Source organism: Culex pipiens, chromosome 3 (genome assembly GCF_016801865.2).
Source record: "Culex pipiens pallens isolate TS chromosome 3, TS_CPP_V2, whole genome shotgun sequence".
Taxonomy (NCBI): domain Eukaryota; kingdom Metazoa; phylum Arthropoda; class Insecta; order Diptera; family Culicidae; genus Culex; species Culex pipiens.
The window spans coordinates 115555588-115694042 of record NC_068939.1 but is presented as its reverse complement, the minus strand read 5'-3'; the positions used below and the strand labels follow the sequence as shown (position 1 = coordinate 115694042).

At 42.5% G+C, this 138455-nt stretch overlaps 15 protein-coding genes and 1 pseudogene across 24 annotated transcripts in view; 7 read left to right on the top strand and 9 right to left on the bottom strand.

Moving 5' to 3' along the window:
* Positions 1–17511, top strand: part of LOC120419324 (ATP-dependent DNA helicase Q5-like) — a 20083-nt gene extending 2572 nt beyond the window's left edge. The window contains exons 3-5 of the mRNA XM_039581996.2: positions 1–376; positions 8713–10564; positions 16803–17511. The exon at positions 1–376 is cut by the window's left edge and continues 704 nt beyond it. Of these exons, the coding sequence (XP_039437930.1) occupies positions 1–376; positions 8713–10564; positions 16803–16885 (2311 nt within the window). The 3' untranslated portion in view covers positions 16886–17511. The remainder of the gene's footprint in view (positions 377–8712; positions 10565–16802) is intronic.
* Positions 17405–41376, bottom strand: LOC120419325 (bifunctional 3'-phosphoadenosine 5'-phosphosulfate synthase). 2 transcript variants are annotated; one of them, XM_039581998.2, is made up of 4 exons: positions 41141–41376; positions 24897–26379; positions 17936–18087; positions 17405–17877 (listed from the first exon to the last, which is right to left on the bottom strand). In XM_039581998.2, exons 1-4 carry the CDS (start codon positions 41177–41179, stop codon positions 17662–17664), a joined length of 1890 nt encoding a protein of 629 aa, XP_039437932.1. In that variant the 5' UTR covers positions 41180–41376; the 3' UTR covers positions 17405–17661. The 2 variants fall into 2 exon arrangements, with proteins under 2 accessions (XP_039437932.1, XP_039437931.1); XM_039581997.2 differs by lacking the exon at positions 41141–41376 and adding an exon at positions 33843–34431.
* A 12159-nt stretch (positions 41377–53535) lies between these two features.
* Positions 53536–70378, bottom strand: LOC120419331 (UTP--glucose-1-phosphate uridylyltransferase). Of its 3 annotated transcripts, none has more exons than XM_039582001.2 (3): positions 70081–70378; positions 54789–55414; positions 53536–54721 (listed from the first exon to the last, which is right to left on the bottom strand). In XM_039582001.2, exons 1-3 carry the CDS (start codon positions 70114–70116, stop codon positions 53836–53838), a joined length of 1548 nt encoding a protein of 515 aa, XP_039437935.1. In that variant the 5' UTR covers positions 70117–70378; the 3' UTR covers positions 53536–53835. The 3 variants fall into 3 exon arrangements, with proteins under 3 accessions (XP_039437935.1, XP_039437936.1, XP_039437934.1); XM_039582002.2 differs by lacking the exon at positions 70081–70378 and adding an exon at positions 61031–61326; XM_039582000.1 differs by lacking the exon at positions 70081–70378 and adding an exon at positions 56214–56345.
* A 2434-nt stretch (positions 70379–72812) lies between these two features.
* Positions 72813–75922, bottom strand: LOC120419333 (uncharacterized). The gene is made up of 3 exons (XM_039582004.2): positions 75734–75922; positions 73271–73441; positions 72813–73208 (listed from the first exon to the last, which is right to left on the bottom strand). The coding sequence occupies exons 1-3, from the start codon at positions 75791–75793 to the stop codon at positions 73194–73196; spliced, it is 246 nt and encodes an 81-aa protein (XP_039437938.1). The 5' UTR covers positions 75794–75922; the 3' UTR covers positions 72813–73193.
* Positions 75923–75982: 60 nt separating this feature from the next.
* On the top strand, positions 75983–77359 carry LOC120419332 (ATP synthase subunit b, mitochondrial). The gene is made up of 3 exons (XM_039582003.1): positions 75983–76144; positions 76445–76764; positions 76835–77359. The coding sequence occupies exons 1-3, from the start codon at positions 76117–76119 to the stop codon at positions 77201–77203; spliced, it is 717 nt and encodes a 238-aa protein (XP_039437937.1). The 5' UTR covers positions 75983–76116; the 3' UTR covers positions 77204–77359.
* A 2237-nt stretch (positions 77360–79596) lies between these two features.
* Positions 79597–83238, top strand: LOC120419363 (DNA ligase 1). The gene is made up of 5 exons (XM_052709948.1): positions 79597–80117; positions 81149–81306; positions 81356–81572; positions 81644–81712; positions 81777–83238. The coding sequence occupies exons 1-5, from the start codon at positions 79727–79729 to the stop codon at positions 83168–83170; spliced, it is 2229 nt and encodes a 742-aa protein (XP_052565908.1). The 5' UTR covers positions 79597–79726; the 3' UTR covers positions 83171–83238.
* Positions 83239–85705: 2467 nt separating this feature from the next.
* LOC120419354 (HEAT repeat-containing protein 5B) lies at positions 85706–94737 on the bottom strand. 4 transcript variants are annotated; one of them, XM_052711012.1, is made up of 8 exons: positions 94578–94737; positions 91393–93363; positions 91058–91331; positions 90938–90970; positions 87554–90662; positions 86887–87489; positions 86436–86450; positions 85706–86360 (listed from the first exon to the last, which is right to left on the bottom strand). In XM_052711012.1, exons 2-8 carry the CDS (start codon positions 93351–93353, stop codon positions 86020–86022), a joined length of 6336 nt encoding a protein of 2111 aa, XP_052566972.1. In that variant the 5' UTR covers positions 93354–93363; positions 94578–94737; the 3' UTR covers positions 85706–86019. The 4 variants fall into 4 exon arrangements, with proteins under 4 accessions (XP_052566972.1, XP_052566974.1, XP_052566973.1 ...); XM_052711014.1 differs by lacking the exon at positions 90938–90970; XM_052711013.1 differs by lacking the exon at positions 86436–86450 and having other exon boundaries at positions 94578–94736.
* A 137-nt stretch (positions 94738–94874) lies between these two features.
* Positions 94875–95739, top strand: LOC120419355 (putative glutathione-specific gamma-glutamylcyclotransferase 2). Its single transcript, XM_039582025.2, has 2 exons — positions 94875–95173; positions 95230–95739. The coding sequence occupies exons 1-2, from the start codon at positions 94913–94915 to the stop codon at positions 95683–95685; spliced, it is 717 nt and encodes a 238-aa protein (XP_039437959.1). The 5' UTR covers positions 94875–94912; the 3' UTR covers positions 95686–95739.
* A 1765-nt stretch (positions 95740–97504) lies between these two features.
* On the bottom strand, positions 97505–103679 carry LOC128093596 (uncharacterized). Of its 2 annotated transcripts, none has more exons than XM_052711016.1 (5): positions 101733–103679; positions 101586–101637; positions 99502–99552; positions 98204–99420; positions 97505–98081 (listed from the first exon to the last, which is right to left on the bottom strand). In XM_052711016.1, exons 1-4 carry the CDS (start codon positions 103461–103463, stop codon positions 98225–98227), a joined length of 3030 nt encoding a protein of 1009 aa, XP_052566976.1. In that variant the 5' UTR covers positions 103464–103679; the 3' UTR covers positions 97505–98081; positions 98204–98224. The 2 variants fall into 2 exon arrangements, with proteins under 2 accessions (XP_052566976.1, XP_052566975.1); XM_052711015.1 differs by having other exon boundaries at positions 98214–99420.
* Positions 103680–103772: 93 nt separating this feature from the next.
* On the top strand, positions 103773–104789 carry LOC120419337 (39S ribosomal protein L47, mitochondrial). Its single transcript, XM_039582008.2, has 2 exons — positions 103773–103969; positions 104044–104789. The coding sequence occupies exons 1-2, from the start codon at positions 103875–103877 to the stop codon at positions 104744–104746; spliced, it is 798 nt and encodes a 265-aa protein (XP_039437942.2). The 5' UTR covers positions 103773–103874; the 3' UTR covers positions 104747–104789.
* A 21-nt stretch (positions 104790–104810) lies between these two features.
* Positions 104811–111738, bottom strand: LOC120419334 (pyruvate dehydrogenase phosphatase regulatory subunit, mitochondrial-like). 2 transcript variants are annotated; one of them, XM_039582006.2, is made up of 4 exons: positions 110278–111738; positions 105474–106252; positions 105234–105409; positions 104811–105173 (listed from the first exon to the last, which is right to left on the bottom strand). In XM_039582006.2, exons 1-4 carry the CDS (start codon positions 111701–111703, stop codon positions 104918–104920), a joined length of 2637 nt encoding a protein of 878 aa, XP_039437940.1. In that variant the 5' UTR covers positions 111704–111738; the 3' UTR covers positions 104811–104917. The 2 variants fall into 2 exon arrangements, with proteins under 2 accessions (XP_039437940.1, XP_039437939.1); XM_039582005.2 differs by having other exon boundaries at positions 105234–105424; positions 105486–106252.
* Positions 111739–112126: 388 nt separating this feature from the next.
* On the bottom strand, positions 112127–113531 carry LOC120419336 (lanC-like protein 3 homolog). Its single transcript, XM_039582007.2, has 2 exons — positions 113269–113531; positions 112127–113209 (listed from the first exon to the last, which is right to left on the bottom strand). Exons 1-2 carry the CDS (start codon positions 113456–113458, stop codon positions 112134–112136), a joined length of 1266 nt encoding a protein of 421 aa, XP_039437941.1. The 5' UTR covers positions 113459–113531; the 3' UTR covers positions 112127–112133.
* A 179-nt stretch (positions 113532–113710) lies between these two features.
* Positions 113711–114835, top strand: LOC120419338 (mediator of RNA polymerase II transcription subunit 6). The gene is made up of 3 exons (XM_039582010.2): positions 113711–114015; positions 114081–114361; positions 114423–114835. The coding sequence occupies exons 1-3, from the start codon at positions 113822–113824 to the stop codon at positions 114782–114784; spliced, it is 837 nt and encodes a 278-aa protein (XP_039437944.1). The 5' UTR covers positions 113711–113821; the 3' UTR covers positions 114785–114835.
* A 3731-nt stretch (positions 114836–118566) lies between these two features.
* Positions 118567–120056, top strand: LOC120419358 (DNA polymerase subunit gamma-2, mitochondrial). The gene is given in 4 exon segments (XM_039582028.2): positions 118567–118595; positions 118813–118938; positions 119147–119715; positions 119773–120056. Coding segments are annotated over 4 exon segments (1008 nt in total).
* Positions 120057–120089: 33 nt separating this feature from the next.
* On the bottom strand, positions 120090–122181 carry LOC120419359 (origin recognition complex subunit 5-like; annotated as a pseudogene).
* A 6589-nt stretch (positions 122182–128770) lies between these two features.
* LOC120419357 (mucin-5AC) lies at positions 128771–131426 on the bottom strand. 2 transcript variants are annotated; one of them, XM_052710480.1, is made up of 4 exons: positions 130840–131425; positions 129718–130431; positions 129475–129650; positions 128771–129413 (listed from the first exon to the last, which is right to left on the bottom strand). In XM_052710480.1, exons 1-4 carry the CDS (start codon positions 131135–131137, stop codon positions 129288–129290), a joined length of 1314 nt encoding a protein of 437 aa, XP_052566440.1. In that variant the 5' UTR covers positions 131138–131425; the 3' UTR covers positions 128771–129287. The 2 variants fall into 2 exon arrangements, with proteins under 2 accessions (XP_052566440.1, XP_039437961.1); XM_039582027.2 differs by having other exon boundaries at positions 129718–131426.
* Between the last annotated feature and the right edge of the window lie 7029 nt (positions 131427–138455).

Here is a 138455-nt window from a genome sequence, read left to right as displayed (position 1 = left end):
CAACGAAGACGACGGCGATGCGCGAGAAAAGCGAGCCAAACGCGAAACCGAACTTCTCATCCAGAAGCAGTTTGCCCTGCGGAAGGCTTCCGCGGCCAAAGAGCTGGACATGCACAAAACCGCCTCCATCAGCAGGGTAAAGTTTGCGATGCAGACGACGGTGAAGGTTAACGGGTTGACGATTTCGTCGCGCGAAGCCAACCTCACGATGCTGGCGGATTTGCTCAAAAAGAATGTCGATGCATGCAAGGACACGGAACGGCCCGAGAACGAGCTCGTGTACAAGGACTTTGAGGACATTGGCGTGCAGATGGAGTACGAAGCGTTCACCACCAGCACCGTGGCCAGTTTGTACCGGAGGTCGATCGCCAAACATGTAAGACCTTTTTTTCATAAGTATTAATCTAAATACGTTCTATTATTTATTCTTATCCGAGGTGAATTTTTTATGGGGTTTGTTTAAAATTTTAGCGAAATTTGAGAAATAATGATTTTTGGGTCTTATTTAAATAAAATTCCAATTTCTGCTACCAATCCGGATAGTCCGGACTCAATCCAAATGTCATTCAAAAAAATTGTATCGAAAAAAATTGCCGATCGTACTATTTGGAAGATCGTTTTCGTTTTATTAAAAAAAAAAAATGAATCTGCCCAAAAAAAATTATAAAAACCAGTCCGAGGAAGAGATGCTTAATGTTGGAGAGAGTTTAAATTCTTCAGAGTTGATGAATCTCTTCGGACCCTTCGGCAAAATTGTTCCCTGAAACACGAACTGAAGGCTCATAAAGCTAAAAAAAAAAGGCTCATTGAAAAAGCAGCATTTAGTTTAAACCATTTGCATAATCAAAAATCATGAATGAAATTACAACCTATCTTGTTTCTACTCCGAGATTCTCATTAAAAAAAAAAAAAAAAAAAAAAAAAAAAAAAAAAAAAAAAAAAAAAAACAAATAATATAATATAATATAATATCCTTCAATCCTCAAACTCAAATGTCCTTATATTCTTAAATTCTAAATTTTTAAATTCCTGAATTGCTTAAATCTAAAATTTCAACTCTAAATTCTTATGTTCTAAAATTCTTTCATTCTTTTCTCGGATTAGTTTTCAAAAAGACGTAAGAGCCAATGGTAAACAAAGCCATTTTTGCATTGGTATTCGACCTACTTACAAAAAACTAATTTCAAAAATGCTTAAGATTGTTTATCTACACGTCTCTCAAGTGTCCCAAACTAAAAATAGATTAAATTTTGTTACAATTTGGAGTAAAACAAATATTAGTCCCTGGGCCTTGTAAAGTCAAGGGGCATGATTTGATCCTAGTGCATTTGTTAAATTTGGATATACATTATTTTTATAAGCACTATGGACACCACTTCATGCTACGTGTTTGGGTTGAACCCACGCAGAGTGTAAACTTTTGATTAAATCCCCTTAAGCGTATACAGTCCACTTCCCAACACAACATCACACACACACTGACACAGAAAAAGGCCCAGTAAACGTCACTTCCCCCAAAAACTTCCGTTAGGAGCGATCATTCTCGAACGAGCAGAATAAAGAGAAACACGTTTTTAGAGTTCGTCGCGACTTTTCTTTAATTTCGTTTCGACCGCAAACATTTATGGTCCTTCGCGAACCGAATAGTAGAACCGTGCGATTTCCCGATGGAATCGATTACCGCGAAACGGAATTCTCTTTTTGCGAAAGTGAAACGCGAACTCGAAACCGCGGAACGAGTGAAGACGCAAAACCCCTCACTCTCTGAGGTCCGTGAGCGTCTGGTGCGCCTCGAGGCGCTGGGGAGCAGTTTCTTCGACGTCCAGGACCAGTTCGAGGACGGAACCTCAGCGACCACCTTGGAAAACCTAGTCTCGGTCTTCGACTACCGGAAGGAGTTTGAAGATCGGTACTATGCAGCGAAGGCGATCTACGCTGCCCTCGACGAAGGTTCCGGCGCCAGCGATCGATCGTTCGCTGAGCCGGCGAACAACCTAAAAACTGCGGTTGCGGCGCTGTTGGAAACACAACGAGCGCTCATGTCCAACCAAGCGGCCCACGCAGCCCAGTTGAACCAGATTCAGCAGGGAAACCCACCTCCAGCAGGACAACCAGCTCAAGCACAACCGGATTCCTTCATCAACGTCCGGCTTCCTCCAATCAACATCCCGAAGTACGCGGGAGTCCGGAAAGAATGGCTTTCGTTCAAGGACCTGTTCGTCAGCACCATCCACAGCAAGGAGTCGCTGCGGCCGTCGCAGAAGCTGCAGTACTTGAAGTCGCTGCTGGAGGGCGACGCAGCATCCCAAATCAGCTCATTCGGCATCTCGGATGACAACTACCCGCTGGCGTGGGACAAGCTGCTGAGGAAGTACGACCAGAAGAAGTACACCGTGTTCGCACTGGTGAAGGAGTTCCTGGACCAACCTGTCGTGTCAGACGCAACCGCTGGCAACCTCCAGAAGCTGGTCACGACCTCGGACGAGGTAGTTCGGCAGCTCGACGTCTTGGGCGAGCAGTACCAGTCGCGGGACCCCTGGCTGATCCAGCTGCTCCTGGAGAAGATCGACGAGGAGACGCAGGCGCTTTGGGCGCAAAAACTCGTCACTTTGGAGAACCCGAGCCTCACGGACTTCCTGAAGTTCCTTGAGGACCGGTGCGACGCCATCGAAACCTGCTCATCATTCACACGAAAGTGCACTTTGAGTGGAGCGGGGGCGAAGAAGGAGATACGAAAGCAGCCGGCCAAGCCAGCTGAGAAGAAGGTGCAGAGCTACGTCGCAACACCGCAGCCCTGCCCAAAGTGTTCCAAAGAGCACTTGCTGTTCCTGTGCGAAGCGTTCAAGGCGTCCAGCGTCGCCGACCGTCGGGAGTTGGTGCGGAAGTCCAGACTTTGCTTCAACTGCCTGAGGACGTCGCACACGGCAAAAACCTGTTTCTCGAAGCACACCTGCAAGACTGATGGATGCAACCAGCGTCATCATACGCTCCTCTGTCAACACGGCGGCAGACAGGCAGCTACCGCAGGGCTTCTAGGTCAACAGATAGCAGCGATGCCGGTCCAGCAACCGGCCATGGAAGCTCAACCCACGGTTCCGAGTTTCAAGGCGGAGGTCACCAGTGATCCAGCCGTCAAGATCACCGTTCTACCCACTGCGCTCGTCAAGCTGCGCGGTAAGAATGGTGTCTTCCACACTGCTAGGGCGATGATTGACTCGTGCTCTGGCGCGTCGCTCGTAAGAGAGGCCTGCATGACGCGACTCGGGATCAGCCGGAGCAACGCGCGGTTCCCAGTAACCGGAGTTGCCGGGACACAAGCAGGAACCACCCGGGGAATGGCGCTGCTGGAGATTGCACCCCGTTTCAGCGACGAAGTGGTGATGAAGACGCAGGCGTACGTGCTTGAAGTGTTGGCTCCCCCCACACCGTGCCAAAGCTTCAAGCCCAAGCAATTGGAACTACTCCGAGGGCTCCAGCTAGCCGATCCGGAGTACTACAAAGCGGGACCGGTAGACGTCATCCTAGGCGCCGAGCTGTTCCTGCCGATTCTACAAGCGGGCCAGGTTACAGACGAGGACGGTCTACCCGTGGCCCAGAAGTCATCGCTCGGCTGGCTCGTCGCCGGCAAGTTCGGTGGTGAAACAATGCTGCAAACAAATCTGGTGTCCTTCACGGTGCAGCTGGATGTCAACATCGACCAGACGCTGCGCAAGTTTTGGGAAACCGAAGAAGTGCCTGCGGCCAAGGTACTCACTGCCGACGAGAAGCGCGCTGTTGACATCTTCAACACAACCACCAGGCGCAACGACGAGGGCCGATTCGTGGTTCGGCTCCCCTTCGACGACTCCAAGCCGGCATTGGGCGACTCGCCCGGTGCGGCACTCAGAAGGCTGCATGCGATGGAGCGGAAGTTCCTCTCGAATCCGCCGTTTAAGCAAGCCTACCGCAACTTCATGTCCGAGTACCAGCAACTTGGACACATGGAGCTCATCCCGCAATCCGAAGTCGACAAGCACCCCAGCGAGTGCTTCTATTTGCCTCACCACGCAGTCCAGAAGGAGGACAGTTCAACAACGAAGTTGCGTGTCGTCTTCGATGGCTCGTGCAGAACCAGTTCTGGCGTGTCGTTGAACGACCGGTTGCTGATTGGTCCAAACAACAACGAAGACCTGTACGACGTCTACTGCCGCTTCCGCACCTACCCCGTGGTCTTCGTGAGCGACATCGAGAAGATGTACAGGCAAGTACGGGTGGACAAGCAGGACACGGACTTCCAGCGAATCGTCTGGCGCGATGATCCCGACCAACCGGTGCAGCACTACCGTCTGACGACGGTGACGTACGGCACTTCAAGCGCAGCCTACTTAGCGACCGAGTCTCTCCGACAAGCGGCCCGAGACAACGCTGAGAAGCACCCCGTAGCAGCTGACAGGATCCTCAAAGGGTTCTACGTGGACGACCTGATGTCCGGCGCCGACACGGTCGAAGAAGCTCAAGAGCTAGCTGGCCAGATCACAACCATCCTGGGCGAAGCTGGATTCGTCCTCCGAAAGTGGTCCTCCAACGCACCCGAGCTGCTGGAGAACATCGCAGACAGCCGACAGGGACCAGTCCCTGTTGAGTTCACGAACGTGACAGCGTCGGTCAAGGCACTTGGGATTCACTGGTCTCCAACTAGTGACTGGTTCGAGTTCAAGGTCAACCTGGACATCAACAGCCCGAACACAAAGCGTCAACTCCTCTCCGACGCATCCAGGCTATTCGACCCGTTCGGATGGCTCGCTCCAGTGATCGTCAAGATCAAAATCATCTTCCAACTGCTGTGGCTGTACGACTTGCTGTGGGACGACCCGCTGCCACCCCTTCCCGAAGCAGATTGGAACACCATCAAGCAAACGCTTCACCTGCTGGAGCGGATTCGAGTGCCCCGCCGAATTCCAGCCTTCAACGGCAAGTTGCAGCTGCTCGGATTCTCGGACGCCTCGGAGTCGGCGTACTCTGCGGTTGTTTACGGTCGGTCTGCAGACCGCAACGGGAAAATCCACATCGTGCTGATTTGCGCTAAAACCAAGGTTGCGCCAATTCAGCAGATCTGCGTCCCAAAGCTCGAACTCAACGGTTCCTGGCTGCTGGCCGCCCTGATGAAGCGAGTCTCCCTCGCTTTGTGCCACCTCGAGCTGCAACACTTTGCCTTCACGGACTCGGCAATCGTACTGGAATGGTTGTCGGCGCACCCCCGCAAGTGGAAGACTTTCGTCGCCAATCGAACGTCAGCGATCCTGGACTTCCTGCCCAGGAGCATGTGGCACCATGTGTCATCGAAGGACAACCCGGCCGACTGTGCGTCGCGAGGGATCTCGCCGCTCGAGCTGCTCAACCATCCGCTGTGGTGGGACTCCCCCTACTGGGCCCACAGCGAGCAGTCGTTCTTGGAGCACTGCGCAGCACCAGCACCGAAGGCACCACCCCTCGAAGAACGACAGATTCGCACATTCTGTCTGGAGATTTGCTCCCCGCGTAGCAACTTCACACTGGAGCGCTACCTTCTCGATCGATTCTCCTCGCTACGCCGCTGCACTCGGACGCTGGCGACGATCCGAAGGTTCCTGTTCAACCTGGCGCGACCGAAGGTGGAGCGCTTAACCGGACCGCTGACACCGGCGGAACTCAAGGTAGCTGGTCTACAACTCGTACGACTAGCACAACACGAAGCATTTGCGAAGGAGATTACCTGCCTGCGCAAATCGACCGAAGTTTCCAACAAGAGCAAGCTGCGCCCGCTCTTTCCGTTCATCGACCGGGACGGAACACTGCGTGTCGGTGGAAGGCTGCAGAACGCCGACATCCCCTACGACATGAGACACCCGCCCATTCTGCCGCAGCAGCACCGACTGACAACACTTGTCATTCAAGACCTTCACCTTGACAACCTACACGCAGGGCCTACCTTGGTGATCTCAACCCTCAACCAGCGCTTTTGGGTGATGGGATGCCAGACGGTCGTGCGACAGCAACTGCAAAAGTGCGTCCGCTGCTGCCGAATGAAAGCCAGAACCGCTCAGCAGCTGATGGGAAGTCTTCCGGCGGTGCGAACAACGCCGGCCAGAGCATTCGTCCACGTCGGAGTCGACTACGCAGGACCAATCCTCGTCAAGAGCGGCAACCCAAGGAAACCACACGTGACAAAGGGCTACATCGCAGTGTTTGTATGTCTCTGTACGAAAGCTGTGCACTTGGAAGTCGCCGGCGACCTGTCCACGAAGGCCTTCTTCGGTGCACTCAAACGGTTCATCGCCAGGAGAGGACTGTGCACCGAGATATGGTCCGACAACGGGACGAACTTCGTCGGAGCCGATCGGCAGATGCAGGAGTTTTTCGAAACCGACGAGTTCAAGCAACAAGCCGCCCACTTCGCTGCCAACATTGGGATCAAGTGGACCTTCATTCCGCCTTCCGCACCCCACATGGGAGGATTGTGGGAAGCTGCGGTCAAGAGTGCGAAGACCCACCTGCGCAAGGTCCTGGGAAACGAGTCGGCCACCTACGAAGAGCTCTACACCATCCTGACGCAAATCGAGGCCTGCCTCAACTCGCGTCCACTTTGCGCCATCTCCAACTCTCCCGATAGCTGCGAGGCCCTCACCCCCGGACACTTCATCATCCAGCAGCCGATGAACCTCCTGCCGGAACCCAGCGTTTCGGACGTACCGCGCAACCGACTGGACAACTGGCAGCTCGTCCAGCAGAAGGTGGAAGAAATCTGGACTCGTTGGCGCAACGAGTACGTGACGTCGCTGCAACCGCGCAGCAAGTGGCAATCGGAAATCGACAACCTGCAGGTCAACCGCTTGGTGCTGGTCAAGAACGAGAACACCCCGCCGGCTCAGTGGGAGTTGGCCAGAGTAGTTGCGACACACCCGGATCGCAATGGCATCGTGCGGACCGTCACGCTCCGCAGAGGAACAACAGAGTACCAGAGACCTATCCAGAAGTTGGTTCCACTACCGACTGATTGAGGCTACTGCCTCAAGGTGGGGAGGATGTTTGGGTTGAACCCACGCAGAGTGTAAACTTTTGATTAAATCCCCTTAAGCGTATACAGTCCACTTCCCAACACAACATCACACACACACTGACACAGAAAAAGGCCCAGTAAACGTCACTTCCCCCAAAAACTTCCGTTAGGAGCGATCATTCTCGAACGAGCAGAATAAAGAGAAACACGTTTTTAGAGTTCGTCGCGACTTTTCTTTAATTTCGTTTCGACCGCAAACACTACGAGAACTCGCTTTGTCGCAGCCCCAGGGCTTAAGCGTTGACCGATAAGCTGTCTTCGTGAACTAGGTAGTTCTCCGATAGTGAAAATATCACAATTGCACAAGACACCGCTGCTTCTGTGACTTTTTCACTATCACAATGTGGGTTTTGGGTTGAGACTTCAGGATAGTACAATTGAGTTGTTGCTTAGCATTAGCATTTAAAATAAATCTGAATCCTTTCCAAATCTATTTGAAGTTAAAGTTAGTTGCAATTGTTAAGTTAGAGTAATGCTGTCAATAAACCTTTATGTCAAAATTTCCATAGAGTCTCGATCAATCAATAATGTAATGATATCGGACAAAATTCGTTGAGCTGTTGAACTAACGGTTTTCGGATTATGTTTGTATCGACCATTGTTGCGAATCGAGGAACTACGGATCTTTTGACGTAAATGGTCATTTCTTTTTCGAATCGCGATTTCTATCCAATTTGTATATCAGTTACTGTTCATAAATTTGTATTGTTTTTGATAAAAATAGTACTACAACAGTTGAAGGATATTTAGCTTTTACATTAAGTTTAGAGGATTTTAAATTAAAGTTAAGATTTCAATTCAAGTTAGTTAGCAAAAGAATATTTGGACTAAAATGAATAATTGACTATAATTGAATAATTCGGACTTATGAATAACACACAACTGTGCATTTATTCTAGAGTCAGATCCATACAGCGTCAGTGTTTATTTGGTCGAAGTGTACTAATTCATTGGCAGATCTGATTCTAGTTGTAATGTACGACAAGACTACTGACGGACGTGACAGGACGAGGGCCCAGTTTAGAGGTTTCAACATCAACGATGTGCGGCTGGACCACCCTCCCAAAAAAAAAATATTAATTTAAAAAAAAAAACTTTTTGAAGAATAGGCATCTAAGGGTTAAAAATCTTATTCCCGTGCCGCTGGAATAAAACAAAAATGACGTTTTTTTTTATTGCGGCTGTCAGTGCAAAAGGCCAGCTGTTTTTAAACCTTGTTGATAAGCTTTATCAACAGCAAAATTTTGGAGTATTTTAAAATTATACAAACTCAGTTAACTTTTAACAATTGGTTGCATAATTGCTATTGGCTTTTCTTTGAAACATTTTGTAATTGAACTTGAAAAGACATTGAAATTTGAGTTGTTTACTAAAATTAACTGTCTAGCTTATTTTGGGAAAATAAAAGTGAAAAAAGAATAAAGCTAACGAAACTTATACGGTTTTTTAAGCGTGAGTTGAGTATTTATTACTTAATGTTAGTTTAAATGTCTCATTTTATGAATATTTTGTAGAAAAATGTATTTAAAACATTTCATATTTGGAGCATCATACTGAATCATAACCTCTGTAATGCATTGGAAACGAACCTTTAGTGCTAACAATAACAGCAACACCCTTGTCCTCTCCTCCCCCAGATATCCGCCATCAAAGCGGCCACGTCCTCGGGAATGCTGTACCCGGACCTGAAGCACCACGTGCCGCACGCCCGCAACTCGCACGGCGGCGAGTTCAAAACCATCGAAGCCGATCTGAAGCGCAAGTATGGCAACGACATTGTGGACGAGCTGCGCCAGGACGACGAGCGACGTCGCGGCGGATCACCGGTGCAACGTGGCGGCGGAACCAACGGCAGACCGCGCGGCGGTGGTCGGTTTAACCACTCGCGGGACGGCATGAACCAAACGTCGATCAATTCGTTCTTTGGCAAGCAGCAGCAAGGAGGAGGTGGACGAGGAAGGGGTGGCATGGCAAGTCTGGCCACCTTGGACGATGGGGACATGTGGGATGATGGAGAGGATGGTGGAGGGACGGCGGCGGCGGCTCAGCCAGGGCTTGATGCTGAGTCGAAGCAGGTCGGAGAGAAGGGGGAGATTGGAGGACGGAGGTCACCCTCGGTGGAGCTCGTTTCGAGTGACTCGTTTTCGCATCCCACGAAGGACGACTGGGGAGAGCGGGAAGAGCGCAAGCACAAGAAAAGAAAGTCGAAAACGCGATCGAGGGATGCTTCTAGGGACCGATCGCCGGTGAGGCGCGAACGTTCGAGGGAAAAGTCCCGTGGAAAGTCCAGGTCGAAGAGTGGGCACAGATCGCGTGACAGGTCAAGATCGCACGAGAAACCAGCGTCGTATCGCTCAGGAAGATCGCAATCGAGGGAGATCGAAGAAGGTCGACGGAAACATAGGAAATCCTGGAACAGACACGGCGACGAGGACGATCACTACGATAGTCGGCCGCGGAAAAGATACGCCGGCGAGTACGAATCGCAACCCGCGGCCAAGCGCCCACCATCTCCGCAAGAAGATTACAACTACTCCAAGCAAAAGTCACGCGTCTCCCACTACGATCGAGCGCCACCCGGCCCGTCTGAGTACAAGTCCTCGTACGGCGGAGGCGGCGGCAGAAACTATGGTGCTATCAGCTACGATCGCTCGTCTTCTTCAATGGGTGCTGCCAACGCTTCGCTTCTCTCAACCGACGATATGTGGGACGAACCCGTGACGGCTGCCGCAAGCTCATCGAAAAAGGTCGATTCGGAAGATGCCTCCTCGAAATATACTCCTCCACCGCCCACGGTCAAATCGCCTCCCCCACCACCCATCACAGTTCCCGAATCGAGCTACTCAACCGGCTACTCGATCTACAACCAACAAACGCTCCAGTCAGTCGTCTATCCACCGGAACTCCCTCCCCCACCCCCACAGATTTCCCCCTCCAGGAAAAAGTCCTCCTCAAAGAAAAACTACGACTACCTGTTCGACGCCCCATCCTCGGACCACAACAAAAAGTCCTCCAGTACGCCCTCCTCCGCCTCCTCGTCCGCCACGTCAGTACCGGTCAATTCCCTGACCGCAGCCCAGTTCACCACGGCGGCAAAGATTCACGCCACCATACAGAAATTGAACGCCGCCGTCAGCAGCGCCGCACGCAACGGCAACTCGTCCTCCTCCTCGTCCGCTTCATCGCTCTCCACGGCTACGGCAGCCAACTCGTCCGCACCCGCATCGAAAAAATCTTCCAGCACCGCAGCCTCGACGGTGGCCGCCATCCCGGAGCCGGCAGCAGCAGCAGCAGTCGAGAAGCCAACGCAAGCAGCAGCTGCTGGTGGTGCCGTGGGTGAGCAGGAAAAGATTTCCAAAAAGAACCTGGCCGACGTCGTGATTCGCTTCCTGATGCCGTACTACCGCCAGCAAAAGATCAAATCGAAGGAGCTGTTCAAGGGACTGGCACGGGCCATTTCGCACAAGTTCTACGACGTGGAGGTTGTAGGTGAGTACTTTGCGGGGTTTTTTGTGTCGGGAAATTCGGGAAAAGACTTCCTAACATTTGGGTGACTTCTGTTCAACATGGTGTCGACTTCTGGGAAAATTTTCGTTTGGATATTTGCCCTTGGATAGTATCAGAAATAGTCTCTTTCCCTCATATACTTTTTAAACATTTTGATAATTTTGTATTTTTTAAACTTGGGGGCAAATCAAGTCAGTCCACGTCCGCTTGTGTAGTGTAGAGTAAAGAAAATGAATGTGATCCGGTGAAGTGCCACGGCTGGGCTGCAAATCAAATTTTTGCTTGTCTTATGAATACCAAAATCCAATTTGCCACCTAAAAACCCAAAACAAGCCCATCGCGGAGGAGCAAAATTGTTTGCAAAATTGCTCTTGTTAACTTCAAAATCAATAATTATGTGTTGATTCGTGCCTAGAAATGTTAAAAGTTTAGGAAACATTTATTTATGATTGCAAATTAAAAAAAAACATTTTTCAAAAATGTCAGCAAGTATGTACCAACTTTGATCTCAAGCACATCTGTAGAATGAAAAAATAAAACATACTTATTTTCTGATACCCGACAAGTACCGCCAAGCCGAGAGCAAAGTTTTAACCCTCACTAACCATTTTTGTTTAATTTTTTTTCCGTGTTTAGGAGGTAATTTTGGGCATCTTTTATTCTACGAGAAACTTCTCTTGTTTTTTGTGTTTCTTGTTACATTGTTAGCATTTTTATTTGCTTCTACCATGTTTAGTTTATGTTTGTTTTTAATAGTATTTGGATTATTCTAAAAGTTCCTATGATTACACAGGTCAACAAAATTTCTGCGCAGGCTCAACTCGAGAGGAACCATGAAGTTTGGGGTCCCCAGAAACACGTAGGGGCAGGGGGGCAGAATGGGCCACCCTTGGTTTTGGGCTTTAGAATTGAGTTAGACCAACTGTAAGGCAACGGTCTTATAAAGAACGTCAAATAAGATCACCATACCGAAAATGACGTTTTAATTCATTGTGAGCAAAACTGTAAATTTATTGAAAAAAAACCACGCAAATGTTGTTTATTTCGAGGTTCTTAAATAACATCCCAAAGCATAAGCCTACTACACTGAATTCATAAATTTGTATGTTTTTCTATGAGCCATTCTCTACGAAATCGGTCTTTTTTCTTTATTTTAATTTTTTTTTTTTATAAGCCGACTGAAACTTTGATTTTACTTTGATTTTACATCAAAAAATGAAGTTGAAAAATTTTTGCGACCAATTTTTCGATTTAAAAAAAAAATAGTATTGATTCAAAAAATCATAACTCGGTCAAAGATTTTTTGCACAATCTGGAAATTTCTGAATAGTTGGCATTTGATGTCCTCTAAAACATATCAAAAAATAAAAAAATTAAAATAGTGTTTTTTTGCAAATCAAGTTTTAGTGACAAAAAGTTAAATAAAAAATCACCAAAATTTTTTTTACCGTGTATCATTTTTTCCAGTGTAGTCCGTATCCATACCTACAACTTTGCCGAAGACACCAAATCGATCAAAAAATTCCTTCAAAAGATTCAGATTTTTGAATTTTCATACTTCCATATGGCCAGCTGCCAAATTTGTATGGAAAATTATATGGACAAAATAATGATGCAAAATGGCTTCTTTGGGCATACCGAAGGCACCAAAAAAGTTTCAGTCGGATTAAAAAATAAAAAAAAAACGAATGACCGAAATCTGGGAGAACTGCTCCTATGGTTTTGGCGCATTTTTCTTAGGCGGTCCATTTTGACGGGCTTCGAATTAAAAAATCGCCAAAAATCTATTTTTCAACCAATTTTTGATCTTTAAAAAGCATTGAAAACAAGAACTCTTAAATTTTTTAGAAAAATATGGGTTGGAAGTTTTACTTGTTTTATGTGACTTTGCCAAAGTTTTTTAAAAATGTCATTTTTGTAGAGGTCAGTTTGGCAGTGTTTTTTACTAACATTTCTTATATTTTAAGTAAAAAGAAGTATGCAGTAATTTTTCTAGTCCCCAGACCATGCATCTACGCATTTATTTACAATTTAAATGATAATGGTGCCATTTTATAGCAGAAAATGTGAAAAACATGCAAAAAAATTTAAAAAGTTGCTGTAAAAACATGAAAAAATTAGATAGGCAAAATGTAATGATAGGAGGTAGTAGAGTAGGCCAAATAATACCAAAAACAAACATAAACTAAACAAGATAAAAGCAAATTAAAATACTTAAAATGAAACAACAAAAACATAAAATAAGAGAAGTAAAGTTTTTCGTAGAACAAAAGTTGCTCAAAATGACTACCTGAACAAGGGAAAAATAAAAAAAACGAAAAAAAATTTGGGCAGTAGAGGGTTAAACATCAAAAATTGGTTGAATATTGATTTTTAGGGAATATTTATTTTGAAGCCCGCGTAGATGCGGGGTTGGGTTGTAGAGCGTTAATTGCGTGTTTTGTAATTTTTTTTGATTGTCTTGTTAATTCAAACATTCGAAATGTAGATCAATAAATTTGATAAATTAAGCATTCTAAGATAAATATTACAAAATCCTTTCAATAAATTTTATTATTTCATACTTACATACTTAGCAGGCCAAGGGTGAAATGATACCTTTTCGGTTGACACCCGGTGAGGAACATCCTGGAAGGAGCGGAACTACATCCGTAGTGCTGTAAGTTGATCTTGGTCAAAACAGCTGCTCTGGTTCCTTGCAAGTTACCCATTTTCTTACCTCCACGTTGGCTTGGTTTCGTCATCATGATGACAACACGTGACCTTGCTGGTGGCCTGTGGAAACGAACTCGTAAACCTTTGACCAGCGAGGGTCAGAGTAGAGACGGCCAAAAGAAAGGGATGCGCAATGTGGGAAGGGAAGATTGTAGACGGTATTTTTTTGATTCACAGCATGTTGAGTTAACTGTTGTGGATGTACCTGATACATCGCAATACGGGGTTTCTCTTCTTTCCACTTTCAGCTACTATCTTTCTTCTATTTCTTTATTATGTATAACTGATTTTCTAATTCTGCTTCTGTTTACTATCCACCACTTTATTTTGATTGCATGATCTTTCGTTTCTCTTATTTTCTTATACTAATGCATCTTTTTGTTTTGTTTTGTTTTTGTTTGTTTCCATTTTCATGTCGTGTCTGGGCCTGCGGTTGGAGAACGATTGCACCACGACAACCACTTTGGAGTGATATTATCACACTGGAGACAACAGCAACAACATTAGAAACCCTGATGTCACTCAGGTTCACGAAAGTAACTGTATCGATATTTTATAGTGTTTATATTTTACTAACATCCCTTTCTTTGCAGAGCATGGACTACATCATAAAGCGGCAATGTGGGAAAGGGAAGTAATTTGTGATTGTAGAAGGTATTGTTTTGATCCACAGCATGTTGAACGAACTGTTGTGGATGTACCTAGAACATCGCAACTCGGAGTATCTCTTCTTCTTATCTCCAACTACTTTAGTCCTGTTTCACTTATCTGTCAAGTCTCCTCTACTTTATTTGCCAGTTTTAACTGCTATGTGTTTTCCCTAACATCCCCAATCGACTCCTGAAGTTGTCATTAATGCTATCTAAGCTTATATGATATTATTTATCCTTTATCACATAGCTTTTTTCATAAATTATTGCCTATATTTTTAATCTACTTCATACAGCTTTTACTCTTCTTTCCTTCAACATACACTTATTCTTTCAGTATCGAACTTTATGTAGTTTGCTTTCCTTTATTGTCTATTGTTTTAATCTACGCCCTTTTCTTCAAACAAGTAAGGTTTGAGTCCTTACTCAATATATTGAATGATCAAAGTCACACACATAACATTGTTGTACTTTTGGTAAACTTTTGAAATAACATGCTTAGGTTCAAAACATTGTAACAAAACACCGCGACAGAATAAATAGCAACAGATTAACACGACACAACATTAGGCAAGATTTCAGGAGAAAACAATACACAGTAAATAACAATTAGTTTTTGAATTCCAACTAAACATTAAACAGTTTTTTTGCTTTAATGAAAATTGATAGGCACACTATAAATGATTAGGCGCTTATACTTACATCAAACCCTACGTAATGTACCACCCCCGGCCGAGTTAAAATGCGTAACCGGAAAAGAAGGTGTGCATGCCTGGCACGAACACTCAAAGCGTGTTCTAGCGTGCTGCTCGTACTGACTCAGAGCAAGGGTGAGATGTAGGTGTAAGGGCAGTGCGTGTTCGTCGGGAACCTGGTGCATAAGATCGGTCAAGGCCCGTTCTTACACTGAAAATTGCGAATTGCGAATTGCGAATAAATTTTATTATTTCATACTTAGTTTTTTTATGTTGATTATGTTTGCTGAAGTTTTTTTTAAACGATTTGGAACTTTGTGATTTACAAAAAATCTTTTTTAAGTTCCTGATTTTTTTAAAATTTTGTTCATAATTAATTTTTAATGTATATATTTATGTGTCCGTTTTGTATGTTATAATCGTTTTTTTAATTTCTTTTATTTTATTAAATTGAATTATATTTTTTTGGATTTTTTAATGATTTTTATATTTTTTTAATGCCGTTGCAAACTTGGGCCGAAAAATCAGGGGGGGAAATTTTTTTTCAAAGTTGAAGTGTTTTGGATACACAGTAAAACAATATAAATTTGGAAGGTTGAATATTACTTCTTTTATGATGTAATTTTACCTGAATTTAGACTGAAAAAGTCACATTACACCAAAAAAGTTGTAAATTACACATTTTCAGAGGTAAAATTACACATTTTTTCTGACATAAAAGATTTACTCCTTCCCAGATGTAATATTACTATGATTTTTTTTACTGTGTAGAAAAAGCACCCAAATCAACTGAAAATAATTTAAAATGCATTTTTTTGCGTTAAATATCATAGACGTGACGTTACATCGTGCTGCCATCTGGTTTTTTTAAGTGCAAGAGTGCAAAAGTGCTGCCTATCTCGCCCAGCAAAATGAAGTCAATAAAGTAGTCGGTTTCGATGGAGAAAAAGTGGAAAACGTGGTCTGAAAATAGCGACGTCCCTATGGCCTAATAAAAAAACATTGTTTATTTTTTTCAGTTTTTTTTTTTTGGTTTTTTAAATACATTTTCAATGTTTTTTTTTTATGCGCATTTAAGGATCATACATTTAAGTATGATTCGGCTACATAAAGGGCATAAATATGACTTAAGTGGTCATAAGTTGAGACAGGGTTGCCAGATCTTCAATGTTTTAGATTCGTTGGAAAGGGTTTTCGATTACCTAACCAAAGATGGGTTGGAGTTGGTTCCGGATATCGTTTACATACATTTAAGTAAGATCCAACTACAAAAAGGGCATAAATATCACTTAATATATCCAAAGTGAATTATTTCCAGGGCCTTTGGATAATCGAGTCTGGACGTTATTTGTTTAAAGTTTGTTAATACGTTTAATTATTTTTGTTACCGGGACCGGTGGTGTAGGGGTAAGCGTGGTTGCATTTCATCCAGTCGGCCTGGGTTCGATCCCAGAAGGTCCCGGTGGCATTTTTCTAGACGAGATTTGTCTGATCATGCATCCGTCGGACGGGGAAGTAAATGTTGGCCCCGGTCTTACCTTGAGGAGTCGTCTCCCTGGGTCCTGTCTCGGTAGAGTCGTTGGTTAGCAGTTGGCCCCACAATCCAAAGGTCGTCAGTTCGAATCCCGGGGTGGCTGGAAGCTTAGGTGTAAAATGAGGTTTGTAGGAATCTCGCAATCGAGAACGCCAAGACAATCCTGTAGAGCGAACATATTTTTTTCGTGCCTCATTTGACGAGGTAACAAACCGGATAACAAAGTGAAATCTCGATGAACTGGGAGAAAATTTGCTACCGCGACAAGTACCGCGGTGAGCTTGCCATCGGGTGCAAATTAGATTTGTTTCGACTTTTGCCCCATCAGTGGAGACGGCCTTACAAACGCCGAGTAAAATTCACCCAGAAATAGACTTCCTGGAACTTATTTCAGTTCTATTGAGTTATTTGAAATGAGCGCGGTCTAAACAAATTCTAACTCATATCTTCAAACACACACACACACACACACAGAGTTATGTTCAATTTTTGATTTTGAGTCGATTGGTTTACATGAAGGTGAGGAAGGCAGAAGAATCAATTTTGAAACCAAGACGAACAGATTTAGCAATCAAATTTCTTCTTTTCTAAATCAACCAACCTTATTAACTTTCCTTTCTTTGCAGTTGACCGAAAGGTGAAAAAATATATCGACGACCTGATGACGCACAAGGGTGTGATAAAGAGCGAGGCAGATTTCCCCCACTAGCCGCGCAACCCTGGCGGCGGCGGCAGCGGCGAGGACGTCGTCGGCCAATGTAAATATTAAATCGTCTTGCAAGGAGAAGATGCCCGCAGCAGTAGTTTTACGAAGCAAACCAGTTGTCTGTAGTAGGATCCTAGTGCTTAAAAATGGCAGAACAAACAGTTGAATTTTACGAACACACACTCACTCACAGCTTGCAGGAGACAGGTCTTGTTGAACAAGAAAAAGTGTAGCGTAGCGCACGAACAAGACGGAAAGAAGGGAGAGATTACTTACCAAGCTCACTCACGTAGGCCGTAGGAACCCAGATATTTATTGTTGATGAGTTTATTACTTTCTTGGAATTACACGATAAAACCTTTGAATAGTGTCACTAGAAGGGGAAAGCAACGAGAATGGTGATTTAGTTTCGGCAAATATCGCGATAAGATAGTGTTGTGGCAGTTGTGACTACTACCTGCATTTTTCCGAGTAGTAACAAATAAAAATTGAGGAATATATAAGTCAAAAAACAAAGCTCTGTACGGTTAGTATCCCCTTAAGGTTATATTTTTGTTTAATTCCGTTTATTCGTCCGAATAAACTTTGTTCTCGTACCACGATTAAATAATATAACAATATAAATCTGATCATCATTTTTTAAATTCTGAACACTACACAATAAATCAAACAAAGCTAAAACTAAAACACAAACGAAAGACACGCGCTCCAAGCCCGATATCACACGCCATTGCTAAAAAAAAGAAAACTTTTGTGCGCCCCCCACACTATCTCTCGCGTCAATTCGTCGAGCCGCTCTTCAGCGATTGGTAGTATTCGGCGAGGATTTTCCACGCCTTCGGTTCCATGAAGCCGAGCGGCGGATCCTGCCCGGTGCGGGCCAGCGTGCGCATCCGGGTGCCGGAGATGAAATCAAAGTCGCCCTTCCGGGCCGGATCGAAGAAGGCCATCTGCGAGACGGACTTGTCGTACGCGGCCACGCGGAATGGTAAGATCTGGAAGGGGGTAGACGTGGTCAAATTCAATCAACGGTAAGTTTGATAAAATATTTACCTCAATACTGTCCAGTCCGGGGGCCATCTTGAGTACGCGAGCACCGTGCGCTCCGTCGTACAGATTGCCGTCCGGGTACATATTCTTGTCCGGGTGGGGCATCCCAGCGGGGTCGCGGCCAACGATGTAAAAGTTGGCACCGGCGTTCATTCCTAGTGGAGGGAGTAGAATTTTTGTTATAGCAATTTTAGTTTTTTAAATCATCGTATTTTTATACAGTAGTTTAGTGGATTTTTTTTATTAAAAAAGGTATTTTTTGCAATTCCGTCGTGAAACTACTTACTTTTCCTGTCATTCTTGAACGACGAAATAGCCTTATTTTCTGTACCGAGAATAACAGAATCGAATAGCAACACTTTTCAAAATAAATTGGTGCGGGAAAGTTAAACGTTTCAGCACTTGTTTCGAAAAGTAACACTTTAAAAAAAAATATGATTTAATCAATTTATTGACAAAATACATGAAAATTTGACTTAAAATTTCACTCAATAGGTGTTTTTCGGAATTGCAAAAAATGTTGTTTGGAACTCGTTGCAAAACTTGATTTTTTCAGCACTCGTCGTATTTATCTAACTCGGTGAACCTCGATAAATGTAAAACTCGTGCTGAAAAATCTTTTTGTAACTTGTTGCATAAACTACTATTACCGTCAGTGGGGGTGACATTGGGTCTGGGGGGTGAGATTGGGTCAAAGTGATTTTTTACGGATTTTACCATTTTGCAGGTTATTCTCAATGAAACTGAATTCTTTCAAAGGGGTTGTGTAGGGGACATCTTAAGATGACTTCGCTGAAAAAATCTCGTTCCTAGAACTAATCCTGTTATTTTGGCAGCTGTCTAAAGTTGAGGTACGTTTTTGGCCAAAAATGACCTCTCGAAAAATCATTTTTCTCAAAATTTTTGTTAGAATTGCTCGAAAACTACCCAAATGTTTGAAAATCTCCACTTCAAACATTGTAGCGTGTCAATACGATTCCCTCGAACAAGAAACGCTGTTGGATGACTTGTTTTTACCATATCGTTGTATTTGAGCATCATTTTAGTTTCATTTGACCCAATGTCACCCCCTCTAAGGGGTGAGATTGGGTCAATTTTCAAACAATTGGCATTTAAGGTAGTGTTCATCAAAATCCACCATATTTTGGGAAAATGTTAGTAAACTATCTAAGAACAAATCTACGTTGAAAGATTTTCGATGTTATTTAAATTGTTTTTGTTATTAAGAAATTTCGAGAGGTGTATCGTTTTTTGACCCATAGTCACCCCCACTGACGGTATCAATTCAGTTTATTTTATTAACCGAAAAAAAAATGCAAAACGGGCCTGGAATGGCGGAATCGCATTCCAAACCAATGTACAAAGATAGAACTTTTTAACATTTGGCCTTTTAACCCCTTCCCGCCCAGAGCAAAATCGAGATTTTTTTATTTTTTTTTGTCAGACTATTAAAAATTGCAAATTAGTTTGTTAGTTTGTCATATTGTAATACCTTCTTAAACCTCTACCGTCATTTTGAACAACTTTTGTTCTACGAAAAAAATAACTTCCCTTGTTTTATGTTTTTCTTGTTTTATTTTCATTATTTTAATTTGCATTTATCTTGTTTAGTTTATCTTTGTTTTTGGTATTATTTGGTCTATTCTACCACCTCCTATCATTACATTTAGCCTTTCTAATTTTTTCATATTTTTACAGTCACTTTTTCCATTTTTTGCTTGTTTTTCACATTTTCTGCTCTAGGATGGAACAATTAATTTTTTTAGATCGAAGCCCGTCTAGAGGCGGGGTTGGGTTGTAGAGGGTCAACAGGCAATAAACCACGCAAATTTTACTAAAGTGGAGTCGCAGAACTCGAATTTGATCTTATATGCAAGAATTTTTTTTTTTTTTTTTTGACTGACAGCCGAAACTTTGGATAATTGTGTCTGAACCGTGTTTCACTGACATTTTCCAAAACAATAATTCTCTAGAATTTAGTACAGGCATCCCTCATATTCGGAACGGTTTACCGATCGGCCAATTCGCAATTCGCAATTTTCAGTGTAAGAGCGGGCCTTGACCGATCTTATGCACCAGGTTCCCGACGAACACGCACTGCCCTTACACCTACATCTCACCCTTGCTCTGAGTTAGTACGAGCAACACGCTAGAACACGCTTTGAGTGTTCGTGCCAGGCATGCACACCTTCTTTTCCGGTTACGCATTTTAACTCGGCCGAGGGTGGTACATTACGTAGGGTTTGATGTAAGTATAAGCGCCTAACCATTCAAAGTGTGCCTATCAACTTTCATTAAAGCAAAAACTGTTTTATTTTTAGTTTGAATTCAAAAACTAGTTGCTGCCAAATTAAGGGAAAGCAGACAGTTTGTTACAGCAGCATCAACTGGTAAAAAAGAGTGGAAAAGCGTTGAGAAATAAGAGAATCAAATAAGTAAAATCGAAATCAAATTGAGGATAGTAAACAGAAGCCGTTTTAGAAAATCAGTGAAACAAAATAAACAGAAGATAGCTGTTAGCTGAAATGGAAAGAAGAGAAACCCCGTTCTGCGATGCTCAGGTACATCCACAGCAGTTGACAAAACAATACCGTCTACAATCACAAATTACTTCCCTTTCCCACATTGACGCGCCCCTTTCTTTTGGCCGTCTCTACTCTAACCCTCGCTGGTCAAAGGTTTACGAGTCGTTTCCACAGGCCACCAGCTAGGTTACACCTTGTCATCATGATGACTAAACCAAGCCAACGTGGAGGTAAGAAAATAGGACACTTGCAAGGAACCAAAGCCATGCTGTTTTGTCCAAACAGCACTACGGATGTAGTTGGGCTCTTTCCGGGATGTTCCTCGCCTAGGTGTGTCAACCGACGAGTATCATCAGTATCATGCACCCTTGGCCTGCTGCCAGCAGAAACATTTTCAAATGAAATTTGAGGTACCTGCCCAATTTCAGGAATATTGGTAGAGGATTTAAAATTCGTGGATGAACCCGAACTCGAAACGACGTTGGCATAAGAAATACCATTAGTGTTACCTAACTTTTCCACGGTAGGGGTATTTCTAGCATTGTTCGAGTGAGACAGCACGAACGTTTGATTTAAAGATGCAGGTACAACCTGACTTTGAGAAAATTTCGGTTTGGATTTCGGCTGATGCTTAGCACGAGAAACCAAAACCTTTTTTCTGATGGGGCAATCCCAGAAATTTGATTTGTGATTTCCACCACAATTTGCACATTTAAATTGGGTGACTTCTTTCACGGGACAATTGTCCTTGTCGTGAGAAGAATCCCCGCAAACCATGCATTTTGGAACCATGGCGCAATGATCAGTACCGTGACCGAATGCCTGGCAACGCCGGCACTGGGTCAGATTCTGGCCATTACCGCCATGTTTCTTAAAATGCTCCCACTTTACCCGTACATGGAACAAAAACTGAACTTTGTCCAAAAGTTTCAAATTGTTGATTTCATTTCTGTTGAAATGAATCAGATAAAATTGTGAAGTCAAACCAAAGCGAGAAATATTCCCGTTTGATTGTTTCTTCATTGGTATTACTTGGGATGGGACAAAGCCAAGCAACACCTTAAGTTCGTTTTTGATCTCATCCACCGACAAGTCGTTGGAGAGACCTTTCAGGACCGCCTTGAATGGACGAGCATTCTTGGTCTCATACGTGTAGAAATTGTGTTTGTGGTTTTTCAAATAACCAACAAAAGTTTGGTGATCTTGTAAAGATATCGTCAACAAGCGACATTCTCCTCTTCGACCAAGCTGGAACGAAACCTTCAAATTACAAGTTTCCTTGCAATTCTTCAGTTGCGTTCGAAAGCTGGCCAAATCGGAGACGGAAGTCACTACAATTGGCGGAGCCTTTACTCGTTTCTCGACGGCAGTAGGCTCAGTACGAGGAGAAGGATCCTTGTCAACAGTTTCGGATAAAACACCGAAACCGTTTGCCAATGGAATTGGAGGATTGACCTCACTTTCAGAATCAGAATCAGACCTCAGAAGAGGCTGTTTTCTTTTTCTGTTTCCGTTAGCCGATTTAGCGTTCAAACGCTTCACCGACGTAACGACCAAATCTTCAGAAGATTTGCGTATACCTTTGTTTTGACGCATTTTGCAATCAAAGTTCTCTTAAAAAGATGGCTTCGTTTGTAAAATACAACAAAATTTCAGGTGGGGTTAGTCTTGAAAAGACTGTTTAGAATTTTGGAAAATAACTCAGGTAGTCTTTAAAAAGACTTTGAATTTTGTTTGACAGGGCTGCGGAGTCGGGTCATGATTCAAACGACTCCGACTCCGACTCCGACTCCAGCTTTCTGAGATAAGCCGACTCCGACTCCGACTCCGGCTCCGGCCTACAAACTCTAGCCGACTCCGACTCCGACTCCAACTCCGGCCTACAAACTCTAGCCGACTCCGACTCCGACTCCAGCTTTCAACAAATGGTTAGCTCCGACTCCGACTCCGACTCCACATATTTTCAAATGTTTCAAAAGTCAGTTGACTATTATTTTGAAAACATTGTTAAATAGGATTATTCAAATACTCTCTAATTCTCATGTTTTTTTTCAAACAAAATAAGTTCGAATCACAACTTCCAGGTAACAAGTATTCAACGTAATTGAAACAGAAATATAAAAATATCTCCAGGCATTTTCAGAAGAACAATTCAGAAGTATGGACCAAAATTTTGCCGACGAATTATGGTTTTTAAAAAAATAGTGATTTTTGTAAAAAAAAAATCACGTGCCTTTTTTCGACCTTATTTTTATGTAAAATCTAATTTGTAATCGAAAAGTACTTAACACATTTTTTTTTTAAATTTTGTCCGAAAAATTCCGTTTTTTGATTTTTGAAAATAGTGTCCATGATTGTTCATTCCTGAAAATATTTTTATCGAAAAGTTCAGAAAATTTCCTACTATTACGTCTAAGAAGATTTGACCACTTGTTGCTGAGATACAGCGAATAAAAGAAACAGGAAAATTGATTTTTTTAAGTCTAACCCAAACAACTCTTTATTTTCTAATGTCTATATATCAGCAGTCCTATTTTCAATATTGAAAAATGAAACATTCGTGAAATTTTCCGATCTTTTCGGAAAAACATATTTTTTTAATTTTTTTTAATGAATGCTAACATTTCAATAGGGCCAAACTTTCAATATTTTTAGAAATGGACAATCGTGGACACTATTTTAAAAAGTAAAAAAACCGGATTTTTTCGGCAAAATTTTACTTTCAGTGGATATACTTTTAAAACGTTGTACTTAATCAAAAGATGTGTAAAATATTTTTCGATGGCTAATCCGATTTTACATCAAAAATTAGGTCAGAAAATGTTAAGTACAAGTTTTCAATTTTTACATAAAACACTATTTAAAAAAAAAAACATGCATCGTCGGCAAAGTTTTGGCCCATACTTGAGTATGGCTTGATGCAGGGTTTTGTCCCCTAAAAAAAACAAAAAAAACTCAAAAATTTAAAAATTTGATTTTTTGTAATTAAAAAATCACCAAATGTTTTGTCCGATTACCTGTTTTTAATAGTTCTCATCAATATCTACAACCTTGCCGAAGACACCAACACAAATATAAAAAATTCTTGAAAAGTTAAAGATTTTCGAATATTTACGTACCATTTTTATATGAACTTCTGCCAAAATTGTATGGAGATTACTGTGAGTGAATCAATGACACAAAATGGCATCTTGTGAGAAGGCCCCCATAAAGTTTGAGTCAAACAACAAAAAAATAAAATAAAAAAGATTGAAATCGGCCGATTTCGTAGAGAATTGCTCATCTGGTAAATCTATTAACTACTAAATCTATTGCGACTTTAAAAAAATTATTAAAATATAAGAAGTTTTATGAATTAACCTGCATTATAACAAATACTTAACAATAAAAAAAGATATTTTTTGTTCAATTTTAGATAACTCCGACTCCGACTCCGACTCCGGGTTATCTGAAATTTTCGGCTCCGACTCCGACTCCGACTCCAGCTCGTAAAATTTAGCCGACTCCGACTCCGGCTCCGACTCCAGCTGTTCGAGTTTTGACGACTCCGACTCCGACTCCGACTCCAGGTCCCCAAAAAGACCCGACTCCACCGACTCCGGCTCCGACTCCGACTCCGACTCCACAGCCCTGGAAATAACTCTGAGCTTAGGTAGTAAAAAATACCGCAGCTCTAGTGTCCGTTCACCTCGAAGGTTCGCAAGACACTGATTCACTGGTCATCTGAGAACCGATTCCATCAAAGAAACCATGAAAAAATGAACCATTGTAATTTTGACGATCAAAAATGTGAAAATTGAGCCGAAAAGGTTGGGCAGGCCTGAGATAGAGCTTTGTGACATTCAGCAAAGTTGCTCGGAATAGTGTTCCCTACAAACGAAGTTGACTTTATAGCTGTCGGCCACCATTGCTAGTACCAACCACTAGTGTCTTCCTTTTTATCTACAAGGACTTCGCCGCCCTGGGCTCCTAAGTGTATGAAAGTATGGCACGGAGCGACGGCGCCGAATACCCATATTTACACAAAGAATTTTAGAGCGCCCGCCGCGGGATTCGAACCGGCGACCTCTGGATTGGAGTCCAGTGCGCGGTCCGATTGATCCACACGGGCGGGACAACTGTTCCCTACAACTTTTCTGAAAACACCGAAGTGCTATCTCGTCATCCCGCTACAATAAAAATTCTGAACCACCCTAAATTTGGAACACCCTAATGTCCACTATACCAAAAGACACCCCTATTATTTATCCCGAAGACACCAAAGCTCTAATTCATAAAGTGTGGCCGCTAATAATTTTGTCACACTAGATTTCGGTTTCAGACCACTGTGCAATGATGTAAAATTGCTGGTTCAGATATCCAAATGATACAATAAATTTTAAAACTATCCCCACATGTTTCTCAAATGCACACGTTTTTCAATCACATACAATACTCACTTGCTTTCGCATGCCACTGCACCTCGGTCGGGCCAGCGTACATCATCGGAGACGGGAAAATGGCCAAAATTGTGTGCTCCCGCTTCAGCACTCCCGAATCTAGCACGGCCTGGTGTTGAGCCATTCGCACCGGCAGCGGCACGTCGTCGTCCTTGGTCCAACCGCCGAGTGGATGCAGCAGCAGAACCGGATTCTTGAAGCCGCGCTCCACCAGCTGACGGCGGCAGTCGCTCATCAGCAGTGCGTGTCCATTGTGGATGGGATTGCGCAGCTGGAAGGCAAATATGGCGTCCGCTTTGATGTCCTGGAACTTTTTCCGCAGCTCGTTCGGCGTCAAACGATAGCTGTCCAGCCCGTCGTTCCAAACGATACGATCGAGCACTTCAACCTCGCCACCGACAAGAAATTGGCCAGATTCCATGATCATCTTGATGTACGGATGGTCGCCGTTTGCGGTTCCGAATTGCCGCGCGCATCGTTCCTCCTTTCGCTGAGCGTAAAACTCGGGCTTCCTCAGAATTGCCACCAACCGACCCTCGTACGATAACGACAGGGCACTGACTCCGTCTAGTTTGTTCTTATCACTTTCACTAACCGATAATACTATTGGAATGGACTGGTTTTCACGCATCGTTTCATCCTCGCTTAATACACAGTTGAAATGCAACGCCTGCAGATATTCCTTCTCGCGCATGAAACCCTTCAACGGGTGGGCCCAACCTTCGGCCAGCACTTGGAGCCACTGCAACTCAACGGTGCTGATTGGGATTGATGGCAGTGTTTTTGCTTCCGCCTCGACCTCAACTCTCAAGTGGTCCGCCACAAACAACTCCGGAATGGGTTCGTCTTCCTTGATGAACTTTGGTATAATGTTCTCGTCTTCAAGTAGCTTTATCAGCTTGTACGTCGACTGTCGTACCGTAACACCCTCCGTCGAAACGGCCAAGTCCGGGCTCTCGGGAGCTTCGTACGCTTGCGTAACTCCCGTAAACCCTTGGATCGAACCCTGGCGAGCCTTCTTGTACAGCCCCTTAACATCTCGAGATTCGCACACCTCCAGCGGAGTATTGACGTGGATTTCAAAAAACTTCAAGTCCGCATCTTTGTGAATCTTCCGCGCCATCTCCCGATCCTCGGCGAACGGCGACACAAAGCTGCAGATCGACACGACTCCACTGTCGGCAAACAGTTTCGCCACTTCGGCCACACGACGAATGTTTTCCTCTCGATCGACCTGCGAGAAGCCCAGGTTCTTGTTCAAACCCGTTCGGATGTTGTCCCCGTCGAGGCCGTACGCAGGGATGCCCTTGGACACGAGGTAGGCTTCCAGCTCGAACGCGATCGACGTTTTGCCCGCTCCGCTGAGTCCCGTCAGCCAGAGCGTGCAGCCGCGGAAGCCCCGGCAGAGACCGAGATTCTGGCCACGCACCTCCCGGGTCACGTTGTGTTTCTGCTCGGTGACATTGGTGGCAACTTGCAGGCACTGCAAAAGATGAGGAGAAGAGACATTACTTTAGTATGCTACATTCAAAAAACCTTTCCAATTCAGGCGATCTTTGCTTAAATCTGAAAGACGCTCAACATACTGGGACAATTAAGCATCAAAGCCTTAGATGTTCCTTCAACCTTGAAGAATCGTTAGAAGGGCTTCAACAAGCATGTGCATTACAAACACCACATGTGCTTTAAATGCTGGACTTTTTTTTTATTTTATGTTTCATCATCCGTAGCTATATTGTTGTTTCAAATTTATACACCGGCATCAAGAGTTACATTGCGTCTGGCTGGGGCTGAAATTTTGTCATGACATTGATTAATTTTTTTTTTAAATCACGGCTTACATTTCAATAGTGCCAATTAATGTAAGCCCTTTAACTTTTTAACATTTAAAGTCTGATCAATGATTTCCAAGATACTATCGATTGAACATTGGGTAGAATTTAAAAAAACACATTTTTGCAATTCCGTCGTGAAACTACTTACTTTTCCAGTCATTCTTGAACGACGAAATAGCCTACTTTTCTGTACCAAAAATAACAGAATCGAATAGCAACACTTTTCAAAATAAATGCTGAAAAGTTCTACTTTTCAGCACTGAAACGGGTGCTGAAAAGTTGAACTTTTCAGCACTTGTTTCGAAAAGTAACACTTTTCAAATTTTTTTTTTGATTTAAACGATTTATTGACAAAAAAATGAAAATTTGACTTAAAATTTCACTCAATGGGTGTTTTTCGGAATTGCAAAAAATGTTGTATGGAACTCGTTGCAAAACTTGATTTTTTTCAGCACTCTTCATATTTATCCAACTCGGTGAACCTCGTTGGATAAATGTACGACTCGTGCTGAAAAAATCCTCTTTTTGCAACTTGTTACTATTATTAAAATACTACTACTACTATTAAAATGCTTCTTAAAAATCGAAAATTGGCCGAAAGCAACCAGGGTTACGACTGACGCAAGTTTGCGTTTACGGCATTTTTTTTGGTCAAGGCACGAATTCAAAAAAGGTGCTCATTTTTCGTGTCTAGAAGCAAAACGTGTGACGAACTGTCACTTTTTACACGGCGGTCACGCACACTATCAACATAAACGTTTGGTAGTTTGTGTGAACTCCGTGTAAAAGGGGTGTTAAACTAAAAAGTGATCCCGTTCGTTTGACAACAGTTGGTGTCAAACCGTCGGGGTTAGAGTGTAATAATTTTTTGATCGATCAAGACTAAATCGACCTCTTCTGAATTCAAATTTGCCTTGTGATTTTCCTGAGTCTCAAAGGGAAGCGAGATATTCAAGATGGCGTCTTATATGACGGCTAAATGAAAATACCACCATCAAAGGATTTTTAAGTTCAATCAACTAGTCAAATTTAACTAATTTGGGCCTCGTGGCGCGGTGGTTAGCGGCTTCGGCTGCCGATTCCTAAGTTGCTATGGGGCGCGGGTTCGATTCCCGCCTTATCCTCCTGGCCTTCTATCGGATGGGGAAGTAAAACGTAGGTCCATTTGCGTAAAAGAGGTTTTGAGTGACTCACCACACATAACCTTCGGACACCTAGAAATGAGCAGAAACTTGCAACAGAGACCACAAAAGACCCGGGGGTCGTTAAAGTGGATTGCTTTGCTTTTTTTTTTGGATCGCTGAAGTCTGATATGACCCCTAGAATACTCCAAAGTATTCAGGGAATGTGCAATCCAAGATGGTGGCCATCTTGGCGAAGCAAGGTTATTGAATTTTATCTAATCTAATCTAATCTAATCTAATCTAATCAGACCCTAGCGCAGCCAATCTTTCGAAGGGATCCTGGAGAGTGCCTTAGGTTAGATGACGCCTAGCACTCTTCTTGTCATTTATTAACATTTGTAGTGCGCCATTGCATCGGAATGCATTGAAACATCACAAGCGTTAAACCGGCCAGGCCTACTGCGTAAAGCCGTATCGCAGAGATGACTCGTAATTGGGTTGAGTTTGAGCACAGAGTGTTCGAACAACAACACAATTCTGAATCGACAGGGAAGGAAGAAGCGTGGGGACACACCACCATACGCTCCGTGATTTGGTTGTATTCGTTGGGAGCACCATGCTAAGAAGGTTTGGTACTCCGGGGCCCTCTGGGATGGGACATTGTATTTCCACGAATGCCCTGGACACTATTTTGCCGTGGTTATAGCGCCACAACTCGCTCTCTGTAACAGTATTCCTAATTCCAGTCCACGCTCACCAAGTCGCCATGGCCTAGTGGTTAGCATTTTTGCTTACCAATCCAAAGGACGGAGGATCGAACCCCGCTTCGAGCGACTTTGATTTTTCGTTCATATTCATCATTTCAAAATTATGTGTTCTTAACTTTCTCGTTGGGAGCAGATGGGAATCGAACCCAGAACCATTCGCTTACAAAGCGAACACCGTAACCAGTCAGCCACGGCCGCTCCTAAGCAAGGTTATTGAATTTTATATATTCAAAAATGAAACAGGCAGCCAACAGGTCAAATTTAATTAATTTTAGGTTGTTGAACTCGAATATAAGCCTTAGAAAACTCCAAAGTACTTAGGGAATGTGCAATCCAAGATAGTTTTAAAATACCTGAGTACTAGGGCTCAGTCAGCTACCCCATAATTTTAATATTTTAATATTGACCGCCATCTTATATTGCACATTTCCCTAGTGCTTTGGAGTATTCTATGACTCAAATTCGAGCTCAGCGACCCCAAATTAGTTAAAGTTGACTATAGTTGATTCAACTTATAAATCCTTTGTTGGTGGTTTTCCATTCAGGCGCCATATTGGACGCCATCTTGAAACTTTGAGTTCCCTTTGAGAATTGAGAAAATCAACAGGCATATCCGAATTCAGGATTTAGTCTAAGGTCCATTTAAAACTGGCCCGTTACGGGATATGCTTCTTGCATCGCTATTTTCGGGTTATGTGTCTTGATTATTGAAAACAACAACGAAATTAACTAAAAAAAAACGTTACTAAATCCATCATATCTTCCTCACAATAACATAATTTTGGCTTTGGTAAAATTTGAAAATTTCGAAATTAAATAAATCCTTATTGAACATTCTTATAATAATTACATTTCGTTTACATTCTAAGTGGTATGGCTAAATGCTTTTCATCTTTGTTGTACTTTTCGTTTTGTTATTAACTGTTCACATTCATTTATTTACTTCAAATTGTTTTATATTTTTGTCGTTGCAGTTTGCATTTTGCCGTTTAGGCTCGTTTGAAAGGTCTTTCAATTATCTAACTAACGACGGGTCCCATAATGGACTCGGACACTATTTTCATCGGAATATCTGAGATATGACCTTCAAAAAGTGTATAAATAACACATAAATGCTAAGAAATTTTGATCGGGTTATCAGATCTTCAATGTTTGGGCTCGTTGTAAAGGTTGGTATTTACCTTTCTAAAAATGTATAACATGAAGGGTTTTCTAACAAAAACCACCCATTTTACGATCTTCCGGACTTTCTTCAAAATTGTTTTTTTAGCATAACTTTAGAAGTACTTTACTAAACATCATAATTTTCAATAGGGACTTATGGGACCCCAAGTCAAATCGAATGAGACCAAAACGATTAAAATCGGTTCAGCCAGTGCTGCGATAATTGAGTGAGAATTTTTCGGTGCACACATCCGCATCCAAACACACACACAGACATTTGTTCAGTTTTTGATTCTGAGTCGATATGTATAGGGGGAGAGGGGGTAATATGCACCTCCGGGGCAAAATGCACCCCCTGCTTTTCTCGGTATTTGGAAGAATTTTCCGGAGAAAAAATCATAGAAATTGGAAGCTTAACATTGCTAAACCATGCTGGAAAAAATTGAGCATCGCAGTATAGAAACAGCTCAAGTTATTTGCAAAACTTTAAAATCTTGACTTTTTTTTGATAAGGTCCTATAAACAAATGTAAACATTGAGTGTATCCCTTTCACACCTTATGTCAAAGTCCATCGGAGTAAGCGGGATACACTCAATGTTTACATTTGTTTATAGGACCTTATCAAAAAAAAGTCAAGAAATGTTGTGTTTTCATCTAATTTTCATTGAACCTTCATTATGATTTTTGGACAATACAAAAAGCATTTCTTGATATTGTAAGTGTTGAGGTATTATATATAGTTTTGGCCATAATCTTCATTATTCTGTAGATAGATGAGTCCAAAAACATCAAAAAATGCATTTTTAATTAAATTTTCTGCAAAAGGCGTGGTCGGGGCAAAATGCACCGCTGTGAAGCTCCTTTGTAAAAACAGCGGTGTCATCTAATGGTGACTAGTAAAAACTGCTTTTACCCGGTGCATTTTGCCCCGTTGTTGTAGTGCATTTTGCCCCAATGTTGCGGTGCATATTGCCCCGCATGGTTGTTTGAAATGAATCAAACATGTTTTTAGAAATTTGATATTTTCGAACAATTTTGAGGTTTTTTAAGACATTTTTCATACGGATGACGAAGAATAATAGTTGTTTTAGAACATCGAACAAAATTCTTCCAAAGTAATGTTGTAATGGTTGAGAAATCACAGTTTTCCCTTAGGGGGTGCATGTTACTCCCTCTCCCCCTACGTGAAGGTGAGTCTAGGAGGTCGAATTAAGAAGTTTATTTTTCGAGTGATTTATAGCCTTTCCTCAGTAAGGTGAGAAAGGCAAAAAGACTGCCTCTAACCTTAGGTAACAGTCTTAAAGAGCCTTTTTTATAATGTTTATAAGAATTTGAATAAAAACTACACAGCAAATAAAGTAGTAATCCAGCTGCGTGTAAAAGGCCTGGGTGTAAAATAAATTTTGCATTATTTTATGAAATTCTGTGTAATATTATACCCTGAAATATGTAGCCCATCAGTATGGGAAACCTACTTGACCGAAATGGCAAGCTCACATATACGTTTATCCTTTCCATTTTTCATCAGTCTGATAGCCGAGCGGGCTAAGGCGCCAGTCCTAACTGTTGGTGCTGGGTTTGAGTCCTGTCGGTTGCAACTTTTTTTTTGTGTTTACAAAAAAATGTACATGCAGCGTTTAATATTAAGTGTCTTTTTTGACGAAGGTGATGTGTAGGCTTAGTGATTTTTCACGCTCGAAAATGGCAAATTTCACGGGGACCTCAATTTCAAAACAAAAAATTTCACGCAAATTTCGCGGAACTTGAAAGATGTTAAAATAACTCTGAAATTCCTATGTTTAAATCACAGAAACTACTTTTTATGCTTCATTATATATTATTCTTCAATAAACTAAAAAAATCATCACTAAATTTGAATGCGAAACAAAAAAAAATTCTCCCAATTTTCAAAATAATATTCCTCTTGGTTTATGGATGGGCTCTATATATATATATATATATTTTGAAACAAAATGAAGGGCACGCGTATTCTCATTTACTGAACTGCTCTTTTAATATTCGACTAAAAAAGCTAAAATGTTTTGGCTAATATGCTCCTGTTATATCATTTTGCATTTTATTGCATTTCATATCAAAGCAAGATTCACATCTAAAAAAGTAGTAATCCAGCTGCGTGTAAAAGGCCTGTACATGCTGTGTGTAATATTAAGTGTTTATTTTGACGAAGGTGATGTGCATGCTTTTGCATGCGATTTTACCATCGGATTTTTTGCTGTGTTTACAAACTTGTCCAGTCAAAATGAGTACATTAAATTGAATTTAAACATATTTTTCAACGGTTTAAGCTTACTTTTCAAAAACTTAATTTAAAATCAATTAGCAAAATTAATTTAATTTTTAACGAAATTCAAAATATTCTAAATGAGAAAAGAAAACTAAAAAGTAGTATTTTTTTTAACTTTCACTGGAATCATCAACCCAAATAAACAAATATCGTTAAAATTAAACAGGCCCAAAAAAATACTCTTCATTTTATTTTGAATAAAACAAAGCTTGATTCTTTTAATTTCTTTTAAAACTATATCTATCAAATAAAACAGCAGTAATCACAGCGAATGAAAATATTACTAAATTTAGTTAGTTTCTAATAAAAATCTAAAATCTGTACATATCTTCAAATGGTTTATATCAACTTGATCCGAACACTTTCGAAAAAAATGACCCACCCTAATAAATATATATTAAAGCTTTTTAATTGAAAACTAATAAAACTTGATTGAAAAGTCTTTTTGGATGACATATTTATTAAAGTTGTTATTTAAAAAAAATGATTTGAGTAAATTGATAAATTTCACGAATCTCACGCCGTCCACGAAATCGTCAAAAATAACAAACCGTATATGAGTAATTAAACCAGTGAATTCACTCGCTCAATTCTGCAGTTATTCATAAGATGATTTTTATTCCTTTTTGAGTTTGATAAATTATTTTGAGAAAAATCGTTACATTTTCACACAAACATAAAATTTCACGGGATTTCGCGGAAAAAGCCAAATTTCGCGGATTTCACGCTGTCCGCGAAATCGTGAAATTTCACTAACCCTAGTGATGTGCATGCTTTTGCATGTGATTTTACCATCGGATTTTTTGCTGTGTAGCATTCAAAATCATAAATTAGAGTTGAATTTTGTTTAAAAAACCTAATTTTAAGGAGATTCGACAATTGCTTCATTTTGTGACGGGACAACGCGAGCAAAACCTTCTTTAGAGCACATTAAAGCTTTAAATTTAGAAATGAATGTACACATTTTGGTGCTCTGCATAGTTATTAAGCTGTAATATTGCTATGGCTCGGTCCTATTCAATATTCAAGTAAAACTTGTATCAAATTTCATGTGATTTTTTCTAAATGCCACCTTGACCCTAGGATAGTTTAATGGTTAGCATTTTTGCTTAGGTATCAATATCCAAAGGACAAAAGTTTGGACCCATTCTAGAGCGTATTTGTTTTTTTTTAATTCATGTTAAGTTTTCCAAATATTTCTTGGAAATATATAGGTCTCGATCGCAAAACCATGGCTGCACGTTCCCCACAGGTTTCAAATACAGACTTAGTCCTCTGTTAGAACGAAGCTAATAGCCTCTTTGGCATTGTTCGTTCAATTTTGATTTTTTTTGTTATCTAGTTTTAAACTACAAACAGGTGCCCCGTAACATTTCCAAACCGAGGCAAAGGTGCACAACTAAAAATCCATCAGCCGTCGTCAGAATCAATTGTACGGCGAACGTTCGAGCCGTGTTGTACCGGCACGTGGACTTGACGCAACAGTCACGCTCTTGGAGGTGCGTAAACACGTTGACTTACGTTGCGTATAACAATATTGTACACGTTGCCCATCCCTAAAGCCCTGTTCGTATACACAAGTGATTGCTTATGTGTGGTCACTAGGAAAATTTCTAAATTTCAATTTAAAATTTGAATGCTGTTGATTAACTAAATTGCAACTCAAAGATAGATTCTGATACCAAACTGTATTTTTTTTAACAGTGCCCTCGTCCAAAAATGCAAAATAAGTTCAAATATCGCACATTACCTCACTTGTGCCGCCGTTGCAGTCTTTATGCTTGGTGCAGCGCAATTTTGCCACCTGCTGCTTCTGCTTCTCGTAGTTGGAGTTGTTCAAAATTTCGTTGTTGTTGGAGTTGGGGAACTTCCTTCGCTTGACAAACATTATTGCTTCCTTTCTCTCCCTCTTCAAGTTGGTCTCAACTGAGCGCGCGCACAAAACACTTCTGAGGCTGCCGGAGCTGGAGCGCGATAAAGCACGAAAAACTCTCACTTTTATCAGGTCGCGGAGATCACACAGGCTTGCTTGCGGTCAGGCGCACACTTCCGGGAGGGTTTGGAAGGGAGTTCAACCAAGGGAGTTGAGCAGGGTTGCTGTCCCTTACGTAAGGTGCCCAATTATGGCAAAGGTGAAGATGCTGAGCTTACGCGAATCCCCCCAACAAAAAGACCGTTGAACACTTTGCTATACTTCTGTTGTTGGCTATTCCTGATCACGAGCAAAACCAACAGTAAAACACTGAACCGATTCGCCCCAAGTCCGACGCTAGACTATTTGTGTGTACGACGAGACTCCAAAAACCCGCACAAGAAGCAGCTCTCGAACAGTCGAACGCGTGGAAGCAAGAAGAGCGGCGCGCGTGTACTTTCCAAATGAGGCCTTACCGACGACTAAGCCAAGTCGGGCCGCGCGAGAGATGCTTATAATCAGGCGCTCAGACTCAGACGCTTAAGCGCAACGACCGATGGGGTGACGATCGAGACGACACCTCCGTCGACCAGCGTCTTATGCATATTATTTTGTTCGAGTGGATCTAGCCAACAAACGTTGATGGACAGTTTAAAGAGGGCGGCATACGGCAAGTACTCGAACTTTAATTCACGTGAAAAAGATTAAATTTTGGCCCCGGAACTTGGTGAAAATATTGTGTTACGTAAGGACGTAGATAAGGATTTACTGCATCATACAGGTGTAACTTTTATTTATTGAATTAAATATTAAAAATCAAATTTAAAGTCAACTGATTAAAGGTGCAATAAGTTCAACTACGTGAAAAAATGCATTGCAGACAAATTTTTTTTGCAGATCAATGAATTCGACGACAACAATTTAAAGGTTGTTTCTGCTTTAAATTTCTAAACAAAAATTATTGTTTTATTTGAACCATTACTTTTCAATTTGTAGTGACAAAACTGTAAAAATAAGGTGCAATTTGCACAATTCAGAAGAAGACTACAAAGACAATTATTGCTCTTGATTAGATAGCGACTGATTGTCAATAACGGTATCGTTTGTTCGACGTCGCGGAGACTATTTTATACCGATTACATTATTCAAAATTATATTCCTCGACAAAGACTAATCCTGTCTCCAATTCTTATTAAAGTACAGTCATCGCATTCGGAACGCTCACATTTTGTTGCCCTTAGTATTTTTAAGGAGCTTGTTTACGTCTTTTCCATGATCTATATTTCTCCAGTAACTACTTCAGCAAAATAATGTGTGTGTGCTCATTAGGGTGTAATATCAAAATCGATTTTCCAGCACAGAAATTTGTCAGTATAGAGCTTTATGACGTTTCGCGTACGCACACTAGCGCACCATTTGATTTTGCTGGCCGGACAAAATTTAACCTCACTTTTTTTCGTGTACGTACACGCAATACATGCGCATGTAAAAAACTCTACATACGCTATACTAAAACTTGATTCATATTCGGATGCTCTAGAAGGTGCACTACAACTTTCCCCAAGAGAGTATGGTGCTAGCTTGCCCCTTAAAAAAAATACAGCGTCCTTAAAACTGGTCAGAAACGTGTTTTTTGCTCTAAAATAATGGTTTTAATTAGAGGTGGGCAAAAAAAGAGCGAGCCGCTCAAAGAGCCGGTTCACTGAAAAGAGCGAACGAACCGTGGCTCAGAAAAAAAGAACCGCGGTTCTTATTTAAACTTCGGTCTTTTGAAAGAACCGTTTCAAGATGGCATGATTTATGTTACAAACATAATTTGTTGAATTTCCAAACAAAATTTGTTTTTGAGAATTGAAAATGCAATTTCAAATATTTCAATGCTTATAAAAATTAATCCCAAAAGAAAATGACTTTCTGAACAAAATGAAAAAACTGATTGTACATTAAAGTATTACCGGAATACGAATTTGAGCTTTAAATTGCATAATTTGTAAAATATTACCAAAAATCGAGTCTATAGACTTTATCGATCAAATCAGAATGTAGAAAAGATTTCACAGAATATTTTCTCCAAATAATACATCAGCATTAGTTCAATTCTTGCAGAAAAAAACGCAATTTTAAAATTAAAAACAATTTTTCCAGCATCCTAGATTTAAGTTTGGATGCCATTCAATTACTCAAATGTTTAGGTTCGAGTAGAAATCTTGACAAAGAGACCATAAAGACCTATGGTTTTTAAGGGCATCTTCTCGTTTTCAGTTTTAATTTGTTTTATCAAGTAATTTATAAAAGTCCAATGAAAAATAACTTATGAAATCACACGATTTAAAAAAAAATCACAAACTTTGAAAAAGAGCGAAAGAGCCGTTCAAAAGAGCGGCTCTTTTTAATGAGCGAACGAAAATGAGCGGCTCTTAAAAAAGAGCGGTTTTGCCCACCTCTAGTTTTAATACAGCGTGAAAAGTGAATTTAATAAATTACAAAATCCAAAAAAAAAAGGTTTTCCTATAAAAATTCCCAACGAAAGTTTAATTGTTTGGCACAAAGTGAGGACTAAACCAATCTTTCATAAACTTTGGGGAGTTGATTAGGACCCCAAAAGAAACTAAAAATTTGCTGCACACCACATTTTTTGCTGAAATTCAGTAAAGTTTTACTGAATTTTCAGCTACTGAAAATCCAGTAAACGATTCAGTAATTTAGATTTTACTGAATTCTCAGTTAACTGATATTTGTCACTTTGACAGATGAATTACTGAAATTTCAGTAAAATGGTTGCCAAAAACTACTGAAATTTCAACAAAAGAAACGTCAAATTATTTTGCAGAAAATTCAGTAATTTTCTTGCGGCAGTTTGACAGATAATTTGCTGAAGATTCAGCAAAAAAAATATAATTTTTCTTGTCATAAAATACTGTTATTTATTCATCTATTCCATCAATCGTCCAAACCTAGAAAAACAGGTGGTTAGCACGCTATTAACATTTTTCTTACCTTTGTTTCTAAAGATCACAATACAAAAAAAAACATTTGAGAGAGGATTTTCTCTCGGCAGCATCCAAACAATAAGTAATAAGTGACGTTTCAGTTTGACAGATAGCCAGTTACTGATTTTTCAGTAATGTTTTTGTTTATTACCGAATTTCAGTAAACGTGATGATTACTGAATCACATTCAGCTATTTATTTTACTGAAATTGAACCCAAAATTTGCTGTGTGTGCTCACTAAATTTTGACAACATATTTTTTTCCATGCAACCATATTACACCCTCCCAGTCACGAAATATTCTAGCAGAACTGGTTCTGCCAGAATCCTGCTAGAATAGTGAAACATCTCTGCTAGAATTCTATAAGAATATCCAGTTCTGTGAGAACTCTGCTAGAATCCTGCTAGAACGCCGTGACTGGGCTAGTGCTCATACAAGATGCCTGCTTCATAGTTGTAGTTGCAATAACATCCCACAAATTCAATTTTTTTTTTTTTTTTGCAAACTTCATGGCCGGTTGAAGTTACATTTCCAACTTTTTGAACCCTTGAAAAAAACGTAACTTAATCCACCTTTAGGTGGTTGGTGCCTTCCTCTCATTTATAGAGTGATTACAATCCCCTAAAGTGTCCACATGGTTTATGGATCTCCCCTAACGTGATCGCAGCACCTAAGAGGTCCTAATAAAAATAAGTGACGAGTAAAAAAAAACAGACTTCCTACAGACTTTTTGTCAAGATTATACAGACATCGCCTTTTAGGAAAATGGCATCCCTCTACAAGGCTTTTTTCGTGGCGATCAGACGGGACCATTTGAGGTTATGTAAATTCAGACCATTTTTAAACTGCTTGTAATTTTAGATAGGTAAGTCAAGTCTTGAAAATTCTTAATCCACAAGAAAGGTCTTCTCATATGCTTTCTAAAAATATATAACATGTGAGGGTTTCATGAAAAAACCACCCTTTTTACCATAATTTTAATTTAATATGAAACAGTTTTTTTAACATAACTTTTTAAATACATGATCAAACTGCATGAATTTAAATAGCAACTTAGGGGACGTTAAGACGGATCGATTAAAACCATTCCGGCCAAAATCGGTTGAGCCTGTAACAAGATATTCCAGTGACATTGATTTGGTACACATGTCTACATACAGCCAAACACACAGACATTTGCTCAGCTGGTGATTCTGAGTCGATAAGTACAAATGACGGTAGGTCTAGGAGGTCTAACTAAAAAGTTCGTTTTTCGAGTGATTTTATAGCCTTTCCTCAGTAAAGTGAGGAAGGCAAAAAGTTGGAAATAACTTTCCCTCTGTAACTTAAGGTAATTTCATCTATTTTGGATCCACCCTGGATATGATTCTTGACATCCTTTTGGATCAAATGGAACAAGAATCATCCAAATCGGTTCAGTTTTCGCTGTTGAAGTTGCATTTCCAACTTGTTTGACCCCATTGGGGCTACATGTGTTAAACACTTTTTCCAAGATTACTTTTTCCAAAATTAATTCTGCTTACAAATGTTTGTACTGCTTACTACACCATATTTTAACGTCTACACTGCCGTTCTACGCATAATTGTCCCATGTCATTTTTGTACGATTCTGACTTTTTATCATTTTTAAGTTTAGTTTTTGGTATACTTTCAGAAAAACACATAAAATCTAGTACTTTGTTCTAAAAATCATTAAAAACAACACCAAGTCTGTTTGTCCCATCGTTGCACTTCTACGCATAATTGTCCCACCAAGTATTTTCTATCACGAAATCATGAGTTTTACGAAGCATCTTATCTAGTTTACATGTTTAACTGCAAGAGGATTACAAATAAGGGTGATACAATTTTAACCGGGGTGATTAGGGACATATACGGTGAATGGGACCCACGGGACAATTATGCGTAGAAACAAAGAAATCGATCGAAAAATTTCATTCGCGTTTTTCTCAGTTGCCCTTTTTTGAACATGGGACAATTATGCGTAGAACGGCAGTACATATGTCAAAAATTGGTTTGTTTGCATCAGATCTGCTTTCTCGATCCAGCAAAAGTTTTTTTTTTCTCATACGACTTGTAGCTGGTTTTTAATGGCTTTTTGAGTTAAATGAAATACTTTTGAGTTAAATTAAATATTTTTCACTAGGCCTACAAACCCTTATTGGTTACAGCGTTTAGAAGTATTATTTTAGGTTTGGGTGCTCTCCCATTAAAGCCTTTGGGCTCCTTGCACACCATTTTTTTGCTGAAATTCAGTAAACGATGCAGTAATTTAGATTCATCTGAATTCTCAGTTAACTGATATTTGTCGTTTTCTTTTATTTATTTTTTTCAGTAATTTTTAATTGCGTTTTTCTTAGTTGCTATTTTTTAACATGGGACAATTATGCGAATTTTTCAAAATTCAAATCTAATTGTTTGCTCTACAGAATTAACTTGTCGTTCTATTCAAAAATTCTATATAATTTTATTTCTGTATCTGATATTGTCGATCCGACCTTTGGTAACTTAGATATCTCCTTTCAAAGAATGAAAATTAAAATTGAAAAAAATAATATTTTTAAGTGCTACTCACTTACCCCTCATGTTTTAATCGACGATATAACTAAAACTGTTGATTCAATTTTCAATTTTAACTTTATGAAATTGAATCATCTGATCTAAAAAAAAAAAATAATTCAAAATTAAGAATTTTTATCCAAAACAGGCACAGAATGACAAAAAATAGCACCCACGCAATTCTTGTTTGCAAAAAATATATATGTATATATCTCAAATACTTAAAACTTTAAAATTCGATATCTCTGGAACGAAACATATTCCTTTCTGTCGATAAGTGATTCTTATGTAAAATTGGCCGGGGAATACGATGGTGAGGTCAAATTAAAAATAAATAATTAGGGCTGTTTTGAAATACGGCCATTTAAAGTTTTCAATTGCGCAATACAGGTAAAAAACATCTGTTAATCTGAATTTTGATCACGGAAATCGATTCTACGTCCTTCAAAATTGATTCTAAGACCAACCCTAAAAGATTAGTGGTTCCTGAGTTATCGTCGTTTAAAGATAGGGGTTTCGCTCAAAAATCGCAAAAAGTCGATTTTTTGGAAGGGTACAAAAATTGAGGGGGATTTGGATTTTGGATGATATTCGGAATTTTTGCATATTTCGATGGTCTCAACACAGTCTCAACAGCTCTGAAAAATTTGAGCAGAATCGGAGATGGTAATTTTCAAATTTGCATTTTTTCTTGCACACTTCAGGTGGAATGACCCATATGTTTATTGTTTTAGGGCGTCAGAGCTTAAAAATTCCTTGATATATCACTAATGTAGTAAAAAGTGGCATAACTAAAGAATAAGCTCAGACTGTCTGTGGAATAAGATACTTTTTACGTAAATCCTATTCAAATTAAAAACTTTAAGGACATAATTATTTAATCACGACGATTAAATCATCAAAGAAAACATCTCTCCGAGCTTTTCATCCAAACAAATGAAATCAAAAAAAAGCAAACCAACCGTAGACGCTACTCCATCCTTATCACTAGAATTCTTCAAATAGGACGGCTTTATCATTTTTTAAAAGTAGAGCAAACGCATCAGGGTGAACGATACCAACAATAAAATGTGAAGTTGCTCCCAACAAGACTAGTTTCATTGAAACAGAAGATTGCCAAATTTCAGCGAATCATGCAGATTATCATTTCAAAAAGATGTATGATCCATAAATAATGCATGTTGAAATGTGTTAGAAAAATAGTTTTCTCTCCTAACATCGACGTAGATTTAATATAAATATTTAAAGGAGGATGAAACAAGACATATGAAGGTCTAATTCCATTTCTCGATTCTTGTCCAGCCTGATTTACTACCAAGTCTCATTTTATGTTATTATCACCTATCCGATCTGTTCCGAACAAAACATCAAAACATACTAAAAAATCGCTCATGAGACAACATTGTACAAACGTGGATTGAGTTAAATTATCTCTTCACGGTGGAAGCATGTGCTCCCATATGGTGTTACGTTGGATCAAGATTATCTGTTTAGTACATAAATGAGAATTGAGTACGAACAATTCATGCTCATTCTATAATTTAAATAGTTTATGCTAAAATTTTGTTTCATAAAAAGTAACTCACCGTTTTCTGCTTTTTGGTATCACTTCCGCTCGCAATCATAATTCTTGCTCAAGTTGATATGCTCCACTTGCTAAAGTCACTAGTCACAATTCTTGGAAACACTCTAGAAGCGTTGAATTAAAACCGTATAAAATAATAATTTCGATGTTCCACGTCTTCGCACCGTGGACAATCGCTCCTCTTCACTCTAAATGGGGCCACTTTTTTCTCTTTTTCACTGCTGAAACCGGGAGGGACTCGCGTGCGAATTACACGTCGACGGCGAATACTGAGAGCATCTCCACCGGTGCGCACATAAATGAGTGACTATTTTGTTCACCCACAGCGCTACTATTTTAGTTAAGTCACCCTTCCCACACCGGTCGTTGATAAAACGGGTTGATAATATAGTCACTGCCAACCCCACCGGGGGTGAGTATCAGCTTATTTTGACGTTTAAAAATAAAATATGTTTTAATTTATTGGCATGACCGATTTGCCAAAATCTTCAAAGCCAGAAGTAATTATTTCCAACAAAAAACTAGATTGGCCGCAACCTGGATTGGTCCGGGTTCCCCGGGGAATGTTCCGTTGGAGCGACATTGGCAGCATCGTATGAATATGGGCAATATTGGTGTCAAACTTCGCGATTTTCAAAATCACATATGAAAATTACGAAAACTGACATTTTAAACGGACTGGCCGGAACCCGGATGGTTCCGGGGTTCCCGGGGGATGTTCCGTTGGAGAGTTATTGGCGGCTCCGATGAATATTGGCAATATTGGCGTCAAACTTCACGATTTTCAAAATCACACATGAAAATTACGAAAACTGACATTTTAAACGGACTGGCCGTTACCTGGATGGTTCCGGGTTTCCCGGGGGATGTTCCGTTGGAGGGGCATTGGCGGCTCCGATGAATATGGGCAATATTGGTGTTAAATTTCATGATTTTCAATATCACATATGAAAATTATGAAAATGGACATTTATAGTGGAGTTCAAGGGTTCCCCGAGGAATGTTCCGGGTTCCCCCAGGGATGTTCCGTTGGAAGGACATTGGCCGCACCGTATTAATATGGGCAATATTGGTGTCAAACTTCACAATTTTCAAAATCACATATGAAAATTACGAAAACTGACATTTTAAACGGACTGGCCAGAACCCGGATGGTTCCGGGTTCCCCGGAAGATGTTCCGTTGGAGGGACATATGAAATATATATATGGAACATATGGAAATCACGAAAATGGACATTGTGAGTGGACTGGCCTCGGGGATGTTCCGTTGAGCGGACATTGGCGGCACCGTACGAATATGGGCAATATTGGTGTCAAAATTCACGATTTTCAATATAACATATGAAAATTACGAAAATGGAAATTTTAAACGGACTGGCCACAACCCGAATCGGATGTTCCATTGAGGGGACATTTGCGGCACCGTATAATATGGGCAATATTGGTGTCAAACCTCACGATTTTCAAAATCACATGTGAAAATTACGAAAATGGACATGTTTAACGAACTGGCCATAATGGTTCCGGGTTCCCCGAGGAATGTTCCGTTGGAAAGACATTGGCCGCACCGTATGAATATGGGCAATATTGGTATCAATCTTCACAATTTTAAAAATCACATGTGAAAATTACGAAAATGGACTTTTTGAGTGATCTGGCCACACCCCAGGTAGTTCCGGGTTCCCCGGGGGAAGTTATATGTATATGTTGGTGTCAAACTTCACGGTTTTCAAAATCACCTATCGAAATTACGGAAATGAACATATAAAGTTCAAACATCCACAGTCATCCACAATCCACAATTTAAATACATTCAAAAAATAAATTCCTTCAATGTACCTTCAACGGAACATCGCCAGGGGAACCCGGACCAATTCGGATTGTGGCCAGTCCACTCACAATGTCCATTTTCGTAATTTCCATATGTGATTTTGAATATCGTGAAATTTAACACCAATATTGCCCATATTCATACGGTGCCGCCAATATCCGCTTAACGGAACATCCCCGGGGAACCCAGATCAATTCGGATTGTGGCCAGTCCACTCACAATATCCATTTTCGTAATTTCCATATGTGATTTTGAAAATCGTAAAGTTTGACACCAATATTGCCAATATTCATACTGTGCCGCCAATATCCGCTCAACGGAACATCCTCGGGGGAACCCGGACCAATTCGGATTGTGGCCAGTCTACTCACAATGTCTATTTTCGTAATTTCCATATGTGATTTTGAAAATCGTAAAGTTTGACACCAATATTGCCCATAGTCATACGGTGCCGCCAATATCCGCTCAACGGAACATCCCCGGGGGAACCCGGATCAATTCGGATTGTGGCCAGTCCACTCACAATGTCTTTTTTCATAATTTCCATATTTGATTTTGAAAATCGTAAAGTTTGACACCAATATTGCCCATATTCATACTGTGCCGCCAATATCCGCTCAACGGAACATCCTCGGGGGAACCCGGACCAATTCGGATTGTGGCCAGTCTACTCACAATGTCTATTTTCGTAATTTCCATATGTGATTTTGAAAATCGTAAAGTTTGACACCAATATTGCCCATAGTCATACGGTGCCGCCAATATCCGCTCAACGGAACATCCCCGGGGGAACCCGGATCAATTCGGATTGTGGCCAGTCCACTCACAATGTCTTTTTTCATAATTTCCATATTTGATTTTGAAAATCGTAAAGTTTGACACCAATATTGCCCATATTCATACGGTGCCGCCAATATCCGCTCAACGGAACATCCCCGGGGGAACCCGGACCAATTCGGATTGTGGCCAGTCCACTCACAATGTCCATTTTCGTGATTTCCATATGTGATTTTGCAAATCGTGAAATTTAACACCAATATTGCCCATATTCATCGTTGCCGCCAATATCCTTTCAACGGAACATCCCCCGGGGAACCTGGGCCAATCCGGGTTGTGGCCAATACAATGAAAATGTCCATCATCAATGTCCAGTTCCGTGGAAAAGTCAATTTAAAAAAAATCTTGATTTTCCTTTCACTTCAAGCAGACGTCAAATATTTGTGTGCGCTACTAGCGGGCGACTAAATTTGGTCACCCGCTGTTCACCGAGGGTCGAGCTGCTATTTTATGAGCGCATTTGTGAGCGACCGGTGTGGGGATGAGTGATGGTGGAGCGCTTCCAAATCCTTACTGCGCGCGCCCGGTGGAGATGGTCTGACAGCGACGATGGTGGTAATTAGCTTTCATTTACTGCCTCTGGGTTGATATTCCCCACAGGATGATGGAACTATTCCGTCCGCGCCGTTGTCTCCCCACGCAGGTTCTTCCCCCAGGCCATCCACCAGATACAGTTCCACACCAGTTGAGAGCCAGCACACACGAGACGAGACGAGCCAAAACTGCGATAATGTAAACAAATCTCGGTCAAAAAGTGAAAATTTTTGACGTTTCTCTTATTCCATGGTGTTCAGTGAGACGTGAGATGTGCAACTTGGTGAGCTTTTAATAGGGTTGTTCAACGGGCTTGAGAAAAAAATCTAAATCTGGAGTTTTTTTTTGAAAAGGTCCAATAAACCAAATTTTCAGTTTTTGCTTTTTTGGGTTTTTTTTTATTACCCCTGACTCAAGGCAGTTTCAAAAACCCCCAAAAAGCAAAAAACTGGAAATTCGGTTTATTGGACCTTTTCAAAAAAAAAAAAACTCCAGAAATAAAAAAACAATTTTTGCCTTTTGGTTTTTTTTTAAATTGCCTTGAATTTATGAAATTATGCTTAATATACTTATCAAACCAGCAAAATAAATTTTAAATTGTTTTCAGTGGATTAGATTTCTATTTACGCATGCATAAAATTTTTGAAGTTTTTCAAAAAAATATGTTTGCCCGATTTTGCCTGTTTTCTGAACTGCTGAGTATAAGAGACTTACTGTCAAGAAAGCCGCACGCAGAAAAATGTTTTGTAGAATCAGCCTGTACGAGGTTTGAATCAACAAAATTTTTGTTGAATATAATCAACGCCGATTTTGCGTTGAAACAAACCTTGATTTTTCTCAATTCCACAAAAGTCTTTTGTTGTTTCGAAAAAGCTGCTTTGACGTTTAGCGTTGATTCAACAAAAATAATGATTTTCAAATCAACAAAACCTTCAAATATGCCTTATTTTTCTGCGTGCGGGAAGTAAATTTTGTATAGGCAAGAGGTAGGCCATCACATTTTGTTTTTCAAAATTGATTTAAAAATTTAATGTAGGGGAAAGTGGGGCAAGTGTAACAAGCTAAGGAAATGCTCGTTAAAACCCATTAAAAACATTGAAAAATCTGTCGGATTTTTTTATATTCATCATATTCCAGATCTTAACTAAGACTTTGATAGAACAAGTTTTAAAAAATCCTGTTTTTTAATGCGAAAAATTTATATTTTTTTTTTTTATTTTCCGTGCGTTCTACTAAACGAATGGGGCAAGACGAACAACCCGTTGGGGCAAGAGGAACAATGCATGAAATAACATGTTAATTTGATAACAATTGAACTGTTATCAATTAGACACATCAGATTAGAATGTATTTGAAACGTTTCTTAATTTTTAGATTAATTAATGATATTTTACAAAAAATGGTTGTTTGTACGAAAAAAACTCATCACTTTTAGATGATAAATAGTCAATTTTCTTAATACCACTATATTTTGTATGGACAATTTTTCAAACAATTGTTGATCAGTTTTTATGTACGTTTATGTATTTTTTCCCAATAAAATATGTTGTTGCAGCAATTAATATTTTTTCCATACTAAAAATCCATATGGTACACTAGTCCCACCTGAACAAGATTTTTCAAAAGCTCTCAACAAAAATAACCAAAAGTTAAATCATACTTTATAATAGGTGCAAGCCATTGGTAGGGACACTAATGATCTAGGAAAATAGCATTTTGATAAAATGAGCCTTAAAGCGAACCCTAAGCCTTATTTTGTACTTTCCAAATATTATAAGAAAACAAAGGTTTCGAAAAAAAAACTTCATTAAATCTTATGCCCCGTGGCGTTACCGTAAACTGGGGTGACTTTGATAGTCCGGGGTGACATTGATAGAAATTTGATTTAGCCACTAATTTTGATACATCCAATGTAACAGTCACATTTTTGCATATATGTTCGATAATAAGCTATCCCTTAATGCTTACATACTCCAAATTCTCAAAAATGTTTAAATATTAATTTGGCGGTCATTTGAAAAACCTATCAAAGTCACCCCGGGCTATCAAAGTCACCCCAGTTTACGGTACGTCGTTTTGGCGGTTATGTGGTTGAAGAATTAACCAATTACATTGATAGCAACAATTCCTCTTACTGGAAATAATCAAAATTGTAAAAATTACGGCCGTACGAGCGATTGTTCAACTTGCCCCATATGGTCGTCTTGCCCCACCTTCCCCTAAACTCTTTGTGGTCTCACAAAGGGTCATTGTACCCATTGTACACTCAAACCCCGATGGTTTGACACCAACTGTTGTGAAACGAACGGGGTCACTTTTTAGTTTGACACCCCTTTTACACGTAGTTCACAACACACACTACCAAACGTGACCAAACGTTTGTTTTGATAGTGTGCATGAGCGCCGTGTAAAAAGTGACAGTTCGTAACTTTTTAGTTAGACTTTGACCAACCAACCGGGTACAAACTAAATAAGTGTCAAACGAAAAAGTGACCAACCACCGGGGGTTGAGTGTACTCAGAAAAATAAGCTTTATCTTTGTTTACAATAATATCTGGACCTTCTATTTTATTGGGTCCTATAAACAAATGTAAATATTCTAGATTAATTTTTCAAAACAATCAATGCGCCATGGGTTTCCTACGCCATAGGACCTTTTGAAAAAGTAAGCGAACATTGAGCATATTCCCTCACACCCGAGCTCACACCTTATATGTGAATGTCCATCGTCGTCGGTCCATCGGTGTATGCTCAGCTAGGGTGCCCAGAAAAAATGACCCCCTGCTCCATAAGCGGAAAACGGTTTTTTGGGTTATTTTAAGCATCTGTGTAAATTTTGAGCGAAATTGGATGAGATTAACCCATTGATACCCGAGCCTAAAGTTGGCGAAAAAAATGTTTTTCATACAAAAATGACTTTTTTAAATCGCTAATAACTTTTCAGGATCGAGTTTTACAGTTTTGGTATGTTCTACAAAGTTGTAGAGCATTAAATTTTCAATAAGAATCTCACTTTTTGGAATATTTGGATGCAAGTAGCGCACCGTGCAGACCAGACCGTAAGAAACTTGGGTTTTCCATACATTTTTTCGGTTTTTCCCATACAAACTTCACCTCCGAGTATCAATGGGTAAATGATGACCGATTTTGCTCATATTTGGCCCAGAGTCCTAAAATAGGTCAAGGAACAATATTCAGCTTGTGGAGCGAGGTTTTGAAAAAAAGTCCCATATTCTGGGCACCCTAATGCTCACTGTTCACATTTGTTTATAGGCCCTAACAAAAATAAAGTCTAGATATCAGAAATTTAAGCATAATTTAGCTCTACAACCTTCGATCTAAAAATTCGCCAAAAAACATTTTTGATCTTAGAAATCATTGGAAAGAGGAACTCTTGAAATTTAAGAAAATTGACTGTTTGATAGTATGACTTGTTTCAAAAAATTAAAAGAATTAAAAATAAAAAACAAAAAAATGCATTTAATGCATTTTACACTAGTTCTGTAGTTTCGCATTTGCATTGCATTTTACACTAGTTCTGTAGTTTTTGCGGTAATGTACACCAAAAAATTTAAAAAACATCATAAGTTTAAAAAAAATCCCCCTGATTTTTCTTGCCGTCATCTGGGACAAATTGGGACAGCTGTTTAAGCCATGTTATTGCAAAATATTCGGATATTTTTTATTGGTTTCCGATATGAAAGACACAGAACATCACAAATCGTGCATCGTTTTCCAAAGGTCAAGCTTTGAAGTGCTCTAAAAACTTCTGTACCTATTCAGGCTTTAGTCCCGATTCGCCCCAGATAACGGTGCCGATTTTGAAGAGGAGGTTGACAAAAACTTCTAAAAATATTTCTAGAGTTTTTTTTGAATAGGTCCTATAAACATATGAAAGACAATAGGTTATTGGACCTTTTCAAAAAAAACTCAAGATTTGTACCAGCCAAAAAAAGTTTGTGAGCGTACTTAACCTTCCTACGGTATTGGGGTCCTTTTCGGCCTTTTTGAAAATTAAATTTGCCATAACTTTTGCTATATACATGCTAGAGCCTTGAAATTTTCTGACATTAAATTTATAGTATAAATACACATTTCACAAAACAAATAAACCTTGGACGACCCCTAGGGGAGCGTCCATAACAAAAGTTACTTTAAAGGTATTGGGGTCCTTTTCGACCCCAAACTTTAAAAAATCGCCAAAAATCCAGTTTTTGAACGATTCCGGTTCTTTTGGTCACAAATAAAAGCTTAGAACGTCCCCTTTCCGAAACCGACCTGGAAAACCGGATTTGGTCACTGTGGCCACCGGGAATCGACTACAACCGAAAAAAGGCCTTTTTGAGACCCCAACTTTGACGACCTGTATCTCCGGCAAATTTTAACCAATCAGGATGCTCCAGGTTGCATTCGACAGGTATTTACCTGTACTTTGACCACAAATATTAATATCAGAGCCAGGTGACCTACCGGTTCCGGAAATCCGGAATATACGAAAAGTTCATATTTTACTGTTTTTCACGAGTCATCCTGACCAATCTGATACCAATACTGTCATGATAGTTGAAATTGATCCATAAAACTTACTAAAAACACAATACACGATTGCCAGAACCACTCAGGAGTGTTAGTGGCCACTTCCGGGTAACCTGGAACCGGTTCCCGGGTACCCGATGAACGGCCAATTTGATTTTTTTGTTGAAAACCCATCATGTTGCATATCAAACTTCATGAAATTGAAAGATATGTCCATCTTTGATAATGCCGTTAATCTCTGAGTCATCCTGACCAATCTGGAACCGGTTACCGGTGGCGCCTTGGGGACACTTCCGGAATATGAGATAAACCCTATCATCCGACATATCAAACTTCATGAAATTGAAAGATATGTCAATTTACGGTCATTCCATTGTTCGCTGACCCTTTCTGGCCAATCTGGAACCGGTTACCGGTGGCGCCTTGAGGACACTTCCGGAATATGAGATAAACCCTATCATCCGACGTATCAAACTTCATGAAATTGAAAGATATGTCTATTTACGGTCATGCCATTGTTCGCTGACCCATTGTGGCCAATCTGGAACCGGTTACCGGTAGCCCCTTGGGGACACTCCCAGAATATGAGAAAAATCCTATCATCCGACATATCAAACTCCATGAAATTGAAATTTATGTCAATCTACAGTCATGCCAATGTTCGCTGACCCATCCTGGTCAATCTGGAACCAGTTACCGATGGCCCCTTGGGGACACTTCCGGAATATGAGAGAAACCCTATCATCCGACATATCAAACTTCATGAAATTGAAAGATATGTCAATCTACGGTCATGCCGTTGTTCGTTGACCCATCCTGGCCAATTTGGAACCGGTTACCGGTGGCCCCTTGGGGACACTTCCGGAATATGAGATAAACCCTATCATCCGACATATCAAACTTCATGAAATTGAAAGATATGTCTATTTACGGTCATGCCATTGTTCGCTGACCCATTGTGGCCAATCTGGAACCGGTTACCGGTAGCCCCTTGGGGACACTCCCAGAATATGAGAAAAATCCTATCATCCGACATATCAAACTCCATGAAATTGAAATTTATGTCAATCTACAGTCATGCCAATGTTCGCTGACCCATCCTGGTCAATCTGGAACCAGTTACCGATGGCCCCTTGGGGACACTTCCGGAATATGAGAGAAACCCTATCATCCGACATATCAAACTTCATGAAATTGAAAGATATGTCAATCTACGGTCATGCCGTTGTTCGTTGACCCATCCTGGCCAATTTGGAACCGGTTACCGGTGGCCCCTTGGGGACACTTCCGGAATATGAGATAAACCCTATCATCCGACATATCAAACTTCATGAAATTGAAAGATATGTCAATTTACGGTCATTCCATTGTTCGCTGACCCTTTCTGGCCAATCTGGAACCGGTTACCGGTGGCGCCTTGAGGACACTTCCGGAATATGAGATAAACCCTATCATCCGACGTATCAAACTTCATGAAATTGAAAGATATGTCTATTTACGGTCATGCCATTGTTCGCTGACCCATTGTGGCCAATCTGGAACCGGTTACCGGCAGCCCCTTGGGGACACTCCCAGAATATGAGAAAAATCCTATCATCCGACATATCAAACTCCATGAAATTGAAATTTATGTCAATCTACAGTCATGCCAATGTTCGCTGACCCATCCTGGTCAATCTGGAACCAGTTACCGATGGCCCCTTGGGGACACTTCCGGAATATGAGAGAAACCCTATCATCCGACATATCAAACTTCATGAAATTGAAAGATATGTCAATCTACGGTCATGCCGTTGTTCGTTGACCCATCCTGGCCAATTTGGAACCGGTTACCGGTGGCCCCTTGGGGACACTTCCGGAATATGAGATAAACCCTATCATCCGACGTATCAAACTTCATGAAATTGAAAGATATGTCTATTTACGGTCATGCCATTGTTCGCTGACCCATTGTGGCCAATCTGGAACCGGTTACCGGTAGCCCCTTGGGGACACTCCCAGAATATGAGAAAAATCCTATCATCCGACATATCAAACTCCATGAAATTGAAATTTATGTCAATCTACAGTCATGCCAATGTTCGCTGACCCATCCTGGTCAATCTGGAACCAGATACCGATGGCCCCTTGGGGACACTTCCGGAATATGAGAGAAACTCTATCATCCGACATATCAAACTTCATGAAATTGAAAGATATGTCAATCTACGGTCATGCCGTTGTTCGTTGACCCATCCTGGCCAAGTTGGAACCGGTTACCGGCGGCCCCTTGGGGACACTTCCGGAATATGAGATAAACCCTATAATCCGACATATCAAACTTCATGAAATTGAAAGATATGTCAATCTACGGTCATGCCAATGTTCGCTGACCCATCATGGCCAATCTGGAACCGGTTACCGGTAGCCCCTTGGGGACACTCCCGGAATATGAGAAAAATCCTATCATCCGACATATCAAACTTCATGAAATTGAAATTTATGTCAATCTACAGTCATGCCAATGTTCGCTGACCCATCCTGGTCAATCTGGAACCGGTTACCGGTGGCGCCTTGAGGACACTTCCGGAATATGAGATAAACCCTATCATCCGCCATATCAAACTTCATGAAATTGAAAGATATGTTTATTTACGGTCATGCCGTTGTTCGCTGAAACATTGTGGCCAATCTGAAACAGGTTACCGGTGGCGCCTTGAGGACACTCCCGGAATATGATAGAAACCCTATCATCTTACATATCAAACTTCATGAAATTGAAAGATATGTCAATCTACGGTCATGCCGTTGTTCGCTGATCCATTCTGGAACTGGTTCCCTGTGGCCCTTTGGGGACACTCCCGGAATATGAGAGAAACCCTATTATCCGACATATCACACTTCATGAAATGGAAATATATTTCAATCTACGGTCATGCCGTTGTTCGCTGACCGTTGGTTGACATATCTATCAATTTCATGAAGTTTGATGCGTCGGATGATAAAGTTTCTCTCATATTTCTGGAATGTCCCCAAGGGGCCACCGGGAACCAGTGCCAGAATTGCCAGAAAGGATCAGCGAACAACGGCATGACCGTAGATTTACATATCTTTCAATTTCATGAAGTTTGATTTGTCGGATGATAAGGTTTCTCTCATATTCCGGAAGTGTCCCCAAGGGGCCACCCGTAACCGGTTCCAGGTTGGCCAGGATGGGTCAGCGAACAACGGCATGACCGTGGATTGACATATCTTTTAATTTCATGAAGTTTGATATGTCGGATGATAGGATTTATCTCATATTCCGCGAATGTCCACAAGGGGCCACCGGTAACTGGTTTCAGATTGGCCAGGATGAATCAACGAACAACGGCATGACCGTAGATTGACATATCTTTCAATTTCATGAAGTTTGATATGTCGGATGATAGGGTTTATTTCATATTCCGGGAGTGTCCCCAAAGGGCCACAGGGAACCAGTTCCAGAATGGATCAGCGAACAACGGCATGACTTTAGATTGACATATCTTTCAATTTCATGAAGTTTGATATGTAAGATGATAGGGTTTCTCTCATATTCCGGAAGTGTCCTCAAGGCGCCACCGGTAACCGGTTCCAGATTGGCCAGAAAGGGTCAGCGAACAATGGCATGACCGTAAATTGACATATCTTTCAATTTCATGAAGTTTGATATGTCGGGTGATAGGGTTTCTCTCATATTCCGGAAGTGTCCTCAAGGCGCCACCGGTAACCGGTTCCAGATTGGCCAGGATGGGTCAACGAACAACGGCATGACCGTAGATTGACATTTCTTTCAATTTCATGAAGTTTGATATGTCGGATGATAGGGTTTCTCTCATATTCCGGAAGTGTCCTCAAGGCGCCACCGGTAACCGGTTCCAGATTGGTCAGGATGACTCAGAGATTAACGGCATTATCAAAGATGGACATATCTTTCAATTTCATGAAGTTTGATATGCAACATGATGGGTTTTCAACAAAAAAATCAAATTGGCCGTTCATCGGGTACCCGGGAACCGGTTCCAGGTTACCCGGAAGTGGCCACTAACACTCCTGAGTGGTTCTGGCAATCGTGTATTGTGTTTTTAGTAAGTTTTATGGATCAATTTCAACTATCATGACAGTATTGGTATCAGATTGGTCAGGATGACTCGTGAAAAACAGTAAAATATGAACTTTTCGGATATTCCGGATTTCCGGAACCGGTAGGTCACCTGGCTCTGATATTAATATTTGTGGTCAAAGTACAGGTAAATACCTGTCGAATGCAACCTGGAGCATCCTGATTGGTTAAAATTTGCCGGAGATACAGGTCGTCAAAGTTGGGGTCTCAAAAAGGCCTTTTTTCGGTTGTAGTCGATTCCCGGTGGCCACAGTGACCAAATCCGGTTTTCCAGGTCGGTTTCGGAAAGGGGACGTTCTAAGCTTTCATTTGTGACCAAAAGAACCGGAATCGGTCAAAAACTGGATTTTTGGCGATTTTTTAAAGTTTGGGGTCGAAAAGGACCCCAATACCTTATGTGTGATTTTTTTTTAATACCAAGGGAAGGTTAAGAGCAAAGCTTTTCCTTGACAGCTTATTCAAGGGGAGTTCGGACATTATCTTAAAAAAATTTGAGAAAAATATCAGGAGTTTCGGATGTAAAAAATCGGCAAGTTTTCACTACTATTATAGCAATCTTATTAACAATCAACAATTTCTATAAAATATGCCTTTAGACATGCAAGCAAAACACAAAATATCAAATGTTGGTTTGTTTAAAACTTAAACCTAGTTAAACCCAATAATAATCTTTGATTTGTGGAGATGACACACCGTTTTGAACAGTTATTAAATAAATTCGCAAATTCCATTCGGGAAACTCACACACACAAAATATTGCCAGGGACAGGTTCATCTACTTGCCCTACGAACGCCTCTAATCTACCGTGCATATTACAGCGCATGGCGATCCACTTAGTGATCCAGAATGCGCATATTACCGGATACGATCTTGTTCTCCAGAATGGCTCCCGCTGGAATATCGATCCGATCACCATGGTTGGCAATGATGATGACCGTTCCACGCAACGACACTCCACGGCCGAACGTGACATCTCCCGAAACGGTCAAATGGTCCAGCTCGATCAGGTCGGGAATATTCGCGAAGCGTCCCAGGAACTCCTTGACCTTGCTGAAGTGATTGTCTCCCAGCTTGACCAGGGGCGTCGTGGGGAACATGCGCTGCGGTGACATAACGAGCGAGCCGTACTTGAGGCTGTACAGGTTGGACATGACCAGCAGCAGATCGGACGTTTTCTTGACCGGCAAGAAGCGTGACCGCGGAACGTTGATTCCGATTCCATCGTCGAAGCACTTCATCGCCGCACCGACGGCCGTCTCCAGCTGAATCACGCGCATACCATTGTCCAGCGTTTTGTTGTTGACGATGATCTCCATGTTCATTGTGCGCGCATTCAGAACACGTTCGATCGACTCCAAGCGGGCCCAAATATTGTTGGTGTTGAAGAACTTGAACGTCTTCACCGACTTGAAGTCATCGACGTGCTCTTTCGGGACCTGAGCGATTTCCAGCAGTCGCAGCTTGTGCTCGTACTGGATCAAGGTACCACCCTTAACGTCAGCCCGGGTCTTGTCGGTCACCTCCATCACGAACTCGATCGGTTTGTCACCCTGGCGGTCGCTGCCGAGCAATCGGTTCAAAATGTTGATGTCGACCGTCGCGCCCAAGTTATCAATGTTGGACAGGAAGCAATAGTCGCGGCCTTCATCGATGAACTTCTTCAGCAGACCCGAGTTCTGGAACGACTGGTAGAAATCACCGTGACCGGGAGGGTACCATCTGAAAAATAGACCAACCATTGTATTACCAAATCTTCCCAGAAGACACTCTCCAACAAACAACTCACGCCTCAATGTCAGCTTCGATGTTGAAATCCTTCGCCACCGGCAGCAGCGAGTCTCGGCTGATGCGCGGGTAGCAGCTCTGGTTAAAGGTATAAATCTGGACCTGGAATCCCTTGTACTTGCGGATGACCTTCTCGGTGTCCTCGTCGGTGTTGAACGAGTTCATCAGCACGAGCGGCACGTTGGCGCTGTACTTTTTGTTCAGGTGCTCAATCTGCTGCACGGTCAAATCCAGAAATGTAAGGTCGTTACGCACCGGAATGACGGACTTTGGCCCGTGGCAACCCATCGACGTTCCGAGACCACCGTTCAGCTTGACCACGACCAGTTTGTCCAGCATGGCACGAATCTCCGACTCCTGGGGCGTCTTCAGGCTGGAGTAATCCTTGACGGCATCCTGGGGCAACTTCTCGATCTTGTCCCACTCGACCGACGGGCCGTCCTCCTGCAGGAAGCGGTGGAACAGGGCCTCGAAGCCGCACATTTCCTTCTGGACGGTCGCCTTCTTGTCATCGTCCGCCGAGTGCAGCAGATTGTCCAAATCTTTGCGCAAACGGATCAACGCATCGCGCTTGGTGGCCTCGTGGAACTCCTTCGTGTCGGACGGGACACGCTGGTGGCCGCGAACCTGAGTGGGTGAAACAGGCAAAAAAGAAAATAAGTTGAGTGCATCTTGTAGTCACTTCGCCACTAAGACAAAAGTCGAGATTTTCTACGATTTTGGCATAACGTGAAAAGAATCAAGATTTTCTTTAAAAAAGTATATTAACACCTAAACTCCAAATATATCTAGTAGTTGAAAGTTAGGTTTAGTTTTGGGTAACTCTTTAATTTTTTTTAAATATTTTAATCATTAGACTTAATTTGAAAATTAAAAAGGTTTATTATCATATAAACTGATTAATTCGATAATACGTCACATTTTTAGTACATTCTATCACTTGTTTCAATGATCAATAATTTATATTTTTCCATCGATTCTCAACCTTTATCTAGGCTGTTATCCAAGCAGGCCGGTACTTCCGTTGTGCATCGCTACTTTATTCTAAAATTTCCTTGGGAACGCCATTCAGTCGGACCTTTTTAAACGTGATCTTGTGTTCATCTCATCCCCAGCGAGAGCGATATGCTTTCAATGACAAAAACTTAACAAATTATTTTAATTATGACCCAATCACGTGTGCCTACTTATCAATGCGCACTTTATTCAATGCATCGCTCCATGTGACCTTTGCTCAAATCAACCCCGACTGACTATCATTGCATGAATATATTTTATTTTATTTTTCCTTCGCTCAGATTGCAATCTCTCACTGATCTCTAAACTATAAGCGGACACTACTGTGTGTTTGTCAACACTCTTATAATACTTTGAAAATAACAATATTATTAGGCTTTGTTGGTCGCAAAACATAAAAAATACTAACGTGGACATCACCGTTGCCAAAGTGATTAAACGTCTTAAAGTGCCTCTCATTAACGTCCGTTAATCTGCAGCTCGCCTTCGATTCCAGAACGACACACGAGTTCTGGAAGCCAAACATGGTCGCGGGATCACTTCTTCGATTGCTTCATTCACTTTCCTTACTTATAGAGCGCCACCCAAAACAAAAAGAAGCACGAAATCACTCAACTGCAGTTATTATTGCTTTTGCAGATTGCTTAATTGCTTAATTATTTAAATTATACTTCCAGGCCCAGCCTGAACGGAGAGGCCACATAAACGTGGTCCATTAAAGCAATGAAAGCAGATTCACGAGAGCGCGCGCGCGACCTTATGGAAGTGCGCAAAAAATAATAAGTCGTTAGCAGCAGCAAAAACAACAACAGCAAAAGCAAGAAGCCCACGCGTATGATAACAGCAGCAACAACGAAAAAAAACGAACCACGCGCTTATTTGAACTCGACGAAATCACGAATCGTACTGATGTAATGCTCTCGACGGTGCATATGTTTTATAGAAACTCTTCAATGCTGTGTTTGAAGTTTGAAGCGAGAAAAAAAAACGAGTGGATATTTCTAGAGCTGGAGTGCAGCTGGAGTGAACTCATCTTCGCTCTCTTGTGAAGATTTGCTAATTATTGTTCTAACGAAAATTGAAGTTTTATTTTTGTTCTTCAAAAAAAGGAGAGTGAAAGAAGAATTAAATTACTCCATCTGCTTAGCACAGTAGAACAACGACAAATATTTATAAATCCCTTTAAGGCTTTGAAAGGCATCATTCCCGATCGGCCATTTGGCGGCCATGTTTGTTTTAGAAAAACATTCAAATCTTGATTCAGAGTGTTTCAATCAAAAAATGGTTTTCTTTGTGTTGTTTGTAGAAGCATTTTACATGTAGTGATTATTTTTTCATTTCAATTTACTATTTCTGGACCCTGAATTCAGAACCATCATCGATAGTCATTGCCCCAAAAGTGAAAGACCACCTTAAGGCAATAATTCATTTTCATTCTAATTATTTATTGTTTGTTCAACATGTTGTGATATTTAAGCTAGTTTTTGGAAATTCTTTTACGTGAATTCGATTGACATCAGGACAAGTTAAATGAAATCGTTCTGAATTTTCAAACATCAAGAAATCTATTGAGCTCGCCAAAATTAAAAAAAAAAGTTATCTTATAATGTCACAATCTGAGCATTTATCAAGCCATTAAAAAACGCAGCGCGGTAAAAACAAAAAAAACAGATAAAAAAATATAAATAAATAAATAAAAATTTAAATTTTATTTACCGATCTACTGAACGCCATTTTGTGCAGCTCACAATGCCATTTTTTGTCTGTCACAATGCCAGAATTTTGAATTACTGAAATAGCCTTTTCATTATCAAATAGTTTAAACTGGGGGGTGAAAAGAGAAACGCGTAACGTGATTTTCGAATGATCCCACTTTGTTTACATCGAGAAAGTAGGAGAGTGGTTCAAGCACAAGCGTGACTTTTTTTCTTGCACTTAAATAATTTGTTTTGAAACCTGTTGTGCATATTTTTTTCAAGTATTTGATACAGTAGGAAGTGCTTCGCCCGAGGTTTCGCCAGTTTCTGCACATTACACAAATTGCGGTCGGGTAAGAGAGACTTCTTTTCGGGAGAAAAAGAAATACGCAGGGTTGCGAATGAGCGAGCACTCACGGAAAGCGTGCTCGCTCCAGCTGGAGCGTGAGTTGTTATCAGGTAGCTCGTGCTCGCTCACGCTTACCGGAGCGTTTTGCGCTCACGTGAGCTGGTGAGCCAAAGTAGGTAGTTGTTTTTCCCTGTTGAAGCATCTATCTGCCTGTTTGAAACGAAGTTTCTAGAACAATCTCAGCACAGGCAGCAAAAACAAACAAGAAAAGTAAGCAATAAAATGGATTTAGTCGGCGAACCGAAATATACGTTCTATTTAAATTCAGAATTAGCCAAGGGGCAGAATGATTCACTCTTGAGTGTGCTAACAAAGAGTAAACTCATTCTTAATGTAAAAAATCATTGACGTGAAGAGATGCACTGATGTTTATTTTAAGTTTTTAGAATCCGGAGTTTTGACTCAAGGCGGTTTTAAAAACACCAAAAAAATAAAATTTGTTTTATTGGACATTAAAAAAAAACAGCAGTAAGATTTATAAAAGTTATAATCATCCCTCATATTCGGAACATTTAAGAGAATGTCCATATTCAAAAAATCATTTATTGAATCTGTAATTGAATATTTTCAGAGGCTTGGTAGCGGAAGTGTTAGATATAATTTACTTGACGGAAGAGGAGCCACCCTTTATGTGCTAAAACATAACAATGACAATTTATATTATTTCATTCAAATAAGTTATTTCAAACACTAGCAATTTGGAGGTTTTTTTGTAAAAAGAGAACTGTTTCAACAACTTTAACCTATTTTCAAGAATGAGAAAGAGAAAGATTAACTTTATAAAAATGATCAGCCGTTTCCAAGCACTGAACGATTTATTAAATGGAATGACTTTTGTTTAATGGTTGCTCATTCTGATCCGCACGTTGGAATGGTAGCCGACAAACTGATTAGGTACATAAAACAGTTTAATTTTATATTTTAATCAACCAAGCATATAACATTGAATTGAACTTACCCCAGCATAAATCTTCTTGAATTATTTCATTGTTTTGTAAGTTTTTCTAAGGTTTACAGTCCTTTTTGTTCACGCGCTCATACCCTTCCCTTGTTTCCACTGACATGCTGCGCCTTAAGTACAAAATCTAACCAGGATTGAAAAACAAAAACCTGTCTCAAAAAGTTAAACGATTCGCGATACTTCCAAAGTGAGCGCTCCGTGAGCGAAAAATGAGCGCGAGCGCGAGCGTGGGGCAAACGCGAGCTGAAAAAATCGGAGCAAACGTGAGCGCGGGCAAACGTGAGCTAGCTCACGCAGCACTCCTCCTCACGAATGAGCGAGAAGTGAGCGCTCACGAGCGCGTGAGGAACGCAACACTATCATACGTAAAAAGTGGGTGGAGTTTTGCGAAGACGGTTCGAACCAAAATATAAGCGAGAGCCTTTCGGATGTTCCGAGCACATTTCAAGAAAAAATCAAATGTCTGGAAAAATAACGTTTTGTACAACAAACCATAGCCAGCCAGAGTATGATTTTTGCATCCATTAAACCCCTCGGTCATTTTGGTTTGTTTTGGTTTTTTGACGTTTGTCTACTTTTTAACTGGGCTACGGCCCAGTTATCGAGCGTCCAATTAAAAAGCAGCCCAGTTAAACAACGCCCAGTTACCGAACAACTACTGTAAAAGCACTAGTCATTAAATGTAAAAAAGATATATACCTATCGTAAGATTTAAAAGAAGATTTTTTTACGTTGAAACTAGATTTTGTCTCTTAAACAAATTGATTTTTTTTTGTCTTCAGTAAAGAGCATTTAAAGGACGTGCAGATGAACCATTTGAATCATTTTTGAAATTGATAATTCGTAAAAAGAACGAGAATCAATCGAAAAACGGCTTCGATTGCTAATGGCGCTTAGGACCTATTGAAAACTAACCCCAGAAATTGTGCTTGTTTTTTAATGTGTTTCTATTTTATATGGGGATATCGTTTCAGTTAGCCCAGAGCCCAAAGTCATCCGAATTTCATCACATTTTTGGAAAATGGAACACTCCAGAGCAAAAATACTTCAGATGACTTTTGAATTATTAGGCCATTACAAATTTTATTTCAAGTCCCTGGGGCAAAAAAATACTGCCAAATGTTAAAATTTTCGTACAAATTACAATTTAAAATTAATCAAACCGGGCACGTTAGGACATTTTGAAGTTTTTTATGTTTTGGAGCACAGGTTGGAAAAACACATAACTTTTAGAAAAAAAAGGTTTCTGTTTAAAAAAAAAATGGATATTGTGCAAATTTTTGACAGTAGACTAAAGGAGGTATTAGACTATGACAAACAAACTCGCATTTTTTCGTGTTTGACAATTATTTACTGTTATAATGTACAAATCTTTTTTCATGCTTTTTGCATTAAATGTTAGAAGAAAAAAAACGAAGTTGACTTCGTAGCTGTCGGCTACCGTTGCTAGTAACAACCACTAGTTTCATCCTTTTTATCTACAAGGACTTCGCCGCCCTGGGCTCCTAAGTGTATGAAAGTATGGCACGGAGCGACGGCACCGAATACCCATATTTACACTAAGAATTTTAGAAAAAATGTTAAAAATGTTAAAATGTTAGAAGTTGTGCTTTTTATTATAACATTATGTTTACTGCCCTTTTGAGGAAGTTGGGCTTGAAATATGCAATTAGTTTTTTTTTAGATTTTTTTTTTGCAACTTGAAGGCAGAAATGATGATATTTGTATTTTTCTATTGTTTCAAAATATGCCTTATTTCTGGAGTGAACATGCTGCAGTAAAACAAATTACAATGGTTCCAATTTAGTTTTTAAATTAAGATGTTCCAATGAAATATTTCTAAAAATGGGCTTTGAAGCGAAACCCCACCTGATCAAATGCTTACTTTTGTAATTTAGTTTGACTTACACACGAAAGGGGTTATAACACTTTAGAGATTTACATTAAACTCTTCTACTTCCCTATTTACAACCGGTGCTCATCGACTGACACTCTGCGGCTGTTTGGACATTCTTATCTATTCTACCACTAATTCCGTGTCATCAAAACACTCTGCACTAATCTGCCGTGTGACTTTGGTTTAACCTTTCCGCCTTGGATGGCTTTTGCACATAAGTTTGAAATTTTTACTTTAACAAGTTAATTTCACCAGAACTTACTTTCAACAGTATGTCGATCGCCCCCGTCATCTTATCGGAATCAGTGTATTTTTTGGCTTTTCAACGTTCTGTTCCTTCCAACACACAGATGTTATCTCAGAACACGCGTTCGGCTAGTTTCGGGCTGCCGGTTATAGGTAACTCGGAAAATGTAAACACTCTTGTCACACGTTGTTGCACCTGAGCCAACCTTACTGGCAAAATCGCGCGCGCGTCCGAGAGAAAGAGAGATAATTCGCGGTGACGATCCGAACCCGAACACGATGGCCGTTGCGCCTCAGTCCAAGGCAAAAACTGGAATGAAGCTAATGATGAGCGCCGGGGTGCCCCGTTGGAACCGCCGTGTATTGATAATGGGCTGGCCGGGATGGGGCAAAAAGTAAACAATTTCGGTTCGGTTTTGTGTGTGCCTGTGTAGTGTGCAGCATGTAATCATTGTTCTGTGTCAAATCTTGCTTATTGGTAATGACACGACACTAGTGTACTAGCAGCTGTACTAGGCTAGCTGAGTACGTGTGTATTGCACTGTACGGACGGACTTAAGTTCTAAGTACGAGCGAGCATCCAAACCGAAACAACTGATAAGTGGGCTAGGCGCTTATCAATACTAGAGCAAGTATTTTTGGTTCTTTTCTCAGTTTTTTTCCAACTCAGAATGAGTTGGATGATGCTTGTTAACTTTACTTTAACTTGTGTAAAGTCATGTCCATAAATAATTTTTAAAGGAAAAAATCTCACAAGAGGAAAATTTATTATCTATATTTTAAATATTTGAAAATTCAAGCATAAAAAAGATAAGGCACATGTCTTATTTCTGGGACTGAAATAAGCAATACAGATTATACTGTCCACCATGGAAAAAACGGCTAATATCCCATTCTAATGGAAAATTGCCTTGTTCGGTGACGAACACTAAAACATACAATTAGCAGATTTGAGCAATTCTCCACCAAAACCGGAAATGGATTTTATTTGTATTTTTTTATTTGGCTCAAACGCTCAAACTTTGTGGGGACCAAAGAAGCCTTTTTATGTCATTGGATCACGCATACAAGTCTCCATACAATTTTGGCTGCTGTCCATACAAAAATGGTACGTAAATGTTCAGACAGCTGTAACTTTTGAGTGAATTTTCTGATCAATTTGATGTCTTGGGCAAAGTTGTAGGTATTGTTGAGGACTATTAAGAAACAAATAGGTACACGGAAAAAAGTTGCTGATTTTTTAATCAACTTTTTTTTCACAAAAACTCAATTTCCCAAAATACATATTTTTAGATTTTCGAGATTTTTTTATATGTTTTAGGGTACAAAAACCCGCAACTTTTGAGCCATAGAGAAACATGGTCAAAAAATCTGCCGCCGAGTTATAATTTTTTGAAAAAATTGTGATTTGTGGAAAAAATCAAAATTTCATGCAAAAACAAATTTTACGTATTTTTTTTAATGTAAAATTGAATTTCCAATCGAAATTGATTTGATTTAGGGCTCTGTTTTCAAGATATAGCTACCGAAAGTTTGATTTTAGCGAAATATTTGCAGTTTCTCGATTTTAAAAAATAGTGACCATGAGTGACAACTCCTAAAAATATTTTTTTTAAAGGTTCAGAAAATTTGCTATAAAATTGTCTAAGAGACATTGAAGATTGGACCTCTGGATGCTGAGATACAGAGGCTTAAAGAAATAGAAACAGGAAAGTTTTCTAAGTCTCACCCAAACAGCCCATATTGTTCTAATGTCGATATCTCAGCAAATAATGGTCAGATTTTCTAATCTAATCTAATCTAATCAGACCCTATAGCGCAGCCAATCTTTCGAAGGGATCCTGGAGAGTGCCTTAGGTTAGATGACGCCTAGCACTCTTCTTGTCATTTATTAACATTTATAGTGCGCCATTGCATAGAAATGCATTGAAACATCACAAGCGTTAAAGCGGCCAGGCCTACTGCGTAAAGCCGTATCGCAGAGACATGATTCGTTTGAAGTGGGTTGAGTTTGAGCACAGATTGTTCGAACAACAACACAATTCTGAATCAACAGGGGAGGAAGAAGCGTGGGGACACACCACCATACGCTCCGAGATTTGGTTGTATTCGTTGGGAGCACCATGCTAAGAAGGTTTGGTACCGTCAGTGGGGGTGACATTGGGTCTGGGGGGTGAGATTGGGTCAAAGTATTTTTTTACGGATTTTAAAATTTCTCAGGTACTTCTCAATGAAACTAAATTCTGTTAAAAGGGTTGTGCAAGGGACATCTTAAGATGACTTTTCTGAAAAAGTCTCGTTCCTAGAACAAATCCAGTCATTTTAGCAGCTGTCTAAAGTTATGGTACGTTTTTGGCCAAAAATAACCTCTCGAAAAATCAACTTTTTAAATTTTTTGTTGGAATTGATCAAAAAGTACCCAAATGTTTGAAAATCTCTACTTCAAATATTTTAAGCATGTCAATACGATTCCCTCGAACAAGAAACACTGTTGGATTACTTGTTTTTACTATATCTTTGTATTTGAGCATCATTTTAGTTTCATTTGACCCAATGTCACCCCCTCAAAGGGGTGAGATTGGGTCAATTTTCAAACGATTGCCATTTAAGGTAGAGTCCATCAAATTACACCATATTTTGGGAAAATGTTAGTAAACTATCTAAGAACAAATCTACGTTGAAAGATTTTCGATGTTATTTAAATTGTTTTTGTTATTAAGAAATTACGAGAGGTGTATCGTTTTTTGACCCATAGTCACCCCCACTGACGGTACTCCGGGACCCTCTGGGATGGGACATTGTATTTCCACGAATGCCCTGGACACTATTTGCCGTGGTTATAGCGCCACAACTCGCTCTCTGTAACAGTATTCCTAATTCCAGTTCACTCTCACCAAGTCGTCATGGCCCAGTGGTTAGCATTTTTGCCTACTAATCCAAAGGACGGAGGATCGAACCCCGCCTCGAGCGACTTTGATTTTTCGTTCATATTCATCATTTCAAATTTTATGTGTTCTTAACTTTCTCGTTGGTAGCAGATGGGAATCGAACCCAGAACCATTCGCTTACAAAGCGAACACCGTAACCAGTCAGCCACGGCTGCTCCCATCAGCAACTAATGGTCAGATTTTCTATAATAAAACATGAAACACTCGTGAAATTTTGCGATCCTTTAGAAAAAAATATTTTGATCAAGATCAAAAATTTTTAAATCAAGACTAGCATTTTAAAAGGACCAAACATTGAATATTACGCCCATTTAAAATGCTAGTCTTGATTTATTTATTTTTCAAAATATTTTTTTCGAAAAGGTCGGAAAATTTCACGAATGTTTCATGTTTTAAAATTGAAAATTGGACCATTAGTTGCTGAGATATCGACATTAGAAAATGGTGGGCTGTTTGGGTGAGACTTAGAAAACTTAAAATTTCTTGTTTCTATTTCTTTAAGCCTCTGTATCTCAGCATCCAGAGGTCCAATCTTCAATGTCTCTTAGACAATTTTATAGCAAATTTTCTGAACTCTTCAAAAAAAAAATATTTTTAGAAATGGTTACTCATGGTCACTATTTTTAAAAATCGAAAAACTGCAAATATTTCGCTAAAATCGAACTTTTGGTGGCTATATCTTGAAAACAGAGCATTTTATCATAAAATCTGTAAAGTTCTTTTCGATTGGAAATTCATTTTATAAGAACCCACGGGACAATTATGCGTTTTTCTCAGTTGCACTTTTTTGATCATGGGACAATTATGCGTAGAACGGCAGTAAATAGCTAAATAGAAAGTGAGCTAGCAAGTTTCTATTAAAAGTTTTACAACATAAGTTGTTTAAATAGTAAAAATCAGCAAATTGGATGGAGTTAGGAGCGAGTGCTTAACCTGCTAAACATATGAGAATTTCCACTTTTTTTAAATAAAAAGTCGTAACAGTCGTAATTTAGTTATCCACTCACCCTAAAAAAAGAGTTCAGGCATTGGCGAAATTTTGGGCAATTTTTACAGTCTATAGTTTAGCATAAAGATAACGTTTTTTTTTTTAAAAACAGAGCATCTTTCAGAACCGGTGTCGGTGCCTTAATGACAAAGGAAACGCGCTGTAGGAGAGGTGAGGATAAGACGGCCAAGCTCTTGTTTTACTACTCAACTTGATAAAAGTTACCCAAATAGCGATTGTCCACGCTCCATTTTTTTTTCTGTTTGAGTATTAAGCCACTTAATCCTGATTACGAGAACTATTGTAGCGTGTTACCCATTTTTACTGTTATTAAGCATTTCCAGATCTATAACACAGTCCCTATTGAAAAGGAAAGTGCTGTTCCATCCAGATGCGATTAGAGGACGCCACATGGCAATCAGCCACCACGTGGCCGGAAAATAACTTCAAATGCGGCTTCAAAATTACATTTAGAGTTTTTAAGGTGTTTTTGACCAAATATCTGGCTGAATAAAGTGTTCTAGGAATAACAAAACTACTTTAAAAGCAAAAATTGATGATATCCTCCTGCCACGAGGTGGCTGATTGCCATGTGGCGTCCTCTAATCGAGGCAGCCTTCTTAGTGTGCTTTTATTTTTCCCTATACATTTTGCTGGGACCATGAGAATTTCTGCGACGCCTGAATGAATCCGGTTCAAGGCAAGACCAGGAGCCTCGGATCGTCTTGCACCCTTAGGAAAAATTGTTCCCCAGACCATCCCCTAGGACCCCATGGTATGTAAAAGTCGTCATTTGTTAACGGCTGACTTGTACAGAGCAATTTACCTAAATGCTCCAGTTTTACGGGTTAATTCCCATTTAAACTTGTTCCTGCTCAAGGCAAGCCAGTTTTCAACCAAATGGGCTGAAATTATGGCCTGAGCCTCGGTTTTGAGTACTCTTTCGGGCAATCTTATATAATTTTTGATTTGAGCAACTTTAATTTTTTTGACCCGGGCTAGTGGACATACCGTACCAAACGCTCCGAATCAGTTGTGGTTGGATGTGTAAGTGTAAATTTGGCAAATAATGGGGTTCGTGGAAATGGAGAAATGGGGATTGGGAAAATGGAAGATGGAAAAGGGATAGGAATGATATTTCATTTAATCCATAGAATATAATTTATATTGGTATGGTATGGAAAAAAAAACTTTGCAAAAATCATGGAAAGATCTCACCAAAACCTGGATATCTTCAATAAGCAGCTTCAATCTTCATTTTCCTGCAACCGGAATTGGACACAGCCTGACGTCACCTCCTCTGAGAAGAACCCATGACATTCCGCTTATGAGGCGAAACCCGTAACCATTCGGTCACAGAAGGTTGGCTCCATACAAAAAAAAAGTTTTTTATTTTACATGAACAATTCTAGAGTTTTTTTAAAGGTCCTTTAAGCTATTGTGTTTCATATGTTTATAGGACCTAATCAAAAAAAATTCTAGAATCGTCCACGAAGGGGGGTTGTGTCTTCCCAAAAGTGTCCACGTGGTTTGTGGACGGTCCCTAAAAGTATCTGATACGAATATTAAGTTTCTATGATTTTTTTTATATTTAATAGTTCTCTAAATTGCAGAACATATTGGCCATCAGGTTGACTGCCAATGAGATGCTTCTCCGTTATTGAAAGATCAGCTGAAGTTAAACAATAAATCAAAAATGACAAGTGGGAGCCAACAATCGTCCACTATTTAACATCTGAAGATCCCGACATCGTTAGTCAATACCGGCGCCCTCCCAAGAAGCCTGCAGTTCAACAAAAGGGAGAAATTTTGGTCCGATAAATGAAGTTGCAGACTCATCAAGCGCATAGTTTTCGCTATATACCTGTTGACACCACTTGAGACCGTTGAATCCACAGCATCTCCTTCAAGCATTACGGGATTTTTTTTTTGTTTGGGTGATAAGGTATTGGCTTTTCGATGCCTCCCGAGCTAAGATGCTATGGAAAGGACTTTGATAACAGACCCGTCAGCGAGCCTTCCGAGCAACGATGCTAAATCACACAAAATCACTCCCACACATCTATTTCAATATCTAATAATCTAATAAGTATTTCGATCAAATTACTTTTCACCGTGAAAATTTAACACCTTATTGTGGCAAATGGGCAGTATTCATGATTGCTGAGAGTCGCAGGACTCTCGCCCTTTGCTATTAGTAAGTATCCAGCAAAGCAAAGTGTATAGCATGCATTTGATACTGTCAACTCCCATTCGGCTGTGTTCTCGTCGCTGTCATGTTGTAAACTGGAGCCGAGGGAGGTCCTGTTGTGAATTCTAGTTGGAGGTGATCCGAAGATCATTGAAGAAGGTAGAATTCGCCATCACCCAAGACACGAAGGCACGAAGGATAGACCATGTCTTGGGGGGTGAAAGGATGATAGGATTTAGTGATAATACCACAATTTAATATTGGTCTTTCTCTCTTATTTCAGACAAAATGTCTGGTCCGAATCCAAGCTGTTGCAGAAATCTTCCACTATACAAAATGGGGTCTTCCTTCTATCATTTCCTGTATTTTGAAAAAGGTGATGCGCCGAATGTGGACATATAGTTTATCACACTTACTCCATATGGTGTGAACGTGAAATGCTGTATGTTTGCAATTGGTGCATTGGCTATTTTCAAAACAAGCTAGATTTTTCCTATTATTTTAAGATAAAATTTAGTAAAATCTACCTATCTATTTTTTGTTATTGCTATAACTTGTCCCTTACTTCACAAACTTTAAGTACTCTTTTCTTCAATCTTGGAATCGCAATACATTATTGTAGAAATGTAACTACTGAAAAAATTGGTAAGAAATTTGGGCATAACTGTTATTAATATGATTAAAGGTACGTTCAATATGTTTTATTATATATGTTAACTATTCAAGTTGTTTGTCTTGTCCCATATGTCACAACTTCAGTTGTTTTCTCGAAAACTTCTCGTTACAAGTTAGTAGTTCTGTCTAGTTGCAAAATAAGGTTTCTTTATTCTTTCTTTCTGTGTTAGTATGTTATTCAATGTTCGATTTTATTTTACATTGTACTTATCCCATTTTTTCTCTTTTTCTCTTTCATGTACCTTGCGAGCATACGATGACCGAAAAAGTCATTGTATAAGCCAACACACGTGTATTTTTCACAAAGCCGCGAAACAGAACAAGTATTTTTATAAGTGCGTGAATAACAATCGGTCGTTGAAGCTCAAAAAATGTGAGAACAATATCGCGTCGTGGTTAAGTGATAATAAGGCGAAGAAAGTAGACGACGATTCCGCATGAAGAATATAGCGGAAATTAGGTGTTAATTGCACAATGGATGAAGGTTTGAAGTTGACACTGTCAAAAGGGAATGGTAAGATGCAATAGTAATATTGCTAGGTTTGATAGTGTCAAAAGGTAAGATCAAGGAACAAGGATTATATGAACCTATATTGTCATAATTATTGTATTCACTGGAAATTCTATCCACTTTCTACCCCCAATGTGTCCTGCACTGGGGGTGCCTGGGGTAACTTCGAGTTGACCTGGGCCGCCCGAGGAATTATGTCGTAGGTGGTTCGTGTACTTCTCACTCACCTCTCCTCGCGGCAAGGTTTTCCGTAGGTCTACACTCGTACATGCAACATGGGACAGCATGAATCTTCAGCTGAAGCCGGACGAATGTATTCCGAAATTACAGAATTACAGAATTACAGAAAATTTAACACCTTATTCGAAAAATGTATGCACAATTTACACGACGCCGTACATTCCGATCAATGATAATATAGGAAGGACTTTTAAAATAAAATAAAAAACAATTAATTAAGATTGCAAAAGCACAAAAAACCTTAATTAGGTACTCAACAAAAATTACGCTCAAGACACGAATAATTCTGTAAGGCAAGCGCGTGGCCTCACCGCCCGCAATCGACTGAAGCAGGAAACACTCTGTTATTTTGGAACACAACGAAAAAACTCAACCGGCGGCGTGCCTTCCGATCAACGATGATAAAGTAAGGACTAATGTTATCATAGCTAGCCAGACAAAAGAGGCAAGAAACACAATCGATCCTGTCAAGCAACCGCGTTGCGCCACCGCCCGCCATCGACACACACACAAATTACGACAAAAAAGTGACACAATAGGCACACACAAAAAAATCACGACATCGCGCACCCGTTGCCAATTATGCACTCAAAATACCAAGTTTTATTATTTTTATGAAGAAGTAGTCCAACTGTGATCTGTACAAGGTTGGAGGGGAAAATAGCGATGTATTTTGATTTTAGGTCAGTTTTATCTTAGGCTGTCCGTCTTACCCCAAATCAAAAGTCAACAAAAGACGACGACTAAAATTTTTTAATGCGTAGAACATTTTTAGTAGAGATTAAGTACAGAGCGTGAAATTCATCATGAGATGGCAAATTCATGTCATAGTGACGGCAGCATAATGAGTTAAAATTTTATTTTGCCTACATCACACAACGCTATCATAATAACTTTTATCAACGTCGTTCGATAGAGATAAGTATCATGAAGTTGCAATTTTTGCATTCAGTTGAGATTACAAACGTGTTGCAGTCGAACTATAAAACGTCGTTTTTGATCGGATTTGTTGCATTGTAAACGATTTCTAAAAGCATCTGGCTTTAAAAAAATGTTTTATTTTAAATGGTCTATTGATGATCTCAATTCTACAGCGTTTGCTACGAGTATTCTTCAATTAATCATTATATAATTCGATCTATTCAAACGCAATAAAATTACCCCTTTGCATGCCGCAGTCAATTTTGTGCTTCCATACAAATTAGGCAGCAAAGGCGCCACTAACAAACCGGCAATGACCTTCACTCGGGCTTCAGAACACAAAACAACATCCCATCCACTCGAAAGAGTTCTCTCTCGCGTTCGGCGCAAACGAGATCAACACATTTCAAGGGCGGTAAAGGTCATCCCGCAATAATGTCTCCTGCTCTGTACTAAGGCCACGCGATTTGTCTTTCTTTTTTCCTCCTGCCGAGCGTCATTTAGTTCCGTGTATAAATCTCTTTATTACTATTACTTTCTTATCAGCTAGAGAACGGGCTTATCACTTTAAAGCTAAAGCCACACCACTTACCTTCTTTTCACTGGTCTCGTTCGGAACGCCCAACATTTTGCTTTCTTCTCTGGTCGTCTGCGGCAGCACTTCCTGGCGGCGTGTCGGCACGAAGCTCACTGAGCCAACTGTCGAATTTCGGGTGACGACGAGACCTGCACGGTTCGGTCGGGCCAAGCGGCGGGAGATATCAAATTACCTACTCTCGCGACTCAGACTTTGATTGGGGATAGATTTACTGCTGCCCTAAGAGCTACTGTTTTTGTTATACTTTCTCACTTGAATACAACGTTAAACTTATACAATACTGATCAGTTACTAGTTTTATTGTTTGTACAACGCGCGATATTACTATTTTATTCGCAAATCTATTCTAATTTCACTATTTTGCACGCACAAAAACCACGACCTTTTTTACCTTTTTGCTCTCGCGATTCGCGATGCCGCAACGTAAACACCACACGTCAAAACAACTCAAACACATGTTTTATCGTTTTGCTCGTTTTGATGTCTTGTGTTGTGCGTGCGTGTATCATGTGACCATGTGACATCACCCTTTCAGTCCCAATCTGCAGATGGGCCTTGAAATGTTGCGCAAAATACAGAGCGGATTATTTAATTCGAATGGAACTGCATTCGAATTAGCGAATCCGAAGTTTGCTAGAGATCGGGTTTAGATATTTCTGATGTTTAGTCGTAAAAAAAATATAATGATAATGACACAACAATTTATTTTGGGATTGCCTCAAAAGGCCGAAACTCAAAAGGCAGAATCTCAGAAGGCCGAAATTCAAAAGGCCGAATTTTGTCTTTTGCTCAGAAGGCAAAACGTCTCAAAAGGCCGAATGTCTCGAAATGCAGAATGATTATGGAATTCAGAATTTTGTTCATATTTTCACGATTTTCATTGATCATGATGTTCAAAGATACAGTAAACTAATGAACTGGGTTCTTTTTTTTTTAATTTAAGCGAAATAAGTACATAATGAGTACATTCTGTTTATCTTTACCGATCATATTGTTACAATGCATACAAATGAGTAGATTAGAATGAATTAAAGCATTTCAAAAGTGTTTCTATCTTGTTGTTGATTGAATTATGGTGACGATAACCGAAATTTGATCATTGTCACCAAGTACATAAATGAATTCAAATAAATACAATTTTTTTTGCGGCAAATAAATAGAATGTTTGAATATTTAGTTAGCAGCAATGCTAGAAAGTTATGCCTTTTTTTTCGAAACCAATGTTTATTAAAGGCCTGCCCAACGTCCGGCCCGCGGGCCGGATCCGGCCCGTGAAGCCATTTCATCCGGCCCGCGACGGCTTTTTAAAATATTTCTATGACCGGCCCTTAAGGCTGTTCATAAAGTATTAAATAAATAAAAATTTTGTCTGAATTAAAAAAATAAGCTTGAGATCAAATTTTGACATACTATAAGAACATTCTTCATGTTTGAATTTAATTCTTATAATTTTTATATTGATATTTTTTAACTGAAAAATTGTGCAGGAAAACAAAATTATCCATTTCGTAAAATTGTGAAATTTATGAAAAAACTTGGATTGTTGTCTTAAAATTTACAAAAAGAGAATAAATGTTATTTCTTTCAGTTTTGACTGTGTAAATTTCAATTTGTAGTTTTTTTTCTAATTTCTTTTTTTTTATAAATAAGTAAGCAAAACTAATGTATTTTTCCAGAACAACTTTTTAGTGAAAATAAGCTTAAAAATCAAATTATTCATATTGAAAATAGATCGCTGGAAATATTTTTAAATATTGAAAAATGTAACAAAAACTTAAAAAAGTTGCAACGATCATTGAAATATGAATGTTTTTTTTTATAAAAAAAATATCAAGGTATTTAATTGCAATCGTCAAAAACAATATCCATCCAGGTTTTTAAGCGAAGATGGCGTTCGAATGGTGAACATTCGAAATGTCAAAATCACGCAGTGGTACCAATATTCCGAAAAAAGTGTTCCATGGCATGACAGCCACATTTGTTTTCTAATGTTGGTGCTACTGCGCGTTTTGACAATTCGGATGTTCACCATTCGAACGCCATCTTCGCTTAAAAACCTGGATACAATTTTAAACAAGCAAAAATTTAAATAAGTCAAATAAGCACATTTTTGAATAATATATTTGTTTTTCATTTTTAAAATCAAGGTATCATATTTGCAACACTAGTTCTTTTATGTATTTGCTTTAAAAGACCCCAATCATAAGAAAATTGAAAAATGTGTTTACTTTTTCAACTTTTATCAAATATTAATTCCGGCCCGCCACTGCTTCAGAAAAATCAGATCTGGCCCGCAGGGCCAAAAGGTTGGGCACCCCTGGTTTATTACATAAAACTATGGTTTAAAAAAAATTATAAAAGCAAACCGCGCCCAAAAAGGCGGAAACGCATTACAAACGAAGTTTGGAATGCGTTTCCGCCTTTTTGGGCGCGGTTTGCCTTATGAGATTCGGCCTTTTGAGCATTCGGCCTTTTGGGATTCGGCCTTATGAGAATTCTGCCTTTCGAGTAATTTGGCCTTTTGAATTTCGGCCTTACGGGATTCGGCCTTTTGAGATTCTGCCTTTCGTAGGAGACCCACAATTTTGGTAATAAGCTTTTATTTTACAAGAACCTGATTTATTGAAAGTTAAAATACCAAATCAAATGTGGGCTTACAATGCACAACATTCGAGTTTTTCAATGTGTTTTTTTGGTGAAAAAAATCATTACAAATTAAAACACAATTTTATTGGACTATCAAAAGATTCAGTATATTTTTCCAATACATAGAAAACAATGCCTTCATTTGACAAAAACAATGTGTTCAACACTAGTGAACCATCTCCATACAAAATAAATAAGCTGATATTGGATAGATTTAAAGGTGCTGAAAATGCGTTGCAAAACATTTGGTGGAAAAAATGTTCTCATACTACTATCAACAAAACCTTCCATAAATATGCGATGAAAACTAAATAACAAACAATTGAGGAAAACAAAATGCGAAGAAAAAAAAAACAAACATAGCCGGTAAATCAGAAACAATCCAAGCAATTCTATCACTTCAATCGAATCGTTCATTGGTCGAGTGTTAACTGAGACGTCGCTGCGAATGTAAATTGATCTTAATCTTGCGACCACTGAAAATACAAAACAATTAAGTTAAAATCAAATGCCCCATAACTCTTGATGAAGAACTTACCTTCAACACGGGCTGACCGCCACCCATCCGCGCCGCCTCCTGTTCGCGACGTTCCGTCTCCTGGGCTCGCTGCTGCATCCGGCGTACCTTTTCCGGATCTTTTATGCCACGGTTTTCGCTCTGCTGCTGACGCCGCTCGGCGGCCTCCAGCTGCTGCTGCCGGCGCATTTCCTGTTGAGTAATATAATAAGATTGTGTCAAATTTAGGGCTAGTACGCAGCTATAAGGCTAGTATGCAGATCGGAAGGAAAGGGGTCAAGAAACAGCTTTACGAACAGCAGAACAAAGGAGAGGGAGCGATTTCTTGGGGCTTTTCTTCACCCTCTCTGACTTGCTTGCGCTGCCGCTGCTGCCCCTTTGATTTTTTTCTTGACCGGGTCCTTCTGAAGTGCGTATACCGCTATAGCGAACTTACGAACAGCTATAGCGGTAGCGGTATACGCACTTCGGAAGGAACCGGTCAAGAATAAAATCACCTGTATTTTGTTCTGCTGTTCGTAAAGTTGTATCTTGACCGCTTGTCTGTATAAGGCTAGTATGCAGATCGGAAGGAAAGGGGTCAAGAAACAGCTTTACGAACAGCAGAACAAAGGAGAGGGAGCGATTTCTTGGGGCTTTTCTTCACCCTCTCTGACTTGCTTGCGCTGCCGCTGCTGCCCCTTTGATTTTTTTCTTGACCGGGTCCTTCTGAAGTGCGTATACCGCTATAGCGAACTTACGAACAGCTATAGCGGTAGCGGTATACGCACTTCGGAAGGAACCGGTCAAGAATAAAATCAAAGGGGCAGCAGCGGCAGCGCAAGCAAGTCAGAGAGGGTGAAGAAAAGCCCCAAGAAATCGCTCCCTCTCCTTTGTTCTGCTGTTCGTAAAGCTGTTTCTTGACCCCTTTCCTTCCGATCTGCATACTAGCCTTATACAGACAAGCGGTCAAGATACAACTTTACGAACAGCAGAACAAAATACAGGGAGCGATTTATTGAGGCTTTTTCACCCCTTCTGACTTACTTTCGCTGTGCGTAGCCTGCTTTAAGCGGTATACGCACTTCGGAAGGAAACGGCCATGAAATATTTGAAATGGGCAGCAGCGAAAGCAAGCCAGATTGGGTAGAGCCCCAAGAAATCGTTCCCTCTCCTTTGTTCTGCTGTTCGTAAAGCCATTTCTTGACCCCTTTCTTGGGAGGTGCGTATTGGCCCTTAAAGTGCAAAAAGCTGAGTACGGAGCTCAGAAGAAACGAGGACAAGAAAAGTAGCGCAGTTTGTAATTGTATTTTTTTTTTTGGTAACGTTAACTGTTACTGTTAATGAGCAGGCGTAGCTAGGGTTTGTTCAAATATAACGTCCAGAGATTTTCGGGATTTCAGACCCCCCCCCTCCCCCTGTCACGCACTTTTCCTATACCTTTAACATGGGCTGTCACAAACCCCAGACCCCCCCCCCCCCTTCCTATTCATGGACGTAATTTTTGAACGAACCCCTAGAAGGTTACGCTGTTCGCTTTGTAAGTGCATGATCATGGGTTCGATTCTGATCTGCAACCAGCCTTCCATCGGATGGGGAAGGATAACGTCGGTACCGGCCTTCGTTGTTGTTAAACCGTTAAGTCATTCCAGTTGTAGGAGTCGTCTCTCTGGTATAATTATGTACAAATAACACACCAAACCAAGCCTGCTCCGGTGGAGTCGCTGGACGGCGGTTGGACTCACATTCCAAAGGTCGTCAAGGAAGTTTTAGACTACACTCCACCAACGGTGGTTGGTCACTTTTTCGTTTGACATTTTTTTAGTTTGTACCCCATTGGTTGGTCAAAGTCAAACTAAAAAGTGATGAACTGTCACTTTTTACACGGCGCTCACGCACACTATCAAAACAAACGTTTGTTAGTGTGTGTGAACTCCGTGTAAAAGGGGTGTCAAACTAAAACGTGACCCCGTTCGTTTGACAACAGTTGGTGTCAAACCATCGGGGTTTGAGTGTATGACAAACAAACTCGCAAACTAACTTTTTGACAGTTCGACAGTTTGCCTGCATTTGTTTGCACAAACGTCATCCAGCATACATTTGCCTTTGTTTGCGAGTTTGGCAAACTATCAAACAAAAAAATTGCGAGTTTGTTTGCCATAGTCTAATTGCACCTTCAGTTCGAATCCTTGAGTCAATGATTCCTTGAAGTAAAAGAGGTTTTGGTGCTCTCCCCATTCAAGCTTCAATATAGACCAAAAGGCCTGTGGATCGACATGACAGTTCCTTTATAGGGAAATTTATAAATGATAATCCTTAAATTTCTAGAACTGCGTCGTCCGTTGTCTGTGGCCAAATGTTTCACGCAGTTCTTTTTTCAGAGTGTACGAACAATGTTTTGTTGCACTGAGTCAGATGAACCATGTTGCACCAGCTCTTGCAACATGTTAGCTTTTGCGTGGTTTCTTCGCAATCATCGGTCGGCGATCGTTTTATTTTACGTACCGCGCTCGGCTGCAGCAGCTCCTCGGTGGATCCTTTGAAGCACGACGAGCACATCCCCATCGCGAGCAAAAACTAATTATTTTCTACGTTGGAACCAAATTAAATCAAACTTTTCGCGGAGCACTTGTACGATTGCACCTGCCCTCGGATCGTGTTGCAGCGCCTTTGTTTTGACACTTGCCACTTGTTGCAAACGATAAGTTTTGTTTTTGAGATTGACGCGGCTCCCCCCAAATCCAACCCTGGGTCGAACGATCTGTCATCACCGCGTTTGACAGGACAGCAGCAGCAGAACGACCATCTTTCTCCTCTCGGGCAGGAAATAAGTGCGTGTGTTGAGGGAAAATTTTCTGGTTTATATTTTCCACCCTAAAATCTTCGAGATGCTTTCGAGGGCAGCACTCCTGACCGGTAAGTATCCGGAACGTGCCGGTGGGCCGGCGGGAAGAGCTGGGTTTAAGGGGAAATGAGTGGTTGTTGGCGCCGTCGCTGGAATCGGACGGACGGGTTTATGTAATCATTTTTTTTGCAAATGTCAGTCATTTTGGGATGTGAAATTCTTGCTGAAATTTGAATTTTTATAAAAATGTTATTGGTGAGTTTATTACAAATGTTATCAGTTTGGGACTATCAAAATTATAATGTATTATGAATTTGTGGAAATATAGTTCCAAAGTTCCTCGTACTAATCCACATAACCTCTCCTTCCAGCCGCCAAGAGACCCGCTGCGGTCGTTCTGGCCCGTGGCTCGGCCTCGGCCACCGATGCCAACCGCCCGGTGCGCGCTGACCAGCCCGGCAAGGTCCGCCTCGGATTCATCCCGGAGGAGTGGTTCACCTTCTTTTACCCCAAGACCGGTGTCACCGGTCCGTACGTGTTCGGCGCCGGTATGCTGACCTACCTGTGCTCCAAGGAAATCTACGTCATGGAGCACGAGTACTACAACGGTCTGTCGCTGGCCATCATGGTCATCTACGCCGTCAAGAAGTTCGGACCGGCCGTTGCTGCCTACTGCGACAAGGAAATCGATGTACAGCCAACAACCAAAACCTTAAACTCTTTAAATCTTGCTAACTTGTCTCAACTTCCCCATTGTGCAGAGAATCGAGGGCGAGTGGAAGCAGGGCCGTGAGGACAACATTGCCCAGCTGAACCAGGCCATCGAGGACGAGAAGAAGGAGCAGTGGCGCGCCGAAGGCCAGACGCTGCTGATGCAGGCCAAGAAGGAGAACGTCGCCCTGCAGCTGGAGGCCGCGTACCGCGAACGGGCCATGACCGCGTACCGTGAGGTCAAGAAGCGTCTGGACTACCAGGTCGAGCGCCAGAACGTGGACCGTCGCATCTCCCAGAAGCACATGGTCGACTGGATCGTGAGCAACGTCGTCAAATCGATCACCCCCGACCAGGAGAAGGAAACGCTGAACAAATGCATTGCCGATCTGGGTGCCATCGCTGCCAGATCCAAGTAAATGTGTGAACGGCGGCGTTGAAACGGGAGGCGGGACGTGGTGCGAACGCGTAGTGAGTATCCGATTCCTGCGAGCCATTTTCCGAGGAATGTAAACATCTTATTGGGTAAAACGAAAATTAATAAACCGAAAGCGTTGTCTTGTTAGTGCGACAAACCACTGAGGGTAGATCTATGAGATGACTCGCCCAAATAATGTTGCTACCTACATGAATTTGTAGGCCTTTCTCAAATTTGTATTGTCTTCTTATTTTATACTGGAGATTTTTCAAACTCACTCAACATAACTCTTTTTTTTTTGCTTTTTGGGGTTTTCGAGTACTTCATCCCAGTCACGAAATATTCTAGCAGAGCTGGTTCTGTCAGAATTATGCTAGAACTAGAACGGTGGAACATTTCTGCTAGAATGCTGTAAGAATATCGAGCTCTACTAGAACTCTGCTAGTGACTGTGATAGTTTCAAAATATCTTTATTAGGGCGAAACAACACCCAAAAAGGAATACATAAATGAAAGTTAAGGAGTCATTACACTACCGCAAAAAAAAAAAAACAAACAGACTCGCACTTTTTCGTGTTTGACAGTTTGCCTCGCAAACATGGCAAAATGTATGCAGGCTGACGTTTGTACAAACAAATCCAGGCAATCTGTCAAAAAGGGCGAGTTTGTTTGTTTGTTTGCCGTAGTGTAATAACTCCTTTAACGTTAATTATTTGGTTTATAGGACCCTTTAAATAAAAAACTTCAGATTTGCTCAGTTGTTTACTGAATGGAACCTGCTCAATGAAGCAGTTTTTGCTCTCATCTACAATGTAGGGGAAATATACATATTTGAAGCCTAATATGCGGTCGTGTTTGAATGATGCTGGATAATCTGGAATGTTCCTTGAAATTTACTAAAACCAAGTACACCAACGAGTAGAGCAACTTTTTGTAAACATTTCTGTTTATTTTCAGTTTGATTAAAAGTTATTCTATTCCTTTTACAAGCATTTAAAAAAAATATTTCAAAAATGCATTCTAATCAGTCGAGTGCATTGGGCCACGCCCATTTTCCTATTTTCAGCTTAGTTCTTTTTTTTTCGTCCAGCGCTCTTTTGGGTCTGCTTACACTGAAAGCCCGACCATGGTAATTTTTAGAACATTTGCTAAAAATGCTGCTTATTAAATTAACTGTGGCTTTTTGGTAAAAGTAAACGCAAATATGGTAAAATGTACCATACTTCCACAAAATTGCATGGTAGCAATTACGAAATCATTATCATTATCTCGGTATTGGAGGGTTAAAATTACCATACCGCTCTCGACATAGTAAAACTGACTGCGTTAATCAGTCAATCCAAGCACGGATTGTTTTTAGCAAAAATACGTCGGTGCGTGTTCTCAATTTAACCCTACAATATGGTAGCAACTACCATGATTGGGTTTTCAGTGTAGGGCTGCCAATTGTGATGTAATTTTGTAATTTTAAGCGAACACTCAGGAAAAGTAGCATTTATAGAGAAAGTTTCCTGGCATCACTGGCTCACTACAACAGGCGCTGCTGGTGGTGTTGGTGGCCCCCGAGGTGGCCACCCTTTGTTTTTTATTTGCCTTCGCTACTCGATCGGGTTTCTTCAGCCTTCGATTGGAATGGGTCGTCAAGAGTCAAACGTCAAAAGACTTGGCGCGTTTGTTTTTTTTTATGGCGCTTGCTAATTATTAACATGTTTCGGGATTATTTTTCAAGTGAGTGACTAACTAACATTCAAAAGAACATGTTGCCAGTACCCACTGAGAAATGTAACAACCCGATCAGTCTGATGGTAGAATAAAATCGGGCTGGCGCAGGCCGATCGGGGTGTTACATTTCTCAGTGGGTAGTGGGAAGCAATTTTATATCTTAAGCGCTTTGAAAACGTTAGCGCAAGTGAAAAGATATTGATGGTATCTTTCGTTAAGCAGTTTATTGGTTTAGTTCTCATCTTGCGTGTGGATGTGTGTGCCAACAAAATGATGAGAAATGGTCTCGCAAAATAGAAATTATGATCAAAAGTGCATTAAATTTGATCTTTTTGGCCAGTAAATGGCATAAATTTGCGTGCTTACTCGAGGCGGTGCTGTTGCTGATAAGTTTATAGCCTAAATTGTATTTTTGGAGCTTCAATCGAGCATCAAAATCTCCATCTGACGAAGATAGGTGTTTGATTAGAAAGGGTTTATTTTTCCGTCTGTTTTTGCCATTCTTGACAAATCCTAATAAATAAAAGTCGAGAAATAAATTTATTTTTTACAGTGCACGCAGCTGATGCAACTGCTCGACCAACAAAAACTGCTCGAATCCCTGTCAGTTCTGCGAGTCCCACCTTTCTGCAATCACCTCGCGCCTTTTGACAGCTCATCGTTTGCATCCTTCTCGCGTTTGTTTTGTTGACGTTGTGCGTGAGATTCTTCCGTCATCCGGCTCTCGCGGAATCGGCTTCTGTGCGCGGTTCATCGAACATCCTGCGGGCTAAAAATAGCCCTCGTTCGCTTTACAAACAACAATGCCAACGCAGAAGAAAAAGGCCAAACACCAGGACGCCGTCAAACCGGCGGCGGCGACGGTCCCCGCTGCCGTCCAGATCAAATCGGAACCACTGGACATAAAACCGCTAAGCGCGTTTGTGGACGATCGGGTTGAGCTGATCCGGCAGGCCTTCATGTGCCTGAAGCCGAAGGAGATTACCTGTTTGGCGCCGGACGGCCTCCAGAGCAAGTCGATCGAGTTCATCCAGGAGCAGTGTTTGGACGAGGTTCTAGGGATTTCAACGAAGCGGCTGCTCTCGATCATCAACAGCACCCAGTGTCCGACGGATACGGACTCGTCGGACGACGAGGAGGAGCAGACCGTCGAACACATCTCGCTGGACGAAATCTCGTCGGACTCGGAGGATAGTTTAAACTCTTTTACATCTATAATTTAGACTACCTTTACTGTTCCTTATATACACGTATTTTATTTAATGCATAAATAATACAACCTTTCCTAATCTATCATCTACAATAAAACTAATACCCCCCTCCTTCCACCGTGATATTTTCGACATTATTAAACCCAAATTACCTTAAATTTACAATCATCTCTAATTAATTAAAACCTCAACCTATCTCACATCCTCATAAAATCTCCTCCTTCTTTCTATTCATTAATATACTATTATATCCTTTTCTTTACTAACAATTATCCTTTAACTTTTCCCTAAATTATCCTTCATCATTTAATAAATCCTAAAATATTTACAACCTCATCAATAATTTTCATAACCACCACACACTCTCATAATCATACAACAACAACCCCCACCCCCCCAAATTATATGATACCACACTCCTAAATCCCACCAATCTACACCCACACTCTAACAAAACCAAAATCCCCCTTTCTCCTCCCACCATAAATCATACACCTCATTATCTCTAATAACAATTCCCATATCACTAAACATAATCAATTAACACACATCCCCCCCAACACCTACCAATCCCCACCCCCCCACTCCCCCGCCATTCTGTGCATTTACTAAACTTCCCCCCCTCTAAACATTTACTTCTACTGCTTTGTGTTTCTTCCCCCCCCGAAATCATACCTCTTGAGTTCCCCCCCGCCCCCATGTCGGCTACCCAGATTTTGAACCTATATTCTTTTCTCTCGCGCGAGTACACATCCTCTCCGCACCCCGTTTTGCAGTGCCCTCTATGTGTAGAGTGTATAAATCCGGAATGAGTATGAAGCGACATCCGTGTTGTAAAGCTAAGTAACACTCCTCTGTGATTCGGTTGTCCGGAATCCATTTGCTGCTCGGATATCCAAACTGAACCCGCTCAAAGGGATGCACCAACGTTGGAAGCCTGAAATCAGATCATTTGTAACGACAGATTCTCACAACCTGCTCACTTACTCTTCTCCAAACACGTTCCTCACGCAGCACTCGACAAACTTGCCCTTGATCTTGCAAACCTTCAGCTCGGCCTGCCCAATCCGCACCAGGTCGCCCCTCTTGAGCTCGTCCAGATACATCTCCAAACTCGTAACGTAGATCACGTTTTCAACCTTCTTGTCCTCGTACGTCTGATTGCTCGTAAGGTAGATCCTCCTACCCAGCGCCAGCTGAATCGGGCCATTCGCCCGACAGAACTTTACCCTCGGGATCACTCCACTCAGTTCGCACGCAATGCCAACGACCGGTTTCCACGGGGACAGCTCGGAAGCATGCTGGTCGATGGCCTCGTTTACCGTGGCCAGCAGCTTCCGGCTTTCCGGCGTTGAATGTAGACCAAATCGAATCAGCAAGACTTTGACGCCAGCTCGCAGCAATCTTACGACGGATTCCACCGTGTCCGATATCCCAAGTTCAACGGCCAATTTCTGCCACAGAAAGCAATTTTCCGCAATGAAGGTCATGCTTAACAGTAATTTTTTGTACTCTTTGCAGATGGCAAAAAGACCGGAACTTCAACGGCGGCCGCCAACAAAAACGGTGACAAGAAGAGTAAGTTGACGGAAGTGTCTTGTTCGCTTGCTTTGGTTTAACGAAACTTTACTGATATTTTCAGGCGAAAAGGAAATGACCGTCCTGGAGCTGCTGGAACTGCAAGCACGCGCCCGTGCGATCCGCTCACAACTAGCCCAAGAACCGGTCACCAAAATCGAGCTCGACTCCGACGAGGAAGCTGACAAGGTAGCTCCGACGAGCAAGAAACCGGCCAGCAACAGCGCCCCTCCAGCGGATGCCGCCAAACCGTCATCCAAAAGCAGCAAGACCTCTTCGCCGGCCAAGAACCAGCCCAAGCGGGTTCGCCTGAAGCGTAACTTCCGCGTGCGTCAGGTTGGCGACGAAGACCCACCCGAAGAAGACGGTGAACAGCAAGCTGCCGATCAGCCGCAAAAGAGTGCGAGTGTACGAGAGTCGAGAAGCAAGTCGAAGGAAAAGGTCGCGGAGGTAAAGCCGAGCGAGGAGACGAAAGAGGAGTCGGCGAAGAGCCGGGACAGTTCACCGGAGGTCATTCCGGTGATTCCGAGTCCGGAAACGTTGTGCATATCTTCGGACTCGGAGGAGGAGAAGGAGCGCAAGCGAAAGGCTTCCATTTTCGTTGACAACATTGAGGAGCTGGACCGGTTGGCCAAGGAAAAGGCTAAACAACTGGAGGCGAAGAAGGCACAAGAAGAAAACGACGACACTGAGGAGGGCGAGATATCGGAGGGAGAGCGGTCACGGAAGGAATCGATTGGTAGCGTTAAAGCGAGCGAGGAAAAAAACAACTCCCCTAAGAAGGACGCCAAGTTGGACAACGAAGAAGAGTTGGACTACGACGAAGTGAAAGAGCTATCCGACTCGGAACCAGACACGAGTGTTCCAACGATTCAACCGGAACCGAAAGAACCCTCCGTCGATGAAAAGGTTAGCGACTCGAGCGACAGCGAAGCCGAAAGTAGCAGCGGCAGCAGCAGCGAAGCTGAACCGGAGGTCGTCAAACAGCAGCCAAACAAGAAGAAACAAGCTGACGAAATCGAAGACGACGACGAGGACGACGACCCGGATATCGTGGAGATTCACGACTCGGACGACGAAACGCTGCTCGACCAGAAGCTAGCGGAAGAGGAAGACGAGCCGGAAAAGTCGTGGGGCTCGCGCTGGCTCGAGAGCAACCGGGTTGCCAAGGTGATGGCGGCCTCCCGGCTGGGCAACAAGGTGCGCGACAAGCTGAAGAAAAAGAAGAAAAAGCAAAAGCAGGACGAAGAGGATGCGGTGGCGGCGGCGGCAGCCGAAGTTGTAAGGCAAGCCGAAGAGAAGGAGGCCGAAGCGAAGGCGGCGGAGGAGCAGCAGCCGGTGTCGACGGCGGAGGTCGGCTCCGTTGAGCACTACAATGAGCTGATGTCCAAGGTGGGGCCAGCGGAGACGGAGACAGCGGAAGAGGGAGAAAAGGACGAGGCGGAGAAGACGGAATGAGCTGGAGGTAAGTACGTACGAAAGTATTCCTTTACTTTTTAGAAATGTAATCTGATGCAAATGGTGGAGATGTCGCGTTCTTAGTTGGAAAGAAAAGGCCCTGCCAATTTTCAGGTTCCGTTACTAGCTATTATATTTGGTCATGGAGGTGGAGGAGTCCTCCAAGGCGGGTGGTTTTTATACCATCCATGGGAATCGCAAGCGTAAAAGCCTTGTGAGGTCACTTGCTTTGTTCTTGAAAAAGGTAAAGTGGACCAAAATCTGCTCAACAACATCCAGTTAAGTCTAGCTAGCGGACAACAAAAACTATTTAGCTCCCAAGTAACTTGCTTATCAATAATAGATTTTGACAAGTTGAGGGGGCACCTGAAGAAGTATAAAGTGGAATTCTACACCCAAGAACAACGCAGCGAACGACTTCACCGGGTCGTTGTTCGCGGTTTTGGGCAAGATGCGGAGTCATGTGATAGATTGGGAGCCGGTCAACAACCGCATGTGTAGATTGAAGATAAAAGGCAGTTTCTTAAACTATCACATCTTCAACGTGCATTGCCCACACGAGGAATCATCGGATACCGGGAAGGAAACGTTCTACGCGAAGCTGCAGCAGTAGTTCGACAGCTGCCAGCAGAGGAACTTCAAGATTGTCATCGGAGATATGAACGCCCGCATAGGAAGGGAAGAGAAGTACAGGCCGGTTATCGGGCTGAACAGCCTAGCCTGCACACCGTCGCGAATGAAAACGGCGGTGCATCAACTTTGCAGCCTCCCGTGGTATGGTGGTACGGTGCACGTTCTTCTGCTGGAAAAAAATCATCCAGAAAGTCACCTGGACATCACCTAACCAAAGAACTAAAACACAAATCGATCACGTCTTCATTGACAACCGATTCTTCTCGGACATACGGAATAACCGCACGTATCGCGGTGTGGACATCCACTTGTACCACTACCTGGTGGGTGCAAGCATGCACTCAAAATAGTCTTTAAACACTTGTCGGGACGCCGATGCAAACCTTCTCATGGACAAAAGCGAGGTGTTGGACAGGTGGCAGCAGTTCAACGGCGATGTAGCGCATGTGACGGATTTAAAGCTCAACTTGGACCGCCCTGACTGACGGACGGCGAAGAAGGAAATCAGGCAGCTGAAGAACAACCGGGCCACCGGCAAAAATCGGTTAAGGAGCTATTATACTACGGCAAACAAACAAACAAACTCGCACTTTTTGACAGTTTGTCTGCTTTGTTTGTTCGCCAAAATTTGTTTGCAGAAAAGTCAGCTTGCATACATTTTGTCTTGTTTGCGAGTTTGGCAAACTGTCAAACGCGAAAAAGTGCGAGTTTTCCATAGTGTAATAGCTCTTTTACCTGGTGAGCCCTTCAAATATGGAGGAGAGCAGTTGGCGAGGGCTATCCACTTGGTGATTTCTAAGATCTGGTGGAGGAGAAACTACCCCGGACCAAATTTTCTCGCTCCGGCAGATCCTCGAGAAATGCCGTGAGTACAACGTGCCCACACATCACATCTTTATCGATTTCAAGGCAGCGTACGATATAGTCGACCGCGAACATTTATTGCAAATCCATGCACGAGAACGGTTTCCCGGACAAACTAACTCGGCCGATCAAGGCTACTTGGGATCGTGTGATGTGTAACGTTCTAGTGGTAGGGTAGCTAGCGGAACCTTTTCAATCGCACCAAGGGTTACGGGCGCTGTTTAACATCGGCTTTGAGTGAGTTATGCGAAGATTGTAGTTAGGATCGCTGGTAACAGCCGACAACGGTACCAATTTAGAGAATAATACTCGTATACACTCTGCGAACCACACCTACTTTAGATTACGGAAAACCTTGACACTTGATCGAGTGCAATGCGCCACGAAGCTGACGATGTACAAGACACTGATTAGACCGGTTTCCCTCTATGGCCATGAGACCTGGACACTGCAACAAGAGGACGAACTAGCCGTTGGAGTTTTCAAACGTAAGGTGCTACGAACGATCTACGGTGAAATACGAACAGCTCAGAACGAGTGGCGAAGGCGCATGAACCAAGATCTGCACGCGTTGCTGAGAGAACCGATCATCCCCGTCGAGAATCGGGAGGCTCCTCAGGTGGACTGGCCACTCGCGAGAATTGACGAAGACCATCCTGTCAGGATGCTCTATAAGTTGAAGTAGTGCAAGACCCGCTTGTACCAAGTAAAAGTTGTCGGTTGGATGGTTTTTAGTAGGTACGGTGCAAAATAATCCTTGACGGGGCTTACTTACTTACTTTACTCTTTACTTTTACTGCTTGTACAACCTCCGGGTCATGAGCTGTCTCCAGATGCGCTGCCACTGGACTCGGTCCTGGGCTGCTACTCTCCAATTCCGCTGCGGAACTCCCACAGTTTCCAGATCTTCCTCCACTTGGTTCAACCACCTTGCACGTTGCGCCCGGGGCTTATTTTTGCTAAATTTATTTAAATTCGTGCCACATGCTCGCTTTTTGAGCGTAGGCAATTTCTCAAAAATACACTACATTGATCATGTAGGTGAGTATGAGTATAATAGTAGTATAATACTTTATTGTTCAGCAGAATTACAGGATTTTGTTTTCAACAGTTAAGTTAGCTTTTAATAGGATGTAAATAAAGTTCTACAGAGTTTTGCTTTAGTACCTGGTAGGATGAAGTCCTTTTAAAACATGCAGGAAATAAACAGCCGATATTATATTCCACTTGTCAAATTACGGTTTTGCTACTTGATTAGGCGTTTAATAATTAAGAACTTGTTTCAAGATAATTCCTATTAATCTGTTAGATATCAATTAGATTGTTCCATAAATATATATGCATAATATTCCTTAGGTCGTCGTGCCAAAGTTGCTAAAGTCCGTCTTGAGCTGTATCGTGGGCTTCTGCTGCTCCTTGACGCTGGCGCGGGCCGCCGCTTCGCTCTTGTTCTTCGCCTGCATCTGGCTGCTCGCCTGGTTGCGCTTGATGGCCGACTCCAGCCGGGCGCGCAGCTCTGGCGATTGGGCCATGAAGGTTTTAAACTCGTGCGGGTACTTGGGACCGATCTTCATCAGCCACTGGAGCGACTGCTCGTGCAGCTGGACGCACTGCTTCGGCCGGGCCCGGAACTGGTCCGGCTCGAGCAGGTAGTTGATGAGAATCGGAACGAGCAGGGTGAGCATTTGGATGCCTGGAAGGGGAGGGGAAGTGGTTAGCTTGATGTAGAATAGGAAAATGAGTTTTTGAAAATCTAGATTAAGGTTACCTTGCATTAATTCCTCTGGTAAGGTTAGGGTGGAAGGGATTTTAAAAACATTTAGTTAGGTAGCATGAGTTAGGAGTTCAAAAAGAGAATATTGACACGATTGGCACGATGTTCAGCAACTAAGTTCTGCTACTTGCCTAATGCTCTTCAAATCTCTTGAACGAGCACCTTAAAAAAATTGTAGCGCACTCAGATGACTTCATGTCCCAACATGAAACAGTTTCTGGATTCTGATCTGGAGACGACTTAAGGGAATTGCGCGAAGAGCGGGTATCGATACGTGGCACGATTTACAACTAGTCTTATGCCGACGACATCGACATAATTGCGAGAAAAGTAGAGCCAGCCGACAACAAATCAACAAAAATACCCGGACTCGTGCTGAAGACCGTGCCTTCTTTAAGATTACGAAAAACCCTCACAATCGAGTCAACTTTGGAGATCTACTTACGATTCTGTGGCTCGGCCAACGTAATCAGCGCCTCCAGCGTAGTAATGCCCTCCAAAATGCAAGCCAGCTCGACGTCGTTCTGCGGGCAACGGTTCGCCTCGTCAAACAGCGTCTCGATGAGCCGCGGTGCCAGCGCGTGAATGTACGGCGTGGACACCTTCAGGTCCGCGTTCACAAAGATCGACCGCATCGTTTGGACGCACTTGAGCCGCACCATCGGCGACCCGTTCAGGAAGCCCTGCCGGAAGTGGTTGATGCACGGATACTGCAGATTCGGCACCGACACCAGCGCCGACGGCGTGTGCAGGAGGAACACGGCAATCGCCAGCATCATGGTCACCTCGTCCAGCTTGGTCTCGTCCGAACCCGTCTTGGTGAGATCGATTATTTTGCCGAGGGCACTTTGCAGCAGCTTGCGCCACTCGTCACAGGACGCTTCGTGTTTGCTGTAGCGATCCGTGGCCAGCAGCTTCAGCAGCTGCAACGCGGCCTGAATGACGCTGGAGTTGGCGATGATCGTTTCGTCGTTGGCGGATTTGGTGGCCACCTCCTTGATGACACCGGTCGTGAGGTACAGCATTGTCGGTAGGATTGAAACGGCTCCTGGAAAGAGAGGAAAATGACTTAGTCAGCACTGCGAGGTCGTGCCAAGAACAAGGTTCCGTACCTGTGGGCGAGCACAGTTTCGTGAGATCCGACATACTCTGGATGGCGATTGCCACCAGCAGGCTGTTGTCCTCGGACAGTTTGAAGAGCCCGTTTCTCGCCTGTCGTTGCAGCTGTTCGTTGGCGACCCGCGCACTTTGCGATGGATTCATCGCTGGAATTTGGCGCGCCAGCAGGCACAACACAACCTCCATCGCCGCGTAGACGTGTGACTTCCCTGGCAGGATCTCCCCCTCCTCACCACCCTCGCCGAGGTTATCAATGTCCGGATTTTCATCGTTGCCGTTGTCCGTCTTGTTGGTCGCCCCTTCTTCAGCTAGTTTGTCCTGCTTTTCCGCTTCCAGAGATTCGTTCGCCGCGGTGATGGTTTGTTTGAGGATCAAAATGCAAAGGTACTGCACCTCGATGCTGTCCCGGGTCAAAATGAGCCGGTGAAGCACGTTACACAGCTCAACGGGAAGCGACTTGTTCTTGGTCAGCATCAGTCGCGACCACTTGGAGTCAAACATTGTGTACAGCGACTGCAGGCAGGCAATCACACTGTCCAGCTTTTCGTTTGTTCTTGTGCTGCAGAGGGCTTCCATGCAAATGCCGAACATCAGGTGGAACCGGTCGGCGCTCAAACTGCCGTGGGAGATTTCATCATTCTGGTTCATCTTGTCTATGGCTTTGATGCTTTCAACGTCGTTTGCGTTCGCCTTGTCTTCTTCCGTGGCCGCAGAGGCTTCATGCTCGCTCCGTGCAAAGCCTTCGGCGTTGAGCCAAAGGGCGGCCGCGTACAGGATCGGTGGCCAGGACGTCAAGTAGTGCGGTTTGGCCAAATTCATGGTGTCGTTTGTGTAGAACGATCCGCCGTCGTGCGGCAGCTGACTAGCGTATTCCGTGGGTAGCGAGAGCAGGGCGTAGTCCTTGAGGGCGGCCAGCCAGTGCGTTGAAAGGTTGTCCAGCTCGGGTTGTACCAGCGATAGCAGACTTTCTCCGCGACTCTCGAAATCGCCAAATTCTTCGTCAAGCTCGTTTGCAATCGGTGCCATGTTGGTCGACGAGGAAGAGAGCGTTTTCAGCATCAGACTAGCCGGTGCCGTTCCGTTGCCCATCATGGCCATGATGTACACTTGTCCCCAGGCCTTCAGAATGCTAAGCTTCTCCAGCGTGGCCATGCTTTCGTTGTACAGCTGAGTGCTGGAAGTTTTGTCGTTCAGTTTGCTCAAGTTCGACACCAGCAGCTGGTGAACCCGTCGCAAATCGTTGAGATCTCGCGCAACACCGGATCCGATCCAAGCGGAGCACACTTCACAAGCGGCCGCCGTAACGTGGGATGGTGTATCTGCGGAAAAGGCCGGTCTCAACGCAGCTCCAACTTGGGCCTGGAATTGCTCCAACAGCAGGTGGCCTGGGAACTCCGGCTCCGGCACGCGAGCAAACTTGTCGATAATCTCCTGCAGTGTCTTGAGTCCCTCCAGCCGCAGCTGATCGGAATCGCTGGTCGCGGCCATAAAGGCCATCCGGATGAGATCGGACAGATGCAACACCAGGTAGTCGCCGCGAGATTTCGTGATCTGCATTTCCTTCGCGACCAACAGGTCAAAGTGGGCCGCACTTGCGTTTTCACAGGTGGAGATAATCTTGCGGACGCACTCGGCAGCAAACACGCGCGTTGGCCAACGTGGCTGAACGGCCGGATGGGTTGATTGGTTATCCTCCGGATGGAACTCGATGTTGTCGTCGTCGGCTTCGTTGTCTTCCGCGTCTTCTGGCTCTTCCTTGACCGTGATGGCCTCGGCTGGACCTGCATTCAATGCGGCTTCCGATGCCACCGTAAGGACGTTCTTGCACATGCTCAACCACTGGGATAGGTTGTCGGCGGCCAGAATCTGAAGCATCGACGTGATGGTGTCGTGGATGTTTTTGATCATGACGACGTCACTCTCGGTGTCCAGCATTCCAAACAGCACTCCCGGTAGACCGTAATCCGAGAGGGCGAATTTGTCGTCGTCGCTGACCAGGGTCAACGCGTGTTCGCACACTTCCTTCGCTTCACGGGTTGTTAATTGACGGAGACACGAGATGGCCGCCTTGCGGAGCATCAAATAGTTACTGCTCAGATTCTGACACAGATTAGGAACCAAAGTTGACAAAATTACGTGGCGAGGTGCGAAAAGATGCAGCTGCTGCAGACATCCCGTGGCTTCGGCCTGCACCAACGGATCCGAGTGGCTTTGCATAATCGCGGCGGCGCACAGGAACGAAGACCGAGCTGTGCTAATCGTAGTTCCGTTGCCTTGCAATTCCGGTCCAATGGTGGTGATGAGTGCGCTCAGAACGCGGCCAATACACTGGTGCACGTCCACGTGCGATTGTGGCACAGACAGAAGCAACTTCAGCGCCAGCGACAGCGTAGGTTCCACGTATCCTCGGAACATCGGGCCACCGGAGTCGGCAATCAGTGCCAGCGCGTACAGCGACCAAACCTGCACCACCGGCGAGCTTCCGTCCTGGGCCAAAGCCAGCAAAATCGACACGCTCGTGTTCAAGTGCTGCGACGATCCCATCCCTCCGACGTAACGATGCAAACAGCCCAACGCCAGTGAGTGTCCCGTCCTCGTCACGACATCCCGCGCCGACTTTAACCGATCGAAACTCGTTTGTGCCAGCTCTGCCGTTATGCGCGAATCTCCCACGACCTGGGCGATCCTCCCCAGCGCTTCACCAGCGGCACACCGCAGGATCGGATTCGCACAAATGAGCGCATTTATAATCAACTCCGTGGCGGTCTTCCGCACATCGTCCTGCCCAATAACCGCCTTGGACTCGGTCAGACTCTTCAGCCCGCTCAGCAGCGCCGTAAAGATGTTCATCTGGACAGCCTCCTGGCGCGAACTCTTCGCGTGCTTGATGCACTCGCCAAAGTGGCCCAACATCTGCTGGCGGTGCTTGTTCGCGACCTTCGGGAAGATCAACCCGAACAGCGTCACGGACATGTCGATGACGGCAACGCCCAGCGGCAACGGGCCCGGACACTGGTCCCCGTTGGCACCGGCCACCGCACGGTACAGACTGCACGGGTCATGCTCCAGCGCTCCGGATCCCGCCGCACTGTTCGGTTGTAGCTGAAAGGGTTGGGAGATGTTAGTTGCGTGTCAAATGGTTTGGGATTAAAGCGTCGAATGTGGTTGTTCCAGAGGAGATTACACACAAACACCAAACTATGAGAAAAAAAGATGCAAAACAATTGGCTAGCGAAAGCTCTCTCTGTTTTGTGAGCTCGTTTGTGGTTTTGTGCTTATTCGCTCGATCGCGCAAAGTATTAGAAAATGAATTTACGGTGAAAAGCGTCAATTTGCTAGCTTTGTTGAAAAGTGATGATCACGAACTAATGACTTACATATTCACCATCGGCTTTCCGATTTGGTTCCATCTTAAGGTTTTAAGAGTAAAAAAAAGTATTGGGAAACAATAGGAAGTCACGTTTTGTACGACCCACCCGGACATGTAAGCAACTCACCTGGTCCTCGATGGTACGGTGGTCGGTTTCCTGGAGCCAGGTGCCGAGAATGATGGAGTCGTCGGCGTGGCACATCTGGCGCAGCAGCGACGTCGTGGTGTTGGCCGGATTCTCCGTCAGCGTAAACTCCGACACCAGCATGCGGAGGAGGTGCGTGTAGGACGACTCGAGGGCGTTCGCCGGGAGCAGCGAGAGGGTTTCGTACAGCCGGAGGCGCACCATGGCCGTCGGCGCTTTCAGGTGCTGGCCGTAGCTTTTGAGCACGGATGTAATGCTGTTGGGAATGGGGAAGGAATTTAGATTGAGATTGAATGGCTTTTCAAAGTACGACTCACTTGATCAGCATCGCCAGCGCGCTTTCGATCGGAGTTAGCAGGCGGCGCGTGATGTCGTCCGTGACGAGTTCGGGACAGTGCAGCAGGAAGCTGTACATGACGGACAGTGCGCCGGCTCTGCCCTCGAGGGTCACCTGCCAGGTGAAGGCGTCACCGCGTGCCTTTTCCGATTCAAGTTCCTTGGTTGAACGGGGGAAGGCGTTTCGCCAGAGGAGTAGCATTCGCGGCAGTAGCCCCTTGACCACGGGAACTCCGAGGGTCATAATGGCTCCAATGAGCAGCCAACCGGCTTGGGTTCGGTTCAGCGACAGTCGGCTGTTTTGACTCGCGGTTCGCAGCAGTTCTTCGGCCGTGTTGAAGATAACCTTGCCCCGGGTGTGGGGAATTCCGAGCGGAGAGTAACGGACACCACCCAGGACGGCCGCCAGGGCACCGCTGTATCCGGAGATGGCATCTGGAGAAGTTCGCATCTTTTCGATGGCCTCGATGAAGCGATCAATCAGCGGAGTTATCTGGCTGGGCACGGCGACGCAAACGCAGCGGAGGCACCAGGCCGCGGCCAGGCGAGCTGCCATGCACGGATGGACCAGAACGGCGCAGGTCGCGTCGATAAAGTTGAGCGATTGATCGGTAAGGAGGATTTGTGCGGTAGTTCCAAGTAGAAGCACTAAACTGCCGAGTTCTTGCAGCGCACAAACGAGCAGATGTTGGCTGAAGAGCGTTTCCTGGTTGGAGTCCTTGGCATTCTCGGGGTTAAAATCGATCGAGTTCATCTGTTTGGCTATGATGTGGATCAGTTCCTTGCACGCGGAAGTTTGCGCCTTCTCGCCGAGCATTTTCCCGATGACCGAGCGTAGGATGAAGTTGATACACTTCCGGGAGTACACGGCGTCAACGTGGGACGAGGCGGCTTTGGGATTTGCGACCAGGTCAAGCACGTGCCCCAGGAAGGCTTGCAAGTTGCGCTCGAACCACAAACCGCCCATCGTTTGGACGAATACGACGTACGCGTGCGTGACTCCGACGCGGACCTCCCGATTGACGCCCGAACTGCCTTTGATGATTTCTCCGGTTCCTTTGAGGAACGAGACACCACCCCGTAGGAAGCCGGACATGAGCACGCCCAGCGCATCATCCAGCGAAATTGGACGCAGCGATTTGGCACTGGAAGCCGACGATGTCATGTTGGTGAAGTTCTTCAGACTTCCGTTCTGCGTGCACGCGATCAACGTCCCGAGCAGTTTTGCGACGGCGCAGCGAACCTCGTAGTTGCAGCTATCGAACGCACGGAAGCAGAGCGAAGCCAAACTCTCCAGCTCGGTTGTGTACAGGAACGGAGCATGCTTGGTCATCTCGAGCAGACAGTTTGAGGCCGCTACGCGTACAGCCATAACGCGATCGGTCAAACAGTAACGCACGGCCTTGTAGATGTCCTTGTGCACGTTCGAGATCGCCGTTCCCATTCCGGCGCAGACCTTCTCCAGCGTCAGCATGATCTCGATCCGCACCTGGGACTCGGCATTCTTCAACGATTTGATCAAGATCTGTACGGTTTCCTCGTACGAACGACCCATCATCCGGCCGAGCTTCTCGTACATGCAGCCGACGACGCAGATGGCCGCCAGCCGGGTCGCCAGATAACTCGGCGAATCGTCCTTGTTCTTAAGGATGTCATTGCACTTGTTGACGGTCTCAAACAGCAGGAACGTATCTCCAACGGAAAAGAGCGTCGCCAGACATCGTGCGATCAGCTTTCTCGTTGGCGGTCCCGGCGAACCCTGGATGTGCGCGGTCAGCTGTTCGACCAGCTTCTTCTGGCAGCCCTTGATGTCGGACTTTTGCGCCGCTACCAGCACCTTGTCCAGGAAGCGCAGCCACTCGAAGATAAACACCGGCCGCTTCTGCTCCGGGATCTGCTTGAGGGCATCCTCGTTCAGGGTCAGACTGTGCGAGAGTTCCATCTTGGCCAATCTGCGAATAGATAGAAGAACACGAACATTAACCAGCTGTCCTTGGGCGCACCATAAACGAGAATCAAACTTTTCTCTTCGACTCCGACGAATCGATAATTTACTAGGGCCCTGGAAAAAAAAATCAACTCGGCGACGACGACGACGACGAGTGATAGGGGCAGGGGGGGGCAGAATGGACCGCCTAAGGAAAATGCACCAAAAACCATAGAAAAACTTAAAAATTTATGAATCCAGTGTAGTAGGCTTATGCTTTGGAATGTTCCCTTCAATGTTGTATACTTGGTTGATGAAATTTTTTTTACATAAAACTATTGTTGAGCCACTTTAAAAAAAAAGTTTTTTCGACTAAATTTCCAGGGTGCGGGGCAGAATGGACCACCCTGCGGGGCAGAATGGGCCACCTTAGAAAACAAGCCATTTCTTCTAAAACAACGTTGAAGGGTGATAAGAAATAACTTGAGGGACCTTTCCATTATAGTTTCCATGAAATTTGATCACTTTTATAAAAATAGTAACATAAAAAACAAAGATTTTTGAAAATAGTGTAAATATGTCGAAAAAAGACAATATTTTTACAACTAAGCGTCAACACAACTAAAAAATCTTCTTTTGTTGCATTAAACGTGATTTGTGAAGCTACCAGGAGTGAAATAATCCATTTAGCTCAATTTTTTTAACTTTTGATTAATTTTATAAGGCAGGAAAAGGGTGGTCCATTCTGCCCCCAAGAGGATTTTAATTTAACACTTCCACCACCAAGCCTCTAAATGATTTTAAGGTTCCGTTGTTGTTTGTATACTTTGGTAGTAGCATCTAGTAACGTTATAAGCATTGAGCAAACTTTTTCAAACAATCCAACTTTTCAGAAAGCTTATTTAAGAACCTCGAAATAAACAACATTTGCGTGGTTTTTCTAAAAAAATTACATTTTTGTTCATAATTCGAAGAATACAATGGATTCAAACGTCGTTTTCGGTATGGTGATGTTATTTGACGTCCTTTATAAGACCCTTGCCTTACAATTGGTCTAAATCCATTCTAAAGCCCAAAACCAAGGGTGGCCCGTTCTGCCCCCATGGTCCATTCTGCCCCCCCTGCCCCTATCACCAAAAATGGGTCACAAATCCCCTGTCGCGATGGTTGGTTGGAAAGTTTCGCAATCCTCGGTTCTGCGTCGTCACATCCACCCCGACAAACGATTGAAGCACGTACCTTACGTCTAGACGTTCATAGTTTGCTGCACTCGGAGGAGAAATTTGCAGCGAAACTTGCAATATTTAGCAAATTTAAACTTTTTATCAATGAAAACTCCAGCCAGTCACTAACTTTTCAATGCATGATCAATGAAGTGTCAAAAACGTCGTCCCTTCTAGACCAAGGTTGCTAGAGAAAAGTGCAGCGTGGTGCATCCAAGAAAATATTCGAGCAGTTTGGTGTCGTGCTGCGCCGAACCAGGACGACCCCCTTTTGGTAAATAAACACTTTTCGCACACCATCAAAGCAATCATATGTTTCGCGTACGGGTTTGATTTTTATTCTCGACATCAATGATAGCAGCTAAATTTGCCGTGTCGCTTAGAAAATTTAAATTATTGAACAGTATTAGCAAAAATTGTCTTGTAAACATGAGTAGTAACGCGCTAAACGTCTGTGATAGTAAAAACGAGGAAGAAACCTGGATTTTCGGCTATGGATCGCTGGTTTGGAAGGCCGACTTTCCCTTCGAGGAGCAACGAACCGGGTTCGTGAAGGGATTCTGTCGACGTTTCTACCAGAACAGCATCGACCACCGGGGGACACACGACAAGGTTCGTACAATCTCCGTCGCACAACCGTCCACCCTCTAATCAACCGTCCCATTCAGCCCGGTCGCGTAGTCACCCTAATCCAGTCCAAAGACCCGGACGCCAAGGTGTGGGGCATGGGGTACCGCATCGGCCGCGAGGACACCCAGCGCGTGCTGTGCCACCTGGACCACCGCGAGAAGAACGGCTACGACCGGCACCGGGTGCTGTTCTATCCGTATCCGCCGAGCGACGCGCAAACCAACGACCCGAAGAACATTCTGCTGTACGTGGCCACCGTGGACAATCCGTCGTTTGCCGGCCAGAGCGACAGTCTGGAGGTGATTGCGGAGCAAATCCTGGGCGCGGCCGGCGAGAGTGGGAAGAACCCGGAGTACGTGTACAAGCTGGCCGAGGCCATGCGGCAGCTGTACCCGGGCGAGGAGGACGAGCATCTGTTTGAGCTGGAGCGGATTTTGAGAGCGATGGATACGGGCGATGGAACCGGGGATCGGACGGTTAGTGGGAGCAATTAGCGCCAGAGGTTCGAATAAAATTGTTAGTCAAAAATAATATTGGGATTTTGCCTTATTGCTTTTTGTTCTGTTCCAAACGATTACAGCACAATTACGGGAATGGTGATATAAAAGATAGATAAGAGTCACTTTGTTGAGCGATGATTTAATGAGATTTATTTATTTAGTGTACAGTAAATGCAAAGTCCATATAATTCAGATACACGTAATATGGCAAAGGTATTGATTAAGCATTACCTCGTTTTATGTTAAACCAATTAACTATCTCACATAAAATCTAAACAAGTAGGTACGCTAGCTTTCTCAACTAGTCAATCAGACATATTCCAACAATTAAAATCAATTCAATCACAGTCAGTCAGAATTATGCACAATAGAACGAACTTTTTCAACTCTTTCGTTTATAAGATACAGGAACGTATTTATAATATTCTTTGAAACGTGTAATCACAAGTTTGAATAAAAGTGCGGTTTGGTTTTTGCCTGTTTTGAGCCCCTTCACGTTTGTTTTTACATTTTTCAAAAACCTTATGAGCTCATAGTTCGTGTTCCAGGGAACAACTTTGCCGAAGAATGCAAAAAGATTCGTCAAATGTTAAAAATGTTACAGAAACACCACCGCTGAAAACTTCAACGTTTCTTCAAGTTATTCTGGCAAACATCATCTTGTTGGTTACATGAGCGTCGCGACGCCTTCCCTGAACCCTGTCTGCCGTAGCAGCAAGTGCTGCCAGAAGAGAGTGAAGAAAAAGTTGAAGTTTTCAGCCTCTGTGTTATAAATTCTGTAACATCCTTAATATATCTCGAGCCAAAATTCTCAGTAGGACACCTGATAGATCATTAGGGTGTAATATGATTGTATTGAAAAAAAAAAAATAATAATAATAATAAAGTTGTCCAAATTTAGTGAACACAGCAACTTTTCAGTTCCTTTTGGGGTCCTAAACAACTCCCTTTAGTTTGGGAACGATTGGTTAAGTCCTCACTTTGCGCAAAGCGATTCAATTTTGAATGGGAATTAGTATGGGGAAAACCATTTTTTTGGATTTTGATATTTCAAAAATCCACGTTTCATGCTATATTAAAACCGGATTCATATTCGGTTGCTTTGGAATGTGCTCTAAAAGTTTCCCAATACTCTGCTAACTTGCTTTTACAAAAAGATACAGTGTGTTCAAAACTCGTCTAAAACGTGTTTTTAGCTCGAAAATCACGTTTTAGACGAGTTTTGAGAACGCTGTATCTTCTTTCAGGAGCAAGTTAGCACCATACTCTCTTCGGGAAAAGTTGTAGAGCACCTTTCAGAGCATCCGAATGTGAATCCGGTTTTGTGGATATTTTACAAATCAAAATTCAAAAAACTAACTTTTTTCAAACAAATTTATATGGAAAATTGTATCGTTTTGCGCAAAGTGAAGACTGAACCAACCGTTCTCAAACTTTAGGGAGTTGTTTAGGACCCCATAAGGAACCGAAAAATTGCTGTGCTGGAAAATGTTCTGAAATGTAAAATTCGCCCATTTTTACATCCTAATATTTTTTTTACATTTTTTTATTTTTATTAATATATTAAAAAAAACTCCTCATATTTTATTTTTATTATGAATTTTACTTGTTTTATGTAACTTTGCAAATATTGTCTTTGTGGCCGTTTCTACTGATCAGCTGAATTTTTATTATTATTATTTTTCAGTAGGTACAAAACAGCTTTTTCGGTAATTATACATTATCTTTTTAGTTTTTCGGATATTGCGAGTTTTTTTTATTGTGGGTTTCGATTGTACTGAAATGTTACAAAAATGCATACATAAATTCGAAAAAAAAAAGTTGGGTGGGTTTTACACCATTTTAACAGTACTGTTTTCACGTTTTTCTAGAAACTAAACTTATTTCGGCGAGCCATTTCCGGAAGAACCAGCTGCTGCAGTAGTGCCAAACAAATTTCTTCTAGAACTGCATCCGCCAAGGCATCGATTTCCTTTGAAGTCGTCCTTTCAATCCACAGCACGTGCTCCGCTGATAATATTCTGGTCCTGTTGTCTGCTCACTTGAGGGACATGCGTCATCAATGGAAACGAACGTTTACATTCACTAATTTATTTTATTCTTAAATCTACGGTTCTACATTATGCCACAGTATTGCATCTTAAAATCGAGCTGCAATTCTTGAGTTGTTTTTTAACAAATTTTTCACGGCTTTTAATTTGTGTTTTATTAACAGAAATTCATACAATCAAAGTTGTCCTTACAAGCATTTGCAGTAGATTTGAACTCCGTGTGTCCAACGTTGAAGGAACCATCCATCTGCGGCAAAGGGCGTTTCCAAGTCAGTCCAAGAGGGTTGTTTTGCGTGCATCGTCCTGCGTGTCCATTCCTCAGTGCACTGCATGCTACCGCTGGTGGTTCATATTTAAGGAAACAGAGAGAAAAAGTTGTACATTTGCTTCTTTATTTTTGCTCTTCACTAGGAAAGGTGAATAAAATGGAGAAACAAGTCTAAGGACAAAGCAAGAGTTACATTTTAGTACCATATTTAAATCTATTTCCAGTTGGCCGGTTTGGGTTTGCCACCGCGTGCGTTCTTCTTGCCGCCTCCTCGTCCTCGGCCACCCCGTGGCTGGATGAACTTTCCCCGCCCGGCAGCTGCAGGGCCGCCGCCCCGTCCACGGAGTCCACCTCCGGCATGCTGCATTGTCCCGGTATAGCTGTACGGCGCCAACGGGTTGTTCTGGAAACTGCTCTTCGGGTCCTGGTACTGGGTGAGAGCGCTGCTGGGAGGTTGGCCAAACATCTGTCCCCTTCCGCCGCCGGCAGCCGCGTGCTCGGAGTCTCCACCGAAGGTTTTGTGATATTTTTCGTACTCGTCGTCCACGTCATCGTCCCAGTTTTCCTCGTTGGTTCCGTCGTTGTCGTCTTCGTAGATGATGTCCTCAATCGGGGGTTCGTCGATGGCCTCCAGGATTTGCTGGGGTGCCGCCGGCGGTGGGGCTGGGACGATCCGGTTGTTTTTGTGCTCGACCATGGCGTCAAAGTACTGATAGGCGTTGCGTAGATCGCCGTTGACGGAGTACATCTGGTTGGTGAGCATCGAGTTGCGCATTTCTTCGACGGATCCAGTGGTGGCAGTTAGCTTTATGTACCGGATCAGTTCGCTAACGGCGCGAACCTGGTTCGGGGTGAGTTCGGTTATCGATCCAAACTCGCTGACCGTCTGCACCGGCATCGGGTTCGTTTGGACGACCGAATCGGTAGTCAAAATGGGCGCGGTTTGCGTTTCGGCAGTCGCTCGGAATTTGAGCTTTCGAATCAGACACTCCGTACAGACGGTCGGATCGGTTTGGGTGGTCTTCTGCAGCTGAGCCTTTGGCACGTTGGACGCCATCGCACGCTTCTTGCGCTCGTCCATTTCTTGCTTCTTTTTCTTAAGCGTTGCCGCCAGCTGTTGCTTCCGGGTGCGCAAAAAGATGTGCTCGGAGATCCTGCCCTCGTCCAGGCAAAGCGTCTTGATGACCGGTTTGATGTTTTTCGGGATGTTACCGAACGGATCGTTGCTTTCGCCCGGTGGAGCGTTGAACGCGTACCTCGGATTGTTCGGGCCCTGCAACATCGGGGACCGATTCTCGTCGATGTTGTTCTCGTAGTAGGTCTGCGAGCGGTACATGAACTTGCCAGACCTCTGGATCGCAAGTTCCATGTCATCCAGCAGTTCGATCGCCTGGGAAACACGAGTTTTCACTAGAATGGGTGCGGGGGAACAATTGAACAGAACATTAGAACGGGCGAACAATGGAAAGAGCGCGTGGGGGAGCGACTCACCGTCACCTCGCCAAACGAAACCTTTCTCCAGCGCGGGTTCCGGCTGTGATCCTGGTGATATATGAAGAAGAATGCGTTACTAGTAGCTCTGTTCGTTTGGTTTTAGTGGGGCCACATGACGTGGTAATGAAAGTTAAGTACAAAGCATTCGTAAATTCTGTGGATCTTTCTCGGGATTGTTTCACAAACTGTCGTTGTCGTGCTAATTTTGGGCCAAATTGAGTTGAGAACGCCATTTTGTGCAGCTCTCAATGCCTCATCTTTTGACCTTCACAGATCCCCAAAATTCGTTTTCAATCCTCTTCATATAAAAGAAGTATCAATTGTGTCGTGCTATCTTGACAAATCCTAAAAATTGCTGTAAGTGCGACAACTGGCCAAAGGGATTTCAGGTCAGAACGCGTTTGACACACGTACATGCCCGACTGCCGTAAACATTTGCAATTATAAATCGGGACTCTGGCAACCAAATTCAACCACACTCCAGGACAATGAGCAGAATGGTCAACCAAACAAAACGTGTTTGTTAACAACAAATTTTAGTGGTTTATTGGTAACATATTGTTAACATTTCGTGCTCTATTGTTTGTTTATTCAAGGTCAAACATTAAAACGCGTTTTTCTCGGGACGTCTAAAAGCGACGTGCGACAAGATAGCACAAATATTTAAGAATAAGTATTTAATCAAATCTGAGCGTTTTGAAAGTCTGTTTTAGGGGAATTAGGTATACATTTCCCAGCCCAACATTTTATTGAGATGACATTTGGTCAACGCAAATGCCCTAAAACGACAAAGAACAGACAGTTTGATGCTTGACGTAGATCGTCTTAAAAAACGCCCAGCGGTGTTTTTTTATGTTTTGCCCTCCTCACTTAAGGAGCTATTAGACTATGGCAAACAAACAAACAAACTCGCTCTTTTTTGTGTTTGACAGTTTGCCAAACCCACAAACTTGTTTGCGGAAAATTCGCAAACAAAGCCAAATCTAGCAAAACAATGCTATTAGACCAATGTCGAAGTGTGAACAAAGAGTCTATCCTGCTCGTTCCTGATGTAAAAAAAAGAAATGACGTGAGCAGAATAAACTCCTTGTTTATACATCGACATTGACCCATTTACATAGTTTTGCTTGAAATGTATGCAGGCTGACGCAAACAAATTCAGGCAAAAACAAAAAACAAATCAGACAAACTGTCCGAAAATTTTGTTTGTCGAGGGATTGAATCCCAATCGCTCCCATTGCAATTTTGACTTTCGAATTGAACATAGTACAACATCAACATAAAGCGATTTTTCCGCAGAAAATTCAAGATGAATTGTAATATTAACGAAGATGGAAATAATGTCCAGCCATAAAGCAAAACCTATACCTTTCTTTAGTAAGATAGGCAAAAAGACTTGAATCAGGTGGGATTAGAACACGCATCTTTGAATTGGTGCTGTGGGACGCAAGCACGTCAGCCGTCAGGAGGTTTACACTCTAGTTAGGAGTGATTTGATCCGTAGTAATGTGCCCGAGGGGTCAAGAATTCTTAATATAGATCGTAGATCGTTCTGGTGTTAGTTACTTTGTTGCAGCGGGCTCAACAACCTCGGAATTGTACCGTAAGGAGCTCTTCCAGTCTAGAATAAACGTATTCTGACACAGACTATACTTTCTCATAATTTCTTAGCCAGTCTCATTGAATTGAATTTGAATCTCGCAACTACATGGGAATCAATTCTAAACATTCAGTATGTCATGGGACCATCCATAAATCACGTGGACACTTTTCTTGAAATATCAAACACTGAATGTTCACAAATTTATTCTTTCTCGGAATCAGTATAAGGTACTCCCGCACGAATCGCATTAAATTTTACATCCGAATCATACAACAACACGATTCTGCGTCGAACGCATCGTTTGACGCAGAATTTGCCCGGATATCAAAATCTGCTTAACACCGACCATTGAACATTGCAACTCTTGTAGATTACCGGGCTGACGGATTTAGGAAAAGCGAAACTGTCGGAAAAACTACAACAAACTTAGCCTTTTGCACATAAATTTCGAAATTAACGTCCCCAAAAATAAACTTACCAAGATTTGATGTCTGGCTGATCAACAGGTCCGAAACTGCAACTTGATTTTCCTGAGAAAGTCAATTCACGTTAACAAGGTTTCAACGCTTATCGCGAGCCTCATCGCCAGTGTTTGCACACCACCTCAAAATCATCGTACACTTACCGGCATGATGGTTTCGATCGAAGAACTCGGCCCGCTGATCCCCTTCATAGTGGCCATAATGTCCTCCAGCGGAGTAATCATGGGCGGACTCGGTTTGGCCGGAGCGGGCGAAGCAATGGGATAACCCACCAAGGGTGGACTCTCCACGTACTCGGGGGCTCCCATCGAGTACGGCATGTCGTACATGCTACCACCGCCCAACCCCATTGACATTCCCATCCCCGGAGGCGGCGGTGGCGCGTACGCACCCACACCACAACCCGGAACGTGCTCGAGCGAGCGTGGCATGTACGAGCTGCCGGAGCCAAACTGACTGTTAATTTCGCACCGATACTGCTCCAACTCGGGGAACTCCTTGCCCTCTTGCGCAAACTTGACGGCCAAATCGTCCAGGAAGCTTTTCTTCGCCAACAGAGCCTTCGGATTGGCCCCGCGGTCCGACGAGATCCTGGAGCGACTGCGTGACCGACGCCGGGCCGGACTGCGAGATCGTCGCGGAGGGCTGTACCTCCGGGAGGGTGCCCGATAGCTGCGCGCATAGGTCGAAGGACTGCGCCGGTAGCGGGGCGATCGCGATCGGTTTCGCACTGGCGAGCGACTCCTGCGCCTGGACACCTCCCGCGAGCGGGACCGTCTCCTCGGTGGTGACCGGCGATCCGACTGGTAGCGGTTGTTGCCCCGTCCGCGGACGCTTTTGTGCCGGGTTGACCACGGGGGAGTAGGCGACCGATCGCGACTCCGCTTTTCCTTGTCTTTGGAGCTTGGTTTGTCCTTGTCTTTGGACGTTTGCTTTTCCGTTTCTTGAGAATTTCGTTTTTCTTTTTCGGGAGAAGTTCGGGTTTCCTTTTCTACGGAAGGTTCTTTGTCGTTTTCGTGGTCCTCGGACAGAACTTGCCACTCTTCGGGCGGTTCTTGTTTGACTGCTACCGCGCCAATATCATCAGTGCTGGTTCCAAAGTCTCGCGTAATGTCCCACTCTACACCATCGTTGATGGTCACTTTGGGCCTCTTGTTTTTCTTTTTCTTCGGCTTAGCTGCCGCCCCTTCCGTCGGAGTTCCCTCTGGTTGTTCCGGGTCCTTCTTGTCCTCTGACTGAGCGTCCACCTTATCCGAGTCCTTGCTCTTATCGTCCTTAGGCTTGTCTTTTATCTCATCCTTCTTCTCTTCCGGTTTTGAATCCTTCTTTTCATTAGGTTTCGAGTCCTTCTTGCCGTCTTCCCCACGGGACGATTTCGTCCCGTTTCTGCTCGGCTCGTCTCTGTCTCGGTTAGACGTTCCCCTTCTCCTGTCATCGTCCTCCTTTCTGGACCGATAACTTCTGCTAGAATCATCTCTCCGATCGTTTCCTCTACGGTGATCGTCCCTTCTATCGCTACCGGAAGTCCTCCGGCTATCGCCAGAAGAAGACACCTTTCTCGAGTCGTCCTTCCTGTCCCCACCGGATCTGCTCGACTGACCATCCTTCTTCTCATCAGCGCCCTTTTTAGGCTCATCCTTCTTGCTCGACGCACTTCCGGAGGCAACCTTCCTCGGTGGTTCCTCCTTCTTACTCTTCGGATCTTCCTTGCCCTTCCCACCTTCCTCTACCTTCTTCGTGTCGCCATCGCCCTCCATGCCGGGCTCTTTCTTGATCTTAACCTCCACGACCTTCTGGGATTCGGATTCGGCCCCCTCACTCGCCTTCCGGGCGTCCGCCAGCTTCTGGTCGATGGCCTTTTCCAGCTCACTCATCGCCGCTTCTGCAGTGAACTACACACTTCCGGAACGAGCAACTTTCGGTTTCAATATCTATTGGCTAGATAACGACTGAAGGTTGCGGCATCGATTGGTCACTTTTTAACTGCACAAAACCACGGATTTGCCGTGGAAATCTTCTAATTTAATCGCAAATTTTACACTAACCGTGATGGCGGCTTGGAAAAACGCGAACGACAGGCAATTTTATTTTGACAGAAACACGTTGAGCGGCACTGGGCAAGTTTTTCGTACACGGCAAAGAAACAACTTTTTAAAAATAGGTAACTTTCCGTAAACGTACAGGACCTATGATTCGATTTGACGTTTCGAGCGAGTTTGCTTGAAATCGTGCGCGGCGATCCTCGTCGATGTTTTGAAAATAAAATCAAAAGTTTTCTACGCAAAATGAACGTTTTACAGCGGCTTTTCCAAGTTTCCAAACAAGCCGGAAGATTCCCCGTGGCCATTGCTTCAAATCTGCTCACAACCTCCAGCAGTAGGTGAGTTTTCCTGGTGTTTCACAAGATCGCACCCAACTTGTTTTGATTACATCACGCGTTCGCTTGCGTTCAAGGGTCCTCCAACACCGGCCAGCTGTTCCGGCACAGTGTTTCTCGCTTTCATCGCGCCGGTACGATCTGGCCGAGTTCTTCGAGGACAAGAAAAACCTGGGCGAAAACGAGGTCAAGCATGGGCGCGCCTGGAACAAGGACGAACTGCGCATCAAATCGAACGCGGACCTGCACAAGCTGTGGTTCGTGCTGCTCAAGGAACGGAACATGCTGCTGACGATGGAGCACGAGTGCAACGAGAAGATGGAGCTGTTCCCCAGCCCGGAGCGGTTGGACAAGGTGAACGAATCGATGACCAACCTGGAGGACGTCGTGCGGGAACGAAACCGCGCCTACTTCGAGCTTGAGACGGGCGAAACCGGCGAACGACCCGCCAAGCTGGTCACGAACCAGCTCGGGCTCAAGTTCTACTACCGGATGTTCGAGCACGTGATTCCAAAGTACGCCAACCGCAAGTGGAAGGAAACGCACCAGTTCCACTACCGCGGTTCGGCCGTGCACAAGTTCCTGCGGATGTACCGCGAGAAGCTGTACAACGTGAAGCGGAAGCAGCGCAACCGCGAGCGCAACGAGGTGATGCATCTGCTGAAACGGTTCCCCGGCATGGACCGGGTGGCGCTGGCCGAAAAGTATCCGTCGGTGGACGTCGAGAAGCTGTACAAGCTGGACAAGATTCGGGGCAATTACGTGCCGGCAAAGGTGTAGACGTTTGGTAATGTACAATGCAACTTGGGGTTAGAAGATTAAGGATTGTTCTTTTTTGCCTTTGCTTAGAGATCCGAACTTCCTGTGAGATAAAACATTTACTGACTAGCTGAGGAAGGGTATCACATCGCGTTACTAAATCTACTAGAATGGCATGGACTGTTGAGACGCTTAGGTTTCGAATTGCTTCTTGAACTTGACCACGGTGGGTCGATATGTTTTGCTAGCCTCACGCTCGGCCAGGGCCTGGCCGAGGGCCGCCTTCGGATGGATGTGCTGTGTGAGACGGAACAACCGCCCGGCAATGTCAATGTGGTACACGGCACTCTTGTCCATGATGTACTCGTTGGTTATGATCTTGGACGTGTCCCGCGTTGACCGGTTGATGTACCCCAGGCAGACTAGCTTTTCCGACGCGAATCCGTACCTCAAAGAAAAAACAAAGTTCAGTCTGAACTTGTCGTCAACCCTGGTTTACAAAACTCACCCCGCCGAGGTCACCGTTCCGCAGTATTCCCCGTTGCGATAAAGTGGTTCACCGCCCCATGGCCACACGTCCTTGTCGACGTCAATGTCCTCCAGGTGGAATAGAACCAACCGCTTGGTGAGCCCCTGCTGCTTCTGCTGCTCAAGGGCGGCACGCCCGATAAAGCTTGCTTTTTTCTTCAATTGTGAAATCTGTAAATGACGGGGCTCAAAACACAGACAACACGCACACAGTACTCACATCCAGTCGTACCGAATACACCACTCCGGCCTCGAACGGCGTCGTCAGACTCGTCAGCTCGTCGCCCCAGAACGGGATGAACTTGTCGATTCGCAGGTACCGCTGCGTCAGCGTGCCCACATCCCGTGCGCCGTAATCCCGCCCGATGGTCATCAACCGATTGTAAACGTGCAGCGCGTACTCCGACGGAACGTACAAACAATATCCAGGCATCCCGGTGTGGGTAAAGGTCATGATCATCACATCGCTAGCATATCCCACGTTCAGCTTCTTGTAGATAAACGGCTGCAGCTTCAAGTTCGAGTTGGACAGCTCGTTCATTAGCTGCGTCGCCTTCGGCCCGACCACGTTGATTACGGTGTACATGGACGTAACGTCGTTCAACTTGACACTGGCGTCCGCAAACAGATTTCGCGACATCCAGTCATAAATCCGCGTCTGCTGCGACGACGGCGAAATCATAAAGTAATGATCCCGGCTCTGTCGGATCAACATGCAATCGTTCTCGTAGCCACCCCGCTCGTTCAACATTCCCGTGTGGACGATGTGCCCGATCTCGATGTCCACATCGTTGGCGCACATCTTCTGCAGGTATTCCAGTACGCTGTTCCGGTCGCTGTCGCCGCTCCGGACGCCTGGTTTAATTTCAATCTTCGAGAAGGAGGAGATATCGATGATGCCAACGTGGTGGGCACACGCGTAGTACTCCTTCTGCATGTGCTTGAAGAACTTTGGCTTGTAGAAGCTGCCGGGCGGCATCGTTGGGAGGGGGGAACCACCTGGAAAAATTACAAAATTATTAGCTTTTAAGCTGAAACCGGAAGCCTGCCTCGACTCGAGTTTTTGAAGGCACGATCTTCGTCTGCTGCCGTCGCCTTGCGATTCAAGCTGAGCAATTCTCTACGAAATCGGTCTTGTTTCTTAAATTTTAATTTTTGTATTTTTTTTATCCGACTGAAACTTTTTTGGTGCCTTCGGTATGCCAAAAGAAGCCATTTTGCATCATTAGTTTGTCCATATAATTTTCCATACAAATTTGGCAGCTGTCCATTCAAAAATAATATGTGAAATTACAAAAATCTATATCTTTTGAAGGAATTTTTTGATCAATTTGGTGATTTCGGCAAAGTTGTAGGTATGGATATGGACTACACTGAAAAAAAATGATACACGGTAAAATAATTGTGGTGATTTTTAATTTCACTTTTTGTCACTAAAACTTGATTTGCAAAAAGAAGATCGAAGCAAGCTATGATCGCGGCCGGTTGGTTTGATGTTTCGCTCCGCGTTTTTTTTCGTCTTCTGAGGATTTCCGTCAAAGTCTTATCGGCTAGTTCTAGAGGATCTTGTGAGTGGTAGTGAAAAGGGTGGAGATATCCGGGTTTCGATTCCTTTTGTGGATTTGCCAGAACCAGAAGATGGTGCTGCTTCGCTGCATGTTCGGGAAGACGTCGCTGACCTTGGATAGAGCCTCAATCGCGCAGATGACGAGGAGATCTTGGCTGATTTGATGCGGCCGTTGATAAGGATAAAAACTTAGGAGCTGCCGATTGGGACACAATCTGGCTGTGTCTTTTGAAGATTTGAAGATTTGCTGATTCTTGGTGAGAGCTTTCCATCATTATTTGCTAAATGATTATATTCCCCTATATTATTATATCATAAAATAAATAGCCCTCCTACCCCTTCCTCACTTTCCCATTCCTTAATTCCCATTTTGCCCAATTCCTCTTCCCCCCTAAAAATATAATTATCTGCCAAATTTACACTAACACACCACACCTAACTGATTCGGAGCGTTTGGTACGGTATGTCCACGCATCCTTCCTCCCCTGTAGATTCTGTGAAATGTGATCCATTCACAGAATCCTCTCTGCGGTAAACACAACGCAGTAGGGCTGGCCGCTTTAATTTTTGTATTACATTTTCGGGTGTTCTCGGATGTATTACAATTATTAATATTGACAAGAAAAGTGCTTGGGGCGTAATCTAATCACAAGACTTTCCAGCATGCTTTCATCGGACTGGCTGCGTTTGTGTTAGATTAGATTAGATTAGATTAGACTAAAACTTGATTTGCAAAAAAACACTATTTTTTTTTTATATGTTTTAGAGGACATCAAATGCAAACTTTTCAGAAATTTCCAGGTTGTGCAAAAAATCTTTGAGCGAGTTTTGAATTTTTGAATCAATACTTATTTTTTCAAAAAATCAAAAAATTGGTCGCAAAAATTTTTCAAGTTCATTTTTCGATGTAAAATCAAATTTGCAATCAAAAAGTACATTAGTATAATTTTGATAAAGTGCACCGTTTTCAAGTTAAATCCATTTTTAGGTGACTTTTTTGAAAATAGTCGCAGTTTTTCATTTTTAAAAATTAGTGCACATGTTTGCCTACTTTTGAAAAAAATATTTTTGAAAAGCTGAGAAAATTCTCTATATTTTGCTTTTTTGAACTTTGTTGATACGACCCTTAGTTGCTGATTGCCATGCAAAGGTTTAAAAACAGGAAAATTGATGTTTTCTAAGTCTCACCCAAACAACCCACCATTTTTTAATGACGATATCTCAGCAACTAATTGTCCGATTTTCAATGTTAAAATATGAAACATTCGTGAAATTTTCCGATCTTTTCGAAAAAAATTATTTTCAAACATTCAATATTAAGCCCTTTTAAAATGTTAGTCTCGGTTTAAAATTTTTGAAAATATTTTTTTCGAAAAGATCGAAAAATTTCAAGAATGTTTTATATGTTAACATTGAAAATCGGACCATTAGTTGCTGAGATATCGACATTAGAAAATGGCGTGTTGTTTGGGTGAGACTTAGAAAACATCAATTTTCCTGTTTTTAAACCTTTGCATGGCAATATCTCAGCAACTAAGGGTCGTATCAACAAAGTTCAAAAAAGCAAAATATAGAGAATTTTCTCAGCTTTTCAAAAATATTTTTTTCGAAAGTGGCAAACATGTGCACTAATTTTAAAAAATGAAAAACTGCGACTATTTTCAAAAAAGTCACCTAAAAATGGATTTAACTTGAAAACGGTGCACTTTATCAAAATTAAACTAATGTACTTTTTGATTGCAAATTTGATTTTACATCGAAAAACGAAGTTGAAAAATTTTTGCGACCAATTTTCGATTTTTTTTTTAAATTAGTATTGATTCAAAAATTCATAACTCGCTCAAAGATTTTTTGCACAACCTGGAAATTTCTGAAAAGTTGGCATTTGATATCCTCTAAAACATATCAAAAATAAAAAAAAATAAAATTGTGTTTTTTTTTTTTGCAAATCAAGTTTTAGTGACAAAAAGTTAAATAAAAAATCACCAAAATTTAGTCCGTATCCATGCCTATAAATTTAGTCCGTATCCATACCTATAACTTTGCCCAAGACACCAAATCGATCAAAAAATTCATTTAAAAGATACAGATTTTTGAATTTTCATACATCATTTTTGTATGGCCAGCTGCCAAATTTGTATGGAAAATTATATGGACAAACTAATAATGCAAAATGGCTTCTTTGGGCATATCGAGGGCACCAAAAAAGTTTCAGTCGGATTATAAAATACAAAAAAAAAATCGAATGACCGAAATCTGGGAGAACTGCTCAGCTCTGAATCTGGTGTGTTCTACTGTTTCTTCGAAGAAATAGATTTGGAGAATTCAGATTTCGTCATTGATGTGAGTTAAAATTCGAAAAAGCTACCATTTATAATAACAAATATATTTATGATCGTTACTTGGATTTGGATCGAAGCAATCTGCGCCTGTGGTCGGACGCGATTTTTGTTTGCTGTCATTTTTGACCTTCCGATAATAATAATTCCGATAACGACGCCACGGAGGTTTAAGGAGCAAAAAAAGGCCACAACGTGAACAAATCGATTAAACAAAGTGTCACGAGCCGCCGTCACCTAAAAACGACGTGACCATCACAGCGTCCACTGAAGCACATACGCACGATCCTCGTCTACTGTCGTCGCCTAAAGCTCAATTGAAGACATGGATCAATGTCCAGTATTATCCATCGGGTCAAAGTTCTCGATTGGTAGTAATGTTAGGTATCGTAAAGGCAACACCAGTCGCAGCATTCGAGATGGAGCATTCTATGTTCGACTCGAAATACGATGGTTTTGATAGCGGGATAGTTTGAGCGACGACGAATCTCCGCCAGATTTTCCCTTTGGCATATCGGATGACTCTGATGACTCAAAAGACGACAGGCTAGCAGATGTTGTTTATTGAAAGTTAAAACGCAGAGCTCCTTCCTGAATTACCACCAATGACAACTGTGCCATTGTTACCGAATCTCTCAAACATGAACAAGACAAACCGTACATCTACCTTCACGCAACGTATACTGTGAGGCAAATCCAATAGTTCTGGACACAGATTCCCCCTACCGTATCAGTTTGAAAAGAAAGGTCTCTACGGCGTTCTCTATAGTAAAAGTGGATAAAACACCCGTAATTACATGTAATGTTATTATGTTAAAATAGTTTAGGTTCGTTAGTTCAAATGTTTTGCATTCTAGGTACTTGAAGCTTACGTCCGTGTTAGGGAAGCATTTTCGATGTTATTTTTTGCAGTTCCAATTTAGTTGAATTGTTTCGATAGTCAAACTATTTTGTCAATGTTCAAAAATATAAAATTGCTGAATATATTGCAAATCGAATGCCATTTCGATTTGGTGGATTGCGATGCGAACTGACCTTCATCATCGCTGAGAGCTAGAATCTGCAACTTACGATGCTAGCGGGGACGAAGGACACCGCGTATGCACAGCTTTACTTACGCTCGTAATCCGAATCAAAGTACAGCGCCCGCTCGTAGGCCATCTTCGTTCCGAACACCGCACCGCGCGTTTCCAGCTCGCTGTACAGCGGCGAGCATCGCAACTGGCGGGCAAATTTGTACTCGCTCTGGTTCGGATAGAGAATCGCGTACTGCCGGCCGACGACTTCGCGAATGCGGTGCTGCAGATACTGCCGGTTGTTGTGCAGATCCAGGAAGCGCTGAATGTTGAACGGCAGCATCTCGATGGTCGGCGTTCCGTTCACGATCCACTCGGCCAGTGCTTTGCCGACTCCGCCGGAACCTTGCAGCGGGTTTCCGTTCATGCCGCATGCCACGTAGTAATTTTTCACCTCGGCAGTTTCGCCGAAGATCCAGCGCCCGTCCGGGGTGAAGTTATCCGGACTGTTGGTGATTGTTGGTGCGCCGGAATTTTGAAGCAGTGGGATCCGGTCCACCGCCTTGTCCCACAGTGGTTCCCAATGGTTGGGCGCGCTGTCCTCGATGTGTTCCTTCCAGTTTTTCGGGATATCTTTGATGTTTTCGAAGGCGGGTTTGGCGGCTTTCTCGAACCAACCGACCATCATCTCGCTGCCGAGTTGTCTCGCGTACATGTTCGAGTCGTAGTCGCGGACACAGGGCAGTAGTTTCCCTTCGGGGAGGTTGAGACCTGCTGTGACGGCGAAGAAATGTTGCGCCGGGTAGGCTGGGATGCGCACGGGTCGTTTGCAGCGTAGGCCAAGCTCGCGGGACCACATTCCGGTGCAGTTTATGAAGTATTCACACTTGATAGTGCCGATGTCCGTTTCGAGGCTTTCGACGCGACCGCCTTTGGTGTTGACGAACTCGACGCGGCAATTTTCAAAGTACTTGACGCCCGCCTGTTTGGAGAGTTTGGCTAGAACGTCTAGCACTAGTGCCGGATCGGCGATGCAATCTTTCGGCACGTACACCGCTCTCTGGATGTCGTCAACGTTTAGCAGCGGATGCAAGTTGCGGACCGTTTCCGCGTCAATCAGCTCGCAGTACAGCCCGGCGGGCATGTTGTACGCGATTCTCCGCTTGAGCGCGACAACGCGGTCGTGCGTTTGGGCTAGGTTCACGCTGCCACAGCGCTTAAGGCCCACGTTGTGTCCGGCTCGTTGCAGTCGTTCGTACAATTTGACGCTTTCCAGGATTATGTTCCGCTCGGGGCTGGGTTTGAACAGTCCGATGGTTCCACTGCCAAAATCCGACGTCCCGCTGCCGATGGTGCGTTGATCCAGCATAATCACGTTGTTCCAGCCATTCTGCGTCAGATGGTAGGCCACCGAGTTGCCCAACAGGCCGGCACCGGCGATGACGACCCGGGCTGCGGTCTGGGACACCGCTGCCGTGCCGCTGAAATGCCTGCAGCAGGCCGACCGCGTGCAAGTAATATAATTCATCCGAGGAGGTCGTATCAATTATCCAGCAGCTCACCACAGCCCGTACTAATTAGAGCTCGGTGCCCACTTATGTAAGATTTGCTTTTGTTCGCCACTTGATTCACTGCGGATCGATCGGCTAGTTGTTTACCGATGCAACGTTGATAGTGCACTACTTTTGCTTTCGTTCCGCTGTGAGCAATTAGAGGAGAGTGCAGCGTGGATCGATTTTGTTGCTCTCTACCTGCACATGCAGCGTGTAATTGTGGGTGTGGCGTTCCTCGAACGAACACTAGCAAGATTTGTTTACCAAACAGCTACAGCATAATTGAAGCCGGGCTAGGGCACATGCGCCAACAACAGGTGTACCGGCCAGCCGGATATTTCGAAACATTTTAATTGACTACGTACGAGAGATGCAATTTTGGAGTGAGAGATAATTGTTCTATTTTTACTCATTGCCGGCGTATTTCACACCAAACACGTCCATAAATGGGAACGAAGCTTGGCTGGGTTCCAGCAGGTCCGCGAGAAAGCAAACCGTTCCAGCGAGTCCTTCGTACAAGCTGAAGGGACGATCCGGCGTGCGAGCATTTGCGACGAAACATCCGGCACTTAAAAATTCCGCAAACCTCCCCGCACGGTACAGGTAGCGCTTCTCCCCGGTCAATCGATACATCAGCAGGAAGGCATATCCGTTGCCGGCAACTCCGTGGCAAATGCCCGGGCCCTTGTACAGCAAACCGTGGCGCCAGATCGAATCGGCACACTTGCGACAACCGGCGAGGTACTTCTCCTCCTTGAACACCAGATAAGCCTTGGCCAGCAAGTAGATCGCTCCGGAACATCCGTGGCACCAGTGGATCAACTTTTTATCGGAACCAACCAGTCGCGTAGGGAAATTGCCATCCTCGTCCTGAATCTGGAGGAACGCCTCAACGGATCCGCGAATGTCGGCCAACTTCGTCTCAGAAGCGCCCGATCCTTCACCGAACCACGGCGACTCCAGCAGCATGTGAAGAATCGAGCACAACCCGTGAGCGGCCCCCAAATAGTCACTCTCGTGGTACTCGTACATCAGCGGAACGGCGCACCGCCTAACCTTGGCGTACTCCCGGCCACGTTTCAACAAAACCGTACAAACAGCTTCAATCTCCGCGCGCTTGATCGGCTTCGCCGGCAGAACCTGGTTCAACCAGAACGCCCCACTCAGGTACCCAGCGCGGCCAACCAAAATCTCGTCCGCGTCGTAACCACCGGACACGGCCACCGAGTAACCCTCGCGAAACCGGTGCAGCTCTCGATCCGCTTCGTCCTGCTCGCCCAGGTCGTGCGCAATGACCGCGGAAACGGCGGCAACTCCCGCGTTCCCGCACAGGAAGGCCACCCGGGAAGTTCTGCTGCTCTTGCTGGAAGCGGCGGCGATTTCCTTGGCGCGTTGAATAAAGTGGTGCGCGTGCTCTAGACACGGAAACAGGTCCTTCAACTGCGTTGAGCGACTCAGCTTCTCGAACATGTAGGCGATTCCTGGAAGGAATTTTAAAATAGTAAGAAAATTTCTAAGGCTTCACCTGAGCTCAACTCACCGGCTTCTCCGACGTACAGATCCGCGCGCAGCTTGTAGTCACTTTTGCCACTTCCGGCGAGTATCCTTTCGACGTAGTCCTTGACCAGCTTCAGGATGAGCGGCTTATCGAGCAGGGTTGTTTCGTCGGTTCCACCGTGCTTTGAAGCATCGTAATCCTCAAACGGATTGTCGAAGTGGCGCGAGGACATCGTTGCGGCAGGATTCGGGGATGTTCAGCAGGACCTTCTTGAACAAATAGATGTAAACATTATAGGTGGTCACATTTCACACTTTGAATGATATTACACTTTCATCTGAACTGGCACGTTTAATTTTGCACTACACACTTGCTCAAACTCGAGTTATGATTTCTTTTCGTACGCTAAATTGCTTTGCATCCGGTCAAATCTAAATTTAGCATTTCGAGTCTTTTTTCGATAATCGTGTTCACAGTTTTGTTGACATCAACAAACTTTGGAAGCTCCTTCGTTTGTGGACAGGAGTCCGATTTTGTTATTAAATTTCTGTGCTGCCTGGCCAAAAACCCGCAATCGCTGCTGCTGCCGTCGCCGATGATGCCAGGAAGATTAGGCCCAATGCCGCAGGACAACCCGCTGTGGATCTCCTGGCACGACTCCAACTGGATCCCGATTCTGAACCCGGCCAACGTGATGGAGTACTTTTCGGAAAAGTCGAACCCGTTCTACGACCGTACCTGCAACAACGAGATCGTCCGGATGCAGCGCCAAACGCTGGACTTGCTCAAGTAAGCCTTGTGATTTGGTGGCGAGCCAAGTGCTGACCTTTTGTTCCACCCTCCCCTTGTTACAGTAACATGACCGGCGTCGAGTACATCCTGCTGCACGTGCAAGATCCGATTCTGTACGTAATCCGCAAGCAGCACCGGCACACGCCGACGGAAGCGACTCCGCTGGCGGACTACTACATCATCGCGGGAACCGTCTATCAGGCGCCGGATCTGGCCAGCGTGTTCAACTCGCGGATGTTGTCCACCGTGCACCATCTGCAGAGTGCGTTCGAAGAGTCCAGCTCGTTCGCAAGGTATCACCCCAGCAAGGGTTATTCGTGGGACTTTTCCTCCAACAAAGCGAGTAAGTTTCATCCTTCATATTTAAATTTGTCAACTTTCAAAATTTAATTCCCCCTCCAAAGTCGCCGAAAACAACAAAACCGACAAGGGCAAGGAGGTGGCCGCCAAGGAGGAACCGAGTTCGCTGTTCCAGCGGCAACGGGTGGACATGTTGCTGGGCGATCTGCTGCGAAAGTTTCCGCTGCCGATTCCGCAGGCCTACCAGCATGGATCCGGGCAGCAGCAGAATCAGAACGGTTCGTCGGCTGCCAACAACAACAGCGGTGGTGAAGGTGGCGACCATGGATCGGAGGTGGCCAGCATTAAGCAGGAGCCCGGCGAGCACGGATCGAACGATATGGGCGGAAGTTTGCTCATGCAAGGTGTTAAGGAGGAGGCCGGAAGCGATATGAAACCGCCACCGGAGAAGAAGATGAAAATGTAATTTTATCAATAAAGATATTGTACGCAAATGAAATTACATCCGACCAAATTATTTTATGCATTTTTTGGAGTCATACACTAGAAGGTCCCTAGAATCACGAATTCATTTGAACTTTTTTCATTATTTTATGGGAGGGCCATATAGATTCTGTAACCTTTATTAAACCCTGAACCCGAGTCAAGTCATTCCTTTAGGGGAGGTGGGGGTAAGACTGCCATGTTCTTGTTTTACTATCACTCAGAAAAAAGTACTGGCAAAATCCATAAGAACGTCTTATGACCTTTCGACATCAGGATTTTATTCGGATGTCATAAGATTTTCTTTTGGCTGGAAGGGGAAATTTGACAAAGCCGTCAATTAAGATTTCCATTGAGTTATCTTATGACATTCATAGATGAAATTATGTACAGATTATATGGCAATGCTCATGGAGATTATATTAAAAACCATTGTTTTTTATACCCATTTTTTCTTATTTTTAATTGAATGAAAACAAAAATTTATTTAAATTTTGAACGTATATATTTTTGAATTATCGTAATATAACCAAAACTTCATTTCCTTCCGCTGCTCGTCGTCCCGTTGGTTTACGCAGCCTCCGGTTTAATCGTCTTTTGCTGGTGATTCGGCATGTTCTGCCGGATGGCCACCACCTTCGGCATGACCGCGTCAATCAAACTTAAACCTTCGACCGCTGCTCGGAACTGTCCTCACCGATGCTATTCTCCGGATCCTTCTGGAGGATGCTGGGTAGGGCCGCCGGTGGAACCAACGGCCATTGATATTACTCAAAATACCAAAACAAAATATTCAACCAGGAACCAAAACCCACGAAACACCCGCCACAGAACTTACCTGTCTTGAAGGTCGCGGTAAAACTCATAGCGGCGGCGGCAGCTTTGTGAAGTAGTTACCGGAACGAACTACGGGGCGATTTGGAGTAGCTAGCGTTTAAAATTGTCTTCTCGATCCGTCCTTTCGCCATCTTGAAATGTCAAAAAATTTCACACTAGCATCATACGCGAAAACCATTGAAAAATTACAGATGAATTCCATAAGAATTTCTTATGAAGTCCATAGTCTATCAACAGTGGACCAAATACATAAGTAAAGTTTAGTTATAACCATATGAATTTATAGTGACGGTCATAAGATTGTCTATGAAAATCGCGAGAGCCTAGTGGATACTCAAATCAGGCAGCACATAAGATGTAGTCTTATGAAAATCTTACATTCTTTTTCCCAAAGGGCAATTCACTTCTGATATTGCACCAATATGAAGCCAATATTGGAGTCGATACGGTATGCAGCCAAGTTATACTGCGCGAGTATTATGCGCGTATGATATTCACGCTGATATTTGGGTAGATATGACCTCAAATACGACGAATATGGGGTCTATATCGTCAAAACGGTATGCAGACAATGATAATATTATGTGCGTATGATACGCGTATGCAGTATACTCGAAGTGATTAACCCCTAGCTTTTTCCTCAGTGTACATACTAAACTTGATGAAAGTTAAAATTTTGTTCGTGATTCCATTATCCGAAGCAGTGCTGAAAATGTCAGGGGTCATGACTCGAAAATCGGCGACGCTGACACGAATTTTTGAGTTCCATTCACTGAACCGCAAAACCGTGACATAAACAAACCCGGCGCAGTCGTGAGTGTCCTAGCTCATTGAGCAGCTGCAATGCGAGGCAGTACACCCTTACAAAAAATCATGATTTTTTGAGTTCCAAATCCTACTTTTCATACGATTTTTTGAGTTCAGGTACTACAACCATAAAAATGGTTATATGGGTTGAACTGAAAAATTTGTATGAAAAGTGGGATTTGAAACTCAAAAAATCATGATTTTTAGTAAGGGTGCAGTCGACCAACGCTCATTCGACGTTGCACGCACACACATAAAGAAACAAGTTTTTACACAAAAAGTTCGTATTTATGCGTGGAAATGTTATTTTGAATATAAGTTATGGTTGTTTTAAGTGTTTTGCACAGTCTACAACCATTCAACTGTTTGAAAATAGTCAAAATAGTAGGTCTATTCCCGTACTGCAGAATTCTGCAATTCTGCACGAAATCGGCAGCAGAGCGTTCCCGTACTTTTCTGCAACAAAAGTGACTTTTCTCTCAGGCAGAACTTCTGCAGTGAGAGAGGTAGAAGTTGCAGCAAAACCGTTCCCGTACTTTTCTGCAAGCTCTCTCTTCTCTTTCTTGTTGAAAAGTTACTGCAATTTGGTGTGATGGATATTGAGTACACACTTACATAAAATTTGCAAGTTGGGTGAAATCAAGCACTTTAGTTTAGTTGATTTTGGGGTGGTTTTTTTATGTCTGGTTTTATTGAGAACGATTTTTTTATGTTAACGATTTCAGGTTTAGTTCATTCATGTAAATGATAAAGCGATTTTTTAGTGTAATTATTTTTACCTAAAAAATGATAACTTAAGCCATAGTATTACAGCACGGCTAGTACCTCAACAAAAAAAAATGTACTATAAAAACCTTTTTTTTTACTTTTAAAAGACACATATCTTTTGAGTTTAATAATTTCAAATAAATATTTGTTTAGGAATATTTTTTGATCTTAAATTGATTTTGAATATACTAAATATGTATGTTGAAATAATAGGTAAACTTGTAGGTAACTTTAATTGGCAAATAATAAATTGTACCTTAACGGTGCTACCAATTTGTATTCTTATATGAACAAAAAAAAATGATGTAATTTTGTCGAAATTAAAATTCTGAAAATTCTGAAAATCCAAAAAATTTCTAAAATCTCAAATTATTAAATTCTTAAGTTCCAAAATTCTTTAATTCTTCCCCATCTTGAATCATGAAATACATAAATTTTTTGGAGTCATATTTTAGGTTAGAAACTTAAATTTAGAGGATCTAGAGATTGGAAATTTAAACTGGAAATTTAAAATTTTTGATTAACAGAGTTTTTTTTAATTTTACTTATATTTGAAATTATAATTTCCTTAATTTTCTATCTTATTATTTTTAACTGTAGCTTTTGAATTTTTGGTGTTCTGAACTCATAAATCTAGAGTAAATTTTCAAAAGGTCCTATCTGCAAAATCCTCATTCTGAGAAATTTCACGTCGAAGTTTTGTTGAACATTTTTAAATCCCATTTAAACACGGTTGAGTATTTTTTAATTCTAAAAACGCCCAAATGGACCTAGCATGATGCTTTTTAAGTGTATTTAACAGGAATAATCAAAAGTCTAGTTTAAACTGATTTCTGAAGCAATTTGTTTCATACGACCTATGAGTGCACATAGGACACGTTTTATAGGTCAAATTTTGCACATAGGACTTAACACATTGGACCAAACTCGTGTAGTATTGCACATTGGACTTTTCAAGATTAAATTTAAATCCTGATTTAAAAATAACAACTTTTTTCAAATAATATGATCACCCAATCCTCACGCAACGTGTAGGTAACAGCTGATTGATAGCATGAAATGTTTCAATGCTTCCAGTGCGAAAGAGAGAAACCGTTAGGACAGAAAAAACAACCAATCAGCGCTCTCGTCTGCATCTGTCAGATAGGTGCTGACAAATCAACCTATACGGCAATGTAAACATTCTTTGCCTGGGTGCGGATAGAACTTTGAATAGTTTTCAAGCTTTTGAATGTTTTTTTTAGATTATTTTCCAATGTGGGGCTAGATTCTTGTTGCAGAGTGATTAATTAGAGTTCAGGTGCTGGCCGGAACGAGAAGACGAGCTGGGGACTGCAGGAGTGTAAAAAGAAAATGAGCAAGCAACCACTTGGCTGTCGCTGGTAAGTTGAATTTGTTGGATTGCGTGATTCGAGTTTCGAGTTAATTAGGAATTTTGGTTTTAGGTGTCCTGAAGGCGGTTCGCTGTGGCAGTCAAATGAGACTCACTCGTCGTCAGTAGTGATGGAAGTAGCAGCAGTAGTAAGAAGGACAAGCACCGGTCGAATGGCGAGTGGTACGAGAATAAAGGCCAGAATCGGCACTCGATCCGCGATCCAGGGAAAAGGACCGTCATCGGTACAAGCACAGATCTTCGTCGGGTAAATCGTCGAGTGCGCTGTCCTCGAAGCACCACCGCAAGGAACGCCACCGAAGGCTGTCCCACTCTTCGTCGTCCTCGGATCGGTATCCGCACAGTGGAGCATTAGCCGGCGAGAATCGTTCGCGAGTGTTACGGAGGACTGTCTGCGGCATCGTAAGCGTTCCAGCTCCGGTGGTTCCGCCCGAAGAAGATTAAGTGTTAAGTTTTGACCAACATTTTTTTTGCCAAATTTGGTATTGTTAGTTTAAAAAGATGTAAAATTTTTATTTCGGTAGTTACTAAATAAAACAGAAAAAGAAACAGATTTGGGAACATAGAATCAATAATTATTGAGAAAGGATTTATTGAGGAGCGATTTGCGAACGGGAAGGTTCCCTTGAATGATTCCTTGACCCTTAATCTGGACCAAGGTCACACGCTCTCCTGCCGATACATGATCAACCCGTCGACCTCCAGCGAGTTCATGTACTAGGTCCAACGTCAGCGCAAGATTTGGTGGATGCGGTACGTGTGCGATCCGGGCCGGTTCTTCATTTCGGACCCCCGCCAGGACGCGGACACGCGCGTTTAATCCGTCGCCATCAAGAGTCGCCTTGGCGGAGAGGAACTCACGCTAGAACAGCTGGAACTCTTTCCGACGGACGCCGCCGCCCTCGAGGAAGACCTGGGGGACTTTCGAATCAAGGTGGGCCGAACCAGCAGTAAAAGGATTCGGCCCAGTATGCTGCGGCTGCGTCAGTGCGTTGAAGTGGCCACGCTGCAGATCGTGTTGGATGCGTTTGAAAGTGGCGGCGATGCAAGCGTGAGGATTCACCGCAAGCTGACGCCGTTCAAGTGTGGCATCGTGTGTCTTTCCGACAGTAAGTACTGCGTTCTTATTTCTGATTTGAGTTGTAACTGTCTTTCTCGCTTTCCAGACCCCGCCCTGATGCCGGAGTTGCGTGACCTGGCCAAACACCTGTGCAACGTGCTGCGCAAAGCGAACCTTCCCGTGCTCGACTGCTCCAAGCGTAACGGCGGTCGTTCCCTGGCCAAACAGCTGCACCACCTCGACTCGATAGCCGTCCCGTACTGCCTGCTGCTGCGCGACCAGTGTCTCCAGAATGGCCTCTTTCAGCTGCGGTCCCGCGACACCACCCTCAGCGAAATGATGCACATCTCGGATTTACCGCAATATTTATTGAAAATAGTAACAAGTTGAGTTTAATAAATACAAACACACGCAAGCGCAAGCTTAAAAAAAATCGCACAGGTATTGTCTCACGTTAAAGCCGACCATCTTGCCGATGTGCACGATAAAGGTCATTCGTACGGTGCACTGAAGTCGCGCACTGCCATCCATGGCGGTTCCCTCGCCGGAGGCAAAGTTCAGGAACTTGAGATGAATAAGCGTTGAGATTTGCGCCAGCAAGTTGCACGTCAGGCCGACCTTCTCGTCCAGAATGGCGTAAAAGATGGCCAACAGCCGGTCGATGGTGAACGCCTTCGGTCCCAGCTGGGTGGCCATCTTCTCCGACACCTTGGCCTTTGCGTTGACCGACTGGAGGCGCTTCTACTGCTTGCCGTGATATTTCATAAACAGTCGTTTGTCCTCCTTGGCAGGGTTGTGACTCGCGAGGTACGCCGCAATCAGCAAGAACTTGGCGTAGAAGGGCAGTTCCAGGTTTTGCGCCAGCCGCTTCATCGTTTGCATCTACTCGACGGATTCCGAAGAAGTCTGGCCGTCGACGGTGATGGGACGTAGCATCTCCTGGTTGACGTTCCCCATGCGCATGAAGATTGTCCCGAGGGCAAGTTTCATGGTTTTAGAAATATTCCACCAAAGCCGGGTCACGTCGTCCGCGGCAATCGTCCCGTCCAGCATCGGTTCGCAGTACTTGTGGAAGCACTCGAGCGCAACCAGCTGCAGCTCCTTCAAGTCGCGACACACCTTGAAGAACACGTTCAGGAAGATGTTGAGGTAGTTTTCGAAGAAATCGGGCGTCAGCATCTCCACAATCTTCAGACGTTTATCAATTTCCTCCTCCGTAGGACCTAAAAAGTACAACCAATCAGTATCACAAATCGCCCAAAAACATCCAAAATAACCCTTACTCCAACTCAATCCTTAATTGCTCCCGCACCGCCTCGAAATCGTTCATCAGAATCACCAGAATGTCCTTCTTGCTGTACTCGGCCACAAACAGCTTCACTACCGGCGCGAGCCCCGTCCTGACAAAGTACTTTTCAAACGGCAAATCCCACACGAGCACCACGCACACGTTCAGCCCGGTTACCTCCGGCAGTCGCAGCAACATTGGCAGCACGTTGTGGTCCATGTCGCGCACCCGTTCGGCGTTCTCCAGCACGACGATGTAGCTTCGCGAGGGCGACAGTCGCGCCAGCTGGACCACAAAGTCCTTCATGGAGTCGACGCTGGCCAGCGAGGCGTACCCGTTGGCCGCACACGGGACGTGACCGGTCAGCCGGTTCAGGATGGCCTTCGGCGAATCCTCGTCCCTACGGCGTCCTTTCGCACGATGCCGTTTCATCCCGGGCGCCACACATCTGGAATGAAATATGAAATTAAACGCAAGAAACACTTTTTTAAATTTAATTATTAGCTGCCAAAACACAGTCATCACATTATTTTCTAGGAAAAACTTACCTGGACACAAGTATTCGGCTTATGTTAAGATTAAAGCACTTTTAAAACCAAAAAAGCAAATGTAAACAACTGAAAAGCCGCAAACATGAAAATTCCTATGTGAAAGATTGTTTACCTTGTCGGATAGGATGATTTTCCATGAACCTATCTGACAGATGCGTACGAGAGCGCTGATTGGTCGATGTTCTCTCCTAACGGTTTCTCTCTCTCGAACTGCAATCATTGAAACATTTCATATTATCGATCAGCTGATGACTACACGTTGCGCAAGGACTGTACAAACATGAAGATTGCAAAATATTTTTGTTTCAGAGTTTCATAAAAAACGACTTAACAAATTAAATAAAAATCATGCACCTTGGTAATTTTGATATGAGCGTATATGCATGATAATTGAAAAATGATATAAATGGATCATAAGTTGAATTGCTAAGGTTCTATGTGCACGTTTGACCCAAATGCACATAGGACTCCCACGTGGTAAAACGACCTATAATTATTTGGTGTAGAATTTATTGAGAATCGTTTTAGGTTGTTTTGTATTTTATCAATAACTGAAAAAATAAAAGGCTTTTAATAAATTGGATCAGCGGAAAGTGTTGTTTTCGGCTTGCAGAATTTCATGCAATAAATAACTCAGTTTGTTTACTTTTGTCGCATAGGACCTTTTGAAAATTTACTCTAGAAATATTCAAACTTTAGTTTTATTTATTTCGATTTTTTTTCAACCTTTATTTTTTTTTATTTTGAATTTTCAAAATTAAGATTCTTTTGAAATTTTAAACATTATGGAATATTTAGTTAAACATTATTTGAATTTTTAGGGCTTTTAATTTGTGATTTTTTTCGTGTTTTTTTCTGATATATATATTTTTTTAAATTTCGGGGAGAGCCTCTACTGTTGGCGTAGTTCGGACGGCTTAAAAGCTTCGCGATTTAAAATGCGTTTTTTCGGTGCAATGTAAAAGTGATTGCCACGAAAAGTGTTCTAATCGTCGCGGGTGTGTTCATAGCCTGTGGGAAAGGTGAAGTTTTGCCAATTTTCCGCGAAAATTGGATGATATCAGCGAAAATTAATTGAATTGCCAAACGCGTTCAAGATGGCAGCTTGATTCTGGAGCAGCAGCAGCAAGAGAAAAAGTTTCAATGTGTGTGTGTGTTGGAGTAAAGCAAGCCATCCGACCTTTACCACTGTGTTACACAAAATCGTTTCTGGAGTGGTGTGTGTGTTCTGTTGCGGGGGGACGTGAATTCGCAGCCTACTGCCTGATTGACGTGACCATGTTTACGTTTTTCTTTCGAAGTGTGCGATCACTAATCCTTCGCTCTGTAAATCCTCTGTTTGTGAGTTGATGGTTGGGATTTTAAATACGACTTTTTTGAAGAATGTACAAGCGATCTGGGGTTGTGTTGTGTATTTTGAGCGAAGAGGGTCTTGTGTATGGTGAAGATGGTGTTGCAGCAAGCTCAGTGACAGCGAAAGTTGCTTTTTAGAGCGTATAGCAGGTCAGTACGCGGCAGAGAGTGCAGTTTGTCTGATGGCCGTCGGGTGGCTCGGGAGAGTGTTTTCCAGACGTCGCTCTTGTCGTCGGCCGGTCGCGGTATCCCCTGCTTGGCGGATTGGGGACCGCTGTGACTGGAGCAGAAGGCGGGCTGTGGCGGTGTGACACACACGCACACCACAGGGCGACGACGAAGGTGCTGCTGCCTTCTTGATGGTGTAGGGAGCGGCGTATCCGCCGAGTATGAATAAGCTCAAACAGGAGAGGCTCTTTTAAAGAGTAGGTGTTTTTCAGGTAAGTCCGTTCCCGTTGATGCGCGTGTGTTCGTGCGTTGAACGGTTTGATTAAAAGGTGAGTTTTAATTAATTAATTTATTTAAATAATTTTGATATTTCTTGGTGTAACATACACACCAATTTCTCATTACTGAATTTAGTTAAATTTACTGAAATCTGCACTACTGAATTTTGTCTAATTAATTTAAGTTTTAATCTACAATGTCAAGTACATCAAAGCACACCTAGCTTAACCATGTTTTGATTAAAATTACTCATGTTCCTTTTTATATCAACAGTGAGCGAGTTGTGGCGCTATAACCACGGCAAGTAGTGTCCAGGGCATTTGTGGAAATACGATGTCCCATCCCAGAGGGTCCCGGAGCACCAAAACTTCTTAGCATGGTGCTCCCAACGATTTATTGCTATAACAAACAGGAACGTGAGCGGGGGATCCCCACGTTTCTTCCTCCCCTGTAGATTCAGAAATGTGTTGTTGTTTGAACATTCGTGCTCAAACTCAATCCAATTCAACGAATCATCTTTGCGGTTAACTTTACGCAGTTGGCCTGGCCGCTTTAACTTTTGTGATGTTTCAAAGCAATTTATTGCATTGGGGCACTGCAATTGTTAATAATGACAAGAGGATGCTAGGCGTTAATCAACCTAAGGCATTTTCCAGGATGCCCTCGAAAGACTGGCTGCGCTAGGGTTAGATTAGATTAGATTAGATTAGATATATATATTTTTTTAAATTTCTCAAATATCTGATTTATGCGTGGATTTATGTTTTTTTAAAGTTTCTCAATTTGAAAATATTAGTTTTTTTTATATGAAAATATATATAATGGATTTCTTAATTTCCAGATTTCCTAATTTAAGTGTTTCAAAAATTTTGCAATTAAAACATGTTTTTTGGTCCCTTCTTTATAAAACCTTTGTTTGTCTTTTTTTAAATCATATGCATTAAACGTACCTGCCACTCTCATTTCTTAAATTGTTACCTAATGTAAAATAAAATAGTTGTTTCTAATATTAATTTCTACCAAAGCATAATTAATTTCTTATTTCTTAATAAATAATACATCCTTGATTTTTTTGAAAATTTTTGTACTGCATAAAAAATAATATACCCGTTATAGAGGTACACTTCTTTCAATTACTTTTTTTGTGAACCATTGTTTTTTTTAATAATTTGAAATAATTAAAAAAAAACTTTAAAACCCAATTTGAGTAAATCCACTCAACTGTGTACAATATTGCAGAAAAAGTACTGGAACGCGCTACCCAGGCAAAAGTTTTGCCGCTTCTCGGCTTGCAGAACTTCTGCAAAAGAGAGAGATGAAGAGAGCGAGCTGAAAAGTACGGGAACGTGCTGCAAAAAAGTGACTTATGTTGGCTGCAGAATTCTGCAGAAGCTGCAGAAATTCTGCAATTCTGCAAGTACGGGAATAGACCTAGTGTTTAAAGAGGATTTTACGAGTCAGTCATATGACACGAATTGAGTGAGTGTAGCTCGTTTTTCACGTCTCTCATTCTCCAGCAGCCGACCGGCACAAGTCAGGCGGCAGTGGTTGAATAGACACTGTAGGCTTGCAGTCACATGCTAGCAGAGAACAGACATTTTGGTTTGCTTCATGTGTACGCTGGGTTGGAAAAATTTTGCAGGCCTGATCCGAAGTCCCATACAAACCTTCGGATAATCGAGCTTCGTATAATCGAAACTTCGGATAATCGTGTCTATACTGTACCAAAATTCAGAAATCTTTAAATTAATAAAAATATTTTAACAATTCTTCCTTAACCTGATCAAAAGTATTAACTATCAAGTTATCGTACCCAATATATCAACAAATTACAATAAAATATATATGTTTTAAGATCAAAATGAATTGATTTTTTAGAGATACAGTCGGCTCTCTGGTTGTCGATCTTCTCGATATCATGATATCGGTATATTGATATCGAAAATGAATAATATTGCAATATTATTCATTTTCGATATCAAGGTAGGATCGTGGGTAGGATTCTTTGATTTTTCGTTCTGTAAACGATTTTTAATTTATTTCAAAGATTCCAATACTTTCAACATAATTAATAAAACCAAAAAAAAAAATGTAAAAAAAATAAAAATGTAAAAAAAATAAAAATGTAAAAAAAATAATTACAGACAAACATTTGAATGAAAAAAGTGTTTTAAAATGCATTACACATCTGTCCAGTTGTTTTGCTATCATATGTTTCCAAAATTTTCCAAAATTTTATTTTTGTAAGAAAAAAAAGTTTTTGCAGTGATGTACATTGGAATTCCATAAAAAGTTCAATATATTTTGAAAAAAATAAATAAATAAAAATAAATATGATTATCAATCAGAATAGGGCATTTTAGATTGTTTTCAATTGATTAGGCTTCTATTTCCATTGAAATTTTCAAGTTTTTTGAAAAAAATATTTGTTTGCCCTCTGATTTTTCGAACCAATTTTGAAGTGGGGGGGCGACATTAACTTTAAAAAATATTTTCAATGGCCTTATAAAAAATAAAAAAATAACCATAAAAAATCTAAAGATTTTAAATTTTCAAATTAAAACATTCTTATTTTATTAATTTTTTAAGATTTTTATTTTTTAAGTTATTCTGAATGTTTGATTTTTTAAATTTATAATCTTTCAATTTGAAATTAAATAATTAAAGAAAATATATTACAAAATTATAAAAAAATAAAAAATAGAAAAAAATAAGAAAACACCTTTTAAATGGTGAAAGATTTTAAATTTTTAAATTAAAACATTCTGTTTTTTAATCTTTCAGATCTTAGTTTTTTTTTCAAAGCTTATAAGTTTTTTTTTTATTTCTGAGTTTTTTTTTAATTGCAAAATCAAGCAAAACAATGTCAATGCCGAAGTGTAAAACAAAAGTCTATCCTGCTCACGTCCTGTCACGTGTTTACATTAGGAAAGAGCAGGATAGGCTCTTTGTTTTCTTTGACATTGGTCCAATTACTTGTTTTGGTAGAAATGTTTTTGTGGAATTTAGTAGGTATAAGAATTTTTTATATTTTTTCCATTTTTTTTAATTATAACTCCGGAAACATATTATTTGCAATTCGCAATTTTCAGTGTAAGAACGGGCCTTGACCGATCTTTTGCACTAGGTTCTCTACGAACACGCATTGCCCTTACACCTACATCTCACCCTTGCTCTGAGTCAGTACGAGCAACACGCTGGAACACGCTTTGAGTGTTCGTGCCAGGCATGCACACCTTCTTTTCCGGTTACGCATTTTAACTCGGCCGGGGGTGGTACATTACGTAGGGTTTGATGTAAGTATAAGCGCCTAACCATTTATAGTGTGCCTATCAACTTTCATTAAAGCAAAAACTGTTATTTTTAGTTTGAATTCAAAATCTAACTGTTATTTAACTGTGTATTGTTTTCTACTGAAATCTTTCCTAGTGTTGGATCATGTTTATCTGTTGAATTTCTTTTGTCGCGGTGTTTTGTTACATTTTTTGGTCCTAAGCATTTCATAAAAAAATTAGCAAAATTACAATAGTAATATTTGTGTTAATCCTTTGATCATTCCATAAATTGAGTAAGGGCTCGAACCTCACTTGTTTGAAGAAAAGGGTGAAGATTGAAAACAATAGACAGTAAAAGAGAATATGCTATTTAAAGAATCAATAGTAAGAGAATAATGACTGTATTTTAAAGAATAAAAATTAGAAGCTTGATGTACTGCCGTTCTACGCATAATTGTCCCATGTCAGTTTTGGATGATTTTGACTTTATGACATTTTTAAGTTTAGTCTGATGTGTCTTTTAAGAAAAACACATAAAATCTGGTAGGGGCAGGGGGGGCAGAATGGCCCGCCTAAGTAAAAAGCGCCAAAAACCATAGAAAAACATGAAAACTTATGAATTCAGTGTAGTAGGCTTATGCTTTGGGATGTTCCCTTCAATGTTATATACTTGGTTGATTACATTTTTTAGCTTAAAACTATTTTTGAGCCACTTTAAAAAAAAAGTTTTTTCTACTAACTTTCCAGGGTGCGGGGCAGAATGGGCCACCCTGTGGGGCAGAATGGGCCACCTTAGAAAACAAGCCATTTCGTCTAATACAACGTTGAAGGGAGATTAGAAATGACTCAAGGTACCTTTCTAACATAGTTTCCATGAAGTTAGACCAGTTTAATAAAAATAGTCACTTACCAAAACAAACATTTTTGAAAATAGTGTTAAAATGTTGAAATAAGACACTATTTTTACAAATAATCATCAAAACAACTAAAAAATCAACTAATGTTGCATTAAACGTGATTTGTGAAGCTACCAGGAGTGAAATAATCCATTTAATCCAAATTTCATAACTTTTGATTGTTTTTATAAGGCAGGATAAGGGTGGTCCATTCTGCCCCCAAGTGGATTTTAATTTAACACTTCCACCACCAAGCCTCTAAATGATTTGAAGGTTCCGTTGTTGTTTGTATACCGTGGTAGTACAATCTACTATCGTTATAAGCATTGAGCAAACTTTTTCAAACAACTCAACTTTTCAGAAAGCTTATTTAAAAACCTCGAAATAAACAACATTTGCGTGGTTTTTCTAATAAATTTACATTTTTGCTCATAAATCGAAAAATACAATGAATTCAAACGTCGTTTTCGGTATGGTGAAGTTATTTGACGTCCTTTATAAGACCCTTGCCTTACAATTGGTCTAAATCCATTCTAAAGCCCAAAACCAAGGGTGGCCCATTCTGCCCCCCTGGTCCATTCTGCCCCCCCCCCCTGCCCCTACTTTGTTCGGAAACTCATTAAAAACAACACCAAGTCTGTTTGTCCCATCGTTAAACTTCTACGCATAATTGTCCCACCAAGTATTTTCTTACACGGAATCATGAGTTTTACTAAGCATTATGTCTTGTTTACCAGTTGTATAGAAAGAGAATCACAAATAAGGGTGATAACCTGCTAACTGGGACGATTAGGGACACATAGGGCGAATAGGGACTCATGGGACAATCATGCGTAGAAACACAGAAATCGGTCGAAAAATTTCAATCGCGTTTTTCTCAGTTGCACTTTTTTGAACAAAAAAAAAGGAAATCTTAAATCTAAAAATTTAGAAGAATTAAAATTTAGAATAAACCTGTTAATTTGTTATTTAAATCGTATACATATCGATTCAGAATCTAATTTTGAGCAAATGTCTGTGTGTGTGGGGGGATGTGGATCAAAATAAATGCGGGACTGGCTTAACCGATTTTGTCCATTTTGGTCTCATTTGAATTGTCTTGGGGAAAGGAATTTAAAAGACCAACGACTTTTAAAATTAGGCATAGGGAATGCATGGTCAAAGTTTCATTGAAATAAAAAAATATAATATTAGGATCTCGTAAAATTAGCGGAATTCTAGAGAATTACTTAATTTTAATTTATTTTTCTAGGAAGTTTCGGAAAGCAAGCCAACAAATGCAATACAATAGATCTAGAATGGATAGGTAATTTTATTGTTCATTCGATAAAGGGGCTATCTTTTTTGTTGTATGTACCGAAAACTCATAATAAATAAGAATATATAAAGAGCATTCTTCTCCGGAGCGAGCCAAACGCTACTCTAACAAAAATCTACTCACCACCAGTGTTAGTAGTATTCATGGGATGGGAGAAACACAACCAGTATTAATTACACTAACACTTGGCGATCAAACGAACGAAGTTGTTTGCTGTTGCTGCGCGCTGCGGTGGCTGCTTGAACTCGAACAAAAATATCTCAGTGCCGAGACAAACACACGACGCACTCTACACATTTCATTTTTATTGCGACTAAGGCATTGGAAAAAGCAAAGCATATAAGTTTTATCGTGTTATTGTAAATTTAAAATAGTTTGCTACAATCATTTTGGTTTACGGCTCTCGTCGCTCTTTCTCTTTCTGCATCAATGTTCTGCTTTCATCACAAACCGCAAAAAAAACCGCTTTCGTTCATCGCTGCTCGCATAAATACTACGATATCAAATAGTCCAACGCTTTGTGTTTGTTGTTGCCAAACTTGACCAGTGCTTCGGAGATTTTCTCCTCCTCAAATCCCAGATCCAGCAGCTCGCTCAGCGGTATCAAATGTTCTACAATCTGTTTTAAAAGGGATCGTTAGGGGCTTTTCCATCATCGTGTAATCACACCTCAACGTTACCTTTTTATCGTCGCTTCCGAGTCGCTTTAGCACCGCCGCAACGCGCTCCAACGGGAATCCCATCGAGCCGATGCGTTTCACTAGATTCTGCTCTCCGGCGGACAGCTGGTTGTACAGGGTGAAATCGGTCCGCGCGTTGCTGCCGGTTGTGACTGCCGGAGTGTGAACCGTTGGCTCTGAAAAGTTTGAAAAAGATAATTAGGTCATTTTTTGAACGATTCCACTAGCAACAATTAGGTTTACCGTCGTCCTCCAGTCGCCGCTCGGCGGTCGATTGACTATTGTTCCGGGTGCGTCGCAGGGCCGAATCCTGCACCTCTTCGTCGAGCTGGCGCACGATGTCGGGCACGCTTTTCGACTTGGATCGCAGGCTGGAGGCTTCATCCGCCGGAGTGGCCGACTGCCCTGCCGGATAGTTGTAGTAGGACGCGGCAGCGGCAGCGTTGTTGTAGAGATAGTTGTGAGCATAGGTTGGCTGAGTCGCGGGTGAGTTGCCGGCCGTGGCCGCACTCGTGTACGGGTAGTAGCTGTACTGTGCCGCCGTCGGTTGATACTGATACTGCGTGCTGGGCGAGTGGTATGGAACGGTTGCGGCGGCCACGGCACCGGAAGTCGGGGTGTAGCAACTTGTCGCGGTCGAAGTCGATGTCGGAGTGTACGCGCAATAGTTGTAATGGTAACTGTTGTAGGACTTGTAGTAATCGTTCGAGGAAGGAGGCTGCTGCTGCTGCGGCTGGGTTGGCATCGAGTACGTTCCGGGCTGATATTGTTGGGCCGTTTGACCGTAGCTATACTGTGGCTGTTGAACCGTGGGAACGGTTGCTTGATCTATCGTCGTCGTCGTCGTTGTTGCCACCGCTTCTTCAATGGGCTTGGGCTTCGAGTCGTTCGTCTCTTCCGGACTTCGTTCCGAGCCCGAGCTTGGAGCGTTCAGGTTCAAAACTTGCGCTAGGATATCTAAATCGTTCATAGTTTTCAGTTCCATGTTATCGAACGGACTGGAAGTATCATTCTCAAAGTCTGAATAATTGATCTTGTTGTAGTTATTGTTATTTAGTAAGTTAGTGCTCTTTGGAATGTGGACATTGTTGGTGGTCAAACCACCGCCAGAAGTAATGAGTTCATCGCTAGCGCTAGTTCTGTTCGCTGTGGCAAGTTCCGGCAGCACCGTCGGAATCAGAATCGTATCAAATTTATTAAACTGACTATACTGAGCTGCGGACGTCCTAATCTGGGCGACCTGCTCTTCCGACGATCCGGATGGTATCGATTCATCGTTCTCCTCGGAAACCTCGTCCTCTCCATCTTCCTCGCTAGCACTCGACAAATCGTCCGTTTCCGGATAACAAATCTGGTTCAACTTACGCTTCTGCTCCTCTTCCGCAAGCCTGGCCAGCTCCAACTCCTTCCGCCGGATTCGCTCTCCCCTCTCGTAAAGTTGCTTATCCTTGGCCGCACGCCACTCGCCAATCCTCTTAAGTACGGTCTCCTCCAGCTCAAAGTCGTAACTGGGAACGATCCTAGATGACGACGATCCACCACCATCAACCTGCGCCAATCGATTGATCACACTCTGCGGCAGTGTGACCTTCGGGGGAGGCCGAAAGCGCTCCGAAATTTTCACCGGGACCCCCTCCATGTAATTCGGTGGACTCTGAGACATCCTACGACGAGGGCAGCCAACATCCGCGGCGTCGACAACGAAAGCAATGAGCTCATCAAGGGGCGACAATTGGATTAACACGTCCTTCGAGCTTTCGCCCAGTCATGGCCAAACTGGAACGGAAGCGCGATCCCTCCTCCAATTCGGCGCTAATCGCACCACCAGCCCCACCGTAAAACACTCAAATCAATCCACTGCTCCTCGTTGAAACAAAAAGAAACACAAACCGCGAGTCGTAGCAATTTTGTCGCGAAAAATATTTTTCCGTCTTATTTCGCTAAAAATCTGACATCAAAATGATTGAGTTCGAAGCACTGATGGAAAAAGGAACACAAACGAAAATAACGAGAAACGTCAAACAAGACGTCAAGGTCGCCGAGGGAATGCCCGTTCGCGGTGAACCGGTTCAAAGTTGAACGCGACGGAGGGTCCACCAGTGTGGGGGTTACGATGATTATTGTTTAAATTACACTAAAACCCCGATGGTTTGACACCAACTGTTGTCAAACGAACGGGGTCATTTTTTAGTTTGACACCTTTTTTGAACGGAGTTCACACACACTATCAAACGTTTGTTTCGATAGTGTGCGTGAGCGCCGTGTAAAAAGTGACAGTTTGTCACTTTTTAGTTTGACTTTGACCAACCAATAGGGTACAAACTAAAAAAGTGTCAAACGAAAAAGTGACAAATGACCGGGGGTTGAGTGTACACTCTTATTTATTATTTTTTGCTTTTTTTCTACAATGTATTCCTTATAGAGTAATCTACGTGCGTATGTGTTGCGTGCACGTACACGAAAATAAAGTGAGGTTAAATTTTGTCAGCCAGCAAAATCAAACGTCATAAAGCTCTATGGGAGAACTGTAATTTGCTGTCAACCCACGTGATAGCTGCCTGACGTATGGCGTCGCGGTGTTCATCAAGCTTTCATAGCATGCTAAGGAAAATTTGATGCTTTTTGAGGGAAAACTGTTGATTCCGGAGACATCGGATTGTTTGCCGATGCGCCAGGTCTAGGGACAACGAATCCATATGCTCTCTTCGGGAAATGTGTTCTCCAGACCATTCCCCATAGTCCTGACCATACCAGAAGTTGGCGCGTGATTTTCCCAGACCTGTAGGAGCATTTGAACAAAAAGTTCCAATTTCCCATAGTAATTCCCATGCTAGTTCCCATGTAAACTTTAACCCTGATGCGCGCAGCCAGTTAGCAACCAAATGAGCTGATATTTGGCATGAAAGTCCCTATGGGCATGCCCTACAAGGGGAACCATACTAAAACTTGATCCCAGAACTTTTTGAAAAACGTACCCACCCTAATATATACCTACAACTATGTCGAAGGGTGCAAGAAGATCCGAGTTGATCCTGATGAGTTATTATTTAGCAATGCGATGAAAAGAAATTTGCTTATATACTTGGAAGTATACAAGGGGTGTTAATGGACTGTATCGAAATTGGCCGGGTTCCGACGTCGGAACAGTGGCGCACGATGGAAGAAAGACTTTCCGGCGGATTAGGATCGCGCACGATTCAATGAAACACGTCGTTCTCTTTTCAAATCTTTTTCCTCACTGACGTTTATTGTTATGTTTGTTTATGACCCACTGCAACGGCAAAAACTAGCACGCAACGACGCTAACGACGCTCGCGTTGACAGACCGGCCGCGCACCGAGGGGTTGGCCGCAGGTATTCCGCAAACATTCTCCCCGCCATTGAGACAGCGTCTCAATTCAGAAGCGGACAGATCTTCTGTGCCGAGCACTGGTACTCGAACCAGAGGTGCATCGGCACGGCACGGGTGCTGCTCTTGTTCTTCTAAGATTAAAAAACACCGTGTTTTTAATCAAAGTACGCGCACGGGCACTGTGTCAGAACTTTGACTGAACGTGGAAATGTCATTATTTTTTCTGGTTTAATTTTTTTGCAACGAAAAAAGTAGGAAAATAAAGCTAAATAGAACCGTGAAGTGATAAACATCATCGATTATCCGTGTGTGAAACCAAAATGAACAATGTGGAATAGCTGTCTAGTGGTCCAGATTGTTGTAAGCTTAGGAATTCGGATTTTTGAGGACCATTTTATGCAAACCCGTTTTTTTACATACTCTTTGACTTTAACCTTTGACTTTGCTGTGGGATTTCAAGATACGGAAACAACTAACAGTGCGCTTTGCTAGAAAAAAATATCCATTTTACAGTTTTTTAAGGTGAGTTCTAGATAAATATTTTATGTTTTGATGAGTATCTGAGAATGGGCTTCGGCGCTACACCAATTCGTGAAAAGCACTAGCCTAGTTCAAAATATAAATGAAGAAGAGTTGAACATTGTTCAAAAAACATATACAATTGTTCAAAGAGCCGATAAAAGTTCGGCACGCGTTCTCGTAAGGTGGTTAAAACACCAAGTTCTGTGCCTCCTAGATGTGCTTATAAGAACATGAAGTGCAAGTACAGAGCGTTCAAATGCATGTCTGACTCGAACATTCCTCGACGCAGCGTCACGTCCCGAACCAGCCCTGCTCGATCCGGATGAACTGCTACGACCCGGGCCAGTTCCCAGGCTGTTGGTGGTGTGCTGTTACTCTTGACCAGGACCAGTTTCCCTGGCTTGATGTCCTCCTTGCTTGCGTCGCCGTCCTGGAACGGGTACATGGTGGCGATTGCACCGGAACGCTTCTTGTTCTTCTTGTTCACCGGTCGCTTCGTAATTGATCCGTCCAGGTTGTGATGTGGCGTCGTGATTGTGGGAGTCCTCTCGTTGAGAACCGCGATGTGAGTACTTATCCGACACGGATTCGTGATCTTACCCGCCACCATTCAACCGAAGATAGTGTCGTGACTTGAGCGGTATTCACTCCAAATTTTCGGAAAATCTTCCGTTTCGGATAAGAAACACAAACGCGTCTTTTCTGGCCAAAGCAAAACACACGACTGATTTATTTCTCGTTTGCTCACACATACATCTTCAACTTCTCTCTCGGCTGACCTGATCTCTCTTATTTCGCTAACTCTCTCTCTCTCTCTCTCTCTCTCTCTCTCTCTCACTCTTCTCTACCACACTCATTCACTACATCCTCGTTCTTCCCTACTCTTATTTTTGTCTTAGTGTCTTTTTTTTCACTACTGATTTTATTTTGGATTCATATCTTATTAATTAATAATAATCACAAATTCAACTGCAACCTAATGCTCAGCATGGTGTTCGTTGGTATTCTGGAAATACTGCTCGTCCCAAGATTCAGTATCGGCAGATCCTTCTCCGGTATCCTTGATCGAGGTTCATGCAAGTCAAAACCCTAACGTCTATATGGTTACCTGCAAATAAAAAATTAAAAACGAAAACCTCGGAAGCGCTCGTGTTATAAATTGATTGAATAATACACAAGAAATTATAACCTACAATCTTCCCAGAAAATGGGTTTGAGAAACAAAAAATACTTTTCCAATTAGTCCATTAATCGATATCACTATTATTATACTTTTTTTTTGTTTACATTTTCCTTGAAATCCAATCATAAGCTCAAATTTTAAGTCTTGTAGGCTACGAGCCTATCGTTTCCTAAATCTTCACCTCAAAAAGATTGAAAGCCTAAGTCTTTCAAAAACAAACGATATTTTTTTTGCATCTTCCTTGAAATCCAATCATGAGCTCAAATTTAAGTCGGTAGGTTACGAGCCTATCGTTTCTCAAATTATCACCGCAAAAAGATTGAAAGTCTAAAATTCTTCACCAACTTTCAAAAACAAACGATATAAATTTCTTTTTTTTGCATTTCCCTGAAATCCAATCATGAGCTCAAATTTTAAATCTTGTAGGCTACGAGCCTATCGTTTCCTAAATCTTCACCTCAAAAAGATTGAAAGCCTAAGTCTTTCAAAAACAAACGATATTTTTTTTGCATCTTCCTTGAAATCCAATCATGAGCTCAAATTTAAGTCGGTAGGTTACGAGCCTATCGTTTCTCAAATTATCACCGCAAAAAGATTGAAAGTCTAAAATTCTTCACCAACTTTCAAAAACAAACGATATAAATTTCTTTTTTTTTGCATTTCCCTGAAATCCAATCATGAGCTCAAATTTTAAATCTTGTAGGCTACGAGCCTATCGTTTCCTAAATCTTCACCTCAAAAAGATTGAAAGCCTAAGTCTTTCAAAAACAAACGATATTTTTTTTGCATCTTCCTTGAAATCCAATCATGAGCTCAAATTTAAGTCGGTAGGTTACGAGCCTATCGTTTCTCAAATTATCACCGCAAAAAGATTGAAAGTCTAAAATTCTTCACCAACTTTCAAAAACAAACGATATAAATTTCTTTTTTTTGCATTTCCCTGAAATCCAATCATTAGCTCAAATTTTAAATCTTGTAGGCTACGAGCCTATCGTTTCCTAAATCTTCACCTCAAAAAGATTGAAAGCCTAAGTCTTTCAAAAACAAACGATATTTTTTTTGCATCTTCCTTGAAATCCAATCATGAGCTCAAATTAAAGTCGGTAGGTTACGAGCCTATCGTTTCTCAAATTATCACCGCAAAAAGATTGAAAGTCTAAAATTCTTCACCAACTTTCAAAAACAAACGATATAAATTTCTTTTTTTTGCATTTCCCTGAAATCCAATCATGAGCTCAAATTTTAAATCTTGTAGGCTACGAGCCTATCGTTTCCTAAATTTTCACCTCAAAAAGATTGAAAGCCTAAGTCTTTCAAAAACAAACGATATTTTTTTTGCATCTTCCTTGAAATCCAATCATGAGCTCAAATTTAAGTCGGTAGGTTACGAGCCTATCGTTTCTCAAATTATCACCGCAAAAAGATTGAAAGTCTAAAATTCTTCACCAACTTTCAAAAACAAACGATATAAATTTCTTTTTTTTGCATTTCCCTGAAATCCAATCATGAGCTCAAATTTTAAATCTTGTAGGCTACGAGCCTATCGTTTCCTAAATCTTCACCTCAAAAAGATTGAAAGCCTAAGTCTTTCAAAAACAAACGATATTTTTTTGCATCTTCCTTGAAATCCAATCATGAGCTCAAATTTAAGTCGGTAGGTTACGAGCCTATCGTTTCTCAAATTAACACCGCAAAAAGATTGAAAGTCTAAAATTCTTCACCAACTTCAAAAACAAACGATATTTTTTCTTCACCAACTTTCAAAAACAAACGATACATATATTTTTTTTTGCGTCTTCCCTGAAATCCAATCATGAGCTCAAATTTAAGTCGTGTAGATTACGAGCCTATCGTTTCTCAAATCATCACCTCAAAAAGATTGAAAGTCTAAAATTCTTCACCAACTTCAAAAACAAACGATATTTTTTGTATCTTCCCTGAAATCCAATCATGAGCTCAAATTTAAGTCGTGTAGGTTACGAGCCTATCGTTTCTCAAATCATCACCGCAAAAAGATTGAAAGTCTAAAATTCTTCACCAACTTTCAAAAACAAACGATTTTTTTTTTGCGTCTTCCCTGAAATCCAATCATGAGCTCAAATTTAAGTCGTGTAGATTACGAGCCTATCGTTTCTCAAATCATCACCTCAAAAAGATTGAAAGTCTAAAATTCTTCACCAACTTCAAAAACAAACGATATTTTTGTATCTTCCCTGAAATCCAATCATGAGCTCAAATTTAAGTCGTGTAGGTTACGAGCCTATCGTTTCTCAAATCATCACCGCAAAAAGATTGAAAGTCTAAAATTCTTCACCAACTTTCAAAAACAAACGATATATATATTTTTTTTGCGTCTTCCCTGAATTCCAATCATGAGCTCAAATTTAAGTCGTGTAGGCCTATCGTTTCTCAAATCATCACCACAATAAGATTGAAAGTCAAAAATTCTTCACCAACTTTCAAAAACAAACGATATTTTTTTTGCGTCTTCCCTGAAATCCAATCATGAGCTCAAATTTAAGTCGTGTAGGTTACGAGCATATCGTTTTATAATCATTACTCCAAAAAGATTAAAAATATCTGAAATCTTTAACCAATTTGTCCAACAATATGTTTGTTTCTTTATTATTTGTGTTTTACACACGAGGTGGTCACTCTACATATATTGCCTATATGGCATATGTTGATCCGTAGTGCATCCATATTTACGGTCATGCGTGATTCCTACATGCGATTTATTTCAGTGTGGTTCTCTCAGCTGTCATTGACATGACGCGTATTGTTTACAAATATGAAATTTATTGGAAATAATTTTTCATCGAGGTACTCCGCCGGTTCCCTTGCAATCTTTGTATGTACTGCGTATCGACAAGCGGACAAGCGCCACGGTAGACCAAGCCTCGGCTGCCCTCACCCTCGCGTCTTCCGAAAACCGCCAACTAGCTCGAGCAAACAACATCAACCAATTCACCGTCACGCAATAGCTCCATCTACAGGTCCAGCTCGCTTAATCAAACCTTCGGTGAGGACATCAACAAATCCAACTACGTGTGCTGACCGTCGGAGCACCTGCAGCACCAGCAAGAATCCTCAGTGTTCGTACTGCCACCATGCCACCCTGCCACTCACTTTCCGGGATGGTGGTGGAAACTTCCCGTCTGCCGTTTCATCAACGCTGTCGCAGTTGAGTAGCAGTTGCTCTTCCGGCAAGCGTTCAACCAAGAACTTGCCGCCGTGCAATGTGCCAACACCACGCCCAAGATCGAGGAAATGAGTCGCCAGCGGTGCTGGAGCGGCCTGCCATGAAGACCAACTGCTCCTGCGGGCGAGCGCTTCATGGAAAGGCCTTCTACAGGACTGTTTTGTACTCGAGATTCTAGCAGCCTGAGGAAAAGTATGGCCACCTCATCATGAAAATGATCCTGCAGGCAAAGGGCAAACTTTAGGGCAAGCCGTACCATTCGGTTCCCGGTGCAGCATGTGCAATGAGATCGTGTACGGCTACCTGTAACAGGTGGAGGTGGACAATCAGGTCTATCGCTTCAACTATTACCACAGCATATTTGCTCTTTTGCGAGCTGCAGAGAAGGAATTAATGATTGTGATAATTTTGTCGAAAAAAAGGAAAAAAATGAATCATTTCTTATAATTTTTCAAAATAATAAAAAAAAATTGGTGGCGGTTGGTTATTTTGACTGCGTCTTCGCGCTGAGCATGAAGAACTCTTGAGGAAACGGGTTATGACCCGGAACGGTGATTGGTCCAGGATGACTACTGATTGGGAACGGTTTGCGCATTGCTTTTCATCCGATCTTCCTAGGCGTGCGGCTAGTCTCTTTTCCGCTTCTTGAACAACTTTGATAGGGCTTCCCCAAGAGCGCTGCAAAACTGGACCTTCAATACCGACTTCAAACGGCACAGGTG

What these genes read in the sequence shown, in the direction of transcription:
- LOC120419337 (XM_039582008.2), top strand. Translation starts at nt 103,875, where the DNA reads ATGAACGTTTTACAGCGGCTTTTCCAAGTTTCCAAACAAGCCGGAAGA. An exon ending in CTCACAACCTCCAGCAGTAG is followed by an intron (nt 103,970 to 104,043) that starts GTGAGTTTTCCT and finishes CTTGCGTTCAAG; the next exon opens with GGTCCTCCAACACCGGCCAG.
- LOC120419331 (XM_039582000.1), bottom strand. Translation starts at nt 56,330, where the DNA reads ATGTTTGGCTTCCAGAACTCGTGTGTCGTTCTGGAATCGAAGGCGAGC. An exon ending in TTGGCAACGGTGATGTCCAC is followed by an intron (nt 55,415 to 56,213) that starts GTTAGTATTTTT and finishes TCACCCACTCAG; the next exon opens with GTTCGCGGCCACCAGCGTGT. An exon ending in ATCGAAGCTGACATTGAGGC is followed by an intron (nt 54,722 to 54,788) that starts GTGAGTTGTTTG and finishes TCTATTTTTCAG; the next exon opens with ATGGTACCCTCCCGGTCACG.
- LOC120419325 (XM_039581997.2), bottom strand. Translation starts at nt 33,980, where the DNA reads ATGTTTGTCAAGCGAAGGAAGTTCCCCAACTCCAACAACAACGAAATT. An exon ending in GCAACGGCGGCACAAGTGAG is followed by an intron (nt 26,380 to 33,842) that starts GTAATGTGCGAT and finishes CATCTTTTGCAG; the next exon opens with TGCCTGCAAGTTGCCACCAA. An exon ending in CCGGACTGGACAGTATTGAG is followed by an intron (nt 17,878 to 17,935) that starts GTAAATATTTTA and finishes ACCCCCTTCCAG; the next exon opens with ATCTTACCATTCCGCGTGGC.
- LOC120419332 (XM_039582003.1), top strand. Translation starts at nt 76,117, where the DNA reads ATGCTTTCGAGGGCAGCACTCCTGACCG. An exon ending in GAGGGCAGCACTCCTGACCG is followed by an intron (nt 76,145 to 76,444) that starts GTAAGTATCCGG and finishes CTCTCCTTCCAG; the next exon opens with CCGCCAAGAGACCCGCTGCG. An exon ending in ACTGCGACAAGGAAATCGAT is followed by an intron (nt 76,765 to 76,834) that starts GTACAGCCAACA and finishes CCCATTGTGCAG; the next exon opens with AGAATCGAGGGCGAGTGGAA.
- LOC120419333 (XM_039582004.2), bottom strand. Translation starts at nt 75,793, where the DNA reads ATGGGGATGTGCTCGTCGTGCTTCAAAGGATCCACCGAGGAGCTGCTG. An exon ending in AGCTGCTGCAGCCGAGCGCG is followed by an intron (nt 73,442 to 75,733) that starts GTACGTAAAATA and finishes ATTACTCAACAG; the next exon opens with GAAATGCGCCGGCAGCAGCA.
- LOC120419357 (XM_039582027.2), bottom strand. Translation starts at nt 131,137, where the DNA reads ATGTCTCAGAGTCCACCGAATTACATGGAGGGGGTCCCGGTGAAAATT. An exon ending in GCGGCGACTGGAGGACGACG is followed by an intron (nt 129,651 to 129,717) that starts GTAAACCTAATT and finishes CAAACTTTTCAG; the next exon opens with AGCCAACGGTTCACACTCCG. An exon ending in TCGGAAGCGACGATAAAAAG is followed by an intron (nt 129,414 to 129,474) that starts GTAACGTTGAGG and finishes CTTTTAAAACAG; the next exon opens with ATTGTAGAACATTTGATACC.
- LOC128093596 (XM_052711016.1), bottom strand. Translation starts at nt 103,463, where the DNA reads ATGAGTGAGCTGGAAAAGGCCATCGACCAGAAGCTGGCGGACGCCCGG. An exon ending in CGATCGAAACCATCATGCCG is followed by an intron (nt 101,638 to 101,732) that starts GTAAGTGTACGA and finishes TGACTTTCTCAG; the next exon opens with GAAAATCAAGTTGCAGTTTC. An exon ending in TTTCGTTTGGCGAGGTGACG is followed by an intron (nt 99,421 to 99,501) that starts GTGAGTCGCTCC and finishes CACCCATTCTAG; the next exon opens with TGAAAACTCGTGTTTCCCAG.
- LOC120419336 (XM_039582007.2), bottom strand. Translation starts at nt 113,458, where the DNA reads ATGTCCTCGCGCCACTTCGACAATCCGTTTGAGGATTACGATGCTTCA. An exon ending in TCTGTACGTCGGAGAAGCCG is followed by an intron (nt 113,210 to 113,268) that starts GTGAGTTGAGCT and finishes AATTCCTTCCAG; the next exon opens with GAATCGCCTACATGTTCGAG.
- LOC120419354 (XM_052711012.1), bottom strand. Translation starts at nt 93,353, where the DNA reads ATGGAACTCTCGCACAGTCTGACCCTGAACGAGGATGCCCTCAAGCAG. An exon ending in GCGCTGGCGATGCTGATCAA is followed by an intron (nt 91,332 to 91,392) that starts GTGAGTCGTACT and finishes CATTCCCAACAG; the next exon opens with CATTACATCCGTGCTCAAAA. An exon ending in GAAACTGTGCTCGCCCACAG is followed by an intron (nt 87,490 to 87,553) that starts GTACGGAACCTT and finishes CTCTCTTTCCAG; the next exon opens with GAGCCGTTTCAATCCTACCG.
- LOC120419355 (XM_039582025.2), top strand. Translation starts at nt 94,913, where the DNA reads ATGATAGCAGCTAAATTTGCCGTGTCGCTTAGAAAATTTAAATTATTG. An exon ending in ACCGGGGGACACACGACAAG is followed by an intron (nt 95,174 to 95,229) that starts GTTCGTACAATC and finishes CGTCCCATTCAG; the next exon opens with CCCGGTCGCGTAGTCACCCT.
- LOC120419363 (XM_052709948.1), top strand. Translation starts at nt 79,727, where the DNA reads ATGCCAACGCAGAAGAAAAAGGCCAAACACCAGGACGCCGTCAAACCG. An exon ending in CACCGTGTCCGATATCCCAA is followed by an intron (nt 81,573 to 81,643) that starts GTTCAACGGCCA and finishes AGTAATTTTTTG; the next exon opens with TACTCTTTGCAGATGGCAAA. An exon ending in CAAAAACGGTGACAAGAAGA is followed by an intron (nt 81,713 to 81,776) that starts GTAAGTTGACGG and finishes TGATATTTTCAG; the next exon opens with GCGAAAAGGAAATGACCGTC.
- LOC120419334 (XM_039582005.2), bottom strand. Translation starts at nt 111,703, where the DNA reads ATGAATTATATTACTTGCACGCGGTCGGCCTGCTGCAGGCATTTCAGC. An exon ending in AGGCCGGAGTGGTGTATTCG is followed by an intron (nt 105,425 to 105,485) that starts GTACGACTGGAT and finishes CGTCATTTACAG; the next exon opens with ATTTCACAATTGAAGAAAAA. An exon ending in GGAACGGTGACCTCGGCGGG is followed by an intron (nt 105,174 to 105,233) that starts GTGAGTTTTGTA and finishes TTTTTCTTTGAG; the next exon opens with GTACGGATTCGCGTCGGAAA.
- LOC120419338 (XM_039582010.2), top strand. Translation starts at nt 113,822, where the DNA reads ATGATGCCAGGAAGATTAGGCCCAATGCCGCAGGACAACCCGCTGTGG. An exon ending in CAAACGCTGGACTTGCTCAA is followed by an intron (nt 114,016 to 114,080) that starts GTAAGCCTTGTG and finishes CCCTTGTTACAG; the next exon opens with TAACATGACCGGCGTCGAGT. An exon ending in CTTTTCCTCCAACAAAGCGA is followed by an intron (nt 114,362 to 114,422) that starts GTAAGTTTCATC and finishes CCCCCTCCAAAG; the next exon opens with TCGCCGAAAACAACAAAACC.